General features: G+C 37.5%; 1 protein-coding gene and 1 pseudogene across 1 annotated transcript; one reads left to right on the forward strand and one right to left on the reverse strand.

Annotated features, from left to right (window-relative positions):
* Window positions 1–10,307: 10,307 nt before the first annotated feature.
* LOC149799829 (uncharacterized) lies at window positions 10,308–97,729 on the reverse strand. The gene is made up of 6 exons (XM_089957134.1): window positions 97,577–97,729; window positions 79,927–80,051; window positions 69,439–70,051; window positions 64,481–64,647; window positions 29,409–29,635; window positions 10,308–11,337 (listed from the first exon to the last, which is right to left on the reverse strand). The coding sequence occupies exons 1-6, from the start codon at window positions 97,593–97,595 to the stop codon at window positions 11,124–11,126; spliced, it is 1,365 nt and encodes a 454-aa protein (XP_089813260.1). The 5' UTR covers window positions 97,596–97,729; the 3' UTR covers window positions 10,308–11,123.
* Window positions 97,730–128,967: 31,238 nt separating this feature from the next.
* Window positions 128,968–129,519, forward strand: LOC149799830 (uncharacterized; annotated as a pseudogene).
* Window positions 129,520–144,179: the final 14,660 nt, after the last annotated feature.

Consider the following 144,179-nt stretch of genomic DNA (forward strand, 5'->3'; position numbering starts at 1 on the left):
GTTTCAATATCCGACATAACAGTCTTAATATCGCTAAGCTTTGTGTTAATATCAACGAGTTTTACGTCAGCAGTCAACGGATTTCCAAAGATTTCATCTGAGGTTTCATTACTTTTTCTAAAGGTTCTACGAAGATTTGTAAACATACTTACCTGAGCGTCGTACTCAGTTCGCAGAGTGGATAATTTAGTGTCCACCTTGTCCAATTATTTTTTTTGTTGTTGTTACAGCAGCCTCATCAGATGTTGAATCTCTTAAAACAACTATTGTATTTCCATTCATGCTGAGTTTACCCGTCTTTATATCACCGGTAGATCGTAAATTGTGTGATTTCATCGCTAATAGATGCGATGGATATACTTGAGTCTCTGATTTTACCGTAATTGGTAACTACTGGAATATTATTCGTAGTAGCACCAAGAACTTTTTGACCTATGTCATTCCATTTGATATTACTCGTCTTTAAGACACCGTATTTATCCTGAAAAACAACAACTTCATCTCAGTCAACTCCAGAGAGGTTCATATATCAGCGAGTTGATATTTTGTCGGGTAATTTGACAAATCAATGTCGTTAATGTTTTATATACTCTTAGTAGTATTGCCGCGGGATCTTTTGTAAAATCTATCATTATTCGCTATAACATCCACTTGTATAATTGTGAGGTGGTAATTCTGTTTTTGAAATAACATCGAATACAGCGATTGCTTCACGACCACATATCGGTGGGTCGGTTATTGTTTGTGCTGGTAATGTTGAATACCAAACATGTATTTTGTGTGGTGTGACATGGCTGATAAATTGTTGCAGTGGGACCAACAATTCCAAGTGGATCAATCGCATATGCAAAAGAATGAGTTCCTGCACCGGCACTATTATCAAGATTAATGCTGATAGCGCACAAAACACCTCTAAAAAAATTTATATTTAAAATTTTAGCACCATTAAGTAAATCAAAATTTGACATAGGTGTTAACGAAGTGTACCTCGAAGCCTCAGACCTTTTCCAGTTGCTTTTCTGTAATGCCATTAAAGCAGCGGTTCCGACAGCAACTAACGCGGCCGCTTTTGCGACGGCTGGAGGTGCAGCAGCTATCGATGCTGGTTTCGCCGCGAGAAGTGGAAATATACGCCGGTCTTAGCATTGTCTTTGATGGCTCCAGCGGAAAGTTCAAGTCGTATTCCAGTTTTGAATTATTCGGCTTTATTAAGATGTTTAAGCTGACGTTCTGTCAAAGACAATATTTTTGACCACCTGTAATCTGACTGATTTTTAGCGTTATTGTGGTTCCGGATTTTTTTTTTACTGATGGTGATTGTAATTTTTTAATCTGACCGGGAGTTAGACTGACGCTTACATGATGAAATGATGCCATTTGTGAACATACTCGTATTTTTAAATCACCGCGCGATTACAAATCTTCTACTGGTGCATAAATAACTCTCATTCGGCCGCCAACACCTTCCAGCAACATTGCTTTGTCGCCGAGTACAAAAATTCAGCGCCGGGTCTATCTATCGCTGTATCTGGTTGTGGGTTAGGTGCAGTATTTCGCGGTACTTGTACTTGAAGAAATTGCCTGTGATCAGGATGATTAGTGTTATCTTTGGTAAACATCATCGACGGGCCAATTGATCTTGTATAATCGTCGGAGTATCTTGATAAACCTATTATTTTTGTAGCAACGTCAACGTCCTTTTGAATTGTCTCGATACTATTTTCTATCAATATGTGGCGCTGTCAAATAACGCCATAATACCATTATTAATAAAACGAACTATAGCCTCAGCCCCGTACGCCGTATTGAGAGGAACATCTGTTTCAAGCTAACCTTCTACTTCAATAAATGCCTCGGCGGGTAGAAAATATCTACTTGTATCATGAACTTGCAACTCAGTTCTCCCTCGTTCATTGGGCACAAGTGCGTCGTAAGAATAATACTGATAATCGCGTAGAGATTCATCTTTGTGAATTTGTTCATCCATGTCGAATGCTGTCTCGGATATACATTTGAACATCTTATTATATTGCCCATTTTTTCAAATTGTTATCTCCTTGACCTACACCTCCCAAGGACACGAAGACCACTTCCTGAAATCAAGCTTGTGGTTTTTTTTCTTCTCCTCTTTAGGCTTGATTTATTAATTTACTGACATCAGCGGGCATAACTTCGGTGCTTGGTAATTTTACCGGTTGCTGTGGTCGGACCGCCTGAGGTCTGCGTATTAATTGCGATAGTCTTTCTTTGATTGCCTAGAATGCTTTACCAACAACGTTGCCGATTACACCGGGAGCTTTTTCACGAATAATGTCAATAGCTTTCATTGATAGTTGTTTTGCAATCGGTGCTGCTTTTGGGGCCATCCTTTTGAATAACCCCTGAATAATATTACCAAGTCGATCTCCCTAAAATGCTTTATAAACGGGTAATCGTGAATTTACTACACTGACCATTACAGGTCTACGCTGAGAACTGTGTATGATCATCTTATTTATTATTCATTTATCTAATAATGGTGACAACTAGTCACTATGATAGTCACCAACGAGTTCATCAATGAGATATCGGTCAATAGAAATATCTATGATACCGCCTGTAAACCATTGTTGACAAATATCAGCTGCTTCATTAATAATTTTCGGAGAATTATTTCCAGCATTTGTGCTTCTATGAGAACTTCTAGTCGTTGTACTCATCGAGAATATTGTTAGGAAAAGTAAGAAGACCACTTACTTGAGTAGCAAACCCACTTCCAGTAGCACCAGTATCAGGTACATCGTAAAATTCTTCTTCTTGCTGATAAGGTTGTCGCTGCAGTTGTTTTTGTTTCTGTTCTCGTTTTTGTTGTAGTTCTTCTTGTTTATGTCCTTTTTATTGTCGTTGTAATTTGTATTGTTCTTGTTGCATTTCACCATAACGGTTTACTCCTTTTAAATACGTTTTATAAAGTAAATTTTATTTGTTTATTCGATTTAGATTTCGATTTATTTTAAACACCCAATCGATCCATGTGTCACAACTTACACCTTTAACATGTTCAGGTTTTAAAAAATTATCTCTCGAAGCAAACGCACCAAACGCGATTGTATCGTCATGATATTTTAGTGGATAATTTCTTATTGTTCGTATACCGCCAACAGTAAATTTATCCATAAAACCAATTACCCTTCCCTCTTTCGGTCCTTCAATAACACCTTCAAGTGTTTCTTCAAATGGAGCTTATGCGGCAGCGATTTCAGTTGGAAGTTTTCGTAAAATCTTTTTTGTTTTTTTTTAGCTCTTTCTGCTATTTTTTTTACGTTTGTTCAGCGGTTTTGAAAACCACAACGCGAAAAAAACCGGAGCTACACTCTGGAGAAACTCTCCGAAAGTTAGAAGCTTTGATTTCACGTTATTGACCTTATGTTTTCATTTTTGTAGGAAGCCTTAGTTTTTAAAATGGGACGTCCTACAAAATAGTCGGCTGCTAATTAAAATGGAATTCTTATGAGAACATGGAGACCTCCCGAGGTACCTTCTGGTGATGAGTATGCAGTGAACTATCAAATTGTAGCTCCAAAACCTTACAGACAGGAAATACTTAGGATAGGCCATGAAACTCTTTTGGCTGGTCATTTAGGGATTAATAAGACGTATCGAAAATCTTGACTGACTTGTACTGGCCAAAGCCAAAAGTGATGTTTGTAAATACTGTAAATCTTATCATTCCTGTCAAATGGTTGTAAAACCCAATACGAAGATACATAAGGCTCATGTACAAACTATTCCTACCTTTGACGAACCATTTAGTAGCATTATGATAGAATGTGCTGGTCCTTTACCTAAGACTAAGTCAGGTAACCAATACCTATTGACCATTATGTGAGCGTCATAATGGTTTCCAGAGGCACTTCCTTTGAGGAATATAAAATATAAAACAATAGTAAAAGCTTTGATACAGCATTTTTACTCAATTTAGCTTTCCAAATCTGTCCAATCGGGTCAAGAGTCAATTGTTAGGTCTGAAACTTCCCAGCTAATTATGCTTGAATTTGGCACTCAGCAATTCAATTCAAAAGTGAAATTATGGCTTGACAGAACTACAGTGGAGATACGTTTTGAGTCTGGAAACAGAGTTCTGTCTCTCTTGCTCATTCTTCAAAATTTCCTTCAGATTAGAGATTATGGCTCTTACAAAGTTAAGAAGAAATTTAGTGAGTCAAATCATAGTATTAGTGCTCCTGTGATCTAAATAAGGTATAGGACTTAAAGCATATTGAATGAGATAGCCAGATTAAACATGCAATTAATTTAGTTGTAGCTATCTCACTCAGTGAAGATTTAAGTGAAGGAATATCATCAGATTATACTGATGTTGGAGTGGAAAACTTCGGGATTCAGACAATATTAAAGATCTGGACCAGCAGCATTCACATTTGCAAGAGCAAGAAATAAATGAAATTAAACAGTTATTATTTGAATATAAGCACGTAATTCCAGATGTTCCTACAAGAACTAACTTGCAAACCTGTGTTACAACACCCGTACAGGATGAACCATCTCAAACATGAATATTTTAAAATAGAAATTCAGTATTTGCTGGAGAATCATTTCATAGAGACCAGCAAAAGTGATCGGAGCTGACCATGCATACTTGTTTCTAGACCAGATAAAACTTTCCGTATGTGGACTGATTATAGGAAGGTAAATAGTGTGACAAAAACAGATTCATTTCTATTACCGAGAATCGATGACTGTATTGATAAGATCGGAAATGCCAAATATGTCACAAAATTTGACCTTCTCATGAATATGATTACTTCTGGTCTAGACAATATGATGCTTACATAGATGATGTCATCATCTACGACAAATTTAAATAACATCTAGCAATAATTCGGAAATTCTTTGACAGACTAACAGATGCAAGTTTGACGATTAATTTATCCAAAAGATAGTTCTGCCGTGCTAGTGTAACTTTAGGATATATTGTGAACAAGTTAAACCAATAGATGCTAAGGTCATGGCTATCTCTGAGCTCCATGTGCCTGTTTATAAAGAGCAACTGATGCGATTTTTAGGTATGGATGGATACCATCGGAAATTGTGTTCCAATTTTTCTACAATTGCTGAACCCCTGACAAATTTAATGAGTAAGAAAAAGTAATTCATTTGGACTGAAAAATGTCAGGAATCTTTTGACAAGTTAAAAGCTATACTTAATAGCGCGCCAGTTCTTACAGCTTTAAAATTTCATCCAATCATTTAAACGGTTTGTTGATGTAAGTGATCTTGTGGTTGGAGCAGTTTTGATTTAATGTTGATCATCAAGTGTGCTATTGTTATAAGAAATTAAATAAACACCAACAAAAGTATTAAACAATCAAAAAGGAATGATTGGCTTTGATGTTGGATTTACAATATTTTGAAATTTACATTCGTTCAGCTCCTTCTTCAGTTATTGTGTTTAGTCACCACAGCCCCTTACTTTCATCGGCAAGATGAAAACAAAAATCAAAGAATACTAAGGTGGAGTTTGTTGTTACATGAATATGATATAGACATCAGTCACATCGAGGTTAAAGATAATTTAATAGCAGATGCACTTTCCCGTGTATAGAAATGTATTATTTCTTGTACACTTTATATAATTTATAAGAGTTCTTTTTAACCTCATGTATAAATTCATCTATGATATAAAAGCGTTATCATATCATTCTTTCTTTTTCTTTATAGGGGAAGTGTTATGTATATTTGATTTAATTTATATTTGATTTTATTTAATTGTTTGCAAGTTTTATAATAATTTTGGCATTTGTCACAAAATTCACTTTCACCTGACTCTTTTCATAAACACCTAATAATAGAAACACTGTTGTTGTTTTTTTTTTGACTTAGTTTGCGACCTTAATTCAGAAATCACTGAGACAAGTAAACAACGTTGAATTTTCATTTTATTCTCGAAGTAAACCGATTGGATTTTATCAGGGTCATAATGGGAGTACGTGACTTTAGATTGTAAGTAGCCTCTTTCTCGCAATTCTGGGTTTTCCGAAATCAATAGTGATATGTATACAGAAAATAGTTAGTTAGGTCTTTACACTGAATGTGTTTGTCTGTGACCAGTTTATAGTTGCATTTTTATTTTTTTTTCGAATTATTTTGTCAAAGATATTTCTGTTTTAAAAAATCGGAATTCAAACACGGGGATATTATTTTTTGTGGTTCATTAAGAAATGTAAACACATCAGCTCTATACTGGCTACAGTATACGTCATCGCTTTCCATCTTGTATTTTGCGTCGGGACTCGAACTTAAATTCATTAGAACATTTAATTACTAAGACTTACTAGGACATCTAACATTCAATTCGTGGATTATTCTTGGATTATTTTTGTATTTGATTCGTATAACAGTAAGTTCTTATTTTTTTATTTTTAAAAGTTTCAAATCTTGTTGTTTTCACTCTTTCTTTTGTTACCGTTATTAGAGTTTAAACACGTAATAATTTTAATATCAAGCTTGCATCGAGTACATGTGCAAAACAAAATAATTCGTTCCTTTCTACTTCCTCAAGACTAACAACAAGAATTCAGATTAGGCAAAGTTTTTATGTTGTTTTTTTTATGAACGTTGAATCTTAAGCGATGTTGATCTGTATTTGGGTTGAAAGTCGTATTCATTCTCGAGGTGCTAATCTGTATTAACTTGGACCAATCACGACTGCATAATAAAGTTTTGATTCGCCGAGCCAGATTTTACCCGGTCCGGATGACAGTACAAATATTTTTTTCATAGCTCTGGTCATTGACATTCCTTCATGGAATTTGATTAATACCGATGACATAAGTCGTAGCAAGGCAAGTATTCTAATGGCTCCGCATTTAATCGACGTCGGACCATTCAAACATTGTATAATTAATCAGTCTTCTAATAACATTCATATACCAATGAGCATAAAGTCTATGCCGTTTTGTATTTAATCACTTTTGTGTGTGTGATTGTGTGTGTGTGTGTGTGTGTGTGTGTGTTACTAGACTGTAGAAAGTAGTTGCGGATGCGATAGTGGAGTTAGAAACTGAATCTGCTCTTCTAAACTGTCCACTTACAAGAACGTTTTCCGGCCATTTAATCAGCTTTTTATAGCATTAATGTACTATTGGCTAAAATATTTAAGTAGGAGATGTTGGAATTATTATTGTTATAACCAGCAAATTTGCAAATCTAACTGTTGTTTTGGTATGAACATGTTACACACAAGTTAGATCCTGCCATTGAACGGTTTTCTAAATAAATAAGTAATTTGTAAAAAATAAAAATGTTGCGTATTATTTGCAATAAAATATAAATTACTGGTTAAATTCTAATAATTTTAATCAGTAAACTAGATATATTTTCATTTTGCATGTGACCAAATTTTAGAGGGGTTTTAGGACGAAAAACTTTATAAATATAACGGTTATGACGAAAGTTTAGTCCACGTAAAGTATAATGCAAAAATCATAGTCCCAGTAAATAGGTAAGATTAGAAAATTACTGTCAGGTACGTAATTTATAATAGGGAAATATGATATTGAAAATATAATGTTAAAGACTGGATCTCTCTCACCGGAAATATAATGGGGTAAATTATAGATCCATATGCTCTCTAACGGGAAATGTATTGTTACAACTACACGTACTAAAATGTTTTATGGAGTTACGCGACGTTTTGAGTGACCAACAAGCATGTACTATCCAGCGCCGGTTACATACTATACAATCACTGAAGACGATATGCACTGTAAAGAAAATGAATGCTTGAATCTGTGTGCCATCATATATAGTGTTGACCATTTTGTCTTAAGACCAATTGTAAAGTTCGTACTAACTCTGTACGTTTCTTAGAAGTCAGTTTTCTTCACTTCCATTTTTGGATGCAACCACGCTCCAACCACTGGTAACTTACTTAATACGTCATCATCAGGAGATGATACAGATATGGTTTCCGACTGACGAAAGCCATGGGAGGTGAAGAATGCTGGACTGAGGTCAGGCCGATAGTCTTCAAGTTCAATATCAAGATTCAGTTTGGAAACGACCACAGATCAAACAGTATTCAAAAGTTCAATGTCTCAAAATTGAAACATGAGAATGTGAGACAAGCATTGTCGAATATCTGTGAAGGCGATGGGAAACAACTGATTTCTACTTTGACAATGCCAGTGAACACTAGGCATCCTTCAGAGATTACCTGTACTCAACTGCATCCAAACATCTCGTTCCCCCCACACGCTAAAATCAAAATTATTTCTACGAGAACGATGCTATAATATGGAGACTACTGAGTGGAAAGCATCGGCTACAAAAGGCATGTTTCAAAGACAGCATTTTGTCATCTACGAATGTAGCCTTCAACAAAATTAAAATGAGTGTCCAATGCAAAGTCAGAGTTGCAAGACTCAAAAACAGCAGCAAGGCACATACAAGTAGGTCCACCACTGACAAAAATGATATGAAAAGCATATATAGACTTTGGCAGGAAACTGACTGAACTCTGCCAGTGAGAATGAACTAAAGGATCTGTAACAATCGAGTACAATAATGCATCTTTCTTGCAAGAGTAAAGACAACATAAGATACAATGACAACCATTGGGCATCTTCTTGCTGTCGCTATAACGCTAACTACTCGTCCGAATTCTGCTAAATCGCCTTGTACATCACAGCAATGAAGGACTCCTGTGAGAGAATCAGGAAAGGACGAGAGACCACAGACATGTCGTTCGAAGCTCGTCAGCTTCAGGAGAAACGACAGAAACAGATCTCCAACTTTTAGACACATTCGTTGACATGTAAAAAGTCTTTGCAACAATCTGCCATGGGGAGGGGCGACTGGTTCCGTACGTATATTGACATGCACGGTAGTGTCGGTGACGACAGTGGGTCATCGGAATCAAGGTTATACATTAATGGGATCAAATAAGGATGTGTGCTGGCCCAAACGATCTTCAGTTTGATGTTATTCTTAACGATGTTTTCGGTGACTATGACACTTAGATCGACATCAAATACCGAACTGATGGCAGGATTTACAATAGGGGGACACTAAGGGTGAAGACGAAGTTACAGAAAGAGATTGTTCATGATTTCGTATAGGCTGAGAACTGTTCTATTAAAGCCAAACCTGAGCCTGATATGAAACAATTTCTGGACCATTTACCTTCAGCTTCTGAAAATTTTGGTTTCATATTCCATAACAAGACCCAGAGGTACTTGTGCAATACTCACCAGCAAAGCCTTACGTGGAGACTGAGTATCCTGGCTATGTTCACCTTCCTAAGCGGTACACTATCACGTGCACTCCACATCGATGACGAAATCAATGACAAGATTGCTAAGGCAAATGCGTTGGATTCCAGCTGTTTCTCTCGGCCAAAAACAAAACTTAAGGTCTACTAAACCATTGTGTTGGTGGTGCCGACATCACCGTATGAAATCTGAACGTTGTATGTGTGCCTAGTCAAGAAGCTCAATGATATGCACATAGGCTGCCTGAGGAAAATGATAATAGGCTGATAGAACAGGGTCCCACACACCTCGCATCTCGCACGAACAGCCAAAACAATAATCTACACTCTGCTAATGAAATCACATATGATATGGACATAACACTTCACCAGGATGACAGTAGACAACCAAGTTCTTCTACGTCGAGGAAAAGGATGGAAAGCGCTCTCAGGGTTGTCTGAAGAAACACTTCAATGATTTAATCGGGTCATCCTTGAAGCATGTCAGTATTCACTAGGAGTCTTGAGGAGATCTCGCTCAGGATCGCTTCACCTGACGCAGGCTCATTCATTCAGTACTTACAGATTATTGATGAAGAGTCCCCATGGAAAATAATCTCCTGCTACAGACAATTGAGAGCACACCTTGCATTAAAGTAAACACAGAAACAAACCCAGTAAACTATGGCATAGTCTTCTAGCTAGATAGAAGAACAAAAGTGACGTTTTTGAAACATTCTTACACCTTCTCGTTTCATCGTAAATGTGCGACGCTGAATAGTATATAACTGGCTGATGGTCACTTTAGCAACGTATTATATAGTAAGTGTATGTATTGGTTGTTCCAACAGTGTGTTCGTGATGCAGTGCAAGTGCTGGATAGTATATAAACTTGGATTAGATAGTAAATAACTGAGTGATGTTCACTTCAAATGCGTGTAGCTATTATAGTTTAGGTGACCATAAGTTTGATTCCAGAATATGTATGATCAAATTCCTAACATCATATTTACAAATTACAAATATCTTAAAGTTCAATCTAGAACAATGGACAAAAAATATATAACTATTTAATCATATTGTAAACAAATGATCATTAGCTTAAACTACATCATGCAATCATGAAGTTTACTGTTCAGGTTTAAGAATTCGACTTTCCTAAATAAATCGTGGAATGCTCAACAGGTGAGCACTGATGAGAGCTTATAGTTGTCATTTGGACTTTTTTAAAGGGGGCATCTGCTCCGTTCAAACCGACCGATTGAAGTTTCCCATCTCTTTTTCTTTTTCGTGAGCGATGCCAATTGTTTCGTTTTTACATAAAAAACGCTGAAGAGTGCCGAATTCAAAAGAACTTTATAATACGTGTATACATTATTTTGACGTTCTAATTACGTTTTCTGTTTGTAGGCCAGGCTTAACAAACAAAAATGATTGAACTAATTTCGCTCATTCATATAAGATGAACAAATGTATTGTGTGGTTACTGGAACAGACATAATTTGCATAATAATTCCCAGTCTCATCCTCCTTGTTGTAATAATCATTATTCTTGTTCTTATACTACATATAATATGTAAAGTAACCATGAAATGAGAATCTCCTTCTTATAAAAGTCGAAGCAACAGTAAAGACAATATTAATACACAAAAACTATGAAAGAAAAATGTCCTCTGCTATCTTTTGTAAAATTCAGTATGTATATTCTTTTTCCAGCAGCATCCCAACGCCATATGAATGCCAAAGTAAGTACTAATTGACAATTTAAATGAAAAGAAAACCAACGCATACCATGGACTGTTTTCTCTTTCAATAGTATAATAAGCAAAATTATCAGAACTTATAACGCAGTGGGTAAATACTATCACTAAATTCAGTTGATATCTAAATATTTAATTGTATGTAAAACGGCGTCATGCAGAGTAGTATTGTCCTTAACAATCATTTGTTCTAGGTTCTTTTTCAGGCTGTCATCGGTAAATCTTTGGAACATGCCAGTCCCGTTTATACAGTTAGATTTAGGCTTCCAATCATCCCTGCATCTCCTATAATGCTTTAACACGGCAACATCAGTGGGAACAACGATGCTGTAAGAAAACAAATTACGCTAAATATTTTTACAAAATGGTAAATAGTTCTGTTCCTGAAAAGAAATTATTTGATTAGATATATAAATATTATTTCACATCTTTTTCCATTGGTGACGATCTGGTGTTCTGTTGTTTATATGTCCTTTGTTTTGCTTGTTTGCCAAGATAAATGAAGCCTCCATGAACCACAAGATACTACTTTTGATGGTTTTATCCTTATCATTTGAACTAAACTGTTCATTTTCTAGCTGATATACCACAAAACAATTAACATGTATTTTGCTCATATTTGGTGGCTTCTTGCTGGTAAAAATAATTTATATAACGCATTTGTTCGCTAATGGAAATATAAATTATATAACGCATTTGGGGGCTAATGGAAATATAAATTATATACCGCATTTGGGGCAAATGGAAATATAAATTGTATACAGCATTTGGGGGCTAAGGGAAATATAAATTATATACCGCATCTGGGGTATAAATGGAAATATGAATCATACACCACATTCTTGGGCTGGGGGGAAGAAAAGTTATGTACATCAATTCAAAAATATGCTACAGCATTTTTCAGCAATTCCTGATTTCGCCATACGTACGCCAACAATAGTTTTAACGCAGATAAATAGCTGTTCTTCAGCATATGATGTATATCCAAAGAATGGTTGATAATCATATCTTTCGTAAGACATACACGAATATTTTATGTAATGGCAGTAACAGTCAGGTGCATTTATTCTGAGCTTTTCATGTATCGACCAAACAAGATGTCCCTTTGGGGCCCCAGGTGGCACTATGGTCTAAAGGGTACACGTTTGAAGATCACTGGCATCTCACCTCTGTCTGCGTGGGTTCACGTCTCTGAATGACCAATGTGGGCATCTGAGAAATATTGTGGGTCAGGGGTTCTTCCAGTGGATTTCCCCGGTTCATCCTCCATCAGGTATCATGGACGCCATATATTGAAATAATCCTGAATACCTGTCAACTTGTAGTCTTATAAAGTACATTTGCACATATCATTAATGTCGGAGATAATTTATAATCTCCATTTATTGTTTACATTCCCTTTTTGTTGGAAAGTCGTACCTCTGTTTTCAATGCAAATAATAGTAACTGTAGTAACCGTTTCTGATATTTGACCATGGCACAAAGGAAAAGTAATTTGATACTATATGTAAATCATATAAAATGATTTGTTTAAATATGTATCATCTGGGTAAAGATTTTTGAAGCCCAGTGTGTACATGCCAGGATTGTAAATTGTTATCACTTGCCTTCTATTTTGAGAGAGAAATAGGAAATTGTATCAACACAAACATTTCTGTATTAAGGTAACAGTCATGTAAATTTATAATTTGTCGTCACCAGTGTAACAAAACTGTTCATCATCAATGTTGAATCTTTCTATAATTTATTATGAAATAACTGCTATTTTTGTCGTTTGAAATCGGGTCCATTTTTACTACTGTGTGTATTGGGTGCTTGGCATTCCACTAGGAGGCGCTCAAGTTAATCCTTCCGAATTCTTCCATATTTAGTCATAGTCGTGAAAATATTTGTCTTGAATTTCCCGAGTGTGTTCCCAAAACCTATAAATAGGGGTGAGATCCGACCTTTTGGCAGTTGTGGTTCTACTAGATTCCAGTAAAGGTCTCAAGACCAAGCAAACAGATCAAAAGCCTCTAGTCATCTCAGCAGTTAATTTCAAGCAAGAGAGACTAGTTACTACCGACACATTAAATTTAGTACTCATGATGACTATTATAATGTTTCTCTGAAATTGTTTCAACGCTTATTTCCTCGTTATCGCAGATACAATATTCCATAGACGGATTTAGCTGACGACACTTTCACTGTGTCGTCATCACCATAGCCGTCTGCTATCCATTGGAAATATGGTATTGGCATTATCGAATTTCCTACTCAGTTTTATGTATCATTTTGAAATCACAAATTTCCATCCATTTTGTAGTGGTTGTGTCATTTAGATGTCGAATTAATATACCCAACACAACGACACACTTTGATTTTACAAAACGACACGCTGTGTCGCATTCAACTCAAGCGACACCATTGACATCCGGTTCAAGACCGTGTCTCTCGAAACTAAACGTCAAACTGTGTCGCAGCCAAAGCACACGACACACCATTGACATACGGTTCCAGACTGTGTCGCACAAAACGACAAACTGTGTCTCAGCCAACAAATGCGACACACTATTAATATCCGGTTCCAGACTGTGCCAATAACATATTCATAGTTGGACTATAAAACACAAACCTAGGTCTGGTTCCGAACCTTGATTGGATGCACAAAATCATTACCACTTCGGTACGTCTTATGAACACATTTTAAGAACTTCTTTTTCTTTGTAATATTAGTTTGGGAATTTGGATTTTCTGAGTTAGAGATTATGTGAATTAGGACAAATGGAGCCTTTATACTGATTTTCATATGCAATTTACCACTGCAAATATTGTTGTTATTTCAAAATACTGTATCAAGCATCTGATCTGCATATTTGCAAATATTATATTTCACCACTTTGAGCACTAGATTTTGTGAGAAAACACATCCAAGCCTTGAAGTCGTATACTAATCTGTGTTGAATATTTATATTTCTTTTTTGTGCTTTTATGATCTATATAAGAACTATTGTGGTGAGCCCACATTTCTTGACACTTCAATACACTGGAGCAGCAGAGATGGTGAACAGACTCTCGCTGATTCTCTCTTTCTCTCGTAAAAATAACCCTTCCTGAAAATCGTTAAAGCAAAAACATAAAAAAGCGATAACGGTGACCGAGAGCCAAGTAGGAGACTTCACCCTCTCTGCTACTATAGTTAAATAATGCCAGAGAGACAGAGCAAACAAACTCTAATTGACTCACCTTCGAATTGTAAAAATAAGCCTTTCTGAAAATCGCAAAAGAAAGGGATTGCGGTGACTGGCTGCAGAGTATGAGACTTCGCTCTATCTGCTGCTATTAATTAAAAATTGTATGAAGACCAAATCGGTATCTCGACATTGGGTCATGTAAGTTTATTGTTAAGAAATCATGTGGGATAACTGAGCCTGACTAAATAAATTTCTAAACTTAATTATAACCATATCACCGCTACACTAAGTCTGATGTATATTTCTTAGTGTATGTGTATCAACACCTTTCAATACGGATAAAATATTGCAGTTATCTCTGATCACTTTTGGCATTTGTGTATACCGCTGAATACTATAAATCACATATGTGTTTTTATCTCTACCGCGCGAAAATATCCGAGCAGGATTGAACTGTTTGTCCAGCATTACATCATCGTATACAACTAAATTATTAATAAACCCATCAATATCATCTATGGATGGCGCTTCATCGATATCAGTAATAAATTCAATGACGTTATCACCGTTTTCATTTAACAACTTTGCACGTTCGTTAAAGTATTTTAGCACTTCGTAGCATCGCTGATTATCTACAGACGGAATAACTAAGTACAACTTATCCCACTTGAGCCATCTCATTATCAAATTAAGTAATAGTTTGCATTTTACCAGACCCGGATGGCCTAGTTATGATCATTCCGACAGAATTTGGTAGCGCAGCATGATGCTTGACCATGCAATTACATCCATGTATAAATATAATAAATAATATGGATTTATAGTGTGTGAAATGCAGGGCGCGTACTTCCACAAGTGAACTAACAACTATTACAATAAAGAATTACAGTACGGCAGTTACGGGTAAGTGTGAAGAATGTGGAACAAAGAAATTTAAATTTATCCCCGGATCTAACATTAAAACAAACGGAGATGATATTGTTGCTTAGTTACCAAGAACACCACGTGCTAAGTACACAGGAGAAAACGCCTCCCAGGATATAATTATTGTGGTCCTGATACTCGACTTGATATCAGGCTTGATATCCAAGATCAACCAAAGCCAGTAAATGAAATTGACAAAGCTCATTCACGCGCTAAATTCCATAAAAAAATAAATCTTTCAAAGAATCATTAGCTAGTTGTTTGGTGAGATCTGCGATGAAAGGTAAACCTGGCTGGTGATTAATCAATAATGGGGTCGATTTATTATAGCCCAAGATAATAGTGGAGGGGTAGAGCAGCGATTAGCAAACTCGCCGAAGCAGCAGGAATCGGATGTGTTGCTGCTGAAAATTGGTTAGCAAGACAGGCAGTATGGCCAATTCAACTACCACCAACTAAAACAAAAGAGTACACACATTTTGATGTTAGTGTGCCAAATGAAGTTCATCAGGCTGATATTTTGTTTTTACCACATGATACTATCAAAACTGGAAGAAGCCGATTAACGTATAAATACGCGCTAACTGTCGTTGATGTTGCAAGTAGATACAATTAAGCAGAGCCGTTATCAACGAAGTAGATTCTGCGTTTGAACGAATGTATCGACGTGGTGGTCTAAGATGGCCACAACTGCTACAAGTTGATCCTGGCAAAGAATTTCACGGCGTAGTATCATCGTTGATGAAAAACATAATGTCAAAATACGACGAGGACATACTGCACTTCGGCGCGATCAGGCAATTGTTGAACGATTTATACGAACACTTGCTGAGCGGTTATTTGGATATTAATACGCAAAGGAAATCATTCAAGATACTAGATCTCGCGAGTGGGTTGCAAGATTACCAAGTGTGATAGATGCATTAGATAGTGAAATCACTCGAACAACCATCATGAAGCCTATTAACGCGATCACAAAAAAACATATACCCGTACAACGGCGTGATTTTTCAGCGCAGCCACTATTTTGTAATGTGACTGTAAGATATTGATATGAACCCGGTGAAGTTGAAGGTGGTAAAATGAGCGACTGATCCTGTCTGGAGTATAACAGTACATAAAATATTCAGCGTGGTAAGAGTCGCGGATAAACCTGCAGTGTACAGATTAGATTCAACTGTTCCTCAACGTGGGTTTACACGCGAACAATTACAAGTAATTTCTGAAGACACATTATTACCACCTCGATCACTTAACTAGCAGCCTAACATCGATTACACTCAAGACAGGTTAGAATCACATTTTCGCATGTATGACCAAGACTACTATCTTTTCTATCTACGGTAAATTGTCTTGGATCATTATTTGAATATCGCCACAACATTATACAATTACAACTTGCACAATAATTATTCTGCTGATGTTTTAGCGCTTTGACAAATTCAACATCGAGATCAAAGTCGCGGTCATTTTGTTGTGACTTTGTTTATAACCAACTATTTTTTTTCTTACTATATCAGTATCATCGAGAACATCATTGATAGTTTCTCTAACGTCTATGACAATTCTCTGCAGATGAGATATTCTTCTGACTCGAGAAACTGCGAGATAAACTAAGTTTGACAACTCGACACGATCATCGACAATCCAAACTCGAATATCAGAGATGGTTTACCCTCGAGATGAGTGAATTGTCATTGCGTATCCTAACGTCCACGGGATTTATCAGCGCGTAGCGCAACCTCAACAACACTGACATCAACTGCGACAGCATCATTTAATACGAGATTCTGTTTCTCAGTCTCTCCTGGTATATCAACGTCGATATTCTGTCGTCGTGTATCAGCTGGTCTATAACACAATGGTACACGTAAATCCGAAAACTTTTCTTTATGCTTTTCAAATAACGGCTGTTGAAGTGTATCACGAACTACCTTTCATTTTGTCTCCACACTTGCAGAAAGTCGTTCATGGAAGTTTCTGAAATTATTTTACCCATTACTTCATATTTAATTTTATTTGGCTGTAGTCTGAATAATTTTTTAACCTCTCTTAATTCTACATGAAGAGATCTATCATCATCAGTCACTTCTTCATAATAATCTACAAAATTCTTTAGCCATCCGTGTGGAGATAACCCAACAAACGGCGGTGGTTAAACGTGATCGCCGCACATTATCACAGCTGTATTTTTAAATAGCAACCAATTCAGAAACATTTGTAATGTATGTAGCGACACTGTACATATATAATCCCATATAATAAATTTTTGGAATATATTTCTCTCCCATTCGATCAGGAGTCCGCGCGTCACCCTTGTATCGAAAAAAGCTGTGATAAGTACATGATTGCACTCCTCGTTGTTTCATTTCTCTTGCGAGCCTGAGTGTAGTTGTTAAAAAAACCATATCCTCCGAACTGTGTCAAAATACTTCAATCGCTCGAGTCGTCTTACCAGAACCTCCCGGTCCGTTTACTGGATCATACACAGGTGTCGCAGACGATAATTCTTATATCTGATTATTTTTGTTATTAATATCTTTAATCGTAACATCTGCGGTTTCAGAATAATCATATAACATTTCTTGTTTTATTCTCGATTCGCCCCATGATTTACCAGCTCTTGTAAAACGAGTTAGTAATTCCGAATATTTTTTTCGATATAGAATTAATCCGTGGAAACTCTGACTGCAGTGGTAGGGAATCTATTTATCATCGATAATAAATTTATAGAAACATACTCAAACGTTGAAGATCTTAAATGAGTAAACTTAGGTGACTCGCCATCCATATCACCAACAATTGTTCCGTCAGATAAATAAGTGTTTTCTCGACTGACAAATCTATCTCTCTTTGTTGCATCAGCAACTATAAAATCATATTCGACATCATTTAGAATTAGTCGTGCATAATGTCGTTTGTGATCATATGCCCCACCTTGAGTAAATTTGCCGATTATTCTGCTACCGAGATTCTTTTCTGTTTTATCATCATCAGATAGTGGTGACCAAACTTCGGTCTGCTTCCGATATGATATAATTGCCTCACTTACAATCAACGATATTAATATTTTAAATCAAGCATATATCGTAATTATACTTTTGGTGCCTACCAAGTATCTACCAAACCAAACATAACAGACGGATGAAGACGATTAGCAAACTCGAATGATACAACACGAGCGAATCCGGTTAGATTAAAATCAGGTAGTGGTCTATTTATCGATACTCTAGTCATTTCGTTTGTGGGGTGTCCAAATCTTTTAAAATATCCAAAACATTTTCGAGAAGTTCAAATCGTGTTGGCTTCCACGAATTTTTCTCTCTTGCAAAGTGAGTTGCAACTGATGAAACCCTAAAACAATTATTTAGTAATTGTTCAGCATTCTCTGTTTAAAATTTCTGCGCGAGATTTTTCATTTCTTCATGAAGAGATTCTTTACGACATATTTCGCAGTTAGGTCGTACAGATTGATCATATTTCTCATCATCGGAACTTCTAAATAGCTATATTGACACAGGATCGTTTTTGTTTATTTCGTGAATAAAATCAAACATGTTTCTTCCAGACTCTTTCTCCGGGTAAAATCTTACAGTCCGATCTCGTGGAAATATTGTGACTGAGCTAGTCCAGGCGTGAGCATTATGATCAATAATTTCAATGGGAGCCCCTCTCGATTTATTCTTTGATTCTTATAAAAGCTCTCCGATTAACGTTTTTACTTCTATTAGAACTTTTATTTATTTCCTAACTCGGCGACATCATTTATTTTTTTCCACGTTGTAGATCCGTTAACCCATTTCCACGCATCGCATTTGTGAAATGTTTGGTTACTTGTTCGGCTACACAATTCAGCTTTGACTTTGACAATCTCATTGGAGCAAGATCATTAATATTGCAGTTATCATTTAGCTGGTAAATTCCATAAACAACATCGGTCATAGGATACGCTCGAGCGTAATATGGTCTGTCAATCCCAGTCAGCATTCATGGCTTGGATTTTTTACTTAACACAGTGGATTTTCCATTAGCAATGACAGGGTCACATTTGTCACGGACAATTTACACATCATAATCTGTTTCTTCTCATAATGCAATAAACTTTATTCTAAAAAATATCTTTGATTGTTGAGATAATCAATAATCGTTTTTGCCCGCGTATCGTTCATTGTAGTATCAATGACTTCGTCGATGACTTTGCCATTGAGTAAAATTTTGAATGTCGACCACGTGTGAGATGCCTCATCATCACGAAATTCTATTTCAGCATTCCGAATAATATCAATCAGATTATTCGACGGATCAGCCAGAGTTCGCCTCCGTAAGTCAGTAGTTATTCTGTCAAGATCGAATCTGGATATGGAAACGAAGTTTTCCAGGGTCTGATTGTAGATAATTTCTCAATCTCTTCCATATTATATTTCAGACAAGTATTTAAATAAAAAATATTATATGCATGATGGCTCATATAAGAAATCCGTGCTAGTGTTTGATGGTAGGGTCTTTAACTTCTTGTAACAAATCCTGCGTAAATGAATTCTGCGGACAGCATTTGCAAAGGGTAAGGAGGGAGAGTCTTGGTCCAATGCCGTGTTTACGGCGTGGTGTTGGAGTTTGAGGGAAAACGCAGTTGTGTGCGCGTGTGGTGGTAAAATGTACAGAGAACTAAAACGTTATTATAATAAGTAAAATAACGACTCTGTCCTTGATAAAGTTATAAGAACTCCTGAAGACTGTATAGCTAGATTTGAAGATAAATTATAATTTAGACAAATAATATTATACATAAATGGAGCAAAAATAATTTGTCAGACATCCTATCATCTAGAATTATGAAGCATCTCGTGATGGTGTAATAAAACACTCAGCGGAAAAAACCAGTCTGTGTTGTTGATAATGCTTGTTATTTTAGATTTAGTGTTGGGAAGAAACATTATTACAATGATTGGTTTGTTTTCGGGGTTTCTTACGGGGTGATCAAACATGGTTTTGTGATCGATCATATTGACGGCCAAAAACTTAATAATTGTTTACAGAACCCTTCAAGCTATCACACAAAGTGAGAATTCTGCAAGCGTTGGTAACGGGAAACACATAAAAATTGCAACGGTGGTTAAACCTTTCAATACTTAAACCTGTAACGAAATAATATTTCAGTCAATGACCGCAGCTAGTAAGTATTTCGGTATTAACCCACGCTGGGTACAACATGTTGCAGATAAATAACCAATTTGGTTTTTTCACACAATTATGAAAACTGGATCTCATTTTCTTATGCCCCAATCGTGTTAGATACAGACAATGAAGAGATATAAATCTGCCGTGGTTATGTAACCCGGTTGACAGAGTCCTCCCCTTGAATGTCATATAGAAATAAACGGGTTAGATTGCACAATAATATTGACTTGTAAAAAAAAATTTTTGCGGCTAATTCTCTCTTGTCATATATTCATAAAGTCACAAAATCTAATAGTTGAAAAAAACAATATGTAATATTGTAATGTTAATTTGACAAATCGAAACTGAACACGGTAGTAAATAACTACGGTCTATCTCAACAATCAGCCTGTCTTGCAGGGAAGTATCTATTTCAAGTGCTGACAGTTATCTCCGTTGCAACATTCCTTCTCGTTGTTTTATATCAAGGGCTGTCAGTATATTTAGGTGTAATCGTTTATTAACGATAAATAATATATTTTTTAAGAAACGATATTGTTGTATTATATTTAAGAAAACCCAATAAGCGAGCAGTCAAGCCATTTCTTGAATTATTTTCAGGTATATATATATATATATATATATATATATATATATATATATATATATATATATATATATATATATATATATATATATATATATATACATACATATATACATACATATATATATACATATATATATCTATCTATATATATATATATATATATATATATATATATATATATATATATATATATATATATATATATATATATATATATATATATATATATATATATATATATATATATATATATATATATATTCGAGAAAAAAGTATAACTTTCCAAATCAGACTTGTTGAGTAGAAAAACGTATTTTCTCTTACTTTTCTGTGAGAATAACTAAATTCAAATTATAATAACTATTATTTTCTTGCGGTCCAACATGTATAACTTTATAATAATTTCTGAAACATAAAATGTTAGATGTCTCTGTAGCTCATTGCTAAAGCATACAACTCTGATACTCGAGGTCTGGCGATCGAGTTCCCATGACGGATATTGCCGACGGTTGCGAATATTTCGCGATTTTATGCATATATATAATTGGGGGCCCAGTATCCGCCTCAAAAATCAACAGGAAACAAACACACCCTCCCAGCATGTCACTACGTGGTGGAAACGTTTTGCACTCTCCCGGGGTTGATGTCGGTGTGTGTTTGTGTATGTGTGTATGTGTGTGTGCGTGTGTATGTGTGTGTGTGTGTGTGTGCAAAAATCTGTTAAATGTAGAGAATGGCTCCCATGTATGTTGTGCTGTCCTTAATTAAAATTGTATATTCTACATGTGCTGTGCCGTCCTTGCTATAAATAATATATGTACTGTGCCGTCCTGCTTAGGGAATCTAAGTAATTAAGGCTTACTGTAGCCTTGTGGACTTGCTAGAATGTTATATGGCACCCTATGGTTCACATAAGTAATTGTGCCGTCCTTAGAATTAAGTTAATTAAGATTTATGTAATCTGTTGTCCTCCACTACACACTCCCTCTGTAAAACAAACCACTCTTCTGGACTTGCTAGAATTCATATGGCACCCTAGGTTTTCACATAAAAGTTAAAATGTTTTTCTTTTAAACGTATATTTAGTATATAATGAATTAGGAAAATATCAATGATATTAGTTCTGCCATTAAATATTAGAAAAAGACAAATATATCTGAAGAACTAAATCCTGAAAAAAATATTTATGATTTTGAAACCTTACAAGAACGTAAATATGAAGGTGGATACACGCTACCATCGGAATACATGTTCGTAAAACGAATTCAAACGGCGATGTTACAAAAGTTAGCTACAATAAAAGTAAATGAGGTGAGGGAATTCGTCCATCGCTCTCTCGCAGTAAAAAAAATTAGATCAGAATTATCTCGTGGATACGAAGCAAAACAAAATTAATACTCGTGTAAGACAACTAAGAAAAATTATGTCAGAAACTGTTAGTGGTAATGAAAATGAAAGTGAGACTTATTCGTGAAATGAAAATGAAAGTATGTCAGATATTAGTCCATTTGCCAGTAAAAAAATATCCACCCTTGGTTTTTTCAAGGACAAGGCGGATAATTAATTTTTTGTGCTGTTTTTCATCAAAGAAATATAGCACCCTGCGAGGAATGTTACGATTTTACATATAAATTCAGATTTCTATTTGTTTAATGATTTCCTTGCGTGAACTTGTTATATCAAAAATATATTCAGTGAAATTTTGCCGTAGTCTTTCTCGTTGTGTTTTATGTTCTCGATTAATGATTTCAAAATATTCAATGATTCGTTTTAGGTGAATAACTATAGTGCACTTCCTTCGCAAGAGTATTTTTCATAACTAAAATGCCACCAAATATAGTCCTTGCTGCTGAGGCCAAAATCACTACCCTACATTGCGCTTTTTACATCAAGTAAAACAAAATTGTATGACGGGGTAATTTCCCAATATGATTATTTGTCCTCAATGTGGATTTACACACGTACAATTACAAGTAAAATCCTCTCGTTTGGGTTCTGGTATTAGTGCCATCCTAGCACTGATCTGACCGGTGACTGATAGATATCAACGGCCTAATCTGGAGAATTTATCTCTATCACGGCAGACAGTGTTGGTTTATGAACTATTATTGCTATCTAGGAATCTTTCCCAATAATATATTTTTTCTACCGGCAAATTCATCATTGATTTGTTTGATTTGATAACTGCCGGATGGAATTCCAACAACTACCTAATCAGGTGATCCATCTGGGTTTTTTTATTTGCAAACACCAACGAATTATTTGACTGCAGTCCGCCGAATGATTTTGATCTGATATTTGGCCAAATGTAGTATACTCGCAACTGCACAAGCTCGATTTCTTTTCCTGGAATCGCGATTGGAAAATTAAGACTGAATTCATGGTTTGTTGAGATTGCTGTTATCATCGTGTTTCTCAACGGGCTTGTATTTGCGACTATCTGCTGAAGTATTTCTGTCATTATTTAAATCTCCATTTTCTAATTCATTAACTTCATTGTATGTCTTAACGATTATATCAAATGCAGAATCTGATATAGTCGTACCGTCAAGGCTTGATGATACCAGCGACGATAATTTCGAGTACGCGTTCGATGCCGTATGTAATTGCAACGTAGTCATTTAATTTTGTACTCGTGCACTTGGATATATTTTTCGCGGTAATATTAAAAACCCCAGCGATGGCAGCCGATGATAAAACACATATCGTTGATATTGCTACCGTTAGCAGGGTTAGCGCTGATAACACTACGCCGGTGGACGCAACCAGTGTAGATACCGAATATACAATGACATCGATGGCAACTACACGTCTTATATATTTTTTTACTTTCGCGGTATACTTATCAATAATAGTTTTCAACGTTATTTGCCATTCACGTACTTGATCATATCTAAACTGTTGGACCCTTGACTCAGTGAGCGCCATTATTGTTTTACACAGAAACCAAATGAGGCGTTTCAGCAACAAATTCCAGACACCACCAGTAAGATGTTGCGGTTAATTACTTATCAGCTGTTTCCAAAATAAAAGTTTCTTCGTTCCCGCTATTTAACACAACAGACACAACTCCGGAAAACTTATCGGTTGAATGCCGCCAGGGATATGTAGTGTATATACTAAATTTTGCAGCGCTGAATACAGACAGCCTGTACACACCAGTGACTTCCGCAGTATGTTTGATAGTATTATTTTGCTGTGACCATGGTTCGAACCCGGATGACACTGTGTATACGTTATTGATGGCCTGTTTGTGTGGAATTTTAATCAGATTAATTTTGTAAACGGTATCAGGAATTCCAGTTACTACATCTTCTAGTGTTTTATTAATCGTTTCAATATTCGTCTTGACGTCAGAGAGTTTCACATCAACGGTCAACAGGGTGCCAAAGAAATCGTCTGCGATTTTATTGAGTTTTTGAAAATTTCGACGGGTGTTCATGAACATATTTACGTGAACATCATCCTCGGTGTTGTAATTAACGTCTACATAATATTTTTGTTGCCGCATCTTCGTCGTATTTGGATCTCTGAGCAGTAATATTTTATTTCCGTTCATGCTGAGTTCACCTGTCATTGTGTCGCCGGTATTCTTCAAACGAGTAGCAGCGCTTCTTGCAATTACATCTTTCATGGTTGTAAATTATATATTTGAGTCTCTGATTCTACCGCCGTCAGTAAATACTGGAATGTTATCCGCGGTAGCACCGATGATTATATGAATTATATCATTCCATTTGATATTGCTCGTTTTCAAAACGCCGTATTTATCCTGAAACACATCAACTTCATCTCGGTCAGCCCTAGAGAGGTTCATGAAAACATTAAGATAGCCTTTAGTCGCATAATTTGACAAATCTATTTCTTTTAACTTTTTTTTACTCTTAGTAGTAACACAGTGGGATCTTCCGTAAATATCTACCATTATTATTTTCTCCCATTTTTCAAATGAGGATCTAAATCAATGATGTCTCAGACTGTTGACTTGTATAATTGTGCACGACTTTGTAAGGTGTCAAGGATGATTTTGATACAGACTTGAGTATAGCAATTGCTTCACGGCCGCATACTGGCGGATCGGTTAATAAATTTGTTGGTAGCGTTGAGTACCAAACTTTAACTTGTAATGGCGTAACATACTTGATAAATTCCTGTGGTGGAGCTAACCCATACTAATCGAAATAAATAATTCCACGACGGTCAATCGCGTATGATACCCATATTCAATATTGTTTGGTCGTTGTGGGAATTGATCTCGCACAAAAATACCTCTAAATTTCTTTAGTTTTAGTTGCTTAGCAGCATCAAGTAAATCAAAATTTGACATAGACGTAAAACCGTTGGTTTTCAATGAATTGTTCCTGGAAGCCTTTTCCTCGATGAGTCCTCGGAAGTCTTAAGCTCTTTCCCGTTGCTTTTTTTAATGCATTCCACCTAACGCGGCTGCTTTTTCAACGGCTGGAGCTGCTGTGGCTATCAGCGCTGGTATTGCTGCGAGAAGTGGGAATATACCGCCTGTGTTAGCTGTATCCCTAATGGCACCGGCTTAAAGTTGAAGTCGTATTCCAGTCTTGGATTGTTTAGCTTTATCAGAATGTTGGGCCTGACGTTCTGTGAACGACAATTTTTTTCACCGCCTGTACTTTGATTATGTTTAGTGTTATTGTGGTCCCACATTTTTTGTTGATGCAGATTGTAGTTTTTTAATATGACCAGGAGTCAGACTGACGTGATGAAATGATGACATTTATAAAATACTAGTGTTTCTAAATAACGTGGATTAAGGTACCAAATTAAGATTTTCCACTGGGGCATCAACGACTCTAATTCGACCACTATCACCTTCAAGTAACATTGCTTTGTCACTGAGTATAACGGCGATCGCTCTGTAATTAACACCACCACCTCTATTCACGCTGGCTGTGAAGTGTATATAGTGTATAGATTGTTTGGATAAATGAAGATGCTCCAGTGAAAAGTAATAGATCGGATATCGTGTTTTAAAATTATGATGTGAGATCTGTAAACCACTATCTACATTTTGATCACATCCCAAAACGTCATTAGCCGATGGTGTACACGTGCTATAGGATTTTGTTCATAAGTCAGTGGTATGTTTTCTGTTGGTTATTGTTGTCCGTTTATCCATAAGGGAACCTCAATAACACACAGTCGTCGGAGATATCAGAATCGTGTTTCATAAACATCATTGTGGGGCCTGCTGATTTTGTATAATCATCAAAGTATTATTATTGTTGTAGCAACGTCAACATCATTCTGAATTGTCTCGATATTTTTTCCGTCGATCATATATATATGGCGCTATCAAACAATGCAGACGTTGTTGACAAAACCATCTCGTACTTCATTTGCATTTACAGTATTATTCTTTTTTTATAATTTCACCTTCTACCTCAATAAAAGCCTCAGTGGGTAAAAAGTATCTACTTGTATCACGGACTTGCAGTTCAATTCTTCCACGCCGATTTGGTAGTCGTGCGTCATAAGAATACAATTGATAATCACGCACAGACTCATCTTTAAGGACAGATGCTTCCATGTCAAATGCTGTGTCGGATATGCTCTTAAACATTTTTATTATAATTATTTTCGTCTAACACGAGGATTACCACCTTAGGAAAACTCCGCTTCTTTAATATTAAACTTGAAATATTATTCCCTGCTTCACTGGATCCTTGATCTGCTAGCGATGCCAGTTTCTGATTTGCAGCTTAATGTATAATTTTACTGACATTTGTAGGCATGACTTCGGTGCTTGGTAATTACACTGGTTGTGGTCGGACCGCTGGATGTCTGCGTATTAATTGTGCTAGTCTTTCTTTGTTTGCCTAGAATGCTTTACCAGCAACGTTGACGATTGCACCAGGAGCTTTTTCACGAACAACGTCAATAGCTTTCATCTATAATTGTATTGCAACGGGTGCTACTTTTGGAGCTAACCTTCTGAATAATACCTGAATAACATCACCAAGTCCATCTCTGTAAATCGCAAAGTAGATTGGTAATCGTGAGTTTATTACTCTGACCATTACAGGTCCACGCTGACTATTATGTACGATCATCTTATTTTACTTGCCATTTATCTAATCATTGTGACAACTAATCACTAAGTCAAGGTCGTCAACGAGGTCATCAATAAACTCCAGTTAAATGCTAATATCCATGATACCACCTGTGAATAATCGTTGACAATGATCAGCTGCTTAAATAATTATTCCAAGAGAATTATTACCAGCACGTTTTCCTCCTATGAGAACTTCTAGTCGTCTTACGTCAGAAAGAATATTGTTAGGGCATGGAGTAACAAGACCATTTCCGCCGGTTGCTCCTTTCTCCACACTTGTTGTTTCCACGCTTTTCTTAAATAGTCCTAAGGGTGTGATCTTTCTACTTTTGCTCTCTTAAGTAGCTCTTCAGACCTTTTAAGTTCCTACATCAACTTTCGCTGCGGTGTAGAAGATTGTTGTTGTTCTATCTGTTGCTGCGGTGGAGGAATTTGATACGGTGGTGGTAGAGAAGAAGGTACAGAAGGTTGTTGTTTATTAAGCTTTTTAGCAAGTATTCTTATTTCTTCAACAAGTACATCGAATTTACCATCATCACCTCTGACTTGTTTTTGTTGTAATATGTACGATATACCCATTTAATAAAATTGTCATCATTTACGGTTTCATAACCAGGTTTTAACATTTTAGATTTATCATACACACCAAGTAGTATTTTTGCATGCAAATCATGTTCTTTAGTATTTTTAATATCTTCAATATCCTGTTAGTTAAATTATTTAATTAATTTAATATTTTCTTTTATTGGTTTACGTTTAGGTGCAATTTTTTTCTCCCGTCGGCGACTTTAGCACGAGTTATACCAATACCTTCAAGTATTTCTTCATCGTCTGTTGGAGGTTGAGCTGCAGCTATGTCAGTTGGAAGAACTCGTAAAATATTTTAGTTTAGTTCTCGCCGCTATTTTTTCAATCTGCGCAGCGGTTTGTTGTAGTGGTGCAAGTAGACCTTCAGTAGCGGCTATGACTTTTTCAGTATCACTTGTTCTACACCCGTTGCAAATTCAACTTGTGCTTCTTGCCGTCCTTGTAGTATTTTTCCGAATGAATCTCTCACAGGGAGAAATGTATTAATTGTTTCTAGTCGCTATCGAGTTAGACGTGTAGTGTAAGATTTCGAATGAACCATTATTTGTTAACAATGATTGTAATTAATAGCAGCAGAGAGGGCGAAGTCTCATACTCTGCACCCAGTCACCGTAATCCTTTTTATTGCGATTTTCAGGAAGGCTTATTTTTGCTATTCGAGGGTGAGTCAATTAGAGTTTGTTTGCCCCCTCTCCCTGGCATTATTAGTTATAATTTTATTTAACTATAACAGCAGAGAGGGTAAAGTCTCCTACTTTGCTCTCAGCCACCGCGATCCATTTTGTTACGATTTTTTAAAGATTTTCAGGAAGGGTTATTTTTACGAGAGAAAGAGAGAATTAATTAGAGTCTGTTCACCCTCTCTGCTGCCTCTCGAGATATCTAGTAACTAAAAAGGGTGTGAGCTGTCCATCTATTCCATTTTATTTTACCTTGACCATTGACACGTTACAATATAGCCAATCATTTGCTTAAAATGGCGATAAACAGACACAGCAAAAACTTTGTTTCATTGCTTACAGTCTCTCATCACACGAACAGCAAATTTGCGATAAAAAAGGGATTTCGTTTAATTAATGACTCTTTATACCATTATTACTTTTCAAATGTCGACTTTGTTCAATTTGATTTTAGATACAGTTATGTTGTTGATGGGTTTTTTCACCTGTAGAGTAACACTAATAAGTACAAATAGATATACAGCCCCGTAACTGTCCAAAGGTTATCTTTAATTTACGCTATAAAATATATTGAAATAGTATATACTCTCACTTACTTTATATTTAAAAGTGAGATCTATTAATCTATTTCAACTTCATAGAATTCTATTATTTTATAATACGTTCAAACGTTTGAAATGAAAACTATAACACTTCTGTATGATATGGATTGTACTTTTGGCATTCCTAAAGGGAAAGGAACAAATTATTACCAAGCCTAGTGGAAAGTATATTTGCTAGTGTAGCATTCTAAGCAAATTTGAAATGACCAAACAGATAAATCAAGTTATGTTTTTCAAGAAAAATATTAGAGATAGTTGAGTTTTTTAGCATTTGATTGTTCACTTATTTGATTAAATTAGTATTTATTCCTAAATCAGTCCAGTAACTCGTGTACTGTTACTTAAAGGACTTCAAGTTAAATACTGCAGATAAAAAATAAAACTAAATAAATAAATGGTTTGGTGTGTTAGTAATTAACCGCTTTATGAAATCTTATGTATCATTAAATTGAGCACAAATAATAAACAAAACAATATATTTTGCACATATGAAAAATATCCTTCTTAAAAAGTCAGCTGCTCAAACAAAACGTATCTGAAATGCAAATGAATATGATCCTGTCCTTGATTTATACATACCTTTTAAATCCGTTTCTTGGATTAACGGTATGCGTCGTAATAGAGCCGGGTTCAAATCGATCCCGTACAGCAATATTTTTGACCCTGTCTTTCATGGCGGCGGCCCTCTGAATATACTCGATTGGTATTAGTTGTTCAGATGCATTCTGTCTTCCCCAGTTACTTATGTAGTATTCAACCAGAAACGTGAAGGAGGCTGAATCTGTGTAATTGTCCAATAGGTTACTCTGAAAAGTTTGCATATGTATTAATCAAGTATAATTATCTGACAGTAATGTTCCATGTAGATGCAATATATACATTCTTTTAATTGCATATTCACATGTTTTGAGTGAGTGGTTGTTAGATGGAAATTCAAAATGGATTATTTAGGTATGATACATTTGTAAAATATTAGAGTATTCAACTTTTCTTCAAATTTACATTTTTACATACCTAATTACCCAAACAATCGAAAATAACTAAATATTTTTAATGTTTCTGTGCATTTTTCTACGCGTCTGATTTCAATATCAACTCCCAGTGAGTAAATGCTATTCCGTATCGCAAAGTTATTGAGATCGCACGAGTTTTCTGAGATCCGAAAACATTAAGTTGTTGGTAAAACAATAGTATTATCAAAGATCTTGTGTACTTTTCTTTGACAGTCTAATTGTTTCACATAACTTTATTGCGATTATTGAAATTTCATTTTCCTTTCTTAATTAGATATAGAAGTCGCAACCGTATCGGTCAGTCCCTCCTAGTATTCATTTCGATACAATACTCACCATTACAAAACTGGCATCATATTTATGACGTCATTATGCAATTATCATTTTATTCTGATATGTGTTATAAGCGTGCAGCAAGAGATTGTAAAAGCGAACTACCTTAAAACTATTTATTAAATATCGCAGTATGTGCCCATTATTTCTCCGTTAACTTTACATTGTAAGAACAGTGCAGTAGCTTTTCTCCATACTGTACGATATGTGTGTCTAACATATTATAATTTATTAGGAATGTTATGCATATTTGGTTTATTTTATATTTGATTTAATTTAATTTATAAGAGTTGAAGTAAACAACATTTTTATTTTTTTTATATTCTTTTCTGAGTAAATTTATAAGTGAAATTGATGCCATACTTAAAGTACGTGACAAAAAACATGTAGCAATTGTTTCAATTTCTGATTTTTCCAGTGGATTAACCCACATCCGGGCATCTGTTTTGCGTCTAACTAAGGCTTAATATCGATCTATTGAGAAATAATAGCCATTCTTGCAATAACAATTGATGACTCAGTGTTTTATGTTGTGACCAGTTTGGGGTGAATTTTTAATTTTTGTACAAATTCTTTAGATTTCATTATTCTATTTCCCTAAATATAACTGTGCTCTAAATTAATTCTTGGATAAGGACAGTTATCGAAATTTACAAATTCAAACACTTGAATACTATTTTATGTGATTCAACAAAGATCTTTTGACACATCAGGACGACGCTGACCACAGCATACATCATCGCCCTCCATTTTGGATTTATATGAATTTGAACTTAGTTTCATTAGGACATTTATTACTAGGACTTCTATTTGTTTAATCCTTGGATTATTCTTGATTACCTTTGGATTTGATTCGTAAAATGATAAGTTCTTTTTCTCATTTTACCTTGTTTTTCTAGAGAAATAACCTATTTGTTATATTTTACAAAGCTTGTTGTTTTCACTCTTTTCGTTCTGCGTTTTGTAGGAGCCTAAACGTAACAGGAACTGCTTTGTAAACAAACAATGTACACTCATTCAGTACAGGCTTCAGCTTTTAATTTATTAGAGTTGTTTGTGGACGAACTAAACAAACTGTTTCGTTCATTTTAATCTAGAGATGATAACGTTATCGTTGTGGACGAGTTCACTGAGTCACAAATGAAACTTCCAAACAAGAGAACTAAAGAACGTGATATTCGCAATATAAACAACAAAAGTGAGAGACGCAGTAATTGAAAAATCCATTTTGAAAACAGAAAAAAATTTCTTTGAGAAATATTTGTAACTTGTCGCTGATAGATTGGTTTTGTCTAGGAACATTGCTCTCTTGGGTCAATACTGATAGCACAGAAAAACATATAGAGATCAATGACTAGCTGTTATCGGAGACGTACCATTTTACAAGTCACTAAAACGCTAAATTCGAGAACAAATGAAACTGAATATTTTCCTCGTTTGAATGTGTTGATACAATGTTAGGCTAGCGATAGAAGCAATACAGGTTATACCTGGGGTCCCTCCAACAGCAAGAATGCAAGTGACAGGTCATAAAGATGTCTTCTGTAGTTGATAATAAAAATGGCAGTAAATATATTTACATTTATGCGTTTTGAATTACCACAAAATGCACTTTGTTGGTTCTGCAAATCCAAAAAAAACATGTTCTATGTCATTCGTTCCAAAACGTGATACACAACGTGAAATAATACTGTAATTTCGAAAACATTTTCAACTGAAATCACAGTCTCCTTACTGTACTCAAAACGTAATGAATGTGATATTCCATGGCATCTCTTTGATAATTTAAATTAAAAGAATTAATATGTTTCGCATATTGTGATTCCAAACAATCAATGACAGAACAGAAACAGAAGTGTGATTGATTACGCAAAAATCATCGTTCATATTTTCGCGTACAAATGCAGTAACCTAAGTATTTTATTTTATTATACTTTGTAGTTAAATTTACCATTTTCAAATTTTACATATAAAAAGATTTCGATTGTTAGTTTGAAATGATTATGTGCGGGATGAAAAGCACATGCCGTCATTGGTCAACATGGATCCCAACATCGATATCCAATAAGATGACTGGTTAATGGATTCCCTAACAAGGATGAAGTCAGTGACGATTCTGTGGAATATTTGTAACTGCGTAAATCATTATTATTACCCATATTTATTAAATAATTTATAATTGAAATGCTAAAAGGGAAATATGGCAAGCGTCTGTCCTTGTCTGTTCCAGCTATCGACTCTTAAAGTAATGCACAAAATCAGGCCAGCTTCTATATAAAAACATCTGTTCTTTGGTGCTGTGAACACAGACTGAAAAAATATAATAGTATTCGTGCTCAAACTGTTTCTTTTTCATGTTTGAAGGTATTCTCCGTTAATAAAAGCTGGTTACTCACAAGTATATGCCATAATGCACTTATATTTGAAATATAGAAACTTACTGGCAAAATAATGTTAATATTTTGTTTAATTCCTATATTTTCACATAGCAAACCTATATCCTTATGTATGGTTACAACAGTTGTACCTGTATGAACAAAACGAGCTCTTTGTGAGCTACATCAAATAAATAGAAACTGTTACATTTTAGACCTGAAAATTAATCTTTGACAAAGAATTTTTGACACAAGCAGATAGCATATCTCTAAAGTTATTTACCCTTTCTTCCTTTACAAAAACGTTAACCCGATGTGGTGCATTGTAGTCTCGGGCTTGTTTTGTTTTCAGAAAGTGTCAAATAGTTTATAAAATGTTAGAAATGTAATTTATTGCAACAGATTAGGTCACCCCAATCTCCATTTTTCAGGTATTATTAGCCTTTGAAGGTCAGGTGAATTTACAAAAAGAAGGTGGGGGTGAGTGTGTTGTGCCAAAGAGTACATTTCATCTTCTGTGTGTGTGTGTGTGTGTGTGTGTGTGATTTGGATTTTTAACGTAGCTTTAATAACTTTTTAGTCATATCGCCTCGATATGATTGCGTGTGCTGTACATGATAAAACTTTTTAGAAACCATTCTGAGATGGTTTTGTTATAAAACAAATTACGATGATCTGCTCATGAATTATTGGATTTTCGTGCACTACAATGCTGTCCAACGCTTAAACGATAGAATTTTTCTTTTTGTTGTCAGACGAATTACCTATGTGTATTTGCTGAACACATCAATGATCGTCATGAGATATTTCAAATGATCGTTGAATGCGATGTAATTTCTCATGTCGAGATCTACCTTCCATATATCGTCGTGGAAAATGCTTGTTTGCTAATTTATGCAGTTCTGCGAGCGTAGAATGAGCTTCGACCTCAGCGTACTTTTTCATATTACCTGGAATCCCTATGTCCAGCTTATGTTTGGTGGCAATGATGCCCCGCACAAGAGCTCGGCCTAAGCGTTCTTCGAATTTCTTGTTTTGAGTGTTTTTAATTCCCTACGCATGACTCGCTTGCATACCGCGTTGTTATCGGGATGATCTCTGTACCATATGTTGTGTTGCATCGCGATGGTATCTACACTATTATTGGGATCATGACGGGACAGCGGTTGATCGTTTTCATATAGTTGCTGTTATAAGAGATTCCACCGTCCGATATATTTATGTCCTGGAAACGTCCATCCGAGGCCTTGGAAGTTTTCAGATAATCGCATGGACGTCCACGGCGCCACCGAGAATGTGGCTCGCAGTGCAGCATTTACAGTCTCCCACGCACAGATTTCTTACCGCACGAAGGTCTTCGCAGCCCGTGTCTATGCGACAGTGCCTACAATGGTACATTTTTTTATAAAGAGCCATGACACTAATTCACCATCGCACACAACTCTGCTGCTTGCATTTTACTTGTCTCCGTTGCTGACTGCTTTACCTTACATGTGACGATGTGTGATTTCTTGGAACCACAAACTGCACATATAGATTAGATTACGAGGCGATTATTCTTGTGACGACCTCGGTGGGGTCGATGCTCTCCGTTCTGGTTTTGCACTTAAAGCACCATTAGTTCAGGTTGGATGTTTTATGTTATAGTTCACACTATTGTGGCAAATACGCTGTTTCGAAAGTTGTAAAATCACTTCCATGGGTGATTTTCCTTCGTACCTGCTTTGTATGTAATCGATGAAGTACCACACACACGTGCTGTCGTTGACGTCATGACACCTGTAACGAGTTGCACACTGCTCCTTTATGCAGTTGTTGGATGTAATGCACAACTTCATCTGGTGGAGGTAAACCAAACGAATCGAAATAATCGACGTCGCTGAATCATGGATCGTCGACCACAGCGATCCAATGAGTGCTATGTCCATCGTAATCATTTTGAAACTTAATTGCGCAGGTCTTGTCGGGTGTAAAATTGTTTAGGAAGCTGATTCTTAGAAAATAAACCTCTGAAATTTCCAAAAAATTGTTTTCGTATGTCTTTGCTGAAACTACCTATAATGCGCGTGGTTCCAGGAAGTTGGAGTCCTTTTCCGATGCCGAGCAAACCTGGAAGTAGCGATCCAGTAAATCATCCTAACAGTGTTCCTATAAATCATTATTGTTTGGACAGCTGTGACGCCAACAAGTTAAGAACGGTGCATTTTCGTGCAGCAGCGTGTTCGGCTACAGAGGTGACCTGACGGTGGGTCTACATGACTCGGTCCGGTCCTGTGAGTGCCGACGGTTTTAGCCTGATCGGTACTGGCCTTTTATATATGGCTGCCACAGCAATACTTTTCTTCTGCTGTAGTAACAGCGTCAAATTACTGACACGTACGACATGGTGTTATTTTAAATGCTAGTATTGTTGGTTTTTTTTTCTGACAATATTATTTCGATAGCCATGATTGCCATAACCAAAGGACGACGTCATGATGGCACGTTTTTGTCAAAGATTTCTGCTACGGGAAACCATTTCTCATCACTGCTTGATATGTAGCTCCGGTAACGGCTCCAGTCGCCGCAGCAAGTGCTAGTGGTGCAAGAACTGATGCAAATTTATTTGGCGTCATGGTCTTCATACTGGTGATCCTCAGTCGCGTTTGGCTCTCCAAAGTTTGGACGACGTTTTCTTCGACATTTCTATATACATTACATGATGATGTCAATTTTCCATTGATCACATCCATTATGATGAATAGGACTTACGTAATCAGCGAGAAACATATGTAATCTTCACCTGGATCGCAAATAGTTCACCGGATTTCGATGTCGGAGGAAGATTCTTTAAGACACTTGCAATGTTTGGAGACATCGAAGTGGTAGATGGGATGCAAGTTAGCGTAATCTTCCAGTTATATCTGCGTGCCCATGTCTACCTCTTCGTACTTCTGCATGGCTTCAATCAACATCAAGTACGCTCGAGAATAATTTCGGGTACCTACAGCGAAGTTGCTCCCCCCCCCCCCTTTGGATATTGCCCTGACTTGATGCAGACACGAATTCTAGACATATTAAGATGTTAAACACGTGACTATTTCTTTGTTGAACTCTGCCATCTGAAACACCACAATCACGTATTTTGGAAGCTCGCTGCCTGGATTTGTGGCGACTGTCCTCGGGGTGGACACCTGAGCAGAGGAAAATTGTTGCATGTGAATGCGGTCTTGCTCACAGTAAAGTTTCTTAGTTAATCTGGCAAAATCAATTGCAGTTCGATCACGTGATCGTCGATTGTGTGATGTTGAACATCCACAGCGACCACCACGTCATAGTAAATTTCCCATCTGCTGAAACGCCTGATCTATACATGTATTGTTCGGCGGAATCTCGTTATAGCACCAGCGAAGATGCTGCGGAGAGGAAGCAACGTGCAGATCGCATGTTCGGAATCGGTTGGAGTGCGTCGAGCTGCGTACCCCACGTTGTAGGTAAAGGTACATACATCCGTCAGCGCAGTGGCATTGGCTGGTTGTGTACCAGTGCAAAATTAGTTGCTTAAAGCAGGGTTAGTGTTCGTATCACTGAACCACCACATGTTTGTGGCGCACGTTCGCGTGTAGTCATCACTGAACATGATCATGTTCAGGATCGCGTTCACTTGGTATCCATTGATTTATTCAACGGTCTGATTGTTCATCTAGTACTGTGCCGACTTACATAACGACCACCCCTTGTTTTGCAGCGTGACTTGTGCGCCTACTGCATAGTTTCCGCCCTCCGCATAGTTTCCGCCTTCCGCATGTTATACTTTCCTCGTCCCTCCAGAAAGGCCTTATGGAGAAACAAGTACACATCTTCATCACGCGCCTCTATTTTTCGATGCATGTTCGTGTTGAGATTGGTGATGTTTGTCTCCTGGTATTCGACGTACTTGTAATCAGTTGTCGAGACGTTGATGGGAGTGTCATCGTTCAGATGAGAATAATCGGTAGTAAACCTCGCATACATGACGTCTCTATGGTATAACACTGTGATAAAAATCGCATGGTTATTAAAAGGCATTATATTTTTCTAAAACGATTTATTTTACTAAATTCTTTTTATTCCATAACCGGACATAATGTTACCAAGAGATGGCGTTAGTGCAGTTACACTAGCCTTTATCTCAAGATCCTTTAAAATCGTTTCTGGTCACGAGCTAGAACCTCTGTGGTTTTCTTGAGAGCATGTTTTATCTGCGTTGAAAGATCGGGTAGCTACCCTGTCTGAAACTGCGTCACCGGAGTTGTCTACTGTGATGGTACCGAGTGAGGTTTTTCCACGATTTTACTGGTCATTTTTTGTCCCACGGCCGTTTCAGCTGCAGAGGCCGCTTAGGTAGCACTTGGACCTGCCTTCGCTGTAATACCAACAAGGGCTGCTTAAATGGAATAAAACAGCGTGGATTAAAATCCGCCAACGATTGTATGACGTTTCGCACTTGATTGCATCATTTTAACAGCTACTATTTTATCTGCAAATATTGTCTGTTAAGCCATCTTGCGACGCCTATGTCGTCTTGCTACGAACGTGCGGATAATAGGTGATTCTTTCTCTGTTATTATCGACAGCATTTCGGGACTGATCTGTAAGACACAAGGTAATTCCCAATATTGCGTACGTGTTCACGATTGGATAATAAATAAATGGATTAGGACGAATATGCGCGGGCGATACCGGAGGCATCTTAATCGCTATACAATAAATCATGTTTTAGCCCGAACTGACCGAAGACAACGATCCCTGTGCGATCTAGCACTTGATGAGGAGGCTGTTCACGAGCAGATACCCCTCGTATACTCCATTTTCTGATGCAAATGTAATAGAACCAAAACTGAGGATGGATCGAATCGACTGAGTGATGTGAAATCGTATTATGTGAATCTCTGCGAGCATGATTCACGTTCGCAGTTAGGAGTAATTTGGTTCAATTTTAATATTGTCAGAGATGTCTCCATTAGTAGTGATCAGTCGAGAGATTTCCATGGCGATGTCGGTGATGTTGTACCAGCGAGATCCTAATCGTTTTGTGCTGAATCGATGGGTAGAATGTCATGTATGAAAACCGAGCAGCAGAGGGGGCGAATCGGACATTTTGTCCAATCGTTATTTTGCTTAATTATTACTTTCTGCACTCAACGATCTAGTGTCGTCAGCGCCTGGTAAAAAAAAAACGACGACGTCGTTGGGGGATCGTCGCGTCGTCATTTGGTTTAATTAACACCTTCTGCGCGCCGATCCCCAGCGTCGTCAGCGTCCGGTAAGCACATCGACGACCGCGTCGATGTCATTGCCCCCTCTGCTGCTAAGAGGTTATTTACAATGATCTTACAAACAGAGTGATCACTAACTCCTCCTCCTGTAGATCAATTAGGTTATTTGACTGATCGGTGAGTTTAAAATTAATTCTCGTTAAAAACCGATCATGGCATCGCATATAGACCGGATTAATCGGACTCTCAACGATTAAAAATCCCGGAGGGGCTGTTGGTGAAAACGAATAAAGGATATATCCCTGTTGAGCCTGATTTGATTGCTTGGTATCTACCTGGTAACTTCCTTCGATAGCATCACACACTAGATTAATCGCTATCACCGATGCAATATTTACGTTGTATGGAGCAATATGCCTACCACCATCTCCGTTATCGTGTCTGAGGATAGTTGATGGGGGGGTGTCCGCGGGTGGATTCTCAGGCCATCCTAGTATGGTTCTTATTGAACTGTTATAAATATCAACCATATACCCCGGTGTGCTTATTTCAATCGTCGATGATAACGTCGGTTCATGAACCGTAATAGCGATTTTTGATTCCTTTCCTGTGATCGATTTTATTCTGCGTTGAAATTCTTTATTGATTTGCTCTATTTGGTATGACCCAGTTGGTATTGTAACCTCCTCCCAGTCTGGGGTCCCATCGGGTTTATTTGTCCGTGCAAAAACCAGCGAGTTATTAGGTTGTTGTCCGTTAAATGCGTCCGCTCGGATATTAGGCCAACTGTGATATACTCGCAATTTTGCCAGCGCTATTTCCTTTACTGGAACCGGTGATGGAAAGTTTACACTGAATTCGGGTTTCGTTGATGTTATCGATATCATATTTGTTTGTACCGGAGTGGTATTCTCCGCGATCCGCTGAAGTAATTGAGACCCTTCGGGGTTCAGCGACATTATTATTATTCGTTGTTTTTAGTGTCTAATTTTAACAACCAGGTGGTTTCGGCTTCCAGTTGAAAATCCTCGATTTTTGACATCGCGGAGCTATATAACTGGACCATCGTGGAGAATTCAACATCGGATACGAACAAATTATCAATCGATAACGAGATTAACCCGGATAATTTCGAGTATGCGTCGGATACTATTTGATGTTTTACTGTATACTCGTTGAGTTTTTTCTGAAAACACGATGATATCTTCCTAGTGATTGCGTTGGCGACTCCAGCAATTGTTGTCATCGCGGAGATAGCGATTGGAACAGCGATCGGGGCTATCGTGGTTACCGTGGATAAAATAACACCGGTGCCAGCTACTATACCCGACACCGAGTACACGACCGCGTCGATGGCGGTTATTTTACGACGGTATTTTTTTATTTTTACACGGTATTGTTCGGAAAGCGTTTTCAAGTTCGCGGAAAATTCTTTTGCGGTATCGAATCGATATTGATGTGACGTCGGTGATACCTCTGATTCAGTTTCCTTGGTGGTCATTTTTATTTTAAAAGAGCTAGTGTTTTTAATTACTTAGATTCGCTGCAAATTCCACATACCATGTAATGTTTGCCCCGGCTAGATTTCTATCAACGGCATAAATTGTAAACTGTTCAGTTGCGTTCCTGTCTATAATTGTTGATATTGTATTGTTAAACCCGGATGAACTCGACGATAATATATTAAACTGCATCATTGAAACCAGTGTCAATCGATAAATACCCTTAACAGTTGCGGTAATATTTACTGTATTCTGTGTAGGAGTCCAATCGAATGATCCATGCCGAATTGTGTATACTGTGTTGATGATGTTCTCATGAGGGATTTTTATTTTTTCAAATTGCTCTGCTACTCTCGGTAGCCCGTCTTTAATCGCTTCAACATCAGTTCTGATTATTCCTACTTCCTGCCAATGCGCGTCTATATTATTCTTGTTCGCTGCAACATTAGTTTTGATTGTTTCTATTTCCCGTGTATTCTCGGTCATACTTTTTTTGTTTGCTGCAACATCAAGTTTGATTGTTCCTATTTCATATGTATGCACGTCTATACCTTTTTTGTTCGCTGCAACATCAGTTTTGATTAATCCTATTCCCCGCCAATACGCGTCTACATTTTTTTTGTTCGCTTCAACATCAGTTTTGATTGTTCCTATTTCCTGTGTATGCGCGTCCACACCCTTTTTGTTCGCTTCAATATCAGTTTTGATTATTCCTATTTCCTGTGTATGCGCGTCTATATTATTTATGATCGTTGTAACATCAGTTTTGATTGTTTCTATTTTCCGTCCATGCGAGTCTACATTATTTATGATCGTTGCAACATTAGCGCCGATTATTTCTATTTCCCGTTCATGCGCGTCTACACCCTTTTTGTTTGTTGCAACATCAGTTTTGATTGTTTCTATTTCCTGTCCATACGCAGTGATATCATTTATAGTTATTGTGATTTCATCCGGCTTGGTATTTTTTTTACCAAGGAATTTATCAAAGTTGTCATCGATCCTGTTAACATTTTTTCGTAACGTGTAAAATTGGCCCGACAGCGTCGTAAACTCCAAAATAGTATTTTTTATTGTTGCAAGATTTGGTTCGAATACTATCGGGTACCCAAAAAATCTATCGATAGTTGTTTTCACATGCCCTTCGAGTTCGATTATTGATCTATTCAACCTTATACCACCGTCTCGGATTAATTCTATCATTCTCTCTATCTCCACTATATGTCGACCCGGTCTGAGTCGTCCGTCGCTGGTATACAGCGCGATAGTGTTCTCGTCGGCATCACGCTGTCGTATTAAAACATCATTCAGTGACACATTACCGGATTTCAATTTACCCTGGCGGTCTTGAAATACAACTATTTCATCTGGGTCAACACTGGTTAAGTTCAACGTATCAGCGATTTCATCCTCAATTAGTTTTTTTATGTCATCGGTGGCGGCTGTTTCCGTGGATTCTTTCAGCGCCGAAACCGATCGTCCCCAAATATCAATCATTATTATTGTAAATGTTATTCTCTAAAATCCGTTGAGCTTCTACGACCCCACTAGTGTATTCGTTTACAACCACATGAGGTGGTTTCCGCGATGATGAAATCTCCGCGAGTACGTTCAATACCTCACGGCCACATATCGGCGGGTCACTCAATTGCTGTGTTGGCAGCGTGGAATAAAAAACCCGGGCTGAACACGCCCGGGATGAACACGCCCGGATATACCGCATGAACTCTTTCGGCGGGGCTAACCCGTATGAATCAAAATAGACGATCGCACGCGGATCAATCGCGTATGCAACCCAATGAGTTCCCGCTCCGGAGGACCCATCGAGGTTAATTATGCCTGTTTCAGTATTCCTTGGGGCCGCCGGTAATTGATCCCTCATAAAAACACCTCTGAAGTTTTTTATCGCTAGCGCGTTTGCGGCGCCTATTAAATCAAAATTAGACATGGGAGTCATTGACTCCCGAGTCAATAAACGGTTCCTGGTAGTCTTAGACCCTTTCCCGAGTACCATGAATACGGGGTTCCCGGTAGTCTTAGACCCTTTCCGGCCACGGGTCGTTTTTTTTTGTAACCTTTCCCGGTTGCCTTCTTCAATGCCATCCCCGCCGCGGTACCAACGGCTCCTAACGCCGCCGCCTTAGCCACTGCTGGTGCGGCCGCGGCAATCAACGCTGGAATCGCAGCTAACAGTGGAAATATCCCACCGGTCCTTTCCATGTTTTTAATTGCTGCGGCTGAAAAATCTATTTGAACACCCTTTTTATTCTTCATCGCATCATTGAAATGTTTTATTTGACGCGCCGTCAACGATATCTTATGATTACCACCTGCCATCTGTGACGGCTTCAGCGTTATTGTGGTTCCGCATTGTTTAGCCGACTTTGATCGTAATTTCTTGACTTGACCATCAGTCAACTCTACACTGACGACACTATACGACATTTTATTGTAAACGCGTTTTGTGCTTTCAATTACATGTTTTCCACTGGCGCATCAACGATTCTCATTCGTCCACCAACGCCTTCTAGCAGCATTGATTTATCGCTGAGAATGACAGCAACCGCTCTATAATTAACACCACCCGGGGCTATACGAGCTCGGAAGTGTATATCAACGACGGATTGTCTCGTTAAATCAAGATGTTCCAGCGAAAAATAATAAATCGGATACAGGTTTTTAAAATCAAGTTGTGATATTTGCAAACCGGTGTCGACGTTTTGATCACGACCCATATATGACAGCAATCGATGATACACACGTGCGACATGGTTGTCACCGTAATTAAGCTGTATATCCTCGGATGGTTCCTGTTGTCCGTTTATTCTCAGCGAAACATCCCTGACTCCTAATTGATCAAATATCATATGGCTGCGTTCTTGACTACCCAATCGTTCCCTATTCTGCAGCGCTATGAATATATGACGCGGGGCTGAAACACCCTGTTTTGACGCCAGGTGCCATGTAAACGTATCGGCGACGTTATCCTCTTTAGCATCAGTTGTTACCGCTAGCCAACTCAGCAACGATTTCCCTCCCTGTTCCATAAATGCTAACAATCGTGCTTCCGTGGTAACTGATGGAGTCAGCACCGGCATCCACAATGCCATTTTAGTTAAAACGACTTTACCGGCAGCGACGCCAGCAGCACGCCATATTGCATTGTTATCATCGCCCCTTCGCGTCAGCGCGATTGTATGCTTAGCCCCATAGACAACTTTTCTGACATTTCTGCAGAATCCAAATATGTGATGGAGTGGAATCGCGCATGAAAACTGTCGGCGTGGTCCTTGCAACATTCCTACTCGTGCTGCGAATCCTAGATTGTAATCATTGTTGGTGCTTTTTATAATATTGAAATTAGCGCCTGGTCTTGCTCTGCGGTCTGGATTGGCTGCTTCAGCCTGTGGGTCAACTGCGGTATCTCTTTCCGCCAGCACGTTAACGTACTGAAGATGGTCAGCGTTATTGGTGGTGTCCTTCGAAAACATCATAGATGGGCCCGCCGATCTTGTATAATCATCCGAGTATCTCGCCAACCCAATTATCGTCGTTGCAACATCAACCTCGCGTTCTATTGATTCAATTTCTCGCCCGTCAATAAGATATCTGGCGCTCTCAAATAACGCCATGATACCGTTGTTGACGAAGCCAACTCGAACACGATGGTCATCTGCGTATGGTGCATTATCGGCGGCATTTGTCACGAGTTCTCCCTCGATTTCGATAAACGCTTCACACGGCAGAAAGTATTTACTGGTATCTTGGACTTGAAGTTCAATTCGCGATCGTAGGTCAGGTTGCGCTGCATAATAAGAATAATATTGATAATCACGGACAGAATCATCCCTGCGCACTGGGGCGTCCATATCAAACGCGGGATCAGCGGTACGCGCAAACATTTTATTATTTATCATGTTGATGTTTTCAATTGCGATTTTTTCGTCGTAAATTCTTTGAATTTAAACCACTTCCCGCTATCGCGTTCATGAGCGCGTTGGTTGCCGCATCGGCGGATGGCGAAGTCGCCAACGACGGAGTCGTCGCCAACGACGGAGTCGTCGCCAACGACTCTAGTTTTTCTTCCACGGCGTTATTTATTACTTTACTGACATTTGCAGGCATCACTGTCGTTGATGGCATTACCGGTGGTTTCTGTTTTTTTCTCCTGGATTTCACCAATGACATTAGTTTGTCCCGCGCGGCTGAAAGCGCCTTTCCGGCAACATCTCCAATAGCACTAATTCCCTTATCACGAATAACATCAATAGCCTTCATTCCTAATTGTTTGGCTAACGGCGCTACTTTTGGAGCCATTCTTGTAAATAACCCCGCAATGGTGCTACCGAGACCATCTCCATAGTACGCGCGGTAAATAGGCAATCGCGAGTTTACCACGTAGACGAGTACTGGTTTATCGTGGTTGTAGTGTATGATCATCCTTATTAAAAACACCAGTTTTCCAATTAGTGATTGAGCCCCTTCCCACCGCCGTGTGGAAAACCGGAATAAATTTTATCAAAATTTCCTTGGGTTTTTTCCCTCGATAAAAATCCGGTTTTTTTCTGGTTTTTTCTTGATTTCTAGTCATTTTTGGTCGTTTTTTGTTGCCTACAGTCGTTTTTTTTCGATTTTTCAGCAAAAACATCGATTTTCTCTAAATGATTTCCTTGGGTTTTTACCCTCAAAAAATGGCAAAAAACAGTCAAAAAATGGCCAAAAACAGTCAAAAAACGGTCAAAAACAGTCAAAAAATTAACAAAAACGATAATTTTATAATTTTATAATTTTTTTAATCATCCACGAGCTCGTCTATGAGCGTTCGATATGCATTAATGTCCATAATACCGCCTGCAAATAACCGCTTGCAAATATCAGCGGCCTCATTGATTATTTCCGGAGAGTTATTTCCGGCTCGTTTTCCTCCGATTAGTACTTCCAGCCGTGATATATCACTGAGAACACTATTAGGACAGGTAACGCCGTAGGATTCTTTACCAACAGAGTATCCTTTTCCTTTTTTTGGTGTTATACTCTTAACTTCCTTGTGGAATGCGTCGTAATCGGATTTACTACGATGTGGTAATGCATCTTTATGTTTACTCGCTAAATACACTATTCTTGCCCAGTCCTTTAACGACTTTATATTTTTCTCGTAACCGCTATTGATATGCTTCTTATCTCGTATGCTCTTAGCAAAATTGTTGGCAGCAAAATTAATTAATTCTTCCCTGTTGCTGAAGCCTCTAATTTGATCTATTGTGCTCTTCTTGAGTACAATACGGGGTATATTCCCCTCTTTTTCTTCCGGTATTTCTTCTTCTGGTGTTTCTTCGGGTATTTCTTCTTCTGGTTCTTTCGCAGTAGCGCCTAGTTCTTCCTCGTCGGCCATTGTAACATAAGGTTCTTGTGGTTCGGTTATAGCGAGTGGTGGTGGCCTCCGTGTTGTAGCAGCCGCTATTTTCGCAGGGAGTGTTTCTAAAGACCTTTTTGTTTGTTCGGTCTCTGCCGCTATCTTTTCAAGCGCACCAAGAACGGGTACAGTTGCCGCCGTAACATCTTTGGTCGCTTTAGTTACCGGGGCAAACAGTTGTTCGCTTCCAACAGTAAAATCAGTTTGCATTTGTTGCCGCGTTTGAAGTTGTTCTCGGACCCTGTCTCGTAACGGTATGAACTTTTTAAGCGCTGCTAGTCGCTCTCTGGCTAGCCGAGTAGTAAGTGATTCGCCTACCATTATTGCAATTGCGAAGCAATTTCTAATTTCTCGCCGGAGTTTTCGTCTATAATCCTTCTAATGTTTTTGATTTTACTAGAAATCTCCCGGCGTCGTTCATAAACACGTCCGAGTTTTTTTCGTATTATTTCAACGGCAGTGAATAGTCCAATGAATGCATTTGCGTCATTGTGGTACAAGTTTTCATTGATCGTATGTTGTAATCGTTTTATAAAAAAGTACTCGCGGGCCAGGGTAAAACGCCCCCGTTTCGACTGTTCGTTAATAATCTCATAATCGGATAATATTTTTTCACTGTCGAGACCATCAGATAATTCAATTCCTTGATTTTTTAATTTTGAAATCTCAGTTAATATATTATTGATGTCTTCGATATTCATTATTCTTATAAAACATCTTGTTTTTAAATAAAAAAAATGAAACCCCGTGTATCAATTCCGAAGGTGTTCATACTTTGTTTTCTTCCGGAATGGACAATTTATTGTCAGCGCCGGTGGCCTTGTCAGCGCCTATGGCGCTGGTGACTTCGTATCTACATATGAAAATCGAATTCTATACCCGGTCTTTTTTGAGATTGCTGTTTGATATACTCGTTCTGCAACAAATCGTATTGAGGTGATACAAATGTCAAAATATTTTCCTGCTTCATTCATCGACTGAAATATTTTTTCCTCGTGAGTTGTTGTATCAAATGACCTTACGGGTTTTGCTTTCTTTGGGTATTTACCGGTTTGGCCTTTTTTACTATTTTCACTCTGAGAGACAGTTTGCAGGTTTGTAAGAGAATTATCAGTCTTATTACTATTAATATGATCAATCACAAGTCCATTCTCGATTAATCCGTGGAAACATTCATAGATGATTCTGTGACAGAGATATTTTTTCCCTCCAGCAGTAAACATCAAATACCCGTGATTATTTACGGTGCCAACTGGTTTCTTCAGTCTACGATTTCTAACAATGCCGTCGCGAGACGCCTCGTAATTGACGAGCACAGGATGCGGCTGAAATTCTTGGTCCATTTGTATAATAATACTACTTGTCTAATTTATTATTTGGTTTAATTATAAATCTTTCAACGTAGTCTTGAGGGGTTTTGATGACGAAGTCTGCGGTGGGGTCAATGACGGCGTTTTTAATTCGCTTGTCATAATAGCGTTTTAGTTCCCTGTATCGCTTTCCGCCACAATTAATACACAACTGCGATTTTCCTCTTACACCAACGTGGCAAACCAAGCACGGGAGGGGGCCAAGAGAACCATTACGAACGCTTTGTAAATGATACCCGCAGAATTCACCTCTACATGATTTATTGCACGGGGTTGTCGACCCAATCATCAACCATTTGCAGTGATTCATTATACTATATTCTTTCATTTAAATACTTGTTTTAATTATATGGATGAGTTTGAGAGATTAGCAGTAATTAAGCCCCGGAAAAATATTAAGTTCAATCTCGATAGAGTCCTCAAGGACACACCAAAAGCGTTAATAAACGATAGAACCCTGTTGAATAAAATACGCGATTGTATCGATGAATTCAAGCGTGATGGTGCATCTCATAGTTGGTCAACATTTCAAATTGATGGTGTTGTTGATGCTACCATGAACGACAACCGCGCAGCAATGATAATATCACAACTTGACGGTAAAAAGTATTTCTTCAGAGTAAAATTCATTGTCCGGGTGAAATCAGGCGATTGGATCATACGTGATAAATTTGAACCAGTTCTCAGCGACAAGAAAACAGTCATTGTCAGCCGCGACTCCAAGCCGGGGTTGTTAACCGGAATTGACAAACCATACTATGAACGAGCGTATCCTGAAACAGCAGTTGTTTATGGAATATACCCGTTAAATAAGAAACCTGATATCGGAAAACTGAAACCGATGAAACAGTCAACGGGGATAAATTGTGTAGCAGAACGAATAATAGAGCATTTTACAAATGCGTGTCGAGGAAACAAATTGACTGATTTACGACGTAGCAAAATCAACCAGTGGGAACTAACCGTAAAAGAGCGTGGAGCAACCATCAGCGACATAGCGAGATTAGAAACATCGCTGAGATTTCCAATAACCGTTACAACGATAACCGGTGAAGTATTATACGAATCGAAGTATAAATCGAAGGGAGCCCCAATCAAAATTATTGATCATAACGAACACGCATGGACGCCCGCGATCACAATATTTCCACGGGATAGAACAGTAAAGTATATACCCGAAGAATTCCTGGGAGAACAATTCTCCCGGGATGGTTTTCTCGCGGAGAGGAAACTATTTGATGCTATTGCCTACTTGTGTAAAAACGACCCTGTATCAGTGTGGTTACTTCGCAGCGCTGAAAACGATGCGGATACCTTTGATCAGTTTGTAAGACCAAACGGTGAATTATACCGCACTGAAGCGTTTCACAACAAGATGAAAAAAACTGCCATAGAATTTGAGGAGCATGATGAACAACTGCTAACAAATTGTTTTACGATTCCATCGGTTGTAGCTCATGTTGCAGCAAGGAAAAATGCGTGGAGACCAACGCGCAAGGAATTTTTACCAGATGTACAATCCAGTTGTTTGGAATACTATCACGGTGGACTATGGAACACTGAATACAACCGCGACGCTATGATCTCGGTTGATATGGTTGCCTGTTATCCAGCGAGTTTTCTCGGGTATGGATCCGCCGCTGAGTATTTCAAACGATTTGGACACCCCAGACATGAAATGACTCGTGTTGCTATTAATGGACCACTGCCTGATTTTGATTTAACCGGATTCGCTCGCATAGTATCATTTGAATTCGCGGCAGGACTCCATCGCTGTTGCTATATTTGGATCGGTAGACACATAGCTGAAAAGAAGTGGTTGCCAATAGCGCTGCTACGGTATATGATTGATTGTAGCATGCTAGTTTCGTTGATTGTCAGTGACGCGATTATATCATACCGGGCGCAGACTGAAGTCTGGTTACCAGAACCAGAGCGTCTAGATAGCATAATTGATGAATCCAGAAAACACATTGATGCCGACGAGGAATATATCATCGAATGGTCCAGGAGGATATTCAACCAACGAAACCGCGAGGCAAAAGATCTCGGTAGAAGAATAATTGGTAAGTTTACACAAGGTGGAAAAAACTGCGATTACAAACGATATTGCTCACGGCTGATTATAGATGACGCAGAATATGATTTCGTAATCAAGGACGCAGTGGCGAAAAATAGATACGTGAACTGCAAAACAGCTTTCTTGTCCAATGGAACAAAGTTGGGTACAGTTGTTTCCTACAGCGATGGAGACAGCCCCGCGTATCCACATTTGAGGGCGTCTATGCTGGGTTACGCCGCTATCAATTTATTCTCGATGATAAATAGATTCCCCGATACCGCGGTTAGAGTAGCCGTTGATTCATTTTATATTGACGTAGCGTATAAGAAAAACGTAACCGAGTTTACTAGTCCGGACGAGAGTTGGGGTACATGGAGAATTAAAGAAGAAATACGACGCGATTATTCCCCGTCAGCAAATGTCATCGTTGAGAACAATTACCTATGCGGTGATAAATTGTCAGAATGGTCTAATGCACCACCGTGTTCTGATCCAATTTGTAGACACAAGACGGTTTATTTAAGCGGCTGTGGCGGGTCAGGAAAGACGACTCGGGCAATTGAATTATTTCGAACGCGTTCAAGTATAATCGTGCTTACACCGACCCATAGACTAGCGCGAGAGATAAAACAACGAAATGTTGACGCCGTTACTTATCACAGCTTTTTTCGATACAGCGGCGGTGAGTGGACTCCTGATCGAATGGGTGAAAAATTTATTCCTGAAGTTATCATCTGGGATGAGATATGTACTGTTTCGTTAGATACTTTACGAATGTTTCTTGATTGGTTGCTGCTCGCGAATACAGCGGTAATCATGTGTGGGGACCATGGCCAACCACCACCATTTGTCGGCGAGGGTCCACATGATTGGTTAAAGGGTTTTGTGGACTATTATGAAGAAACCGATACTGATTACCGAGCACTTGATGAACAACTGCGCGAGGTTAAAAAACTAATCAGATTACAGCCGGATAGAATTCAATGTGAAATAATCCGCGAGGTGATTCCGGAAACGCCGTTAAATGAATTCTGGGAAACATGGAGACCAAACGATTTAATTGTAGCGAGCAGAAAGATAGTCAGAGACACACTTCAGCGGAGGTTGTTTGCGTTGCATAAGGAAAAGTTTCCAACGCGCCCAGTGCCGTTGTGTTATAGACCCGCTGACACACGGCGGCAGAACATTGAAGTTGAAATCCCGGGGCCGACAGCGTCAGGGACAAAAAAACAAATTCTCGTGCTGAATGATATCGTGCTCGTTGATATCGGTGTCGTCGAGGACGCGCTACGTGCTGATAAATCCCCGTGGACGCTAGGATACGCAACAACAATACACTCCTCGCAGGGATTAACCATCACGGACACAATTGTTTGGATAGTTGATAATCGCATCGAATGGTCGAATCTAGTCTATCTTGCAGTGTCCCGAGTACGGAGAATGAATCAGCTTCGAAGAATTGTTGTTGACGGAGCCGGTGACGAAGCCGGCGACAAGGTCACCATCGATGCAAGCGTCATTGATAGAAAACTCTCGGGTTACCGCCAACAGGATAAAAAAAAACAGCGGCGTTTTGATATTGATGCCGAATTAATAATCTCGCTACGACAACAACAGAATAATCACTGCGCGAGTTGCAATTGTATAATGAGTTGGCGTTATTCGGATAAAGACACTCGCCAATTTACCGTGGATAGGATCGATAACAGTCTCGGTCATGTCAAAAACAATGTGAGGTTGACCTGTCTTGAGTGCAATAGACGCAACGGCGCTAGTTAAGACCACGTGGTGGCAATTGAGTATCGTTAGGTATCACTTGTAGTTGCTCGCGTGTAAATCCGCGCTGAGGAGCAGTTGAATCCAGTCTGTAGATCGGTGGTCTACCAGTTGATCGTGTTATCGTTGATATGTTATGTGTGGTAACACTCCAGATAGGATCAGTAGCTCTTTTTTTACCGCCTTCAAGCTCTCCTGGTTCATATAGATATCTAACAGTGACATCGCCAAGAATCGGCTTGGAAACGCTATTTATTTTTGATCTTCCGGGTATATACTCGTATTTAATCGCGTCGCTGGGCTTCATGTTGATTGCTCGGGTAATCTCGTTATTTAACGCTGCAATTACGCCTGGCAACCTTTTAACCCATTCACGAGATCGTTTTTCTTGGATGAATTCCTTCGCGTATTGATATCCAAATAACCGTTCAGCGAGAGTCCGATTGAATCGTTCAACAATTCCCTGATCACGATGTAGCGCAGTATGACCTCGTCGTATCGCGACGCTATGATGTTTCAGCGTTGATAAAACAGCGCCGCGAAATTCACTACCGGGATCAACTTGTAATAGATTTGGCCAGCGCAGAGGGCCTCTTCGATAAATTCTTTCAAACGCAGCGGCTACTTCAGTTGCCGACTTTGTTTTTAACGGCTCCGCTTGTTTGTATCGACTCGCAACATCAACTACGGTTAGCGCGTATTTGTAACCGTTGTCATGCGGCAGAAATAATATATCAGCCTGATGAACTTCATTAGGTACGCTGACATCAAAGCGCGAGAAGTTGATTTGTTTAGGCGGTGGTAGATAGATTTGCCATATAGCCTGTTTGGATAACCAATTAGCCGCAGTGGTCTTTGTTACCTTTGCAGCGCTTGCAAGCTTACCAATTGCGGTCTTCCCCTTCCAGTATCCCCTCGGAGAATAATAGATGGATTCCATGTTGTTATTATAAACGCTATCGTTTTCAATTACCAGCGCCAGAAGCTCCGCTTCCAATCATTAATTTACCTTTCATAGCCGATTTTACCAACCATGAGGCCAATTTTTCTTTGACGGATTTATCAGGAATAGCATTTAACGCGTGAATTAATTTTACATCCGCGATATGACGCTGTTGCAGATCGCTACTTTTGTAAGCAACATCATGAGCATGACACGCCTTATCGATAGCGTTTATTGGATACTCACCGGGTTTGGGCTGATTTTGATCATCGAGTCTAATATCTAATCGTGTTCCGGGGCCACAGTAGTTATATCCTGGGAGGTGTTTTTCTCCTGGATACTTTGCCCACGGTGTTCCGGGGAGTTTTGCCAATTTGGCTGCGATGTCACCTCCTCGCTTTTTTTTAAAACATCTCCGGGTCTAATAGAAATAAATCTAAATTTCTTTGTACCGCATTGTACACACTTGCCAGTAAGCGCCGATCTATTATTTCTTGTTGTAACGGTTGTCATATCATTTGTGCCAGTACGCACTCTACACTTTACACAATATAGATCCATAATTTATGTATAGAGATATGAATATAATTGATTTTTCGGCGACTAAAACAAGAGAACCAGTTAAGCATGTTGCAGCGTTACCAAACTCGATCCGGATGATTATCATCGGACCATCTGGATCCGGCAAGACGCAATTGTTACTCAATTTAATAATGAGATGGATGAAGTGGGATAAGTTGTATTTGGTTGCTCCTAGCGTAGATGATCAACGATGCTACGAGGTGTTGAAAGATTTCAACGAGAATGCATCAGCGATCGCTAAAAAGAATGTTATTGAGTTTATTACGGATATCAATGATGCACCGGGTATTGATGATATTGATGGCGACGTTAACAATCTAGTCGTGTACGATGATGTTATGTTAGACAATCAAAAGAACCCAGCTAGGATATTTTCCAGAGGCAGGCATAAAAACACTGACGTGATATATGTCACTCAACGATACACTCAGATTCCAAAAGTAATCAGAGATAACTGCAATATTCTTGCTGTATTCAACGGCGTTGATACACACACGCTACGAAATATTTGGCAGACATGGTGCGGCGGTGACATGGACTTTAATGTTTTTCGAAACTTTTTTAGTCATGCTCAGTCGACCCCACATGGATTCATAACGATAAATTTACATGATCCTCGGACACGATATCGTATCGGACTTGACCAAATATTCGGTTAGTTGTAAATAATTTTCATTGTAAATAACCTCTTAGCAGCAGAGGGGGCAATGACATCGACGCGGTCGTCGACGTGCTTACCGGACGCTGACGACGCTGGGGATCGGCGCGCAGAAGGTGTTAATTAAACCAAATGACGACGCGACGATCCCCCAACGACGTCGTCGTTTTTTTTTTACCAGGCGCTGACGACACTAGATCGTTGAGTGCAGAAAGTAATAATTAAGCAAAATAACGATTGGACAAAATGTCCGATTCGCCCCCTCTGCTGCTAACCGAGTGTTGTTCTTTGGTGACGTTAAAAAAGTTATTCGATATTTTGGCGGAGATCAACAAGATCTCGTATGATTCTTGTTGGTCTAATTTCAACGGAGAATTATACATCACCGTGGATGTGACCGAACGTGAATAAACCTAAAACGTGGTATCCACTATAGGAAGAAGCAGAGCTTGTCAAGTATTTCTATATTTAAGTGTATATGCCACAGTTGTGATCAACTTCATACCAAGTCCTTGCACAGAATCTTATACTGATCCAACGTCATCGGTTGGTGATCCAGTAGATGATTGATGATATTCATCATCTCGTTTTCAATCTCCACGCCGACATTCCCCGCTTGTTTAGAAGCGATAATCAATTTTAATCGTGAAATGATCTCCGTTGTACTTTGGTAGTAGCATGTGTTGTTACTTTTACTACTCAGCGGATGCCTTTTCCAGTCGTTGACTTTTTATGCCGCTTGGACTCCTCTTCTTGACGACGTCATTGTGCTAGCTCGTAAGGACGGTTGATTATCCTTGTCTCATCGGCAAGCTATTTTGTAATAAAATATCCCACCTCTTTAAGTGAGGCTTCTGTGAACCCTTTCCAGCCTATGCAGGCAGTTTCGCTGAGGTCTCTTGATCCATTAAACCTTGTTTTATTTTAACCTAGCAATCTAAAGGTTGGATCTGTCATACGAAATATGAGTCTGGCTCTCGAGCGGTAGAAATTTTTCTCTGACTTTCAGGTCCTCTTTCAGTTTAGAAAAGTGATCTGTTAACTCTCCAAGCTTTTGGCTCATGTATTTGTTCTCGTTCTCGTTATTGTTGTGCTGAATTGACGGTCCGTACTTTTGGTTGATACCTAGCAAGCGACTTGCAGCTACCGCATTATTGGATCAAAACCTTACTGAGACATAGCAGTCTTTGAATTATTTTGCGGTAACGCCACAGCAATGGTCTTTCGCGATCGCGTCGATGTCCCTGTTGTCGAGTCCTGAAAACAGCAAATATCATCCCGTTTAGGTCGGATGTATTTAGGCACATAGTAGTACGACTGAGTCAGAAAAAATGTTGTTGCATCGCTTGTTACGCGACAACGAAATATACTCGCAGATCAGGTTCATGTTTTCTGGGTGGATTTTAGTTCTGCTGATGGTTGCATCTGATCTGGGTCTGCTATGGTGAAAATAACGTCTCCCATGGAATCGTCAGCAACGCAGTTACCAAGCTCGTGCATCACCCTGTAATTGTCCGGTAAGGATTGAGCGTATAAATAATCACGCGATCGTACATCAACGTGTTGTTCAGGAGCATGTTCATGAGGCAGATTCGTTTTACAGGTCGGACCCATTATCATGTATTGTCAATCAGGCATCACAAAATTATGCTAGCTCGCTTTCATTTTCGTTTTTATGTCGACATTAATGATGTTCATTTTCTGTACAATTCACCATCATGTCGTACACGTCCTTTGGTACTCTCATGGGCTCAGAAAGCTCTTCTACGAGTCAGGATGAGCGGAATAAAAAACGTGCAGCGCGCCGGAGATTTCATGCAAGGTAATCTCTACATATGCGGTCACAGCATTGTTAGTCTCAAAGATGTGCGTTATCCACCTCCGGACGCTAACGTCGCACGATGGTCTCAAATGAGCAGACTAGAACAGACTAAATTGTAGCTGACAGGCGGAACTCGAAGGCAGCTTAAACATCAGTGGAAGGAACTTATATGGACTTGCAGCACCGACTGGACAATATCTGGTGTCGTCGCAGGCCATATCGTTGGCGGATCTCGAGGTGGCACTGGCGAACAAGTATGATAACACATGTGGAACTGTTACCGGCAGCTTAAACATGGGTGGAAATACTTTAGGTGGACTTTCAGCAACGTGGCTGAAGATCGATAATACCTAGGTGATATCATAACCGCAGTTCAACACGTTTATTGGCATACAATTATCTACGACAGGAGGAATACACATAGAAAATCTCACTGTGGCGACTGGTGCTAACATCGCAGTGACGGAATGTACGTGGACACTCGTTACGTTAGAAATAGTGAAGGATACATTCCAACGCTCACAGAAAATACTTGAATTCGATACGGCTTAGTTTTGTCGGCATCAACGGCATTTTTTTGTCTTAATAAGTTTAAAATGCATTTGCTTATTGCATCACAGCCACAACCACTTGAAGCATATAGGCAACTGCCGGAATCACATCCAATGTTTATCTACTAATATAGTCACTGCAGGCAGTTGTCATCTGGAAATTTCAAGTGCGTGGATGAACTTCTGTTGCAAAGAGAATTCTCACATGGAGACTCAATGCCACTAAATATGTCAGCACCGCGGATGTGATTTCGCCGTGTAACAATTTTTTTGTTTGTTCCTGATTAGTAAGTGTTTTTGCCTAATTCCTTATGCCTCAAAAGCATAGAAATGACTATTATTCCCCACAAGCTTTCCTTTTGTGACTAGGACAGTGCTATTTTGAAATTTACCTATTTTCCAGAAAATGCCAGATAGATTCAGTGCTGAGTAAACTTGGAGTAACTTCTAGAACTTTCTATAATTTTCCAGTAATATAAATAGTGGTATAAATACATAAACAAAGAGGTCATAATCCCACCAGTTCAGTTCAGTGTTAGTTGATGAAGTGGATACATATCTGCATTTTTCTGAGATGCCTCAAGAGGCTGAAAGCATCCGACAGACGCATACTCCGTGAAAGAATATGTTAATATGTATGAGGCCTACAAGCTATATTTCTGCATGCCAGTCGTGGATCAAGACAAACTCTAGGCACCTCATTTCACCTACGAGGACTGCAAAAAACTCTGGAAGCTATGATGGACAATTATTGCTCTGAATTTTATGTTATAAAATATGTTATAATTTTTAAAATTGTATATGTTTGTAATTTTAAAAGGTTAAACAATTTTTAATGTCATTGAAAAAATATAACATATATGAAAGATGTTGCAAGAATCTCTTACATGTTAGTCATGGGTGAGATAAATGTAATTTTGTAGGATATTACAGAGGGGAAAAGAGAGCCATGAAGTTTGCTATCCCAAGAATTTGGCGGTAACCCATTGACCAGTCAAGCATCTGCTATTTCTGTACGGTGGACTCTTCTAAACGTCGGACTGGCAAGGATGCGCCTGCTATCACGTATCCGGACCTTCCTTCATCCATCGCCAAGGTGCCACACTTCCCTCAGCTCCCCGTACCCACTCCTTCGGAGAGAGAGCAGCCGTCTTTAGAAGAGAGCAGCAAGTCAGAGAGCGAGGAAGACGTTGTAAATCCAGATGACAATTTCAGAGGCGGAGCTGAGGAGAGAAACCCATACTACCCTAACCAAAAAGACCTCAACGACTTGATCAGATATCTAGGTCTCACCAAGTCCAATGCCGAGCTTTTGACGTATAGGATCAAGGAGTGAAACTTGTTGGATGAAAGTGTGCAATGAGCAGATGAGAGGAAGCGTCGCCAAGCTTTTTACAGCTTCTTCATTTGTCAAGATGGGCTTTGCAATGTGACCCGTCTGTTCGAGGCAATCGGAATAGCTTGTAACCAGAATGAGTGGCGCTGATCCAGAGGCCTCAAAGCCGTGCTGCTCCATAATGGAAAAAAGTACCCGTCTCTTCCCCTGGCTCACTCTGTGCACCTCAAAGAGGATTATAACTGCATCAAGACATTGCTGGACGCCTTGCGTTTGATGAGTACGGCTTGGAGATCATCGGAGACTTCAAAATGGTGGCATTCCTGATGGGTCCCTAAGGTGGTTTTATCAAGTTTCACTGCTGTCTTAGCCTTTGAGACAGCAGGGACACCAAGGCATATTATCATAGGCGTAAATGGCCATAGCGGACCGAGTTCTCTTTGAGGAGGATCAACGTCACGTGGGAACCACTGGTGGACACCCGGAAGGTACGGATGCCACCGCTGCACATCAGATTGAGCCGTATGAAACAATTTGTCAGAGCTCTAGATTTGCAGTCAGCAGCCCTCACGTACCTTCAAGACTTCTGCCTTAAGCTTTCTGAGGCAAAAGTCAAATCCGATGTACTACAGATAAAGAAGATCCTTGAGTGCTATGAAGCTCACTAGTAAGGAGAAAGTGGCATGGAAAAGCTTTGTCACAATGGTTCGGGGCTTCCTGAACAATCACAAGGCAAACAACTATGTGGAGCTGATTGAGACTCAGGTGAAGAACAACGACAAAATGGGCTGCAGGATGTCCCTCAAAGTTCATTATTCTTGATGCTCATTTTGATATATTTAAGAAGAACATGGAAGCGTACTCGGTCGAGCAAGAAGAACCATTCTAACAGGACTTTGAACACCGCTACCAAGGACAGCATAATGAGAACTTGATGGGAGACTACATTTGGTTGCTGATTGATGAAAGTGACTTACAATATCAACGTAAATCTCGAACGACTATTCACATCTAATTCTTTTGTGGTCATTTTTATTACTTTAGTATAAATACATGCTAATTTTAATTATTGTGCTGTTTTTCTGACTTTATGTGAACCAAAAGATACAAATTCGCCCGTTTTATCATTGGAAATAGGTAAATTACAAATTACCACTGACCTGCTCACAAATACAATTCCATTTTCTATACTTTTTGGGCACAAACAATTACGAAATAACATTTACAAAGGAACAAAAATTGTGTTACATAAAATTTACAAATGCACAGCAGCGATCGGAGCATCCACAATTACATTTTACATCTGCGGCACTTATACAAAGTATTCCACGTTTAAATTTGCAGCGTTCACGTCAGAAAAAGATAATCAAGTCCAGAGTTATTTTCAGATTTTTACGATGGATGAATTAATATAATGCGACTTGATATAGTCACCATGGCGGAAATGGTCCAAGTGGTGATCAAACTTTACCAGCTTTTGTTGAATGATATATATAGGCAGGCTGCTTCGTATGCTTGAAATGCCGATCACGTGCTGAAGCATACCGTGATAGTTCAAACCGATAATAAAATGGTAAGGAACATGAGTTAATCATCGGTCGAAACTGCTCACGAACGATGGAAGCACCAGGAGGTGAAACTGTCTCACATTTCATTGGGGAGTATGCGTGAAAAGCAGCTCAGAGACGCCATCGATAGGTATTTTGTCGTGTTCAAAATTTTGTAATTATTGAGAATCGGCGAGGCTGGTCAAAACCACCGAGTGCCTCATCCACGACATCATCCAAGAATTGTATCCGAGCCTCGTGGACGCGATCGTGGAAACCGGATACGTGAAACGACGATGGTTTGGTTAAAAGGAAGACGATGACGCACTCAGACAAGATCACGACTGCATGGACAAAATCGTGGCAGGAAAACGATTTCGAGGCAATCTAGCACTCCGCGATCTTATCGACAAAAAATGTGTTCTCTGCGTGGAGTACGAGGACGTGAACACGACCATAGAAGTGATGACGCTTGACGAACGATCTGGCAGAGGTGCTTCTGACGACGAGGTACCAGGACGTTCTCACTTGCTTATATTTTCTAAGGACATATTTGCCTTATGGTACGTGATAATGTACGGAGGCCATGGAAAGGTGGATCTATATTTGGACGTGGCCGTGTACCAATACCTGGAGAGTTTTAAAATGGACGAACTCGTGAGAAAGCTGTCCAATGTTCTTAAGGACGGTGACTCCATCGTCAATGGACATTTCGCTCATCCTCCAATAGCCTCTCATGATGTGCTTGAAAAAATGAAACTTTCCAGGTATGAATCTCTTCTGGACGTGGTGGTTATTTCTCAATAAATGTTAGCTTACGAAAATGTAAATAGAGAAAATAGCTAATGCTTTTATCACCTTTACAAATATGACTCGTGATGAATACAGTATAACGTTTCGTGTAGCAGTGTTGGAAAATTCTTATGAATACTTAGATAATTTTACCTGCAAATGGCTCCTGACATGTTAGCGGATCTTGTTAAATTAAACCAGATGACCGAGATAAAAAGGAATCTGACGATTAGTATGAAGATTAACTGTGGCCTCACCAATGAGTTCGATGATAAAACCATCAAAGTGGATCAAACGCATATCAAATTCCTCAAAGATTACCTGTCAAAGCTTGAAACGCATATCAAGAGTTTAGTAGACACAGGAGCATAAGATAATGAATCGCATCATCGACTTCAATCGCATCAACGAGAATTTGTCGGCGGAAGAGCGTCACGAACTAGAAGCGTATTACCACTATTACAAACGACATATATACGTGCATAAGCACGCGTAGAGGAAATACAAGCGCGTACTGAGATTCATCTAGGTGACAGTGATTGCCACTCCGATGATGCTGTTTTTTTCCGGGGCTGCGTCGCTTTCATACGATGATGAAATGCATCGAGCCAGAATTAAAGGCCCCCAAAAATAGTTTCATGCAGGCCATGCTGTCGTATCAGAAAATGTTAAATAAGTTCCGATCCTATTTGCGTGGGTCTCCATTTGGCATAACGATGCTGATTAGCGAGATGAGGACCGTCAATGATCTTATCGTGGACATGGTTGCGATATATAACAAATGCCTGGCTCTGTTGTCGACCCCGACAAGGTCCTAGTCAAAAGACGTGAGCTTTCATTATCTATGAAGCCATGACTCATGTCATCGTGGAAATTCGAAAGGATCTCAGGGACGCGTTCCATCTCAACAAAGAAATTAGCATGGATCTCACGTTCACTAAGGTGGTCGGGATAGGAAACGATCTCGTGCTGCTTACGACGGCTCAGCAGAAAGAGCTGTACGACAATGGGACGCTTAACATCGCCTACGATAAAGATCTCATTTTCAAGCACTGCGTGTCTTGCATGCTTCGAGAAGAACGCATAAAACTGATACATAGAAAATAAAGCATCTTTTTTATGTAACAAACCGCAAAACATTTGTCTCTCGACATTTTTGTCGCTTCTCTTTCCTTGCTTGGTATCTATCAGGTCTTATTTCTAAATTGTTTAATCATTATTGGATTTATCACCGCTGAGATGAACAACGGAGTATCCGATGAGAAAAACTCCTTGGTGAGCTTCAAACACAAAATGATGACGGTACAGCATGCCTCTGATCCCACCTACAAAAAAATGAATGATTCAATATAATGTGATGCTGAATCTTATCACATGCCTTATTTTAGTACACACGATAAGTACATTACAATTTGTGTTAGCCTCGTAACGACTAAACACAGGATGAACTCTCCTGGTCGTTTTCGCGTACAGCTGCGTTATGCTTAATTCTTGCCAGAAACTCGTCGAACACCGACGGATGTGTTTTGAGTCGGTGGTTAGCTTTCAATTCCTTGTAGTAATATTGAATATCTCTTTAGTTTCGACCACCACAATGCTATTATACCTGCAAACGACCTTAAACACCTTCTTGACGCAATATTCTCTCAAGCAGTGCCTTGTTGCACTTTTCCGTGCTGTCCTGATGTAATCAGGCACACCTGTTTTAGCCACGCAACGACCTTTTATAGCAAGCAATTAAAGAAACAGTCGACATAGTTTATATATATTTTTTACCAAAATGTTCTCTGACCAGCAAAAATAAAAAGCAAAATATATATATATATATATATATATATATATATATATATATATATATATATATATATATATATATATATATATATATATATATATATATATATATAGATAGATAGATAGATAGATAGATAGATAGATAGATAGATAGATAGAATAAAAACGTCTCTATAAAAACGGAGCATACAATTTCACAATTCTTTGCACAGAGTAGTGGCAAATACTGAGAAAGATTTTATCCTACATCGTTGTGTCACGAGCATTACTCGATGTACTGGGTAAACGTGCCCGTTCCAAGATCGAATACCTCTTTTCATGGATTGATCAAATGAGTCAGAGAAGCCCTAAAGGCAAGGCCGAATATTGTTGCATGTCGTAAGTTCGCGAGCGAGTATACAGTAGCTGGCGGGACGAGCAATGATTACCGAACAGAAGTACATGAAGCAATTGCGAGACAAGTACAGGTCGCTCAGTAGAACAACTGCTACGCGCTCAAACCTGCTTCTATTTCCTGGGCAGATCGCGACCATAAGACATCGATCAAAGACGATCCATAAGCCATTGAACGGCAACGTGATAAATCACTTGGAAGCCAGCAAAGCTGTAGACAACGAAGTTGTCAACTGCACCTTCACCAGCACGTGATTCAGAAAGGAATCGATTAAGATCTCCTGAAACGTATTCTAAAACCTACCGTGGATGCAGAACTATGCACACCCACAGCCATCAAACTCGGACTAGCCCTCAGAGTTCATTTTGTGCGAGCTACGGATCAAAAGAGCATCGACGCATGTATGAAATCCAGACCGTTGATTTAATTCACATCCTCGACGTCGCATGGTCGTTTATCCAACGTGGTATCGATGATTGTCAAGAGTCAGGATCGGCATGGAGCATCACCGGAGACAATTCTGTCTCGTTTCAAACTTCCAAATTTACACCGTTGCGTGGAAGTAAGCACGTGTCACTTTACAAACAAAACATAGCGCATCAATGCAAAAAACACGGACGGCTACAAAACTTTGTCTTCACCGTACCGTATCTTCAGCATCCCGGCGAACATTGCGTCCCTTGGTCCTTTGAGCAGATAGTGGCAGAATCACCGACAGCCGCAAACCACCGCCGACGATGATCCCACTCACTACATACCAACTGCGACGGCACAAATCAGGAAACAGTACCACATCTGCAAAAAGTACTTTAAGTTGCACGGTAAAAATGTCAGAGACCTTTGCCTTGTTACCGGTTAATATCGAGAAGCCGATCACGATAACTGATATCGACGTTTCAAAGATCCAGACTTCCTACCAGTGATCGTATATAATCTACCAGGGTATGGTGGCTATTTAATCGTCGTTGCACTTAATCATCTACGCGTCAAATAACTTCTCGCCGAAGTGGGAACACAAATCAAATGCATCCCCAATAATTTTGAAACGTACATGTTTTTCTCGATTGGACCTTTCCTATTCCTCTATAGCGCTCAGTTCATGCCGGAGTTTCTGGAAGAACTCGCTGCAAACTGTCCTAAGTTCACACACCTGGAAAAGAATATTGAGCCAACGCAGATATAATCACAAAAAAGGCATTTATCCTTACGAATACATTGATGCATGGTCACGATTCGACGAAACTTCGTTGGCACCCCAAGACACCTTTTACTCCCACTTTTACTACCACTTTCATCTCTAAGGAATCACCAACGTTGAATACCGGTACTGGAACAAGATATGGAACGAGTTTGATTGTAAAACCCATTGCGATTATCTCAAAACGGATGTGCTCCTTCTCACGACGTGCTCGACAATTTCAGGCACACGTGCATTGACTATTACCAACTCGATCCACTCTGGTATTTCTCCTCGGCAAGAATCTCTCGGGACGCACTTCTCAAACAATCAGGAGTGACATTAGATCTCTTTACTGATTCAAACATGTTACTATTTATGAAGCAAATGGTACGAGGAGAAATCTCAGTATCAGCAAACACACGCAATTTCCAACCACAAATACCTGAAACACTACAACCCGACAAAGCCTCCCGTGTACATAATTTACCTTTACACGGACAACCTCTAGGGACGGGCGATGTCACAGCCGCTTCCCGTTGGATATTTTCATTGGATTACCTCACAACAGTTCGTCGAGGCAAGACAAGCGGGTCACGACAATGATTGGGGATATTTCGTCAAACTCGATCTTGGGTATCCACAACATCTACACGACGAAAACTTGATGCTGTCTTAACAACAACTATATCAGAAGAGCCAGTTCGGACTCGGGGACGCCAAGGTGAGAAAATATTACCATATGTCGCCAACAAAACCAATTATAGATTACACCATCGACTGCTCAAACAAGCTCACCAGCACGGACTGATTCTTTAAAAAGTTCACCGTGCTCTCAAGTTCGTCAGTGACCGTGGATGAAACCCTACATAGACTTCAACACGAAACAAAGAGCCAAAGCCATGGCGGCTTTCGGCAAAGAGTTTTTCAAATACATGAACAATAGCGTGTTAGGAAAAAACATGCAAAACATTCATCACCGCAAGAAAATCGAAATCGTCAATAACCTACGACGACGAGATAAACCGGTCGCCAATGATGCCTTTGTGCGCATGAACATTTTTGACGAAGAACTCGTCGCGATCGTATTTAGAAAAAGCCAATCTCAAGCTGGACAAACCCATCTACGTTGGTAAAGCCGACCTCGACTTTTCCAAGAAGCTCATGCTCGAGTTTCACTATGAGTTAATCATTAACAAATACGGAGACAAATATACGCTGCTCATGACCGACACTGATTCTATTGTACACAAAATTCACACCGATGACATCTACTAGGACATGTTTCAACACCAAGAATTGTTTGATTTCAGCAATTATCACACACACACACACACACACACACACACACACACACACACACACAGCCCTTTCCACTGTGACGACAATAATAAAGTGCTAGGAAAGTTCAAGAGGAAACTCACGACGTACCCATTATGGGATTCGTCGGACTTTGAGCCTAAACGTACTTAATCATCCTCAACTATGGTACCGTCATGAAAACAGCAAGGGTTTTTTAAAAGTCATCTCACACATCGCCAACAACCAACATTACACACAAGCACTACATGGACACATGCATTACTACTCCATACGAACTTTTCCGAACACAACAACATAACATATCTACAACGCTCATTAACAAAATAGGACTATGCCCCTTTGATAGTAAACGTTAATCCACCGATGGCATTCACACATTCGCACACGGACACAAAGACACAGTCTAACGATCCTTATCATCACAGCTATGTATTACGCACACATTAAAAACATGACATCATGAGACAAGCCGAAGGCGTCCAGAACACACAGCACCTACAACAAAAAAGCTTAAATAAACGTAGTCCAAAACCCCCATTTCTCTAAAATGGCCAAGAACCCCCACAAGACAGTAGTATAGTTCCTTGGGGGCTCTCTCATGCACTTTTTATCACATCGTGATAAAATGGTCCAGACCCCCATTTCCGATATTACTACTGTGTCATTTATATGGAAGACTGGCTTAGCCTCTTTACAAGTGTAATTTCAAAATAAAACTAAAATATATAAACTGTTCTGCTCTCCTTAGTTTATAATTTTATAATGGAAAGTATCAATAAATCATCTACTCAAATATAACGTGTACGTGCTAGGCCAAAATCAGTAATGATGTTTATAAATATGTTTTCCCTTTACTACGCACATATATTGTATGCACACCAGCAACTTAAAACGTTGCCCTAGGACTAAAATAAACAGTGCCGATTATTCAATCACAGTTTAACAAGACTTTATCGTCGCTACAAGATATCCTTTTTGGCTAAATTATTTTGTTTTCTCATATTTAAAAGCTTGTTTTAGGATAAAACGATTTCAAACTGATTTGGAGTATTTTTTTAAATTTGACCGATGTTTGGTAATTTATAGCAGGATCATTTCTTACTTAGCGTATATGCATATATGATTGACAGGGAAAAATTTGCTTTTCTTTCTTTTAAATTTCTAAAACCGATTTCGTTACCTTCCTCAACAGAGCTTTTTCTGTTACTCAACTGTTCTCAGAATAACTACTGTTCAGATTGGAGTTAACCCTTGGTCTGTCACGAGTTGGGAGTTATGTCCCTTGACTGTAGCTACTACTGATATATCTTAGTGATATCAGCGCTTGAAATCGTGGGTGTCAGTAAATTTGTATGTTCTATTATGACAAAACCAAACCCGTTACGAACTGAATGAAAGTGCGTTGCCATATATTATTATATTGAATACTCTTGAAACAGTTTATTGGATAGTTTAATGTGTGACTATAATTTAAATGGTCACAGACACAGAGAGAGAGAGAGAGAGAGAGAGAGACAGAGAGAGACAGACAGACAGAGAGAGACAGACAGAGAGAGAGAGAGAAAGACTGTGTGTCACGTGTTGTGGCTAATCTGCACAAATGAAATTTAGTACCTTGCATTTATTTCTTTATATCAATACATAAACCTACCAAGAGTTCCTTGAAATTTCTGTCTTTCTTTGGAAAAATGAACTCATCGACATCAATAACACCTATAAAGGAGTATCCCGCCAGTCTGTCCTGACAATAGTAGACTAGAATCTGCTCATCTGAGGACACAAGCTTGCTCATATGAAGAGGCTCCCTAGGGATCATATCTGAGTAAAATGGAAAGACAGAAAGAAGAAAAGATGTATCAGAATATGGAGTGAAACGTGCTACATCTCTCTCTCTCTCTCTCTCTCTCTCTCTTGTATAATCGACCTGTGACTTGATGTGTCTTTTGGTTAATGGGTTTCTTAAAGCTGTCAAAAGACCAAGTTTTTAAACATTTAATTAGAAAGCCTTAATTTTAAAATAAAAGCTAAAATAGATACACCAAACATACGACATCTTATATACATCCGAAGGAAAAAAGGACAAGTATATTATCACCTGTACTCTGGCAATATTAATGTTAAATGTTGGATTTTTATTAACTAAATAAATGTTATTCTTAATTCTGCAAGGATTTTCAAACCTGAAACACACACACACACACACACACACACACACACACACACATATATATATATATATATATATATATATATATATATATATATATATATATATATATATATATATATATATATATATATATATATATATATATATATATATATATATTATTTAATTTGTTTGTCAGTTTTTATTACAATATTACATTTTGTTTTTCTTACATGCTATTGTAACTGGAGATTATATGTTTTCACGAAAATTGGTTGACCTGAATCATTCGTTTCATAAACAACAAGTGTTGGCCTAGATGCTCACCTTGAATCAAAATTAGTAAACAAAGTTCTATCATTGTTTTAAAATGAATGGTTGTTTTCAAGGCCATGATGGGGCTTTGGCTTTAAGATGTAAATACCTTTTTTATTTTTTTATTTCTTAGAGAAAATGATTTGTTTTCGTCAGGGTCAATTTTGGTGTACGTGACAAAAACACGATCACGTGGCACTAGTTGATTTTGCAATTCTGTTGTTTGTTTTTTTCCATTAATACACATTGTTAGTTTTAATAGAGATGTATTGAGAGAGATTTCTCAGTTTTAGGGCTTTTTACACTGATGTCAAGTTAGTTTGTTGTAGCCAGATCTTGAGTTCTAATTTTCTTTACATCAGTTGGATTTCAAAAGGATTAATTATTTTTATTTTCTGAAAATATTTTGAGGAGTGTTCACACAGAAATTTTGGAAAGACACTGCTTACAAATTTAATTTGGATTCCCAACATCGGAGTGCCATTATTTGTATTTCTAAAAGGAACTGTAGATAAGCACAGTACTGATTACAGCATACGTCATCGTCATCCATCTTGGATTTTCCACCAGGATTCGAACTTAAAATTATTAGAACATTTGTTACTAGGACTTTTGCAAAATAATTCTTGGATTATTCTTAGATTGTGTTTCGATTTGATTCTTGAAACCATAAGTTCTTCTCCTTTTTTCATTTTAACAGAATGTTTCCAGGAAAAGATATTATTTGTTAAATTTTAAACAGCATTTTGTTTTCACTCTTTCTGTGTTACTTTTTTTCGAGCCTAGATAAGTAACAATATATATATATATATATATATATATATATATATATATATATATATATATATATTAAAAGTCAGTATTTATTTAATTCTATTGTTTCTCATTTGCAAATAGTATTTGGGTTAGGTAGTGAAAAGAAAACGTTCAAAGAAGTTGAAAACATGTGCATCTTATCCAAGCTACCCCAAAATAATAGACAGCACACGCACACATAACATCAAGTGATAAACCTTTTAGATGCAATAAATACGAATCTTGTTGAAATTTAAGTTTTCAAAAACAATATTATTAAAAGATAAACATTTAACAGGAAATTCTCAAAAACATTTTTTTTTTTTTCATTTTCCCTTTGACAATTAGAGAGCCTTTTTACGATTTGGCTTATTCCTTCTAAAAGAATGTACGAACAATTAAATTAATATATATACAGAAGAATAGACAGATAGAAGAACATGCGAAGATATTAACAATACAGTTTCGTCACTAATTATTGACGCATGACACATACTTTGTCAATTCCTGGTCAAATCATTCCTCGTTATCAATGTAGAACTTACAAGAACTGTACCTTGCTGTTCGCAAAAATGCCACTATCAAATGTTGTTGAGATTATAAAATATGAACAATCAGTGACAGAAATACAGCATATAATTAGATGACGGCATCTACAGCTATGTCACGTTTACCCCGACCCAGAGTAGCCCCAGTTTGAAACATGTATAATCAAGGTAATTCTGACAAGCCATTGTTTGATGTTAAACATTGCCGCAGGCTACCACTAATCCATTACGTAAGATTGTCGTGGCTAGAAGTGGAGAGCCAGACCTAGGAGCTGCGAGGCCGCCAGATAGCCAATTATCACCTAGATGTTGAAACGTTTGTCCAGGTCAAAACAAGTTGCCCGAACAAGTGGGAGTGTCTTAACTTCTTTTCCCTGCAGACAGACAGCCAGGTTGAACTAACCGCTAAGACGATTGGACAGGGTCACAGCCACCCAATCAGAATCGAGATAAGGGAGAGACCCTGATTTAGGTAGAATGATATCTCCGCGTCTTCCGGCAAGAATTAGTTCGCTAGAAAGTTTGCCCAGAGGAGAGTAGCGTAACTCCGAACAGCCATTCGTTATTGGCGGGAATATCTTAGAACGGGAAATTCTAAGTACAGACAGCTTCAGATAAGGTCAGTGAGCTAATTGTTCGGTCTTTGCGGAATGCGACTGCATTTTTAATTGTAGATCGTATGTATACTTTATTATTACTAGAATCGTAGTACGAAGAATTACTTTGTGATGTTAATATGTTTGCATATTTTGAAGAAATGAGTTGATATTTGTAAAGAATTATATAGCTTGCTAGCCGTCGTAAGAGTTAATATTGTAATTCGCTATGTGGGTATTTTATAGTAGACTAGCACATGTGTTCATGTGATTATAAATTTTGCCATTGTTGAATATTTGTGTAATGTACAGACATGCATCTGATTGTTGTCAGATTGTAGTACAATGAGATTAAATATATATGTGTATATAAAGATGTGACGCAATGTATTGATGTCTGTATGACAATTCGCTGATACCGCGTTATTACGCCATTGTTTGCCCTGCAAGAAGTGTGTGGGAATTTCGATGTGTACGCATGCGTGACAGAAACCGTGATAGCCTTATCTGATGACTAATTGTTGATCTAATGTGAGGTGAGATTCGATAAAGCATATGTTAACGCCTTGTGTTTTTTCACAGGAAGCTTTGAGGGACAGACCAGTTACAGTTTGGTCCCGTAGTCTCAGATAGAGAGACGGAGGAAAGGAGAATAAAGGAGAGAAGTCAGGAGAAGTTGAAATCTAGGAGGAAAAGGGGAGATAAAGGAGGAAGAGGAAGTTGGGAGCGAAATTGGAGGAGGAGATAGTCGAGAGGGAAACGGAGTCGAAGGAGGCGTTGGAAGAAGGAAGGAAGAAACGAATTATCGGGAAAGAAAGAGATGAGTAGACGCAAGGACAGGGGGAAAATCGAACTCACACTGTAAATCACTGGATGAATTAGGCTGTCACTTGGTCGAGGGAAAGACGGGTGATTGAGAGTTTATCGTCTTAAATTATCGAATTTATTAAATTGTTATTAATTGAATTTCATCTTCGTGTTCTCTATAATTTAGCCGTCGGCATTGCTGACTGGGGGCTCAAATCTACCTCGTCACTAATTTAACTTTCTAACCCCACGAGCCCGGGTGGAACTTTCATCATAATTTAATTAATATATATATATTGGAAGAACCCCACCCCAATGCGTGCAAACGTCACAAGCTATAAACATAAACCTTAAGAAGGTTCTGCTATGTGTACGGGTGACATGAGTGAATGGTAGACAATCACATGTAATTTACAATATGCAGTTCTCAGAATAGGGATCTATCGCAAATACATATTTGTATGGACGAAATAATGTCTCACATACGTGTAATAGGTAAGGTACGAATATTGTCATTTCTAAGTTCATTAAACCTGAACTCGCTTCAAGAAGCCCAATTTTCGACTGATATGATGACAGTATCGTCTGTAGCTTATACCTTTCAAATACAATTGTCTAGCCTCTAAAACCGATCAAAACTGTCCAGTTAAACCTGTTAAGTTACGAAAACGGACTAAATTAGCACTGATCGCACCCAACGTATTCGAAATTTTAAATGAGACCCATTTGTTCTGGAATATAAATAATGACTAATCTCACGTGATAATTTTTATTTTCGATCTGGACTATTATAGTTTCATTTTAGGTACACATTGCTTGATAGCTACGCCACCATACTTAGCTTCCTCAGCATGTAGATTATCTACGAGCGACGTGTGCAGAGTTGTATTCGTCATGGTTTGCCGGTTGCTCACTTAATGATCCACGCGCATGACAATTATTTGACAATAACATTAAAGAAATCATCCAAAATTATTTGTTCAGTAGTAAACCTACAATCACGCCCATTCCGACTAATAAATTCCGTATAAATTTTGCAAACTATTTGTCCTTGGTTTTTATTGAGTGTGCCACAAATTCATATCATTTCACTGAGTTGAATTTACATATGTTTGAAAAGAACATTCTTGTAAGGAAGCCTAGATAAATATGGCGGCAAAACGTGACCAATAAGTGACAAAACAAGAAAAGCCGTTTTTGCTGATAAATTTGCCAAATTTATGAGCACATGGAATTTCTACGTAGGGAACAGCCTGCATCATACAGAGTAATGAAAGTAGCTTAGATTGGCAATTGAGGTGACAAGGAATACTTGATGATTTTATATACCACACTGCCACCAAGTCACTTAAAACAGACTTGGACGAGGCTGAATCTTTCAAATACATGTCTGACCTACCTTGCATAGGAAATTCAATTGGTAGTATTTCCAGAAACTTCTGTTTTTTATAAAACTTTAATACTTTATAAGTATTCCGGGACAAGTAGCTTTCGTTTACAAAAGTCACAATTTTATCCACACCCATGGCCCTGTTGTATTCAAGCCACGTGACGACAAGGCTTGCGCTGAGATTTCCAAATATCTGCTTGGCGCACAAAGCAATGGTTTCGTTACCCATTCGTCGTAATGGATACATTGGTCTGACGTACGTTGAAAAGTTACTGGAACATATCTTACTGGTCACTGTTAGCGTGATTCCTCTCAGACTTAACACTGACTCGGGTCTAGGACATGTGTACTGGATCGTAAACATTACGTCCAGGGCATAATACCAGTATTTTGCATGATTTGATTTGATTATAATACCATTATCAAACAAGAAACAGCACGCTATATATTCAGGCTTAAGCTCAGAATGAATCCAGGCGCTAACTCCAAATTCATTCCACGGGTTTCTGGTTGTAGACGTGTTCCTTCCAATCACAGAATATATGAAAACTTTTGCGTCAGAAACATGAGTGAATATGTCCATTCCTTTAAAATCTGAAAAATCGTCATGAACAGGAACGACCTGAAAAAATAAAACAAAATACCGACAAGAAAGCGTTTAATCTACTTTAATAAAATTAACATTACAGGAAAGGAATACATATTATTCAATCCAGTAGGCAATCTTATGCTTTTTATATCGTGCTGTACCTATTTATTTATTTTGAAGTCATCAAACAACATGCCACTGTCAAGCCATATTTTTTTAATTAAAAGACTCTTTTTAATATTACTTAATCAAGATACGAAAGGTTGGATTTTGATGTAGAGGATGGATTACATTCACCACCTAATCATATTAAAGAAATACAATGTGTGTTTTTTATTTCTCAAACTTTCACTAGTAAGAATTGCATCGGATGAAAATATCGATGCATCGTCTTGTGCTTACGTATTTAAGACAAGAGTTCCTATACCTGTATAAGTAGTAGACCGTGTCTGACTATACAAGTCAGGCACATATTTGACCTGTAACCTGTATCCTCTTTATATATATATATATATATATATATATATATATATATATATATATATATATATATATATATATATATATAGATTTACTTTTGTGGAAACGTACGAATCTCTAGACATAATTGATATAAAATTAAAATTCTTTTTTTTAGATCTGTTAATCTTCTTACCACTGCGAAATTCAACCTTTTTTAATCAAACAATTTTGAGTCAGTACATGAAAATATAATTTTGAATGGGGTTCCTCTTGTTTTTATTGACGGAATCTACTCGTTTAAACTTCCGTTGCCATGTTTCCATTCCTTCCCTATGCCAAGATTGTATTTCAAAACAGGCGTATACTCCCCTCCTCAGCCATTTCACCGTATGGCTGGTTTCCTCATCCATTGGGGATGTTTGATCGATACATTTAGTCTTTTCCATGTGTGTAGTGTGCGATATTTGTTGTAAAAGGGGCATTGATCCTTTTGATATGGTTATATGTTAGGATCAGCTTTCTGTAACATCAAACCGTTATCAGTCTGCATTTATCAATATATAATTATTACTAACCTACGGTCTTAAAATAAGAAACAAAACGAGTGAAAACCAACAGGTTTAGTGAAATTCAAATAAAAGGTATTTCTCCAGAATACAAAGTGAAAATTTAAATAGGACTTTTCAGTATTTTGAGGTAAATCCCCAAAAGTTCAGTATTTTTTATCACAAGTCCAAAAGTATAAACTTTCGTATGACTTCCAGTGGTGATCCAAATGAATGCCGATATTTTAGCCTGGAATATGGCTTTGAGCTTGTCTGATTCGGGAGCGGGAGGTCGCGGGTTTGAACCCGGTTGAGTCATACCAAAGACTTATAAAATTGTACTATCAGCTGCCTCGCTTGGCGCTCAGCATTATGCGGTTTGCGTTAGGACTTGTCGGCCTGGTGTCAGGATAATGTGACTGCGGCATGATGGCCCAGCGCTTGATATCACTATAAACTGCCACACTGCAGACATCTGACTGCAAAATTGTTAAAGCAACGTTAAAAACCCAAATCACACGCACACACACACATACACACACACACACACACACACACACACACACACACACATTTATATAATCCAATATGTCCTAGAATAAATTCACAGTAATCCCAAAATACTGATATAGTCCAAGAAGTATTAATGAACACTTTGTAATTCCAGTACATAATTAAAATAAATCAATTCTCACAAAAAACTGAACACAACAATGCGACTCATTTTACTCCAGATGTTAAGATAGGAATGAATAATTCTGAAGTAAAAACAAATTATATAGAAAACTAAGATATAACTACAGAAACTGGATGACGATCATTTCGCCATTAAATTCGTAAACTTGCTTCCAGATCATTCTTAATTTATATGTAAAAGCAAGACCTTGAAGTGAGCATCTGTAATCATGCTTACCTCCAAGTAATGATGATCTGAAAATAAACTCATAGACAAGTATTTGCTCTGTAATATTTACCAAATGAAACCCCATTTAGAATATATATATATATATATATATATATATATATATATATATATATATATATATATATATATATATATATATATATATATATATATATATATCTATATATATATATATATATATATATATATATATATATATATATATATATATATATATATATATATATATATATATATATATATATATGAAGACATCACAATGTAACCTCATATAGCTGTCTGGATTATTTATTTTCCGTTTGTTATTCGCAATGAGCGCCACATGACTGTGGAAGGTTCCAGCCAACACGTTCATTACATAACAAAGCACACATATTTGTGTCCTTACCATGGAACGTTTTTTACTGGCAATGTTAATTATTTTTTGTATTGTACGGAGAAAAAAGGCTGCTTCTTGTAGCGTTTATTTGTACAATGTGTGTTGCTGACTTGTACTTGCTAGAACTTTCCTATTTGTCTCACCACCCCACCCCCGATTTCTAGCTGTGTCATTCATAATTATTCGTTTTGTCCTTGTTTTCTGAGGCTCTTATGTGTCGCGTAGCATCGTGATACGTTGGCGGCTCATCATCCCCACCTCTTTCTTAAGGTACATAACCTTCTTGTTTTTTATCTGTTTATAACAGTGTTACCAATCTGTGTTAAACCTACGTTAGAATGCAAGTTTTGTCTTCTGGTTTGTAAGAATGCTATTTTTGCATATTTCTTGGGTTCTTTTTCTTTGTGGTTGAAACTTTCCAGCATGTGAGGGTTGCCGTTGGGCTCTACCATGCTCACCATCCCCCGAATAGGAATGATATGCCCTACCATGCTCACCATCCCCCGAATAGGAATGATATGCCCTAGACCCATATTCTCAGCAGTTAAGTCGAGCTTAGCACCTCAATTTAAGTTGTAAATATATACATATAAACATATATAAATAGATGAATACACATATAAATTTCATATTGTTTTATACAAATACATTAACCTTTTCATTATATACTCATTTATATTTTTTCTACCTAAGACTGAATAATAAAAAGACCACACACCAAGAAACGTATTGCCATTCTGTTGGATTCTTAAGTGAATAAACAAGCGTAGTCAAACATATATGAAATGGCAGCATTCATGCGCAATAAACACGCCCAGCGACCTTTGAACTTGGTAGCGTACCGCACGCTCAGTCATTAATTTACAAAAAAAATAATCTAAGTTTGGTCATCATTATTATCATTTAGTATTTTAAACCAATTACGATACTCTCTTCCTAAACCAACATTTTAAAAACATTTTTCATGTCATTTTGTTCAATTATATTAAAAAACTTTTATTAATCAGTCAAGCTACTAATGTACACTTTATTGATAGAGTATTGAACAGCATTTTTCATCTTTTTTCCCGACAGGGCTGACATTTTGTTTATAATTTGTACCAATTATTTTTTAATTCCATTTGGCAATGTTTTGCCTAAATTTTAAAGTCAGTATTTAATAATAATAATAATAATAATAATAATGAGGACTTTGTATAGCGCCTAATCTTTAGAAGCTTTAAGCGCTTTAGAACATTAGACAACTCCTATAACACAAAAAACATATATAATGATACGGTTACAATAAACAAACAAATGAAATTAGAAAACATAAAAAAATGCTGAAATTATTTAAGGTAGGAAACCTTATTAGGTCTTTAAGTTTGTTCTTGCAGTCGAAATAAGTGAATTTTAAGAGCACCCTTCAATGGGATCACTGTGTCTTTGTGTTTAAATTCAATGGGCAATTCATTCCACGTTGCTGCGCCCTGGGATGCAAAAGAACATTGTCCATATGGCTTCGTTTTCATAGTGGGAATAATTAGTATACGATTGTCAGAAGAGGAGCGTAAGTCTCTTACTGGTTTGCATATATGGGTGAGGTCGGATAGGTTTGTTGGACTGGAGTCCGTCAGTGAAACGTAGCACAGAGAACAAATTTTGTGTTTGATTCTGGATCTAATGGAGAGCCATCGTAGGGTACAGAGCAGCGGGGAGGTGTGCTCTGATCGTGGTACTCTAAGTATGATAAGAGCAGCTGTATTTTGAACTTCTTGAAGTTTCTGGAGTAGATATTGAGATGAACCAGACAGAATTGAGTTACAATAGTCCAGTCTTGAAAGTACTAATGAACATACAAGTGTTTTAGTGGCATCAACTGAAATATATTTGCGAATGGAGCTGATGCGTCTCAGCTCAAGATATGCAGCCTTGCATACGTTCATGACATGTTGGTGCAATGTGAGATTACTGTCCAAAGTAGCACCTAGGTTTCGAACTGACTGTGAGTTTAATGTTGGTGTTGCTGATATTTATTGCTTGAGGTAAAGGATGTGAATGAGAAAGTCTTTGTGTTATGATCAGAATGGCCTCCTTTTTATCATCATTCATCTGCAGCTTGTTACATGTCATCCATGATTTCACATTAGAAATGCACCTCTCTACACCTTGGATGGTAGCATTAACTTCATTTGGGTGGCTTAATTTGTATATTTGGGTGTCATCAGCGTACAATTGTTGAGACAGCGGATGATGATCTATGACACTTGAGAGCGACTGAGTGTACAGAATGAAGATAACAGGTCCAAGAACAGACCCCTGTGGAACACCACAACATTGATTAACTGGGCTGGAGTGTATTCCAACTGCAGATACATTTTGTGTCCTGTTGACCAAGTAGGACTTTAACCACAAAAAGGCTGTATTATGAATACATTATGGAGACGGTGAAGTAGTATATCATGGTCTATTGTGTCAAATGCTGCGTACAAATCAAGGAGGGTGACGACTGTTATGTTTCAGTTATCCAAAGCAGAGATAATGTTATTTACTACTTCTAGAAGAGTAGTTTCAGTACTGTGGCAAGGGCGGTATGCAGATTGTACATTGCCAAAAAGACTGTTTGAAGTTAGATGAGATACAAGCTGGGATAGAACAACCTTTTCTAAGATCTTTTATATGAATGGGAGATTAGGATCTGGGCGGTAGTTCTTTAAATCGTTATGGTCTTGTGTTGGTTTCTTCAGCAGAGGCTTTACAATGGCAGTTTTGTAGAATGATATGAATTCCCCGGATGAGAGAGAGGTATTAATAACATCAGTTAGTGAAGGCAATACTGGATCTAAGCACTCAAGCAGCTGTGATATTGGAATTGGATCAAGTTCACATGACTTTGGTGCACTCTTCATCAGGATTGTACGTACTAAATCCATAGAGACAGGTTCAGATGTTGCTAATGATTGTCGCTCAAATTCTGTATCCCAACTGTATGGTGACGACGAGGCAATTGAAATTGTGGTGTCAAGCTTATCTCTAATGGTTTGTACTTTGTCACGGAAGAAATTTGCAAACATGTCCGGAAGGTCGACTAACGAGAAGGTGTAGATTTGTTCCTTGACATTAGCTTGTTAGTAATCTCAAAGAGCTCCCTGCAGCTGGAACTTTCTATTATCTTAGTAATGTGGTGGGCATATTTCGCAGCATGGACTATATTTGTAACATTCGTCTTAGCGGCTTTATAGATTTGCTTATGAATAGTGAGTCTATTGGAAAGACAAAGCCTCTCAGCTTTACGGCGGTCTCTTTTTTAGCAGTGCGAAACAAGTACCTAACACTGCTATACCATGGAAAACACTTTTAAATTGACACTTGGTAGCTGGGGCATGTTTGTCGAGCAATGAACGCAGGCAGTTATCGAGTTGTTCTGCGGGGCCCCGAGTGGCCGAGTGGTCTAAAGCGTTCTCCGTTACGGATCACTGCCATCTCACCTCTGTCTGCGTGGGTTCGAGTCCAGGATTCGGCAAATGTGGATATGTGAGAAAGCATGCCAGTAGCTTCTCGTGGGTCGGTGGTTCTTCCCGGGGTTTTCCCGGGTTCTTCCTCCACCATTAATACTGGCCGCCATGCATAGCCTATCGTGTGCTGAAAAATGGCGTTAAACCCCACAACAACAACAAGTTGTTCTGCTGTAGGAGGTAAGCAAGTTGTTGGGTTTGCTTGGATGTCATGCATTAGTTTGGTTCTATTTATCATACAGAGGTTTCTCTTAGTAGCAGATAAAGGTAGAGAGTTAGGGACTGTTACGTCAAGATGACATATAATGCAGAGGTGATCTGATGCAAGTTTGTGGGATAATAGGGAGGACCGTAGAATGTTATCATTAGGTCTATGAAGAATCCAGTCTAAAATGTATCCATGTTTATGGGTGGATTGGCTAACTGACTGTTTGTGATTGAAAACGTTAATGGAATCTAGGAGTTTTGATGTGTTTGGATTTCTGGAACAGTCAAAGTGAGAGTTGAAATCTCTAAGAATAATACAGGTTGCCACCTATCGAATTTCCATACTCCAGGAGATTCAGAAACTGCTCCAAAAAGAGAGATTCAGTCAACTTGTTTTTTCTACTAGGAGGAGGGCGGTATAGGCAGAAACAATGGACTGACCTTTGCTCCAGTGTTAATATGGTTTGGACTAGTTTAAAGGATGTGTGGTCGAAATTAAATGTTGTAGTGTGGTTAAGACGTTTGATCATGGATTTCTTTGTGATGACAGCAATACCACCACCGCGAGAGTGGTGGTTGAACGAATTGATGGAGTAACCAGTGGGTGTTAGATCCGCGCACTTGGGCTCATCGCCTGCTGTTTTTAGGCATGTTTCTGTCGGGAAAGAGACGTCGATATTCTGGTCGTTGATATAATTAACTATTTCTGTGCGTTTTTCCGGTGGTCCTACTGATTGGGCATTGAATAATGCAATACGCAGAGGTATCTCTTGGATAGTTGACACAAAGGTTGACGATTTAATAGAGATTTTAATTAAGTTATCTTAACTAACGGTCGAATTTTTAAATTGTTGAGCCGGAAAGGGGATAAGGGAGATAACTGGAATTCTTCTTCCTGTTCTAAACCGGCCATCTTTGAAACAACGTTTCTGTTTTCGCTTCTGTTTACATTTAAGTAATGGTGAATGTAGTCCCAGTTCGTTTAGTCTAGAGCACAATGTAGTGTGGAGAGCCAAGGAGTGGTCATTTAAAGCAATTAATGAGGGTCCATGATAGCATAGACGAGTTGACTGGCGAGTATCACGTGATGGCGGTTTGTTCAACAACAAAGGAAGCTGTAGCAGTGGAGCAAGACAGCTGAGAAAAAGTATAATTTTTCTCGTTTCCAAAACAAATAGATGAAGAAACACATACGAACTGAATAGACAATACATGATGAAAACAACAGCGTAGACGAAGACAGGCAACAAGCACATATATGATGAAAACGGCACAAAATACGGAACAGTTGTTTCAAGCTGGTTAAGCGATAGCGCCATCTTCAACCGTTCAAAGCTGTAGTCAACAATTGTGTAGTCTAAATTAATTTGTTCCTTTCCCCTTTATCTTGATATGCAATAGTATTCATTCTCTGATAGATAAATGAGTTCTGACTGGAATAAACATTTTTTGATATAACATCAAATCTTGGTGACAGCCTTTGTTTAGCCGTATTATTGTTTGTTTTATTCATTTTGTATAATGAAAGTTTTACATTTTTTCCTCTATTTGTTCAGTTTTTCACTTTGTGAAATTCATACTATCACCGTCATCTTGTAGTATTTCAGGATCTATGCTTTGTGTTGCATATATGTTTTGATCATATTCATATCTTCCTTCTATAATTCTATCTTTGTTCTTACGTTTACTCCATGGATATGCTTGTGTCCTTATTGTGTCCATTTGTGAATTTATTGTGGGTTTGTTATTTTAAATTCTATTTGCCTCTTTGCTGCGTGGTTTCTTTCTCATATATTGATGAGTCCTTTTATGTATATTTTCTTGTCATCCAAAAACTAATATTTTGTCTATGTTTCCTATCTGGCAATGGGGTAGTGAATTTTGTTTGGTTTCATGTTTTTGATACGATTCATCCCTATCGCTTTAAGGGTAGTTAGAATTTCTTACCTTCTGTTTGAATAGCTTTCTTCTCTGTTTAGTGTTTTTTTATCTTTCTCTTGTTGTTTATTTCCCTACTAGTTGCTGTTACCAGTGTTTACTTTATCCGGACGTCCTACACGTCCCATCCTCTCTCTCTCTCTCTCTCTCTCTCTCTCTCTGCTCCACCTTGTTATCTTATTATCTCTCCCCTATTTCTTCATCTAGTTTGCTTAGAAATAATCAGATATAAATGTTGTCAAATTTGTTGAGCTTCATAGAAATTCAGATCTGAATCTTTGTTGTTGACGCCCTATTTATTTGGCGTTTTAAATTGGGTTCAGTCTTCAGTCAGTAGTAGAGATAGATATTGTGTTGTTTCGAAAAATACACCTCAATTTTTATTTTGAGTTGTAAGGCCTTTTAAGGAGGAATCGTTTTCTTGTTCTCAGTTTTACAGATCTTTTGTAATTACATCTAGCAATAATACATCTATTGTTTCTTCATATGTAATATTTCTTTCCTCTCTTCCATATTGGACAACTTGAACCTAGTTTTAACGCATTTATTGCAGTGGATGTTGATATTGTTGTGATTTGCATTCACTTGAGATTGTGACCAGTTTGGTCGCATTGAAAACATCTTCGTGCTGTATTAACCCCGTGTACAGCGTTCTCACTCTAAATTCCACACGGTAGAATACAAATTGTGTCCCTTATGGATCCGAAATCGTCGTAGCCCTTGTATGATATCGGAATATATTTTGTAGGACTATGGTTGTGTTCAAATACCGTAATGCTGAATTCTAATTTCAGTTGTCATATCAGGACACTGTCTGGAATATAAATATCCAGGTATTTTACCTGCATTATTGTGAACATTCTATATATCTCTCTCGTAATGGGTGAGGCATCTTCCATTTACATTACATTTCCCATTAAGAGTATAAGGTACCGTTGAAGACACTATTCTGTTTCCTATTGAAATCAATAAGAACCGACTATTATCAAGGTTTTGCAGCCTTCATCATCCCTGTTTATTTAAAGGCAGTTAGAATTTCTGCTACATTTAGCAGCTCCCACCCCCAACGCTTTGGAGTGAATTATCGTTCATAAGATGGAAACTTTATCCTCTTTTTGCAATCAGAAACCTGAACGCATTGTTTCCTCTTACACAAATTCGAACTGCATTAGCCATGTTTATAAACTCTCGGATAGGCATTTGTCATTGGGACTGCCATAGGCCAAACAAAGAAAATAAGAACAAAATAAACGAATCCTTGCACTTTAATCGATACTCGTTCCGCTTGACATTAAAGTTTTCATGCTCGACTTCACAGCACAGACTGAATACCTGGAGCCTAGTTAGAGTTAAGTTCACTGTCCCAATCAGAGAGGGCATATCGCAGTTCAGTTAAATCCTTCTGTTACGTTCGATCACTGTCTTTGTCCAATAAATACTACGTTACGACTTCATTATATGTTCATTTGTTTCTCCCTTAACTTTACATTGTCAGAATCGTACAGTATACGTGGCTTCAAAAATAATCAAATTTTTAAAACAAACGCTCCTTGTTTCGCCTCTTTTTAATTATACACTATTAGTTATATAAACATAGATAAAATTAAACAGTCACAGTCACTAATTGGGTATATGGTAATAAAAATTACATTTATCTTGCAAATATGTATTTATTTTACCATGATGTACAATTGAAGTAGCTTATTATGTTTAACTTATTATGTATCAATTATAATGTAGTAATAATAATTTCATTTCCATACCTTATCAAGTGGTCCGCACAAACATCATTTCAACAATCGAGAGTAACACAGTGCAATCGTCGGGATGCTATTACATATTTCATACTTAAATTTTGGACATTTTATTCTCCTCTTATTTTCCATGATACCTAGGACACTAAAGGAATCATGGCATACACATAAACTATTACAAAATAGTGCATTTTGGGAACTCACTGTATCATGCTGAGGAAAGAGTCGATATAGGCTAAGAAGGACAGTTGCACCTAATAAAATTACAAATGCTATCACTATCCGTCTTCTCATTCTCATTTTGTCTTCACCCTTTCCGGTCTGGGTATCTGCAAAGATACATAATATGTCACTCCCACATGAATTCAAATAAAGATAATTTAGTAATTAATTATACACAAACGTAACGATATAAAATTAATAGATTGGCTAATGCTCATTACCTGCTGCTAATGTTAATGCTTATTTGATATGATAAATTGGCACGTTTCTCCATTGCCTAGACTTCTTAATAATATGAAACAAGGAAAGCATCATATTGCCTCTTCCTCTAAGCAGTGTATATACTATTATATATTAGTTGTGCATTATATATTTCACCACTTCCGAGGGGTAAAGAAATGCTGCACCTAAAGGGAATTTGTTTATTGAATCATTTCTATATATTTATAACAAATATATGCGCTTGAAACTTTCAGTTGTCCAGCTTTTGTGCCAATGTGTTATAAATACTTTTGTTCATTGACAGGTGTCACAGTAACCGAAACCCAAGCTATTTTTGAAGATTCAAAAGATCCCGAAATAACAGAAATACTTGACATTTGGTATTTTAAAGTCAAATATATGAAGTCGGAAAAATATTTATTACGTCAGGTACAAAAATAATGCAAAGGACACAGACCGGGCTCACCAGGAGAAGGTTTCGTCTCAGCTCATCCAGTCTTTTGAAGAAAATAAAATTCGCCAAAAATAATGTACTAAAAGAAAGAGATCTTTCAAAGTAATTGTTCATGTCTCCATAAACGTTAGGAGGTTTTAGTGTTAAATGTTTCAGCTCCATTTTGTTAAAGCAGGAATCAACAGTGTCTCTACTGTTCTTGGTTACATTTTCCCATAGTCCATCAAAATGAACCGTTTTTAGCTCTTCGGATCCCACGTCTGACACTACTAATGTCAAGGAGGGCTTAAATCTCTTTTATGCTATTATCCTTAGTATCAGAAACTCAACATGTATATTCCTCTCTTCTTATTCCTTGATTTACTCTTTCACATCTATAAATCTACAAATGAATTTACATCGGACGTAGTCTCGTAAATCGTGACAGTGGGAATAGTTGTTTCTTTATCCATTGAGGGTGTTCATTTATTGCTAGGCAACGTTCTAGCCGGAGATGATGTTTTGGTTAATCCACTTTTGACTTTTGTTTGTGTCAAACAGTTGATCATGTTGAGACTGAAATCCTTGAGTTATTCTCTGCCTTAGGAGTTACCATTGCAATGGCAAAACGAGTTCATGATAATGATGCTTGATCAGGTCATTGTTCCTTTAGATGATACATTCGTAAGACATTGCATGAGGTATTGATTACATTGATCCTCTTTTTATTAATACTCATTCTCTCAGCCACAAAAGACAATCACTCATATCGAACAGGAACAAAACCCTGAGATCTCATGTTCATTTCAGATGGCTATAAGCGAAACTGTAGACACACATATCCTAGTCTGTTTCTTCAGTTCTGCTCATTCCCCTTTGCTTTGCAAGAAACACGAGATCTCAGGATCTTTTCCTTTTTGACGATAAGTAATTCTTGTTTGCCACTCCGATTAGAATTGAGAGAATGAGTAGCAAAAAGTGGATCAATATGATCAATACTTTTTGATTGATCAATACCTAGACCAAAGGTGATCTATCTAAAGACTGGTAAAGAAATGTCAGTCAAATAATTAATTTCCTGATCATCTTCATTTTCACCATTATTTTTGTGTGGCCTGAGTTCCAATAACTGTACAAGCAGGGTATAAATCAGGAATTTCAGTGTCAAGAGAATCAACTATTTTATACGAACAAGGCTTGTCAGCTGCAAGTAGATCAACCACAACCTTATCTCCAGCTGAGTCAATACTTAGAAATAAATGAACATTTGCATTTCCATTTGCATCTCTCGTTTTCCTTTCTTATTTGCATTTGCATCATTTCACTTTCCCTTTCCTAATTTGAATTTCTCTTTCTTTTTCTTCGGTATTAATTTGAATTCGCATTTTCTCTCTCCTTTATTAATTTGCATTTATTTCTCTCTTTTGTCCTTCTATTTTTGAATTACATCCTTTATTTTAAAGCTGATTTTTTTTAAAAATTTAATCCATTCGTTGTAAGCCGTCACATTCTTACAATTTTTGGTTTGTGTCAGAAACAAAACTAGTTACCTAGATGAGATTGTAAGAGCTTGTTGGCTTCTCGATGTCAAATCCAAATACCAGAGACAAAATAATTACAAAAGAAAATTAATTTAAATTTTTAAACGCAAATGTTAATTTCTCCGAAACACTTCTCAAAATTCTTATCTCGGACGAACTTTCAATTTATGTCACGACTCTGATATCACAAACTGAATAACAGAAAAAGCTACTACCAAAATATTTTGTAAAACTTAACTGATAATATTATTACCAAAGATATAAAATGAAAATTTAAGATGAACTTGCAGTATTCTGAATTAAATCTAAAATAATTCCAAAAGATCTGTCATAAATCCTGAAGAATAGAATGATCCGAATAAAGATTAGATAAATCGAATGTAATTGTTTATGCATAGGATTTAAAAGAAAGATTTCCATTTTTGATGACATTGTAAAAAAAAGGTTGCTGCTTTCACTAAAGATTTCTAATATGTAAAATAATATTTGAGATTCAACAAAATTTCAAAAATTAAGGAAATTTAAATTCCGAAAAAAAGATTTCTGAAATATTTTATGAAAAATTAATATATCCCAAATACCAGCACCCAATTTCCTTTGCTATGTTTAGTTTCTTACAAAACGCAACAAAAAAAGAGTGAAGCTAACAAGGTTTGTAAAATTTAACAAAAATAATTTATCTCCCTATACTAACAAGGTAACACTGTGAAAAAGAACTTATGGTCTTACGAAGCAAATCCAGAAAGAATCCAAGGATAATCAAAAACTTGAAAATAGAAGTCCTAGTGATAAAAAGTCCTGATGAAACTGAGTTCTAATCCCAATGAAATCCAAAATAGAGAGCGATGACGTATGCCGTAGTCAGCGTCACAGCATAAAACACTTTGACCTCTCTAGTGTTATGGCAGGAATAGTTATTCGTTCTCAATACATCAATAATAAATCTAGCTACGACGCAAAACAGATGCCCGAGTGTGGTCAATCCACAATAATGGAATAAAAAATGTTAAAACTAACAAACAAACAATTAAATAATTCAAATATACATAACAATCACCATTGACTACTTTATGCTTAGGACTTCTATCGCCATCGTCTAATTTACACATATTTTAATTAACACATAATAGTTTTATTGTATTGTCAGATATTAATAACAAGTCAGTAATATTCCTTCTGGGCCTTTTCTTCAATATTCATGGTCAATATATTGGATCATGCCAGCCAAAACCAGTGGTGAAAATTTAATTATTTACTATATCACATTTATCAATACCAGTTGGAGAAATTGGAAATCTGATATTTGCAAAAGTTAGTGTATCAAAATAAAATCTTAATATTTTATTCCGCTTTCATTTCGCTGGTTACAACAAGGCTAATAAAGCCTACTTAAAATTCTTAATATTATTAATTTTCTTTTCCTGGTAGTTTTGATAGATTTAAGACTAAGTTGTGCATTAAATTGAAATTAGTCGTTGAAATGTTAACCGATCACGTGTTTTGTTAATTATCAATAATTTAAATCTAAATTCGAATATGGTTAATGAAGACTATCTTTTGTATCAGCATTCTGCATTAAAGGTGCGGGGCCTAATTGGCGAAATATCCAGTAGAACTTTCATATGTTCTAGTGAAATGAATATGTAAGTTAAGTAAAACTTTCGCTATAATAACACAAGTTAGCCCATTATCTTTGCACAAGTTGTTATGAATTTCTCTCTGTTCAGCTTCATATGCTGATATAAACACGTGCCAGTCAATATTATATATGTTATCACTGGACACTTCATTCGTGCAATCAGCCAGGAAATATCTATATATTGTATAATGTTTTAAAATTATGCTTCACAAGTTGGTGTTGTGTGAGTTGCATTCATTTTATTGTTTCCATTTCTGAGCTTTGTCTGGTGGGTCTTCCTATTATTGTTTTCAGGATGTTGGTATTAGCTTTTATTTGCAGTTAGATATGGTATTACAGGTTTCCTATTTGCTCAGGTATTTCTGGAAATATTGGTTTTGTTTTTCTATGGGGGTTCTAGGATTTTATATTGGTTAATGATGTTCGTATCAAGAAACAAACGTGTTCTTGTTTTCTGTTTTAGAGCGTTTTATAATCATGTTTGAAAAACATAAATAGGTTGCATGATTTTGCTTTGGTTACAGTCCATTTAGTTACTGTTTACAGGGTCCTGGTAATGGCTTTCTTACTTGATTGATTACAATCTGATATAGGGGTTCCAAAATTATCCACTGTCAGGTACAAACAAATTAATCCTTACTTTATATGTTGTCCTCCTTTATTGCTTCAACTGGTGTCACATATATAGATGAATGATTCATATTGTCATAATTATTAATAAAGTTTTGTAAAATATTAATTATTCTCTAGAAAGGTAGAAAAGTATTCCTTTCCCTTTAAGATAATACTTAACATCTTTATTATAGAATTATATTCCTTCTTCAAATTGCAATTTATCTGGTTTCCGTAATCATAATATTTTTTTTCTCAAAACGTCTTGTTCTTCATCTAAACACTTTTCTTAGTGCAAATATATGTTTTGCCCGTGTATGTTGTCGGCAACAAGTATTGTCTGCAAGTAGTTGCCATAATGATTCCAGCACAATTCCTTTTTAAACATAACTAATCTTGCACATTTTTATTGTATAATTTAGTTTTACTTTCAAAATATTATATTTTTGTAATTTTTAAACATGCTAACAAGATTTACGTTATTTGCAATGTTCTTTGTTATTTCAAAATATGGTGTTATATAATTTTTCAACACTAACACTTTCAAATGTTTTTGTATGTGTTATTCCAAATATATGTGAAAATGACTTTGGGGATAACATCGTGATAATTTTCTGGTAGATAAACAAGTAACTCAGTTTAATAGCCATAAACATAAAAGATGTTCAGTTTTACAATCTCACATTATCCTTGGTCAGATCATTTGTTTACTTTCATTATATTTATTTCTTAATGGTATCATACCCATCAGCTAATGTTTCATACAATCGTCCGGTAGGTATCTTTTAGTATCATATAGGCAAAAACTAATTCTTTTAAAAATTTATAAGCAACTAATTAATGATTTTCCTCAGTAAAATTATACATTCATGGGGATTTGTGTTACATAAACAATAAATTCTAATATAAGTTATGAGCAAGATATTATTTTGCAGCATGCCTGGAAAAAACCGTACAGCGGATCTCCTGCCTTTTTCAGATAATATAATTTTCATTTTTTATTTTTAGCTGTATTATTTCAATAGAATAGATTTTTTTTACCTTAATACAATGGAGATGAAATGTAATTTTCCATTTAGTTAATGCTTAAATTTTCCAAGCACTCTTGTGAATTTATTTCACTGTATAATGAATGATTTCTAGGACAATAAGATGTATCACGCCGATGATTTATTATTATTATTATTTTGATGCAACCTTAAGTCCAGTTTTACCTTAGCATTCCGTATCTATTGATAGTTCATTTATTGCTTTTATTATTCCTGGTGTTAATTTGGGCATTGATGCTTTTAAATTATTTTTTCAACAGCTGTTTCGCCAAGTTCTTTAGATTTGGATTCAGCAATTTCCTTAACACTAATTGTTCAAGTGTTTTAGAACCATTGACGTTAATAGATCTTTACTAATTCATGGCAATCTGCACGTTAACAGTTTGGTTCTCGTTAAGACAACACTGTTCAATGTATCAAATATATTGTCAGATATTAAATTATCATTTACTCTCCCTTTCTAATACTTGCTAGCTCAACTCAATGGTGAATTAATATTAGCTAATATTATATTTCTGTCGCTAAATTTTAATGCATTATTAAAATGTTTTCATACAAACTAAAACTGTTAATCAAATGTTTTGGGATGTAAAATCAACATTATATCGCAAATTATATTTTACAGCATATTGTGTTATGCTCCATTGCAAAGGTTGTTCTACGTTAGTTATTCACAATTAGAATATTACGGTCAGGTCCGTATCCAATATAGTATATGCACCAAGACGTATATGTATCTGGTACCATGTACCATTAACAGAATATCTGACAATAATATTTACTCATGCAATATCAAACCAAATATATCAAACGTCTGAATCAATCAACGCAGATTTATATTTTTTTAACATATAAAACACTTGCCACTGCAACCACAACTGTAAAATTTGGTGATTTTTCACACGCTGCATTTGCACTATCATAAAATAGGGTTCTTTTAAATAATATCTCTATCATTTTCTATTATTTGAAATTATACTTCTATATTTATATGTGTTATTTATTTTTTTCAGCATGAAATTCCTTTAAGTTTTTCTACAATCTCCATGTTAATGTTTCTTTTTGGCTTTTTTATTTCTATTCCTATTACAAACACAGATTTATTGTAATCGTTTTATTAAATCATTTGATTCGTATAATATGTGATATTATTGCAAACAATTTCGAATTTTATTCAAATTTTATTACATAGATGTACAACCAACTTTATTATTTAAACTTAGACTTCCTGTACATTTTTCTTATATCTTTCTGCTTGCCTTTGTAATTTTTTTTCACAAAGGCAATGCTAGTAGTATTGTCTTCCTGAAGCAGTTCGCTATGTTAAATAGTTCTGCATTTCTAGTAAATTGAATGTTTTTTAATTTGATAAATTACCTTCCGAAAGATGGGTAACGTGATGAAGAAAGAGTATGTGATTGTTGCTTTACTACTTGCGGTGTCATGCTGTACACCCTGGCATAATCTATATGCGGTTATGATGCTTCTACCTGGTCCTGGTTTCCTTCAGTTTATTGTATCAGTTGATCTTGTTTTTTATTGGTTAATGTCGTCCTGCAAAACGTTTAGCTACCTCTACTTAGGATGTTTATTTACCTTGTATTTTCTCCAACAGCCACATTTTTAAACCTATTGTTTTCCAAGCATTTATCAATAATTTACTTTTGGTATTGTTTCCTATTTTCATCCCTTCACAAAGCCCATATATATATGCTACAATGATGCATAATATTACTAGATGTTACTTTATTGTAAACACTAAACAATCTATACATAATATTGCATTATCCTGAAGATAATTCCAAAGAAAACAACATGGTTTCCAGTATAACGAGGGTCAGTGTATCTTATACAAAGAAACCAAACGGTACTTTTCCTGTCAAAATTTGATATCAGAAAAATTCTTTATCTACATCTCCAGCAATATGGCTATCGGCAAGTTGCCTTTTGTTTGTATTATCAAATCCATTGAAAAGAATCTTGAACTACGGTTAATGTGTTCCTGAATAATGTGTTCCTGAATATCATAATACCTCTGACTTAAACATGCGTAACTAAAAGTTTGATATTACTTAACGACAACAGAGCATTAATTTTATTAATGTTTTTCTTATATTATCAATATAGTGAAAGACGATGACGTTTTGTGTATCTTCACCCACATGCATGTATTTAAAAGATTTCTTCATATGTTGTCCTTTAAAACTTTAAACATTTATTTCCAGCATCTCATATTTGGGTTGCGTATTATTTAATTGTAAATATTAAATAATTTTGTCATAACTAAAATATTTAAGTCATTCGTTGATCAATACATTTTGTCTTATTCCACTGGGCCTACTAACATATAATGACAAACAGGCATCCAAAACGAATAATTCTGGGTTTTTTCAATATCAAAATCTATTGTTTTTACAATATATATAACATTATTTATTATTGTCTTCATGACATCCATTTATCAAACATTGCATAACTACATACTTGCAAATCAGATATATGATCTAACTTAACATGTATAATTAATTTTCATCCAAATTTAAGCCATTAATTTTAGATACTATAACGGTGTGACCGCCTTTATCTTTAAAAATGTGTGAACAGCAGGTATTACACTCAGACTAGTACTATCTCTGACAACCGACGATATTAATTTAGCTACAGTTTTCATTACCATATAACGTTTTATGCAAACTGAGCACTATTTTTGTATATAATCATGGAATTCGTATGTGGTATGTATTATGTCAACGATTTGTACTATCATGGTATATTAATACTGCAATAGTTCTACACCTAACATTCTTATCTGAAATGAATACTTTCTCGGCACATGTATTAATTAAATTAGCCGCATTAGTCATGTGGTACTATTGGAAGGTGTGTTGCATATTATAGAATTACTTGCTGGTATGATAATTTAAGGCCCACCCACCACATTTTGTGATGAGTTTGCCGTGGCATCGGAAAAACTCAAAAGTAATATCGTATCGCTGATTTCGTTATAAATGAATTACATGAGAAAACCCCTGACCATTAATAAATATACTATAATACTTGGGTTTTGGTATCTATCATAGATATTATATCTGTCTAAAACTCATTGCAAACATTGCATTTAACCATAGAGTTCTTTCTCATTGGCAAATTCCCACACATAGAGCAAATGATTGATTTTGGTCAGAAATATTTATTTAATTTTTAGTAATATTTATCATAGACCAAGCTCAGAACGTTCTATACTTATCCCTTAAAGTGGATTGCCAAACATAACGTTTCGGACGGGTGTTTGACTTTTCATAATGCATATCAATATACTCTGAAACTTTGTTGCTTTTACTATAAACCAAATTAATAAAAACCGATGCTTTAATTAAAGATCATCAGTCCATTCCAAATACACAACTTTTTTGCTTGTAGTAAATAAAATAAACAGATTTCAATTAAAGCTAATCTACCAAACGTCTGCAGCGGAACAGATAATAATAATAATAATAATAATAATAATAATAATAATAATAATAATAATGAGGACTTTGTATAGAGCCTAATCTTTAGAAGCTCTAACCGCTTTACAACATTAGACAACACCTATAAGATAAAAAACATATAATGATATGATTACAAAAACAAAGACCATGAAATTAGAAAACATTTAAAAAACATGCTGAGAATATTTAATGTAGGAAACATTATTACGTCGTTAAGTTTGTTCTTGCAGTCAAAATAAGTGAGTTTTGAGAGCTCTCTTGAATGTGTCTTTGTGCCTAAGTTCAGTGGGCAATTCATTCCACGTTGCTGGGCCCTGGTATGCAAAAGAACGCTGTCCATATGACTTTGTTTTCATAGTGAGAATAATGAGTATACGATTGTGAGAAGAGGAGCGTAAGTATCTTGCTGGTGTGTACACATGGGTGAGATCGGATAGGTATGTTGGGCTAGAGTCCGACAGCAAAACGTAGCATAGAAAACAAATTTTGTGTTTGATTCTGGATCGAATGGATAGACAGTGTAGGGTACAAAGCAGCGGGGAGGTGTACTCTGATCGTGGTACTCTAAGTATGATCCGAGCAGCTGTGTTTTGAACTTATTGCAGTTTCTGGAGCAGATATTGAGATGAACCAGGCATAATTGAGTTACAATAGTCCAGTCTTGAAAGTACTAATGAACACACAAGTGTTTTAGTGGCATCAACTGAAAGATATTTACGAACTTAGCTAATGCATCTCAGCTCAAGATATGCAGCCTTGCATATGTTCATAACATGCATGTTGGTGCAATGTGAGAATACTCTCTAGAGTAACACCTAGGTTTCGTACTCATTGTGTGAATTTAATGTTGGTGTTGCCGATATTTATTGTTTGAGGTAAAGGATGTGAATAAGAAAGTCTTTGTTTTGTGATCAGAATGGCCTCAGTTTAATTATCATTCATCTGTAGCTTGTTACATGTCATCCATGATTTCACATCAGAAATGCACCTCTCTACACCTTGGATGGTAGCATTAACTTCAGTTGGGTAGCTAGAATTTGGGTGTCATCAGCGTACAATTGGTGAGACACTTGAGAGCGACTGAGTGTACAGAATGAAGAGAACAGGTCCAAGAACAGACCCCTGTGGAACACCACAACATAGATTAACTGGGCTGGAGTGTATTCCAATTGCAGATACAATTTGTGTCCTGTTGACCAAGTAGGACTTGAACAACAGTAAGGCTGTATCATGAATGCCAAATACATGCTGGAGACGGTGAAGTAATATATCGTGGTCTATTGTGTCAAATGCTGCAGACAAATCAAGGATGGTGAGGACTGTAATCTTTCCGTTATACAACGTAGAAAGAATGGCATTAACTACTTTTAGAAGAGTAGTTTCAGTACTGTGGCAAGGGCGATATGCAGATTGTGCATTCTGCAAAGACTGTTTGAATTCAGATGAGATACAAGCTGGGATAGAACAACCTTTTCTAAGATTTTTTAATATGAATGGAAGATTAGAAACTGGGCGGTAGTTCTTTAAATCGTTATGGTCAAGTGTTGGTTTCTTTAGCACAGTCTTTACAATGGCAGTTTTGAAAAATGATGGGAATTCACGGGAAGAGAGAGAGAGGTATTAATAATATCAGTTAATGAATGCAATACTGGACCTAAGCACTCAAACAGCAGTGATATTGGAATTGGATCAAGTTCACTAGACTTTGGTGCACTCTTCATCACGATTGAACGTACGAAATCCATAGAGACAGGTTCAAATGCTGCTAATGGTTGCCGCTCAAATTCTGTATCCCATCTCTACGGTGAGTCAATTGAAACTGTGGTGTCAAGCTTATCTCTAATGGTTTGTACTTTGTCACGGAAGAAATTTGCAAACATGTCCGGAAGGTCGACTGGAGAGAAGGTAGTTGGAAGTGGCGTGGATTTGTTCCTTAACATTAGCTTGTTAGTAATCTCGAAGAGATCTTTGCAGCTGGAACTTTCCATGATCTTATTAGTGTAGTGGGCTGATTTCGCTGCATTGACTATATTTGTGATATTCTTCTTAGAGGCTTCATAGATTTGCTTATGAATAGTGAGTCTGGTGGAAAGCCAAAGCCTCCCAGCTTTACGGCGGTCTCTTTTAGCAGCGCGAAGCTTGTCCCTGACACTGCTATACCATGGATAACACTTTTGATTTGATACTCTGCACTTGGTAGCTGGTGCATATTTGTCATGCAATGAACGCAGGCAGTTATCGAGTTGTTCTGTGGTAGAAAGTAAGTAAGTTGTTAAGTTAGCTTGGATGTCGTGCATTAGTTTTGTTCTATTTATCATACGGAGGTTTCTCTTAGTAGCAGATAAAGGTGGAGTGTTAGGGACTGATACTTCAAGATGGCATATAATGCAGAGGCGATCTGATGCAAGGTCATGGGATACCAGGGAGGACCGTAGAATGGTATTATCAGGTCTATGAAGAATCTAGTCTAAAATGTGACCGTCTTTATGGGTGGGTTGGTTAACTAACTGTTTGAGGTTGAAAACATTAATGGAGCCGAAATAAGGGATATAACTGGAATTCTTCTTCCTGTTCTACGCCTGCCAGCTTTGAAACAACGTTTCTTTTTTTCGCTTCTGTTTACATTTAGGTAATGATGAATGTAATCCCAGATCGTTTAGTCTAGAGCACAATGTAGTGTGGAGAGCCAAAAAGTGATCATTTAAAGCAATTAATGAGGGTCCATCGTAGCACAAACGGGTTGACTGGCGAGTATCACGTGATGGCGATTTGTTCAAAAACAGTGGAGCAAGACAGCTGAGGAAAAGTCTAATTGCCGTCATTTCCAAACAAGGAGATGAAGAAACACATACGAATTTAATAGCCAATACATAATGAACACAATAACGTAGATGAAAACAGGCAACAAGCAAAATGTCATGAAAACGACAATAAAAAATGGAACAGCTGCTTCAAGCCAGTTAAGCGATAGCGGCCATCTTGGATTCAAGAAGAAATTGAGAACAAGATGTTGAGAAGAAATATATATCTTTGATAATTTATTTCTCATGGGATCATAATAGGAGCTAAAGTAATTGCTTTTTTTCCATTCGAAATAAAAATGAATATTCATGATGATTATTTGTTATTAGATTTGAAGGCTTCCCTTCCATTTGAATTCTTTCTTACCGCCCATATTCAAACTCCATAATATTATTGTCCATTCATCAATTTATCCACAGCGAACAATTTGTATTTTATATTTCTTTTTATCATTTTCATCATTAGATCATTAGATGCAGATATTGACATATGAACTTCTTTTTATGGCATCATAATATGTGTATGTTAGTGTTTTCAAAGTTATTTATGTAAGCTGTTGTTAAATAGCAATAACCTAAATTTCTAGAGTGTCTCTCACGTATCTTTTAAACTAAGATTAAAGGTAATAGGATCTCTTGCCTTTACAGCGATTCTATTTTTTAACCAGTTGCTCAAACCTATATATTCGTTGTCATCAGGCGTTGCTGTTATATCGTTAACAGCCTTATCAAGCTTCACATCAAGTTTAGCTGCATTCGAGAGGAAATTGGACACAATATAACACTTCAATGTACGAATCATCTAGCTCATTTTCAATATCTACAATTTCCCTTTTGGCGCAAATTGAGTATAAGCTAACTGTATATATGTTGATCCAGAAGGTGTTAATGTTCCAAAAAGAGTTACTCTTTTATGCCACATAATTTTTTAATACAAATGTATTATAACAAATATTGTATGAAAATCCTAACAATCAAAAGAATTATTAAAAGTAAAGGATTAGATAATACTGCGATAACCAATAACCAAACAAAACTTATGACGGTTAGAAATAATTGGTGACATTGAAAATACTTATGACATTAATGCAACAATTTGGATGCCACAGAATACAAATAAAACAATTGTCAAATTTGTGTCTTGAATAAAAGTCAATGATAATTGTTACTTTACGTTCGTCCTCTTAGTTTTCTTTTTTTTCTTCTTGTTTGTATATTTCATTTTTTTCGGAGGAATATTATTGTTGTTATTGCAATGAAATTAGGCACATTTCGGAAACATATAATCAAAGTGTTTTTTATCGTTAGATTGTAATTTGCAGCATATGTAGCTGATATATTAAGTCTAGTTCTTTGATCTGGATTTAAATTCGCTTTCTTTATAATGTATTATCAAACAGACTGGCGTTTATATGATACATAATACATGTTATGTGTTTTTTGTGTTTTTGTTTTCTTTGAACATAATAATATTTTGATTTGTATGAACATCTTCATATGATATTCTTTTATCTCGTGAGAAGAAGTCTACCAACGACGTTCATGTCAAGCAATGTAAACCAATGATATGCCAAGGCAGGATGTTATTAGGAAATCGGTGTATGATATTATGCACAAATTAATACTGATGCATATGCTTAGATTAAATACAATTAGCGTTACTTATCATAAGATTAATAGACACCTAGGTCAGGACACTCTTTCAATGGAATATAGAATTTGTATCCATTTATGACGTTCAGAGAGTTTTATGTTAACAATAAAGTTGGTTTTTATCCAAGCCTAGTTTGTATAGGAGTGTCTCAAAAATTTACTTCATTATCTTTTGTGTTACATGTAAAGATTGTCCTAAAATAAGGACTAACACTGCATTTTAATGCATACATACATTTTACAAATGAGACAAATGTATTTTTTGTCACATTTGTATGTTTATATATTTATCTTTGTCCATATATATGCGTATGTTGATCGTCCTTGTCAAATTTAGTGGTCAAGTTTCTACTGATAGGACGATTTTCCTTGTCAAAAGATAGTAATATTAGACTCGATAAATATGTTTATTTCTTTATATATTCATCCCTATTGTATTTTATTCTTGATCATTCTTATATTTGTACCAATTTACTTATCTTTCTCTTCTCATTTTTTGAAACAAAATATTATGAAATTATTTAGATTCGCTCTGCTGAAATATGTCAGTTTTTCATACCTATTACAGGATGAAAACTGATGTACACATTTTTGAAAAGTGTTTATTAATAAAAACAGCAACACAATCTTAGTGCCTTTTAGTGATATAATGTATTATAAATGATTAATGATTCTGTGATAATTTTGTAAACATTGTTCCACATTTTGCGGGTATGTGCTGATGTTTGTTCGATGGTTTAGGAAGAACTTTACCATCGATGGAACAACTTTTTTTACCATTAACAGTTTGAAGTGTATTAAACTGATCAAATTATACGCAGGTCGATGCAAAATATGAGATAGAATGAAAATATCTTAGTAACTTTCTGAATGATAGCTAAAAATCCACACTCCAATATTATAGGTAGAAACCATAATATATGTTATATGATCGATCACATTTTTGTACTGGAATTTTAAAATCGCCACCATCTACAGGACCTCGATTGAATTGTGTCACGGGAGAAAAATGTGTGACCCCAAGCATTTTGGTGTGCATTAAAATAAATAGGTTAGTCTAATGTCGAGAAAAAAGAAGATCAAATATAAAGATAGTAACAAGGGCTAAAAAATATCCATCCAAGTAGTGTTATAAGATTAACACAGATTAAATAATATTTTGTCCCATTCTTTTTCTGAAGCGAGATCATCGACAAACGCGACATTAAGTATTATAAATAGTGTTAATTTTAAAGCCTGGATACATATGAATACAAATGTAGCTTAAAGGACTATATAAAATGTATTTTTATCTCTGTTGCTCTCTTTGTCTTTGTTATCACGTATACGCATAACTCAAATATAGACGATTCGCATTACATGCTATTTTCCAATAGAGTTAATTACCACCGGCCGGAACTGGTGATTGCAGAATTAAAGCAATGCAAAATTTTACGACTCATACCAATATAAATGATATTAATTAATGTAAGTTACCAAGGCATTTGCAATGTAGTAACAATGCAGTAGCATTGTGTTTTATCTTTAAAGCTAATATTTTAAAATATTTATGAATTATTTTAAGTTAACAGTCATCAATTTTTATATTTTAAATTTTATTTTTTATTGTTGCCCCAACGATGGGTGTCTTGTATTTGCCGTTAACTAAATCGAAGTTGTCAGCATCTATACATAACAAAGGTGTGTGTGATTTATACATTGTGAGTGATTTAGAATTAGCAAGGAAGTTTTTATATTGGAGATATATTTTCAACTCCGCTTAGGTTTGAGAGAGAGAAGGAGAGAGAAAGAACGTAACGGTATAGCACGTGGATTTCGATACTGTTAATACTGTAAGCTAATAGAATATATACAATATAACAATTAGTTACAGTTACCACTATGAGTTCACTATATGTGTGTATATGAAGCTTTTTATGTATCTATATATTTAAAAAACTAAGTAACTAATAATCTTGAGACATTGGCTGTATAATATATGTTACTCACGTGCTTGCAATAAAGATATAATATTACTGACATCTTACATTATAATTCATGTTTGCATGTGTAACAATTCCTTTTTGTTGTAAACGTATTATACAATTTATTATATACTGAAAATATATCTTCCCAAAATTTATATTAGACTGTTTGATTTTCGTTAAAAAATCTCTTATAGGCCTAACAGATTTGTCCGCGATTGAAGTAGATGCAACTAAATGAATTTATTCATTTTATTCTGAATTAATAACTTTTATAATCCATTATACCCTAAACATATTGAAATCCACCTCCCACATAGTGATCTCTAAAAGTGAATTTTCTTTTAATGTTACCTCTTACCCCACCCAAGACAAACTTAAAACGAGAAAACTAACTTCGTTAATCAATTGTTAGGAGGTTTGGACAAAGTTACTAATAAACGTACAAATTTTGATAATGATAAGCTTTTAATCAAATGGGGTTCGTTATCTTTTTGACCATTTCGAAAAAAGATTTCTACCAACTTTAAATTTACTATCATAATTTAATTTCACCATGTTGTTTAAGCCTGATGACAAATGCAAGCTCAGGTAACTTATTCAAATGAATTCCAATTTAGATTATATTCTCAACAAAACCTTATATTACTTTCCGTTGCATAACATGTCCAGACTGCTTTGGTTCTTTATATGTTTGTACTCAGGCTTGAAAAATTAAAGTATGGACATATACTGTTTGGTTTGGTTTGGTGCTTACGGCTCAGCAATATAAATATGTTATTTATTGCAGAGACAATAGGATTAAAGTACCTTGCCCAAGGACACACCATGGTTACTGACAAGTCTGGTCCGATAATAGGATGTGAGTCGGCTTTTATACCGTGACCTTCTGCGTCTCTTATCTATGACGCAAAGTAGAGTCTTTTCAGAACCAGTAAGAGTGAGCGTTGAGTCTTCCGTATATTTCGAAATAAGGTAGTCTTTGTTATTATATTAATTCGGATAACATATTTCCTGGTCATAGGAAATAATATCTTTGTACACAGGATAAAAATGTACAAAGATAGGGCATCTGTAGACCTAACGTAGATTTTAATAGAACACAATGACAAGCTTTTCCTATCAACAATTACACACGACTTTATATTGCTGTAAAAAAGTATTACCCATTTGTATATTCTTCGTCCAAATTAACAAGTTCCAGAAATTCTCAATGAAGGGCTATGCATGTGAGTCACGTTCGAGACTACAGGTGCATAAAAATATACAGTAATGGAATGTAATACGAATACCAATGGAATTCAGTTAGTACTTTATATATTTTGACTTGTGATAGACATTTTAGGATTATTTCTCAATACTGTAGGTTCTTTAAAAAATTTCACTTTTTATTTAGGGAAATAAATTATTTGTTGAATTTTACAAAGCTTGTTGATTTTCTACTGTTAAATAGTTTAAGGCCACATAGTCCTAATATTTTTCAAATTCAAGTAAGTGAACTCCATTTCTATTATTTGTCTCTCGAAACAGCAAGAGTTTGAATTATGTACGAATACTTTTTCCTATGTATTTTCTTCAATAAAACCAGGTTGTTCCATATTAAATATTATAGAACAACTTGTATTAGTCTTTTTGCAATTCATGCTGATGTGAGTTTTAATGGACACATTTAATAAAGAAATTGATTTCCAGTCGAGTTTATCATTTGTTTTGGAAGACAAGTTATAACATCTTTCTGAGTTGACTACATTTCTCTAAAGCTATATGAATAAATAAATGCTGTTATAAAAGGAACACTATTTTCTATCACCTGGATCTACTTTATGAAATGAGTACTATTTCTTTTCCTGACTATTAGTGTAGGTTTCATTTAATTGGAAACAATTAGACATCATTTGCTGACTACTTCCTATTTCCAAATCATATAAATATTTTGCTGCTGTTTACTATCCTCATTCCATTTTGCCTTTATTTTATTCCATTGCACAGGGACACATCACATCATTATGTTATCCATGCATTTATAGATAACCAATGTCCTGTAATTTAGACCACTACACGCCAAGGTACAGTGCAACTAGGAAATCGATATATCATATTATGCACAAGTAAAAATCGTTGCCTATGCATCTAGTGAAAACATTCCAAAAAGAGCACTACTACTGCTACTGATACTACTACTACTACTATAAAAATAATAATAATAATAATAATAATAATAACTTACCAATGACAATGCACTTCATCGACAGGATACAGCACTCCTATCGTGGCGGCCTACGCCGTAAGAGGTATTTGCAGCAGAATGGGTTTAATGTATTAAAATAAAGGTCTCCTTCTGATATTTACTTTTCCTCGTTATGTTGTGTCGTTGGGGAAGCTTTCTCCAAACTATGTGATTTCTTCTATACCATCAAATAAAATAGTTGTAAGTGGCAAAATAGGGACAGAAATAACACTTAGGGTACATGCGAATGACACTTTGATGACGAGGCAATTTACAGTGAGAATGACACTTGAAGGACAATGGATTTTAACATGAGAATCATATTTGTAGGCATAACAGGAAATTAGTATGGAAGCGGTACTTGGAGACAAACAATGCACCTCGCAAACCTTCAGGACAAAAATACCACTTAGAGGCAAAATAAAATTCGCTTGTGAGGCACCTGAGGGTAAAGAATGAACTTGGCGAACCTTCAGGACAAAAAGTGGAACTTAGAGACAAAATGTATTTGGAGGGGAGCGGTACTCGAGTACTAAAATTGGACCCGGTAATCCTTCAGAACAACAGGCGCCACTTGACGCAATTGTACCCTTGTTATGGAGCAGCGCTTGAGTGCAAATATGCACTTGATGACTCTTCGGGGCAACATGAAATTAGTGACCCATACGTACGCATGGAAAGGAATGTGTGACATGACATGCAGTATATAGTTGCTCCATATTGAGGTCAACATGAACAATATTACTAAGTTTTACACTTGATGACACTCTAGAAAAAAGGGTTGATGGTACCAAACAAACAAACAAACAAACACAGAAACGCACACATTGTTCATGTATTGAGTGACAGTAGAAGGGACGATGGCCTAGTTTGAAGGCGAGCGTTATAAAAAAGAGTATTTTATTCAAGACGTTTACGTTTGGCATGGTATATTTTCCTTACGTAAGTTTCAAATAAACACACATTCCACTTAGGAAATCGCATCAATAGGAAAAATCCACTTTTCGGCAACATATCACAACAGTAAACTGAAGACATATTTGACTAAAATCATTCTGTTTTCAAAATTGTTGCTGTAAATTCTCACAAATAGTCCATCCAAACATTAAGTGAGTTTTTTTTAAATAAGAGTTACACAGTTTACATGGGTCCTGAATGGTACAATTGTTTGTCCTTAGCTGTATTTCATCATTTTTTTGTTTGTTGGTAAAACGCCTAGTGGTGATACACAGAAATACACGTCTAATCACGTCATTGCATGAAGAAGATATGAAATCTCACACACTATCCAACATACCACCTCTACCATAAAATACCCCCAAAACACTAGCCCGAATGTATTGTGTATTGTTCATACAGTAACTATAAAACTAAACGGTGAAGGTTTCGAAATAAAGTACATGTGACGCAAGCAAACATAATATCGATTACATCATCTATACCAACCAACAACCCATACATACTACCCCAAATACATTGTGTTAGCGTAAAGTTTAAAGAAAATATTAATTCTCACAAGCATACCATTCACCACACCAAACATACCATCGACAAGACCATATACACAATCCAAGCGCCCTTGTGTAGTGTCTAAAATCCCACACCAACTATCAGATGATAGGGCATTGTGTTGAGGAAGGAGATGACATCGCGCAAACATGGATTCCACAAATACCAATACTATCCAAAACACCAAAGAAAATCCCAAAATCTCTCTCAACACTCGTCTCCAGACTAGAATACCATCACTCCATACAGTATCGATTTCTTACTTTGTGCATGTCAAAACACCTTGCTAATCTGATCTTCGTCCGATGCAATAGCATTTTAACACTTTGTGTCTGTCAGAATGTTTAAGAGCTAAAAGATTGTTAGTTATAAAAGTCAAATTGATTTTCAATATTTAGTGTGGAGTGAAAAATAGTACAGTACAATAGATCTTTAATTGACAATAATTAGGCAATGGCTTGCTCCGTATGTTTTGAAACTTTGGAATAAGAATATGAAAGGCAATTCTTCCTAAGTCAAAAATACCTATTTATAACAAACCTAATCTTTTGTAAGCTGGTTGATAATTAAGATAGATCAAGACGTGTTTTCTTTTACTGTTCTCAGGCTGACGATTTGTGGATTATTTTTACCTTTGTTTGTAATAGTATCCAGGTGTGTGCAGCTAAATGTGACATCTTAACAATTGGTACATACAGCAAATGTTACGGTATAGTGAACAAAATTGCCCATGAACATTTCTACATAGAATGTGTCATTGTCTCCATAAATTCATACAAAGGTGACGTCATGTTAATTTCTGATTATCCTATAATGCCGCAAACAAATAACATTAAAAATAGTACCCTATGTTTCTTTTACTATTCTCTCTCCAAAAAAATCGTCTCCAGACTAGAGTACATTCCCTTCTCTCGTCACTCAGTACAGTAACATTGTGTGTGTGCCTTTGTGTGTGTGTATGTGTGTGCGTTTGTGGTTTATTTACCCCATCAATCCTTTTGTTGTATGCGTGCTTGTTTCAGATCGAATTTTAAAGGGATCATTTTCCCGAGTGTCATCAAGTGTAATACATATAGTTAACTGCATTTGTATGGTCAAAATGTGAACGAGTTTTTCGGATGTATACTCTACGACCTGTGGGAGTGTTGTATTCATCTGACAAAACCAGTTGATATTTTCCCATACAAATGTTGTAACCTTTTTATAATATACTCGTGTTATTATTCTACTTAAGGCCTGATTATATAAAAATACACTACAAGAAAGTAATTCAATTTAAGTTGTATTCCAAATTTAAATAGACAATCGCAGATTCATCCACACACAAAAACAATATCAATGCGCACGTAACTCCGAGCACCGAAATTTGAATTTATTCGAGCGCACATCACTTTCAAAAGAATTCTCGTTTGATCTACTTAAAATTTAAATTTAGAAATTTATTATGAATGAATGCACATTGCAACAGCTTTTCCAGTTGGTCCGGAATTAATGGAATTTATATTTTTGTCGCTTCTACTCAATAACGCTGATTTTGGACACGGTTTTAACAGGTGTGTCAATTCCACACTAAATACACGTGTCTGTGATTTGTCAAGAGAGGAACGAGTCTTGACTCAGCTGCATGTGTGTTTCTGTTCTGTCATTGATGTTCGAAATCATAATGTGAGACAAATATGAATTCTTTCAATTTCAATCATCTAAAAGACGCTATGGACTTTATCACCTTCATTTCATTTTGAGTGCAGTAAGGAGAATGCTATTGCACCTGGAATGAAGTTATAATCCATGAAATAGCTCATGCATAAATGTAAGTATATTTTGAGATTCTTAGTTCCAGCTAAAGAAGACATGTTTACTGGTCAATTGCATGTTCCCCCAGCTATGTTATGACCTGTGTGATGTCTATTGCTAGCCTAAATCCAAAACATTGTATCAACAAACTTAGCTAGGAAAATTGCAGAGCAACTGGTTTGTGACAATCCATTCAGCTGGCAGAAATAAGAACTCTTGGTCCTCTCTACATATTGACTCTCAATCCCTTACTTTTCTACAAAAAAAAAAAACTTCAGTTTCATTTGACCTCAATCTGCGCATCTATATACTGCATGTGACATCAAGCATTACTCTCTAGGCGTACATAAAGGTCAGTAAGCGTTTTTGCACCATGTGCCACTTTTTGTCCAGAAGAGACATCAAGTGCATTTTTGTCCTCAAGAACCGCTCCCTGCTTTTTGCATTTTGCATCTAAGTACTCCTAAGTTTTGTTTTCTGAAGGTTTCATAGGTGAAATTTTTGTCCTTAAGTGCTTCTCCCCGCCAAGTGCATTTTGCCTCTAAGTGCCACTTTTCTCCTGACCTGTCGCCAATTACATATCTGGTCCCTAAGTGCCTCTCCCATGTTAATTTCCTGTTATGCCCCCTTATGTCATTAGATCCTAAATTCCCCTTGTCCACTAAGTTGTATTCCCATGTTAACGTCCCCACATACAACTCTAAGAAGCAAAGAAACACTTCCTTAAATACCAAGCAAGAAGAATATATTTTTTTACATATGATAATGCACATCCATCCATCCATCCATCCATCCATCCATACATACATACATGCATAAATACATACATACATACATACATACATACATACATACATACATACATACATACATACATGCATGCATGCATGCATGCATGCATGCATGCATGCATGCATACATAACATAACATAACATAACATAACATAACATAACATAACATAACATAAGCAGCAGAGAGACTGAGCCCACCAACTATTTCATTTCAACAGAACCCCTATCGAAAACATTTCTGATAGAAGATCTTATTTCACAAAATAAACCCTCTATTCAGAAAACTATGATAAATAACTCTTCTCTGATGACTAGATGAGTTATTTCATGAAAAATAACTCACTATAAAAATGTTTCTTGACTGGGGTTTGGTCGACGAAACACTTGGTGGCTCAGTCTCTCTGCTGCTAATCATGTAACTATTTTTTAATCTTAAAGGATTTCTATTTGAAAATTGTATCCAACCCAACTCGGTATCGTGTCCGAGGATCAGGTAAATTTATCGTCACAAACCCGTGTGGTTTTCGTTGAGCATGACTAAAGAAATTTCTGAAATTATTAAAGTCCATATCACCACCGCACCAAGTCTGATCAATATTTCGTAACGTGTGTACGTCAACTCCGTTAAACACTGCAAGAACGTTACAGTTATCTCTGATCACTTTCGGAATTTGTGTATAACGTTGAGTTCCATAAATCACATCGGTGTTTTTATGCCTGCCACGTGAAAATATCCTGGCAGGATTTAATTGTTTATCCAACATGATGTCGTCATACACGACTAAATTATTAATACTCCCATCAATATCATCGATACTCGGTGCTTCATTGATATCAGTTATAAAATCAATAACATCTTTGTCGTTTATCGATTTTGCACTTTCGTTAAAATCTTTTAGCACTTGATAACACCGCTGATCGTCCACAGACGGGGCTATCAAATATAATTTATCCCAATTCATCCACTTCATTATTAAATTAAGTAACAACTGCGTCTTACCCGACCCAGATGGACCTATAATAATCATTCGAATAGAATTTGGTAGCAGTGAGTTATGTTTGATTGGCTCTCGTCGCTTTGTCGCAGAAAAGTCAGTGATCTCCATTAGATATATCATAAAATAAATATGAATTTATATTGTGTGAAATGCCGAGCACATACCCCAACTGGGGATACAACAACAATTACAACAAAAAATAATCGACAAGCGCTCACGGGCAAGTGTGAACGATGCGGTATAAAAAAATTTAGATTTATTAAACAAAAAAACGGAGGTGACATCGCAGCCAAGTTAGGAAAATTACCAGGAACACCGTGGGCTAAATACCCAGGAGAAAAACATCTTCCAGGATATAATTACTGTGGTCCAGGAACCCGACTTGATATCAGACTTGATGACCAAGATCAACCAAACCAGGTGAGTATCCGATAAACGCTATTGATAAGGCGTGTCATGCTCATGATGTAGCTTACCGAAGCAAGGATTTGCAACAGCGCCATCTCGCGGATGTGAAATTAATTCACGCGTTAAATGCCATCCCTGATAAATCTTTCAAAGAAAAGTTAGCGTCCTGGTTAATAAAATCCGCAATGAAAGGTAAATTAGCGTTAGGTACTGGTATATAATGGAGTCGATTTATTATTCCCCAAGCGGATACTGGAGAGGTAACGCGACAATTAGTAAACTCGCTGAAGCAGCAAAAGTTACGGCGGTTACTGCCAAAAATTGGTTATCCCGACAGGCAATATGGCAAATTTATCTACCACGCCCTAAACAAATTCACTTCGCGCATTTCGATGTTAGTGTACCAAATGAGGTTCATCAAGCTGATATATTATTTCTGCCACATGATACTATCCGAAGACGCACATACAAGTACGCGTTAACCATAGTTGACGTTGCCAGTAGATACAAAGATGCGGAACCGTTAACAACTAAAACAGCATCTGAGGTTGCTTCTGCGTTTGAAAGAATTTATCGGTGAGGACCTCTGCGATGGCCAAATTTATTACAAGTTGATCCTGGCAAAGAATTTCAAGGTGCAGTATCATCGTTGATGAAGCAACATAATGTCACCATACGACGAGGACACACTGAAATTCACCGTGATCAGGCAATTGTTGAGCGATTCAATAGAACACTTGCTGAGCGGTTATTTGGATATCAATACGCGAGGAAATTCATTCAGGATACGAGATCGCGCGAATGGGTTGCAAGATTACCAAGCGTGATAACTGCGCTAAATAATGAAATAACTCGAACAACCAACATGAAACCTGCCATCGCGATCACGAAAAAAAATATACCACTACAACGAAAGAAAGAAAAACAGCAAATACTGGGTAATGTTACTGTAAGATATTTATATGAACCAGGTGAACTTGAAGGTGGTAAACGAAGAGCGACTGATCCCATTTGGAGTGTTACCACACATAAGATATCCACCGTGACAAGATCCACTGGCAGACCAGCAATCTATAGATTAGATTCAACTGCTCCTCAACGTGGATTCACCCGTGAGCAACTTCAGGTAATTCCCGAGGACACACAATTGCCGCCAAAATCACTGAAGTGACTTAACTAGCGCTGGCACCCCGACGTCGATTACGCTCAAGACAGGTCAACATGACATTATCACGTGTATGACCGCGACTGTTATCTTTTCTGTCTACGGTAAATTGTCTTGAATTTTTATTCGAATACTGCCATAGCATTATACAATTACAACTCGCACAGTGATTATTCTGCTGTTGTTTCAGCGCAATGACGAAGTCATCGTCAAGATCAAAACCGCGATTATTTTTTTTGTCACTCTGTTTGTAACCGGCGAGTTTTTTTCTTATTACATCACCATCGCTGTTGTTTTCATTATTAATTTTATCAGCGTTTGATTCATTCAAGACAATTCTTCGCAGCTGAGATATTCTTCTGACTCTGGACACAGTCAAGTAGACTAAGTTCGACCATTCGATTCGATCATCAACGATCCAGACAGTTGTATCAGAGATAGTCAGTCCTTGAGAACAATGAATGGTATTGCGTATCCTAGCGTCCACGGGGATTTATTCATCGCTAGTGCATCCTCGACAGCATCGATGTCAACTAACACAATATCATTCAATACTAAATTCTGTTTCTCTGTCCCTGACGCACTCAGGCGTCCTGGAATATCAACATCTATATTTTGTAACCGCGTATCAGCTGGTCTATAACATAACGGCGTTGGCAGCATTGGAAACTTTTTTTTTTGCAACCGAAATAGCTGTTGTTGAAGTGTGTCTCTGACTATCTTTCTACTTGCCACTATCAAATCGTCTGGTTTCCACACGCGTAAAAAGTCACTCATCGAAGTTTCAGGAATCATCTCGCGCATGATTTCACATTGAATTTTATTCGGTTGTAGCCTGATTAGAGTTTTAAATTCTTTCAACGTTGCATCAAGTGCTCGGTAATCATCAGACACTTCTTTGTAATAATCAACAAAATTCCTCAGCCAATCATGAGGAGATGCGCCGACAAACGGAGGTGGTTGACCGTGATCGCCGCACATAATCACTGCAGTATTTTTCGTTAGCAGCCAATCAAGAAATGCTTTTAACGTTTCCAGCGGTACCGTACATATCTCATCCCAAATTATTATATCATTGATATATTTTGTTCCCATTCGCTCTGGCGTCCACGTACCGCCGCTGTATTTGAAAAAGCTGTGATAAGTACAAGAATTGACTCCTCGCTGTTTCATCTCCCTGGCAAGTCTGTGTGTAGGTGTTAGCACAATCATTTCTGAATTTCGAAATAATTCAATCGCTCGAGTTGTTTTACCAGACCCTCCCGGCCCGTTCAAATAAACAGTTTTATGTCTGGTGATTGGATCATACACAGATGGTGCGGAAGATATTTCTGGCATCTCGGATTTATAATAATTATCCTCGATTGCAACATCAGCGGATTTACAATACTCGTGCAACATCTCGGCTTTTATTCTCCACGAACTCCATTCATCTCCGCCGCAGAATTTCATTATATCGGTCAGTGATTCTGAATATTTTTTATCAATATAAAATGAATCCGTGGCAACTCTAACTGCCATACCAGTATGGTATGGGTCAGGAAATCGATTTACCATCGATAACAAATTTATAGAAACATAAGCCAGCATTGAAGATCTCAAATGTGTGTATTGAGGCGATTCTCCGTCGATATAACTTACAATTGTGCCCAACTTTTTCCCGTCGGACAAGAACACATCCTCCCTGTTACAAAATATGTCTCTGGCAACCGCGTCGGCGATTATAAAATCCAATTCAGCTTCATCGATAATCAACCGCGAGTGATGCATTTTATGATCAAATGCTGCACCCTGAGTAAATTTACCGAAGATCTTTCGCTGTGCTTTCACTGTTTTTGAGTCTAATCTTGAGAATTTCAGGAGCTCCTTCGCGGATAGCATCAAGAGGAGTTTCTGGACGTGCTTGTGTCCATTCTTCGATAACTTCATCGAGAGTTACACGTTCTGGTGTTGGTAACCAAACTGATGTCTGCGGTTGATAACATATAATTGCTTCGCTGACGGTCAACGACAACAGCATGCCGCAGTCAAGCATATATCGCAATAACACTATTGGTACCCAGCGCTTTTCAACCAAGTGTCTGCCAAACCAAACATAACAAATCGGATGAAGTCCCGCGGCGAATTCAAACGAAGTCACACGAGCAAATCCTGTCAAATCAAAATCGGGTAAACTGCCGTTTACGGCGACTCGTGTCATCGAGTTCGTGGGATGTCCGAATCGCTTAAAGTATTCGCGGCACTCGCCGTTCCCGAGAAAGCTTCCTGGGTAGCAGGCAATCATATCCACGGAAATCATATCCCGGAAGTCATATCGGGTATTCCACAACCCGCCATGACTATACTCGACACAACTTAATTGTATATCTGAAAGAAACTGACTTCGGGTTGGTCTCCACGAATTTCTTTCTCTGGCGGCGTGAGCGGCAACACTTGGAACTGAAAAACAATTAACCAATAACTGATCAATGTTGTCGCTGGAAATGCTAGCATTTCTCACATATTGTTCTGCGAGTTTTTTCATTTCTTGTTGCAACGATTCCGTCCGGTATAATTCCCCGTTGGGTTTCACAAATTGATCATAGTCCCCATCTTCAGAGCTCCTAAATAACCACACCGACACAGGATCGGTTTTACTCAGCGCGTAAATAACCTCGTATATGTTTCCGCGATAAAACTTGACAACACGATCTCGTGGAAATATTGTAACCGCATCAGTCCACGCGTGCGAATTATGATCAATAATTTAAATCGGTGATCCTGACTTTTTATAATGCTTCGAATTATATAATATTTCCCCGGTTAGTGTTTTTACTGTTATTGAACATTTTAATTTACTTGATAGCACAGCAACATCATTTATTGTTGCCCCAGTATCCTTAACCGATTCACCCCATGATGTTATTTTTTCACGTCGCAGGTCGGTTAAACCGTTTCCTCGTTTTGCGTTTTTAAAATGTTCCATTACTCGCTCGGCTACACAATTCAACACCGTCGAAGTTTTCATCGGGGTGAGTTTATCAATTTTTGGTTTTTTAACCGGATATATTCCATAAATGACTGCGGTTACAGGATACGATCGAGCGTAATATGGTATATCAATCTCGGTCAGCATTCCTGGTTTGGAATCTTTACTTAACAGATCGGTCTTTCCGTTAGCAAGAACAGGGTCAAGTTTGTCACGGATCATCCACTCATCGGAATCTACTTTCACGATAAATTTTATTCTGAAAAAATATTTCTTTTTACCCTGATGAAAATCAATATAATCAATAATTGTTTTTGCTCGGGCATCAGTCATTGTAGCATCGATGATGACCTCATCACCGAAGAAGAGTTCGTCAATGATATTGACTGAGTCAGTATCGCGGATAATTTTAAATGTCGACCATACATGAGATGCGCCGTCGTCGCGGAATTCTATTTTACCCTCGTTAATAATATTAAACAGATCAGTTAGATGCCGTCGTCGTGGATCCGGGTTTAGCCTGTCAAGATCGAATCTCCCGGCACCAACTGCGGATAATTTCGAAAACTCCTCCATTATTATATTTAAGACAAATATTTAAATAAGAAAATATTATATATATATACAAATGAATAAGTGCAAGTGGTTAAAGGTTGGATCTGTAACAGTCTGTGGTAAGTCCTGCAGAAAGGAATTCTGCGGTGAACACATACAGAGCGTCAAACGAGGAAGCACAGGACCTATTCCCTGCCTGCGATGTGGCATTGGTGTCAGAGGTAAAACACAATTATGTGCGGGGTGCGGGGGAAACGATACCGTGAACTCAAGCGATATTACAATAAAAAAAATAATGGAGACGGGTTAAAATCCGAAAGTGATTATATAACTAAGTTTTCAGACAAATTATAAATTAGACAAATACATTATTATATAAATGAATCAAGAATTTGTTCGACATCCAACCATTAAGAATTATGAAGCATCTCGCGAGGGAATAGTTAGAAATAGCAGGTTGAAAAAAACAGTTGGTAATGTTAATAATACTGGTTATCTCCGATTTAATGCTGGAGGTAAAAAATATTATAATCATAGGTTTGTGTTTGAGTGTTTCCGCGGAGAGATCAAAGACGGCTTTGTAATTGATCACATTGATGGAGATAAACTTAATAATAATTTATCTAATTTAAGAGCTGTGACGCAGAGTGAAAATTGTAGGGTTGGTAATACTGGTTGTTATAGTAAATGCGCCAAGAAAGTTGTATCTATAAATTTAAATACAAATGAAGAAATAATATTTCAATCGACATATGCAGCTGGCAAGCATTTTGGTATTTGTAGGGCTTCAGTACGAAGAGTCGCAGAAAAAATAAATAAATTCGCGTTGTCAAAAAAGTATAATAATCAGAAAATTATATTTCGTTATTGTTAGGTAATTTACTGTAATTCGAGAATTTTCCAACGGAGATAACTCTGCAGTGACTGTGTGAAAGTCAATGATACAATTATTTCCCCGTTGTCACCTTGACAGCGTCAAGGATGACAGCGCGCTATAACACTTCCGCATTCACAGGTAACACAACGAGCAGACGATTTTCTGCACAATATCTTAAGGTGTATTTTTTTACCTGTAAGCGAGGCCTACCTGTATAAATTTCACGACAGGTAGATCAGTATATAATAATTTTTAAACCCTGTATTATCAGATTGGAAAGTGGCACAATGGTAACGCGTTTGATTTTCGTCCCGGCGCTATCAAATGTCATGTTCGAATCCTCGTTACGGACATACTGTCGACGGGCCCGATTTATAGGGTTTTTATAATAGTTGGGGGGTCGAACCCCAACGAAGTTGCACAACTTCCTCCGTTATCACCCGTCAGGGGTGATCTTTTGCCCCAAACGGGATTGATTTTGGGGGAGTAGGGGTGCAACTTCGTTGGATGTAGAATATAACCCCGCATCGATGTTTGTACCATCCTAGGATAAGTTATATGTTTGTACCGTCCTAGGATAAGTTAGAATTAAGTTATATGTTTGTGCCGTCTTAAGATAAGTTAGAATTAAGTTATATGTTTGTACCGTCCTAGGATAAGTTAGAATTAAGTTATATGTTTGTACCGTCCTAGGATAAGTTATATATACAATTGTAAAATACAACTGCTGTAAATATGCTTCTACTGTAAATACTACATGTTTGTGCCGTCTTAAGATAGGTTAGAATTAAGTTATACTACTGTGTAAGCTTGCTAAAATGCGGTGGCAATTTAGAAGCTTTACAGATGTAAATACTACATGTTATGTGCCGTCTTAAGATAAGTTAGAATTAAGTTATACTACTGTGTAAGCTTGCTAAAATGCGGTGGCAATTTAGAAGCTTTACAGATGTAAATACTACATGTTATGTGTTGTCCCTATATGAACCTTGCTAGCATATCAAATGGTAAGCTAGGAGGTTCACAAATGGGGAATGTCTCGTCGTTTCGCAAACACACCCTCTGGGCTTTCTAGACTGTTATTTGATAGTTTATGAGCTCATATGGGGGTAGTGTTTCCGCCCACTCCTGAGTTTGGTAGCCTATCATATGATAAGCTAGAAGCTCAAGGAGATGTGATGTTTTTCTAATTTTAAATATATAAAAATATATATAAATATGAATCGAGAAAATATCAATAATGTGATTGATGCTATTAAAAAATTAGAAAAACAAGGATTTAAAATATTACTAAATGTTGAAACTATTCTGTCTGATTTTGAATCATATACGAAGCTAAATGCGCAGGGCGTTATATTCTTCCTGCTCAATATCGATTCATAAAGATGATTCAAAATAATTTGTATAAATCGCTGGCCAGCGTAGCGGAGACACAAATAAATGAATTTGTTCCACTGTCTCGTGCAATCGAAAAGATCAGACTGGCACTGGCAGCTGAGTATGAAACAAAAACGATAATAAATAATCGGGTCAGAAAATTGAAACATTGTATGTCCCTTGACAGCGTCAAGGATGAAAATCCAGAGAATTTTGAAGTCACTGATAGCTTCGTCACGGATGACGAAGTCATTCACGAGGAAGCAAATACCTCACCTTGATTGCATTACTTGGAAGTGAAATCGGGTACCTAGAAGTGAAATCGAAAGTAAAAAAAAAGTAATATTTTTTTTACTGTGTAAATTATGCAACTGTCCGATTTCGTTGGTTTGTACTAGCTGATACCCTATCAGGATTAGCAACGTGGACAATTTCTCTGATTTTTACTAGCAATTACCCTATCAAATCCGTGACTTTGGTCTGTTGCAGAAAAATACTATAAGAAAAAAAAAAATCCCGCAGGAAAAATAATTATTATAGTATTTTTTTGCAACTGTCTGATGTCACTGATTTTTACTAGCAAATACCCTATCAAATCAAGGAAAATGGACGATTTCGTTGATTTTTACTAGCAAATACCCCTATGAATCTGTGACTTTGGACTGTTTCTCTGGTTTTACTAGCAAATACCTTATGAAAATCAGCAAAATTGTCAGTGGTAAAAAAAATGTGTATAAAGTAAAATATTTTCAAAGACATTTTTAAAAATCCTAAAGGATGGAAATATCGAAGATATTTTTAAAAATCCTAAAGGATGGAAATATCTTCGATATTTCTACTGCAGTATTTTATCGAGATGATCCCGTGAAATGCACGAGTGAACATAATTGAGGATTTGGTCTGCGTCACAATTAATCATCGTGATATTGTTTTCGCGGAATTGCTTCAGCTGAAAATCTGTCAGTAAAAACTCATCATTGCCGTACTTATCGATGATTATTTTAACATAACCCGGTAAATGATTTCCGGTAAATATTTTTCGGATGAATTCTTCAAGCGCGCGCTTGTCAACGATGGAACATTTCACGTGCTGATACATACTATATTTTTTTTATCATTTAATATAATTTATTACGACAGTGCTGTCGCTGATGGTGATGTCTCTGGAAACGCTAGCGTTTCCCACAGTGCTATCATCGTCGTCGTTGTCACTGTCAATAAAATCACTGTCAGAGAGATCTTCATCTTCATCACTGACAACAAAATCACTGTCGTCGGAAACACCTTGTGTTTCTACGCTAGCGTCAGAACTGTCAGAGAGATTTTCATCATCATCATCATCATACTTCTGGTAATTCGAAGATTTTTTGGACATTATTATGATATGATATTATTAATTGAAAGTCTTAAGATGGAATCGTTTCTGAAATTCCTTGAATTTCCATTGAAAATCCTTTAGGACTTTACCAGCAAATTAATACTAACCGTCTCGCCACGTAGGTCCAAAAGTCTACCCTGTTGGTCAGTGACTTTAAAATTCATCCTTGTCAGCGTCGGGTTATGACACCGCAGAAATACTGGATTGATTGGTTCTTGCACAATCAAAAACCCAGGTGGTTCTTTAGGAGTAAATGAATACAGTATAAACCCTTGCTGGGCTTGATTCGATGTTGTCGTGTCTATGTTGTAACTGCCATCGATGACATCACATACAAGATTGACCGCGACGACATCAGTGATATTTACGATGCCCGGAGAAATATGTCTGCCATCGCTCGCTGTGGAATTATTGTGTGCTAAGATAACGGGTTCTGGTAGTGTTTTTTTCCATTGTGCAAGTATGTCATCGAAGTAATCATCGACGATATCAGTGACGTATTTTCGTAAGATGACCGGGGAAACATATCCTGGTAATTTAAAATTCGGTAGTTCAGCTTCGGTCAGCGAGTACTTATTTAGAAATATTCGTTTATCGCTGGGTTTACTGTCAATTACTACCTGAATCATTCGCTGGTTATAATATTCCATATCTGCGGCAATCTGATTTAATGTCTCAATTCGTTTAATAATTTCTTCACGCGAACCTGTTACATCGGAAAGATGTTCTTGGATGCGTTGCCGTAGATGCGCCAGTTGTGCTCGGTGCGACACATTAATAATTTTAAAAAATTCAGTAATTTCGCTTGGACGGACAATAGTTGTCAAACCTTCCCCCGCCCCCCGTCTTGGGTTTAAAATATTCCATTCAATATCGCTGCCATCTTTAGAGGAGGAAATCCAGATAACAACCGCCCCTACACTTTTTAGAACATCCAGTTGTTCTTTGTATAACGGTGTAATTCTGTGATATGACTGCGCGTCAGTGATATAATCAGACTTCGCTGGTTCTGGCGGTGTCGGTGGTGCCGGCGGTGGATTTTCAGGCCATCCTAATACTGTTCTGACTGAGCTGTTATAAATGTCTACGGCGTAACCCGGTGTTGAGATTTCGATGACCGTGGACAGCGTTGGCTCGTGTGCTGATATATTGCTCTTTGATTCTTTTCCGGTGACACGCTTCATTTGACGCTGTATTTCTTTGTTGATTTCTTCGATCTGATAACTCCCAGTGGGTAACGCAATGACGTTCCAATCTGGAGTACCGTCAGCGCTATTCTGATACGAAAATACAAATGAATTATTCGGCGATTGTCCGTGAAATGATCTCGACCTGATGTTGGGCCAACTGTGATATACTCGTAATTGTGCCAGCGCGATTTCTTTTACTGGAATTGCAGTTGGAAAATCAATATTGAATTCTGGCTTCGTCGAAGACATTGTTATCATTGATGTTTTTACCGGAGCTGTATTCGCGGCTATTTCTTGAAGTATCTCCGTCATTATTTATCTTCATCGTTTTCAAATTAAGATTCTTTGCGCGCTCGTAATCGTTGTATGCTGCTGCGATCAGCGTGAATTCGGAATCGGATATAACTGTATCGTCAAGGCTGGATGATATCAACGAGGACAATTTCGAGTAGGTGCTCGTGGCCGCGTTGTTTAACTTTTCATATTCGTGTAATTTTGTTATCGCGCACGAGGATATTTTTTTTTGCAATTATATTAGCAACTCCTGCAATCGTCGTTGATGCCGAAATTGTGATTGTAATCGCGATTGCAGTTGTCACTGGTGTCAGCGCTGATAATAGCACCCCAGTAGATGCAACTACCGCGGATACCGAATACACTATTGTGTCCAGCACGGTTACACGCCGTTTGTATTTTTTTATTTTTGTTGCGCATTTGTCAATAGTGGTTTTTAGCTTTGATTGCCATTCGCGTACCTGATCATACCGGTATTGCTGAGCGTCTAATGACTCTGTCATTAGTGTTGTCGTTGATGCTGATTTCATTTTATTAATTTACGCGGTAACCAATTGAGGCGTTTCTGCGACGAATTCCAAACACCACCAGTAAGATGTTGCGGTTAATTTCCTGTCTGCGGCTTCCAGTATAAATATTTCTTCGGTTCCGCGGTTTAATATGATAGTCACGACCCCGGAATATTTGTCAGTGGAATGTCTCCAGGGATATGTTGTAAATATTTCAAATTTAGCGGCGGAAAACACAGACAACCTGCACACGCCAGTGGCTGTTGCTGTATATTTGAGTGAATTATTTTGTCGGGACCATGTTGCGAATCCCGATGATACCTTATATACGATGTTGGTGATATGCCCGGGGGTAACTCCAGTGGGGACTTTAATCAGACTGGTTTTGTTAACGATCTCAGGAATTCCCGATACGATATCCTGCTGTGTTTGTTTGATCGTGTCAATGTCGGTCTTGATTTCAGAAAGTTTTATGTCGATGACTGGAGGAACCCCAAAGAACTTATCAATGGACTCATCAGCCTTTGCGAAGTTTCTTCGAAGTCTTGCAAACGCGCCCACGTGAACATCATACTCTGCCCGCAACGTGGCTAGTTTACCGTCAATGGTGTCTACATATTGTTTGTTTGCGGCATCTTCCGGGGATGTTGGATCTCTTAAAACGGTTATTTTGTTACCGTTCATGCTGAGTTCACCTGTCATTGTATCACCGGTCTTCGCTACACGTTCCCCTGCGACTTTTCGTGCATCATCTCGCAGCATCGCAATTGATATCGACGAATCTCTGATTCTGCCGCTGTCAGTGAATACAACGATGTTGTCCGTGACAGCTCCAATAACCCTGCGAATTATGTCATTCCACTTAATGTTACTGGTTCTTAGCTTGCCATGTCGATCTTGAAAAATTACAACCTCATCTGGGTCTATCCCAGTCAGATTTAAAAGATCATCAATTTCATCTTTGGTCACATACTTTGATAAATCGATATCTTTTTTTTCTTCCTTGGTTCTGCTTGATCTTCCGTAAATATCAACCATTATTAGTTATAGGGTTGTTTAAATTTGGAAATCACATCTGTGGTGTATTCATGCACGACTTTTTGTGGAGAACTCGCTGATTTTGAGATTGCATCAAGAACATTTAATACTTCACGACCGCATATCGGAGGACCAATCAGTGTTTGTGTTGGTAACGTTGACTGCCAAACTGGAATGTTGGAAAATCTTTGGACGTACCTGAAAAACTCAACTGGCGGTGCTAGCCCGTACGAGTCAAAATAGATAATTCCACGTGGATCGATCGCGTAAGCAACCCAGTGAGTTCCTGGCCCATCGCTGTTATCAAGATTAATAATTCCTGTTTCTAGATTATTCGGTCGTGCTGGTAATTGATCTCGCATAAAGACGCCTCTGAAGTTCTTTATACGTAATTGTTTAACAGCATCAAGTAAATCAAAATTGGACATCGGTGTGAAAACACTTAAAACTTTTTTGGGTACCATGACGCCGGAGTTCCCGGTAGTCTTAGACCGGATCCCTTCTTTTTTTTTTGTATCCTCGCCCTGTGGCTTTCTTTAGTGCCATTTCAGCAGCGGTTCCAACAGCCCCTAACGCGGCGGCTTTTGCTGCTGCGGCTGCTGCTGGTGCTGCGGCAATTATTGGAAGAAATGGAAGTATTCCAGCGGATTTAGTCATATCTTTGACCGCGGCTGGAGAGAGATCAAGTCGAGCTCCAGTCGTTGCTTTTTTCGCTTTATTGAAATGGTTTAGTTGGGTTTTGGTCAATGACAGTTTGTTTGGACCGCCAGCTAGCTGATCGTGTTTTAGTGTTATTGTTGCCCCACATGTGCTCGCGTTTTTCGATTGTAATTTCTTCAACTGACCAGGAGTCAGAGTGACATTAACATGACTGTATCACATTTTATTTATCAGAGATTGATCTAATTGACATGTTTTTAAAAACTACATATTTTCCGCTGGAGCATCATTCGGCCGCCAGCACCCTCAAGCAACATTGCTTTATCGGAAAGTATAACCGCGACGGCTCTGTAATTAGCTATAGCTCCTACGTCTCTATTCACAGTATCCCTGAAGTGAATATCAACGACAGACTGTCTGTTTAAATCAAGATGCTCCAGCGAGAAGTAATAGATTGGATAATGAGAGATAAAATCCAATTGTGATATTTGCAAACCAGTATCGATATTTAGATCACGCGCTAGATATTTTGTCAATCGTTGATATGCACGTGCAACATGGTTGTTAGCAAAATTTAACATTATGTCCTCAGATGGTTCCTGATGTCCGTTTATTCTCAGAGAAACGTTGGTGATACCAAGTTGATCAAATATCATATGCGAACGTGTTTGATCGTTTAATCGTGCAGTATTCTGAAGAGCAATGAAAATGTGTCTCGGCGCGGAAACCCCTTGCTGTGATGCTATATGCCAGGTAAATAAACCATTGATGGTACTTTGAATACTATCTGTGGTTGTTGTAAGCCACGATAACAGCGTTTTACCACCTTGATCCATAAAAGAAAGCAGTCGTGGTTCTTCGGCAATTGTAGGAGTCATTACCGGCATCCACAGTTATAGTTTTGTTATGTTTACCTTACCAGCGTCACCTAGAGGTCGCCATAGCGCATCATTGTCGTCGGCTTTTCTAACAAGCACGACTGTATGTTTTGCTCCGAAAATTACCTTTCTGACTTCTCTGCAAAATCCAAAGATGTGCGACAGCGGAATGGCACATGAAAAATTTCTACGATTATCTTTTAGCATTTGTTTACGTGTAGCGAAACCTAAATTAAATTCTGTATTAGCGCTAATAATCATGTCTTCGACATCAGCATCAACAGGAGGAGCAGCACGGTTTTGTGGTCGTCTAACAATAAACTGATCACTGTTAGGAAAATTAGAAGCGTCCTTGGCAAACATCATTGATGGACCAGCTGATCTTGTATAATCATCAGAATATCTTGCCAGACCAATTATTGTTGTAGCAACATCGACATCCTTCTGAACTGATTCAATATTTTTTCCATCAATCATGTAGGTGGCACTATCAAACAGCGCCATAATTCCGTTATTGACAAAACCGATTTTAACCGCATTCCCGTATTCTGTGTTATTATCTCTTACAATTTCTCCTTCTACTTCAATAAATGCTTCAGCGGGCAGGAAATATCTGCTGGTATCCTGAACCTGAAGTTCAATTCGTCCTCGTCTATTTGGTTCTCGTGCGTCATAAGAGTAATACTGATAATCACGCACTGATTCATTTTTAAGAACCGGTTCGTTTATGTCGAATGCTGGGTCGGATTCCCGTTTGAACATTTTATTGTAAAAGTTGTCGTCTAAAACGAAGACCACTTCCCGCGACCAAACTTGTGTTTATTTGTTCAGGAATTTCGTTGACTAACGCGGCTAGCTTTTGATTTGCGGCTTCATTTATTACTTTACTGACATTTGCTGGCATGTCTGCGGTGGCTGCTAATTTTACCGGCGGAGGTTTTCTACGTATCAGTCGTGCTAGTCTATCCTTGACTGCCGTGAATGCTTTACCGGCAGCGCTACCAGCAGCGCCAATAGCTTTATCTTTAATAACATCAATGGCTTTCATCGATAATTGTTTTGCGATCGGTATTGCTTTAGGTGCCATCCTCGCAAATAAACCCTGAACAACATCGCCGAATCCGTCTCCATAAGTCATTCTGTATACTGGCACTCGTGAATTTACAACCCTGACCATGACTGGTCTACGATGAGAATTGTGTACCATCATTTTATTTAATTGTTATTTCTCTAATCGCGGCGACCTCAGTCGCTATCGACGAGTTCATCAATAAGTTCCCGATAGATGTGAGTATCCATGATACCGCCGCGAAATAATCGCTGACAGATATCAGCCGCTTCATTAATTATTTCTGGTGAGTTATTTCCGGCACGTCTTCCTCCTAAGAGAATTTCTAGCCGTGATACGTCATTGATGATATTATCAGGACAAATAATGTGACCACCAAGACCACTATCAGTAGTACCGGGAGGTCCCTCTTCTTCAAATTCCTTAGCTAACTCCCCCTGTCGTTTTTCTAATGGTGGCTGAGGTGTAGTAAGTTGATATGAAGACGGTAGAGATGTATGAAGCTGATATAAAGGCTGCAGGGATGGAATACGTTGAAGTGAAGGCGGTAGCTGTCTTTCTACTGATGGCGAAGGCGACTGAGTGGATAGTTGTTGTTTTACTTGTTTCACTTTCTATTTATAAAGTCTATCTACTTTCTCAAAAAAAACTCTGAATTCTAAATCATCATCTCTGGCTTGCTTTTTATTTTTGTGTATACGATATATCCATTTGATAAGACTATCAGCGTTTATTTTTTCAAAGCCAGGTTTTAAGATACTGGATTTATTAAATATACTAATTAATGTTTTTTCAGGTAGTTCTTCACTTCTAGTATTTCTAATATCTTCGACAAACCCTTCTCTAAATGTATTAATCATTGTAATATTTTCTTTTATTGGTTTAGGTGTAAGTTTTTCTTTTACTCCAGCTACTTCACTACGAATTTCACTGACCTCTTTAAGTATTTCTTCGCCGACGGGCGGAGGTTGAGCTGCAGCTATATCAGTTGGAAGATCTAGTAAAATCTTTTTTGTTTGTTTGGTTCTTTTTGCAATCTTTTCAGCCTGCGTAGCGGTTTGTTTTAACACTGGAAGAATACCCTTTTCATCTCCCAATAAAGCTTCTTTGGTGACCTCCGCAGCCTTCTCAGTAGCTGCTGTAACGGGTTTAAATAATTCTTCTGCACCTGTTGCAAATTCAACTTGTGCTTGCTGCCGTGCTTGTAATTTTTGTCTTACACTATCTCGTACAGGAAGAAATTTTTTTATTGCTTCTAGTCGCTCTCGAGCTAGTCTAGCAGAATGTGCTTCTCCGATGTTGGCCATTATTGTTAACTTAAATTTTTAATTCACAACAGAAATCCTAAAATAGTTACATGATTAGCAGCAGAGAGACTGAGCCACCAAGTGTTTCGTCGACCAAACCTCAGTCAAGAAACATTTTTATAGTGAGCTATTTTTCATGAAATAACTTTTCTAGTCATCAGAGAAGAGTTATTTATCATAGTTTTCTGAATAGAGGGTTTATTTTGTGAAATAAGATCTTCTATCAGAAATGTTTTCGATAGGGGTTCTGTTGAAACGAAATAGTTGGTGGGCTCAGTCTCTCTGCTGCTACATACATACAAACATACATACATGCATACATAGCATACATACATAACATACATACATATATACATACATACATAACATCCATCCATCCATCCATCCATCCATCCATCCATACATACATCCATCCATCCATCCACACATCCATACATCCGTACATACATGCATACATAACATACATACATACATAACATACATAAATACATACATAACATCCATCCATCCATCCATACATACATACATCATACATACATACATCCATCCATCCATCCATCCATCCATCCATACATACATCATACATACATACATACATCCATCCATCCATCCATCCATCCATCCATACATACATACATCATACATACATACATACATACATACATACATACATACATACATACATACATACATACATACATCCATTCATCCATCCATCCATCCATACATACATACATACATACATACGTACGTACATACATACATACATACATACATACATATATGAATACATACATATTAACATATTAAACGGGGTGTGAGGTTGGGAACTGGCATTTATGCATACGTGCATACGTAATCCACATAAATGTATACATACAATCACACTCGCTCTTAGTTGGAAATGAATGTTAGATGAACGAGAACCAAATCCCAAAGCAAAACATTTAACCAAAGCAAGGCTTAAATAGCTGTAGACAAAACACAACAAACTTTGATTTAAATATTTCCCGTGCATTTAACATTTTTTCTTGTTCTTATCAATAATTGGAGCTCTGATAATTGGTTTCCTCTGCTAATACCATAATATTTAATAGGTGATAATATATTATCCACTTGTTCCCTCCAAGTTTAAATATCGAAATTGGTTGTCATCCAGAGTCTTACGTATTTGATTATCAACACGTCTTTAGTACCTTAATCAAATATTTGTACAAGGTTTGCTCGAAAAGTAAGTAGTATTGCTGTGTTGAGGTTTAAGTCGGTGTTAATTTAAGTGTCCTTTCGTACTGAACCCATCATTTATCTGCAGATACCAATTACAATTCAGGTGCAGATAATTTATTTGCCAATGAATGTAGCACCTCTATTACTAGTCAGTCTGCATTCCAGATGCTACCCAATGTATCCACCCTAACAACATACGTTACAGGTGTAGCTCAAAAATCTAAAACATTTTGAACTGAATCTCTGATGAGTTTATTTACATATTAATTGTACCTCCTTTGTAAATGATTGTAATAACCATTAAATTCTATCACCATCAAACGCATTTCATTTTTAATTAAGGGGAAGTGGTTCTAAAACATGTTAAATAGTTAACATTGTAACAGTTATTCGTTTAATGGATTTGCATGGAGATACATGCGTACTATTTTAGGCTTACAAAACACGGCAAACATCATCAGGATATGAAAATACGATTAGAGGTTCATGACTATTAAATCCTAAATATTTTGTGTTGCTGTTGCATGCATATACCACGTACATGTTACTTGAAGTTATGTTAAGTTTGAGTTGTATTTCAAAGGTTCAGTGTGTATATTTGCTTCCTTGCCATCACTTGTAGTGATTCCCTCTGAGCTTATTCATGTTCATATAGAGGTTGTAAAATTCATCAAAGTTTCAAAACAGTCCTTGTTTCGTTCTGGATGTTTACGTAATAGAGAATATCTTTTTCGATTGAATCTAAATTATTATAGAGACCAACAATAAAACCTGCTTGCCTTGGGTATATATATTTAAAGAATTTTGTAATCGACAATCATCTGAAATAATGTATACAGTTTCTTATGAACTGGGACGAAAAGACAAATATTTCACATTTTGGTGGACATTAGTTTTATAAAGTAAATTTATAAAGATAGTTCTGTCAGATATTTTCTTGACATTCACATATAACAAGCCAGTCTACATCTAGAAGCAAATGTATGGTCTCTCCGTTTTACATTATACTGTAAACAACAAGGTGTGATTTTGACAAGAATTTAGCAGGAATAAGTATATAAAAATTAATAGGACAGGTAAATCATAGTCCTAATTCATGTAGTAAGAAGACTTCAAAATTACATTAAGTCACATTATGAATTGTTGACATACGTCAGTTTCACAACAATAGTAAAACTAATTGTGGCATTTTGTCCTGTGATATTTTATTCTACACTCTTTCATAACTGAAAATCAGATTGTGACTTTTTGTCTTGTTACTTTTGTTCGAACATTCTTTCATAACTGTAAAAATCAGAACTGTGACTTTTTGTCCTGTGCCTTCTGTCCTACAGTCGGGTATTTCAGTCTTTATCTCCTCTCCAAATTTTACTACAGTAAGATGTTAGTAGGGATGAAATTTAATCAAGGGGATCTTTTTAAAGTTCTTTATAGTATTCTTACTATCATTCACAGGTTTAAGTGGCTACGTGCGCTTGATCCGAAAGACCGTAACTGACTGAGGTTTGTAATGTCGGAAGAATGTGTCAAAACTATTCGGCACTTGGCATTTACAGATACAACATTTCATCATTTTGTTTTTATTTATATTCAAACTCAGGCTTTGGTGTTCTTTCAGTGACTCGATGATATTTTTAAATCAACTGATCACGTCTAAAATGCATGGACGCGACTCGATCTGGTCCACTATAGTGGGAACAAATGGGAAGAAAACTTAATCGACATTGCCCAGGGATTATATTTTATTAACATTCTGATTATGATAATCGTTTGTGTTTTACTGTAAAACATCACTTATCTACTCGCAATTTTTATTTTTGGGCACTTCTTCGACATTTAGCTATTTTTATTAGTGGGCACGCACCAACTTAACTATAATAAGCTAAGCAGCATGCTTGTAACCCTCCGCCAAGCTTCTCCGAAACACTCAATGGCATTTGTATGTTTTTGTACCACTCCCAATATTCCCTGTTTAATTATTCTGTAAAACTCAAAAAGAATTTTGTAAGAAAATTAATATTTTAAAATCATTTTTATTTGCGGGGGGAGGGTGATCTTCTAAGAGTCGTACTCCAAGGGTCTTGATTTCACAGTCCCCCTGTTTCTTTCTCTGTACCTAACACATATTAGAACTGTTTTGTTTGAACTAAATATTTTGTTACATGTTACGTTCTCCAACCCATTGACATATTCGTCTCTGGATAGTTTCCATAACATAGTCCCTATTTTCAATGATCATAGGCAGTGATCTCCCTACTGTACAGGTGTGTTATGTATATAGCTATAATATATTGTCTGCTATAGATGTTTGTGTTAGGACCAGCCTTTGTATTGTCGAATCATTTTGTAGTTGTAATTTATCTCCCAAAAAATCGACTTATTACTATCTATATAAAAATCTAGATTCTAATAAATACATCTGACACATCGTTGCCATTGGTTTTATTCTTCGATGCATGCATATGTATATCTGGCCACCATGACCGTATATAGATATTTTAATTTTGAATTTATAAAAAGAATCGCATTTGTTTATCTCTAATCAAAAATTAAACAATAACTAGTTAAAAAGGCATATAATTATGTTAAAGTTGTGATTGTTGCGTTTTATTACAAATGCGCTCAACTGCTTATTAATTATGTCGTCAAAAGAAAAACATCCAACATTATGAAGAGGTAAACAAAAATGAAAGCAGAATGTAGTTAGATTCTTAAGAGACGATAGGTTGTTTTTGTGTTCCTCACATGTTTGTGTTATATGTGTTCATAATTCCATGCATGCCGTTTTCATTGACTCCATCGTAAGCCTGATTACCTCGCTTGGAGCCACGTAGCATAGACTGAGGAGATACATGCCTCGTATTCTTCACAATACATGGAGCCCTGTCCCAATATTGTTTATTTATGTATATATGGTGATGCTAGAAGATACAGAAGTAGTATTACAGGAGATGAAAATTTCATCTGTATATTAGTAAAATTTCCTCTGTATATTAGTAAAAACATGTATAAAGATATAAAGTGATGTTAGAAAAAAGTTTCCAAGTTAAATTAAATTTCCATAATAACAACATCAGTATTGTGGCACATTTTCAAATGCAGACAGTGAGCACTGTACTATAACATTGCACATTAATGTTTTCTTTCCATTCATATCATGGTCCTACATATGTATATATATATATATATATATATATATATATATATATATATATATATATATATATATATATATATATATATATATATATATTCTTTTCTATTGACAAATTTATAATAGACTAAATAGATAATAACCTACGGCCATCAGCCTTGGTTCCCTCTTTTTCCATTGTTATCAAAAGCATCGTTTGTTTCATTAGTTATTCTTTCTTTGTCAGTTTTATCAGTATGTTCCTTCTCATCCATAGAGTCTTAATCGTCTTCGTAATCGGATCGGTTTGTCTTCACTTCTATTTCCATTGCCTTCGTCTATATCAATATATGTTCCTTCAAAATTTGTCACAGGCTCATGTTTCTCTCTCTCTTTCTCTCTCTCTCCCTCTCTATCTTTCCGTCTCAGTCTCTTTTTCGTTTAGTCGTCTCCTCGTTCTATATTCTGGGATGGTAATCCTTACTTTGTTATTTCCGTCAATTGAGATTTTTCTTTCAGACGGGTTATAATCCCTTTCTCCTACACTCCTTTTTCTGGAGGAGTGATAGTCCTCTTTCTGTTTGCCGACATCTGCGTGGAGGTCAATGAGGTCTCTCGATGCTTAAGAGTACATTCATTACCTTCCATCTCTCCCTCACTTTCATTCTTCGCGTCTGATGAGCTTTCCTCTGACATTCTGCAAAGGAGAAAATACTTATTTTTTCATACAAATTTGGTACTCTTTTCTCTATAACTCCCTTGCGTTTCTTGTTTGTCCTTCTTGCCACAATAGGTTGGAAAATGTATTCTTATCCCATTGTGAAGTTTTCCCATTCCATTTCCTGATTCGTGCATACTCATGATTCCAATGGCGTTTTCTTCGTACTATCTGAAACATTTATTTCGTATGTATTCTGCACGGACGTTTCGACCCTGTCATCTCAAACCTACTCTCTGCCTTCGGTCCCAGTTTCTAGTACTTATTGTACTGTACCATTTTCCGCCGCTTTATCTGCATAAGATGTCCCTCCCCTTGGTACCGCTGGGTTGGGACAATCCTTCGGCATATGGCCGACCTGTGGCACCTATTACATCTTCTGTCAAATTCACATCCCCTGTACCAATTAAGGACATTGAAATGCATGACGCCAAATAAAAAAGTTATTTTTCTCACGGACTCTCGTGTCATAGTCAATATCCTAATACCTGAATTAACAGTCAAGGAGCCCAAAAATGAGCACGTTTATGGCCCACAACTTTGACTTGGTACGTGGTTTCAATTTAATTGTTATCACAAATGTTTCTATTTATATATAAAAAATCCTGCGACATGTACATGCAATTTCTTTGGTTCAACAGTAGTACAGTGGGACGATGTAGGGACAATGGGACATACCGTTAAAATACCCCCGGGACGATATAGGGACAATGGGAATTTAACATGGGACATTTTAACATGGGTGGGACTATAGAGGGACAAAAAAGTAGTGGGACTGTATAGGGACAGTAGGAAGGGAACAGGTAAGCTAACGTCACGGTACTGACGATGAGCAACAATGTAGCAAGAGGCTGACCTCGATCGGACCAAACAGCTGTGGGGGGAACCTAGAACGCTTGGCGGGAACGGGACTAGCAGGACAGAGACAGAGATAACTCATACAATAGACAAGATACAGTCACAAACACTTATACAACACACTAAAAAAATATAAGGCAAGAAAGCAACTTATTTCGAGACATATGAGTGGCCTTGAAAAAGGCTTTTGGTTCTCTTTAAGATTATTCGGTTAACAAAGATAGCAACGCATAGGTATTCTCTTCCTCAAACTTCTTTTGACTTCTGGTCCGTAGATTAAGGACCTTTACAAACATCCTTGTCTCTCTACATAAATTCTTCTTTTCCAAACACTTGTATCCGTGATCCGGATAATTGTCCATGATGATTTCACATACATCTGTAAGTCCGTTCGGAAGAGCATCGACGATAGGAGAGTCGATGATTCTACGTTGATCCACATCTTCTGATGAGAACAGGTGAAGGGAATGCAGTGAACTGCGTTCATTTATAGCGGAAGGGCAGATCGAAACGGATTGAGCTTTTTCACCAATCCAAACACGCGTTACAAAATTCAGTCACAACAAGGAGTCAGTCTTCCAATCCGAAGTGAGCAGTCTTTGACGTCACATTCCCAATTTAGATGCGCTAGCGTCTGTGCGAAGTCAATCCATGCGACACAGTTTTCAATCATGACGCAACATAAGAAGACGATGTATTGGGGTGCATCGGCTGTGGAGACAACAAGTGATGGTATAGCAGCGGCTACCCAAGTTAACACAAGCCTACTTCCAGAAGTGGTTGATTTTAAATGGGATTTAGCGGATTTTCTTTCTTCTTCGCAAGAATGTGTTCCGGTACCAGTACCTTCACCACCTTCTCCTCCTTTACCACACGTGGATAATTTTAAGCAGACAGAAAGAAGAATTGGAGAAATTGTTACAGCAGCAGAAGGAAGCAGAACAATATTTTCTTCTTCAACAACAGCGAGAAGAATAGGCAAGAAGGAAACGATATGAAGAAGAAGCAGAGAAGAAACAAAATCTAAGAGAAAAGGAGTATAGTGAAAGCCAAACGGTAACCATAAGTTTAGACATTTTAGCAGAGTTAAGGAGTCTGAAACAAATGTATCAGACTTCTTTATTACGATCCAAGAAAAAAGGACCTTCCCAAGCCAAACAGCCCATCCATGTTACTACGCCTTTGATACCACCCCTAGTGATTTCGACCAAATCATCATCGACAGGAGCCAGTCCATATGTAGGTCTTGGCCTTGGCAAAGGCTTAAGGCAGTTAAAGATGATTGTGTTTCTTTCCTTAGTTTGTTTTCTAAACAAACAGATACCCAATGGTCCTTTTCAGTGCCACCCACTTCGATCGAAAAGAGATACCATTTCAATTGCCAAAATCAATTAAAACTCAAAAAGCCATATTTTACCCATGATGTACGTATGTGAATTTTTGAGTGAGTGTGTGAGTGTATGTTCTTATTCTAAAAATCAAAACCAAGAGACACTTAAGTTTTATGCCTGGTCTATTCTGGTATAAAGTTTACAATCCAATTCACAACACAACACTTTGAAAAGTTCATACACTTCTTCTGTGTCTGTGTTAACTCTCTCTCTCTCTCTCTGTTTTTTTCTTCTTCAATTTCTTCACTTTCACAGGTTTTTCCTCCTGTTCTTCCTCACTTTCTCCTCGCCTTCTTTTCTTCTCATGTTTCTATTTCTGAACATGTTTTTGTTCTTCCTTTGGGAAGGGTACCTCTTCTTCTTCCTGTTTGTAACCCCGCTCTTCTTAATCTTGTTGTTTCTTAGGGCAATCTGAAGACCAATGTCCTTTTTCTTGACAATGATAACAGGTATCTTAACTTTTGTCTCTTCTACCACCTGTTTTGCTTTTTCTGACGGTCTGGACACTCTGAAGACCAATGTCCCTTCTTGTTACATATATAGCAAGTATCTTGACTTTTATCTCGAAAGGAGGGTGAGTAGTCCGCCGGCTTGTCTAAAGAAAATTTCCTTGTCACACCTCGCAAAGCTCTGCTCAAACGTTTGTTCTGTGTATGCTCTTCCATTGTTCTGCTCGGTTTGAGAGTGAAGTGAATATTAGAAGGGAAGTCACTCACAATTTAAATATTTATATATATTTGCTGGTCTACCATGGATATAAATTGACCCAATGGAGTTGAAAATGCAATCATTTGACTTTTCGCTGTCAAGTTGAAACGATCACTAAATTAGTGAAGAAAGGGGAAGAAAGTAAGAGGCAGAAACGTGATTTATCGCCTTGTACAGTAGCTGAAGTCTTGGCACAAATTCATGCCAGCGAATTTCAAGATGACATGAGTGAGCCAGAATCCGACCCAGAGAGTCTACACCCAGCCAAAGTTCAGGCCCATTAGTAAAACCTGAAAATTATTACCACATTCGACAGACAGAAAAGCGCTCCTCTAGAAAATTTTGAACCACATCTTACATTACAAGGTGAAGTTTAAAGAGTTCAAGTCCGACATATACCGTTGGAGAAAGCAGAGGGTTTCATCACTGAGGTGTGGGATTCTTTGTTAACCACACTGAAGCGACAATGTGAAGCCAACGAAGAAGATCGCTTGAGACTTTCCATTCATCACGATAGTGTGAAATCCCCAGTTTGGATCGAGTTTAGTAACCCAGCAGAATTAACACCTTCCAAAGTCATCGACAAGATTCAACACGTGCAACAATCCAAAGACAAATTTCACAACACCGATGGAAAGCCACACTGTTCATGACCCACGTCTCTCCCCAAAGGAACCGGACAACGCAGAAAAGTAATATTGGTGGACGACCGTCGTAGCATCAAGCGTAGCCTCGTCCAAATTAACAAACCTCAAGAACAGATGTGCTTAGCCAGGGCTATCGTGGTCGGACGAATATATGCCGACAAGAATGACACAGAACAATCGAAAATAGCCTGGCAGAACATTCGAAAAAAGAACCGAGCCAAACAACAAAGAGAAACAGATCTCATATTACAACAAGCCGGCCTGCCCAAAGACACACCCAGTGGCATTCCTTAAATGTAAACATTACAAGATGTCCTAGCTCCACGCTACACCTTGAAAGTGCATCCTCAAGAAGTGCGTGGGCCTCTATTGTTTCGAGGCAAAGATTTCAAAGACGGAAAATATATTTACGTCTAGGATCATTATGAACATTTCAATGCAATTACCAGTATCACTGCTTTCTTGGGATACAATTATTATTGTGAAAATGTGACTATGACTATAACAACCGAGAGCAACACAAGTATTGTGGATTTAAATGTGAGGGACGTTTGTCCTCTAAGTTATGGAACACGGATGGACCGATCCTTTGAAAGCAGTCTGCACCATTGCCAAAGCAAGTTCCTTAATGTACCGTCAACGATTCATGCCTGAAAACACCCTGGCTGTAATCAGCCCACAAACGACCAACTTTGTCAATACTCGGTCAAAGTCCTACGCTGGTTACATTACTTGGTAGACAAGGAAGACAAATGTGTTCAGCACGCCCACAACGGAGGAGACGAAAAGACCATCGGAACGAATTACTGGAAGTCTGGGACAGAGAAAACCCCTAGATCGCGTACGAGTTTAACGGTTGCTTAATTCATGAATGTCCCTTCTACTACACTGAACGTAACACTAAAAATCAATTTTTACAAGGGACCACGGAATACCTGTACGAGACCACTTGTCAGCGGCGATTAAAGTTAGAACAGCAAGGATACCAAGTGGTGGAAATGTGGGTACGATCACCGTTTGAAAACCGATCCTGAATTTAAACGCATCGTAGAAAGCTACAAGTTGATGGACCCACTGAACCCGAGAGACAGTTTGTACGGAGGAGGGACAAATGCCACCTGTCTGCTGTACCAAGCCAACGAGGAGAAAGGAGAAGAAATAAAATACTTGGACATGTGTTCGCTGTATCCTTACGTGTGCAAATATTGCCGCTTTCCTGCAGGGCACCCGCAATTGTTGACGGAACACATCGACTTGGACAACATTCGACAATACGAGTAGTTGATGAAGTGCAAAGTTTTGCCTTCCACGGACTTGTACCATTCCGTACCTCACTATGGCCAAAGAAAACTGACGTTTCCCTTGTACCGTACTTTTTCCGAAACGTGTAACCAAGAACAGTCTTATCAGCACACCCAGGAAGAACGCGTCTTGACGGAAACGTGGGTCAGCGTGGAAATGTTCAAAGCACTGGACATGGGATACCAACTGTTAGAAGTGTACGAAATTTACCACTTTCCCAAGACACAAAAATACCACAAGGGCGACGACACTCAGAAAGGCATTTTCTCAGACTACGTGGATGCCTTTTTGAAACTGAAACAAGAAATCAGCGGCTGCCAATCTTTCTTAGTGTCACACTCCCGAAGATCAAAAGAATTCAAAGAGAAATGCTGCATGAAGGCATCACTTTATATGACATCGAGAAAAACGAAGACAGACGATCGTTTGCCAAAGTGATGTTAAATTGCTTATGGGGCAAAATGGCAGAACGACAGGGTTTATCTAAGACAGAATATTTGACAGCACCTTCCCGCTACTTCCATATGATTCACGACGAAACCAAATGCACGAAACACGTGGACGTCGTTGGTGAGGTCTTGATCTTAGTGAATTACGATGAAGATCTGGAGTTTGTACAAGCCGACAAATTTTGAAATGTCATCATTGCGGCTTACGTGACAGCCCATGCTCGCTTAAAATTGTAGGAAGCTTTAGAACTGTTAGGTTATCGCGTCCTGTACCTTGACACGAACAGTTGCATATACATCGATCATCCGGGTCAACGTTACCCTGACATCGAAGGAGACCGTTTAGGAGCCTGGACAGATGAACACCCCGACGAGAAGATTTTAAGTTTCGCTAGTGGTGGTCCTAAAAGTTATGGCTACGATTACCGTGACCCACAAGGAGAAGTGCACACCGAGTGTAAAGTGAAAGGATTGGCTCTCAATTATCGCACCAGTCGAGTGGTACACTTAGGGGTATAGAAAGAAGCCTTGCAGTCTGGAGAGGATGGAAACTTTAAAGTGACCACCCACGAACCGAACAAGAATGTATGTTTACCCACTCATCAAATCGTCAGTCGACCCTTGGAAAAGCTGTATTAAATCGTGTACCAGAAGGGAGTGTGGCTTCCTAATCACTTCACTTTGCCGTACGGTCACGTCGTTATTGGTCAGCATTTAAAAAGGAACAAGGTCAAAAAGCAATAGGTTATTGTCACTACCAAGACCAAGCGAGAAAGCTCAAACAAACATCACTCAAGTTCGGTGATTCTCAAGTGGAGTATGATGCTGTACTTTGCAATGAGACCGATGCAGTAAAGCATCATGGGAACTTTGTTATCACTACTACTACACCACACCTACCATAGAAAGTGATTATGTGCGTGTCAAACCTGACGGATGCGAAAGCAACGCCACTCGTTACCGTGGACTCTTTACTGGTTTTCATTTTCAGTGTCGACCTTCACGTGAGGCCATGCGTCTACCACACTACGGATGCCATCCGAAACTCAGCAAACTCCTGGAAATGCTACCCTGCCTTTATCGAAACGATCTTGTGAAAGACGAATATTCGTTTCGTGTGCGTTTGCATGAATACTGTGACTTTGAAAATCGTTTTCAATCGTTCCAAGGAAAATGGACTAAATATTTGGGAGGACTACCCCTGAAGAATCAGCCGGAGCCGAATTTTTCTACTTGGGCGAAGGGGATAACGTCAAGTGCTTCAGTTGTGGTGTATCACTACACCAGTGGAAACAACAAGATTCAGCATACCTGGAACATGTTCGATGGTCCCCGAATTGTCACTATTAACTTTAGAGGGACGATACCAGTAATCCCTGAATAGATACTTTACAAGAGAACATTCGTGGTTTACATGTGGAGTTGAGAGAACGCATTTACCGAGAGTTGGTCAAAATACAAATGAAACGCAAACACAAAATCATTTCTCGATTTTTAAATGATGCTCTTTTCCAAAGTATAAGAAGACTGATCATGAGACTACTTCAGTCACAAATATAAACGAGGCTACTGGTCACGACCCATTGATTCCAAAGGAGAACATCATCATGGATACTTTACAAGAGAACATTCGAGGCTTGCCTGTGGAGTTGAGAGAATGCATTTACCACGAACTGGTCAAAATTGAAGTGAAACGCAAAGAACATTTGCATCCGTTGCGTCACCGAGTTTAAACCACTGGTACCTGAATGCTGAAAGAGGACTGATTCATTTATATCCAGTTGTTTGTAAATGGACTCTAACAACCAATATTGTGTGAGCAACCTGTGCAATTGAGTCAAATTCAAATGAGTCTGATAATGTTCCTGACTCCTAACAATTGAAATAGTACTAGCACATAGTGTATATAGTGAGATGCCCTAACAATTTTGCTTTTCTAATTGTCTAAGCGACAAATAAAAGTTTAGTCACTGTTTGGTAATTGGGTTTAAATTTTGATGCAGGCAACCGAAGTGATCAAGTCAGTTTTGTGTGGTTTTATCGAACTGGGAAACCCAGCCAAACTGGTCCCCTTAGATAAATGGCAATTCGTAGCCCTAAGAAGGACTGTTATTTCTCCCCAAGCGGAAAGGCTAACTTCTTCCTCGACAATTGCTTCCGCTGTCCGTGTTTCCCTTCGCTTTATGGCTGGAAAACCTTTGAATCTATGGAACCCGCTTAAAACTTCGGCTGCTTCTATCAGTGTATTCACGGGATGTTGAGTGCAGGCAACGTTGAACCTTTTCTTGAGAATGTGACGTCTTGTGTGCCATTGCTGCGACGTGAGTGTTCTGTCCTTAATTGACCTCCAGCCTATAAATATAGTTGCTTTCATAAAATCGTGCGATAACCTGATTCATCTGGAGCCATTTGAAGTCCCAGTGCATTTAATCGCTTTATGTTTGGGTCGCTTTCATCCTGTGTTGTTGCTACCTCTGCTTCCTGTACGGTTACTTTGACGGTTTTGTCCGGTGGTGAGTCTAATGTGACCTGTGGTGGTAGCAGGACTTCTCTGATATCAGCTAGAATTTGTTCTTGTAGCACCTGCTGCATTCTAGAAACTGCAGTTGGAGTGCTTGTTTTATGAGTGGTCCTGTTCTTCACTGGCGGAGTTGATTGTGGTTGTGGTGGTGGAGGTTTAGAGACAATGTTGGCAAATGTCTCTTTTTATTTTATTTTATTTTTATTTATTTTTTGCGGGGCTGGAACGTGGTCCGTCTTCTCCTGTGCAGCCTTAGATTCAGTCCTATCCCTTGTTGCTGGTAGTTGCTGGTCTATCTGGTGTAGTTTGTTCACTTTAGTGAGTTTAGTGGTTTGGGTGCTAGCTGGCTGTGTCTGCATATATGTATTACGCTCTCTCTGCTGCTGCGTTCTTCCACGGCGACCTAATAATTTTTCCTGGGAGAAGGAATGAGAGCCTCGTCCCGGTGCACTGATAATTTTAGCCTTCAGCCGCGCGACCTTTTTTTTGACCCATTGCGGTTTGACTGATTCATGAGAGGGAATGGACCCACGCACTCATGATACTACTAAAATAGGTATGCTTACCTGTTTGGTTGAGTGGGAATTTACCTGCACTCACTCAGTTTTATGTTAATATATCTGAAATTAATTTTTGGTGTCCGGACGTGGCAAGGGAGGAAAAGAGCAGGGAGGCTATCATCTGCTTTCCTTGGCGGTGTCTACTGGATCCAGGTTGATGATTGCGTCGAATTTTTATTTTAAATAATTATTGTTGCCAGAGATGGAAAGGATAATATCCTGTGCTTTTTTATTAATAATTAGGAGACATATATAATCGGGTAAGGAAAGTGTGAATTAGAGAATTTTGTATTTATTTATTTTTTTAAATTTATATATATTATTATTTGATTTTCATTTATTTATTTATTTATTTATTTATTTATTTTCTTCTTCCTAAATTTGAATATTTTTTTTACTAGATTGTTTTGAGTGAGCGATTTCAATGAACGGTTCCTCGGAGAGAAAATTGGAATGCGGAATTGGAGAGGCAAAGACAGCCTCAGCGACAATAACATCCACGGGTGTAAAATAGAGGAAAGAAGAAGTCGTCACTATCCCTCAAACGGAGGAGTGGAATAGTGAAGCCAGTCAACCTCTCTCAGCGCTCTCAACCACAAGGGTGAATTGGGAGAATGATTGGAGTAGGAGATGGATGTGTCAATGGTGCCAGGCCGGGAAGATGCTACTATTAGCCAGGTGCATCTGGAGTTCCAAAAAGCATTCCTTTTCAGGGCTAATCAAAGCTCTAGAAAAGAGTCACAATTCAAGTTGACAATTTGTGCGAATTTGGAGTCGTGTGAATATAAACACTCACTCATTTACGGATGTTAGTGTGTGTGTGTGTGTGTGTGTATGTGTGTGTGTGTGCATTTTTAACGTAGTTTTAAAAAAAAATTCAGCCATAACGCTACGTTGTCTGCAGTGTGGCAGTTTATAGTAATGTCTAGCACTGGTGTGTGTGTATGTGTTTGTATGAGCTCACGTACGTTTGTGTAGATAGTAGATTATTGGAGTTTGTGAGCGCTCGCGTACGTTTGCGTGAATACCAGAGTGTGGTATTTTACCTTCCCTTCTGTGTGGATGGTATAATTATGGTTTTTTTTTCATTGTGTGTGGATAGTATATTTTGGTTTATGTATTTCTTCTTCGCGTTTTTGGATAGTATATTTAGATTTTTGCTTTTGTTACTTAGCGTGTGTGTCGATAGTATAATTTGAGTCTGATTTTCTACTTCCCGGGTGTGGATATTATATTTGGTTTGTTTTTTGGCTCCTCACCTCTGTGTGGATAGTATAATGTGATTATTGATAATATATTTTGGGTTTGATTTTCTCCTTCCCGTGTCTGGATTGTATATTTTGATTTGTTTTTTGACTCCTCACCTCTGTGTGGATAGTAGATAATATGTGCAGTCAATATAATGGATGTTTTCCTTCACGTCCGTGCTTGACAATTATAATGTAAAAGCGTTCGATGTTAGCAACATTGTACGGAATAACCAAAGAACAAGATTGTAGCAGCCTCAGTTTTATTTAACAACCTGAAACACAGTTGGTATTGGATAGTGGAAAAGCTTGAGAAGGAATGGAGATATCCAGTTACAAATGACTTTGTCACAAGACAAGTGACAAGCCTAAAAGTAGCCATGGATCTTGTCAAAGACACGATAGAGGAAGAAGTGAAGAGATTAAGAGGTTTCGTTCACCCTCAGTATGTGCGAGTGGGAACATTGAAGGAGGCTCTAGATATTGTAATGAAGGTAGCGTGTTTTTTAGAAGATATATTGAATTTTACAGAGTGATCTTTCGTAAGATGGGGACTGGACCAGCTCAAGAAAGCAGAAGAACTGATGAGAAATGTGTTGACAGAAGAAGTGAAGAAGATAAAAGAAAGCTGGTCAAAGGAAAGAAAGGAAAGAAAAACATCAAGAGAAAGGTAAAGTTTGAGAGACTAAACTGCAACTGGATGAAAGTCCAGGAGAAATTAAGATGGATGGGCCATCGTGACTGGATGCCAGAAGATGAAAAGAAGAAAGGAATGTTGGAAAAAGTGAGGAGATTTTGGCAGAAGTGGAGAAAATAGAAGACGAAGCAGAAGAACCCAAAGGCTCTTTTCAGGGCCACTAATATGCCTCGGAAAGAGTTGATTTCTTGCCTCAAAATGTTTCTTAGTGTGTTGTATAGTTGTTTGCCTGTTGTCTGTTGTCTGAGTTATGCCTGTCTCTGTCCTGCCAGTCCCGTTCCCACCAAGCGTTCTAGGGTTTTTTCCCTGCTGTTCGGTCCGATTGAGGTCAGCCCCCTGCTACATTGTTGTTCATCGTCAGTACCGTGACGTTACCTTACCTGTTCCCTTCCTATTGTCACTATACAGTCCCAATACATTTTGTCCCTCTATAGTCCATTCCATGTTAAACTTTCCCATGTTAAATTCCCATTGTCCCTATATCGTCGGGGGGGGGGGGAATTTTAATGGTAATTCAAATTGTCCCTATATCGTCCTACTATACTACTTTCAACATCTCGATGAATGAGCAGAAGACGTTTGACTAAAATGTTTTTTCAAATTTAATTCGAACCACCCCTCTTCTAAAAGGTGTTCATCTCCCTTTGGGTATAAAACGTATTTCCCGCGGCCGTGGCTTTTTTAACCCTTCTATACTACTAATTAGGATCCCACTGATTTCTAAGGCTTTAGTATTTCAGCTGGTCGGGGGCGAGGTTCACATTTGCAAAGTTAAAAATTTAACAACCTGGGGGGCGGTGTGCCACCAATACCCTTTCCTCCCCCATTTTGGCCACCTCTGTTCTAAAATAATTCTCTACTTACCCAGTCAAACAAAGCTGTTGCAAAATATCCAGTAGTGAACACAGCTCACCACTTAGAAAATAATAAACATCTAAACAAAAACACAGACAAAAATTGCTTTGGTAATAAAGACAAAATGAAAAATGTAGCTATTGCAGAAAACTTGTAGTGAGCAAAATAAGAACTTAACATAAAAGGAGCATAATGCTCAAAAAAGATAAAAGCAAAATTTAAATATTTAAAAAAGTGTCAATTTTGCAAATAAGTTTGCGTGTCAAAAATGAAAATCTAGAGAAGTAATCTTACATAATGTGGTGAAGTTTGTGGTGAAGTCTTCGCCACAGCCCTCTTCGCACCTTTGCTTCATGTCGCTTGCTTCGATAGAATAACTCTTTAGCTATGTTAAGCTATCGGCTTTTGACGTGTACACGAAAATTATGTTTTCCGGTATAAAATCAAAAAGAATTTTGACGGAAAAATTTAATTAGTTTTTTTTATTGTCTCTATATCATTTTTTCCCTCATTTAGTTTTATCGAACAGGTCACTTTATTTTTCTCTAGATATTGACAAAACAGTATACTTTTTGATCACGTGTACTTCCTTCCGCCAACACTGAAATCTTTTGAAAGTTTCCATGTCAGTGTTTCTATCGTTCTGTGATACTGGCCAGGGATTTATCATATTGACCTGTGTCCTATATGTGTATGCTATACTGTGTAATATTTCTACATATTGACCAGCCTTTGTTGTCATGTTCCATTTTTGTTAAAATATTATCTTATATGGGTACAAAACATTTATTCAATTACACACACGAGCCCGATTCAAGACCTGCCACGAAAGAGAAATCGTGTTAAAGAAACAGAAACAGAAACAATTTTGAAAAAAAATAACTTTAAATTGAGGTTTCTTTATGTTTAGACATTTAGTTCTTCAAGGTGACAGACATTTTTGCACAAGTCATTGCCTTCTTAAATTCGGTTTTATTGCTTAGTCATCGTTAGTCTTTAATTTTATTTTTTTGGTGCATTTCTTTTTGCTAGAAGATTTAAGGCTTTTTATCGTTTTAACGGTATGTATGTTGTTTAGTCTGTTGCTGAAATTATCTATAGCAAAGTGCTTAAGATGTTCAGTTTTTTATTTCAAGCCCTACAAAAGGATGCAAGTTTGTCTTGAAAGAGGATTGAAACTCTAAGTTACACGGACGTGAAGGAAAACACCCTCTCTGTTACTATATTTAGCTGTCGTTGTGTTCATTCTAATCATGCTTGCCGTACATCTTTGTGTTTTAGAGGTCATATTTCTTCTGAAGTAAATACAAGCATCAATAGACAGACAGTTTGGGCCATTGTCTTTATTTTGGCACTCCAATGTGCCAGTGGTTAACTCTGAATTTTAAAACCAAAACACACGTTCAGAAAAAATGTAACACTGTTCGACCTATTTTCTCTCAGTTTAGACTGTCGAGAGAACAATATGCGTTTTGGTGCTGCTTTTTTATTATTTTTCCCCAGGCCTTAGATTTGTCAAAACTTTGCAACATTGTTTGTAGCGTGTTTCACAGGACATATCTTAAATTTGATATATGTTAAGCAAATGTTAAGCATCCAGCAGACACTAAATATCATATTATCTTTTTATGAAATTGATGAATGAATAAAAACAAGGTACATATTTCACATAGAATGTATCGTTGTCTCAATTATATTTGTCCTATAATACCGCAAAAATAACAGAACCAAAAATGATGTGATACGTTTTTTTCTTTATTATTCTTTCTTTCTCTCTCCAATGTAATGTTAAGTCTATCTGTCCATCTCTCAAAACACTCCAGACTAAAGTACTGCCCGTTCTACTCTTACCCAATATAGTAAGACTTGTGTGCGTGCTTGTTTGTGTGTTATCTTTCGCTTACACACATATCGTTAGCATGAAAATTTAATAACAAATAAATAGCAACCATTGACATAAACCATTTAAGTTAACCATGTAGGTGTATGTCATCGTTCTAAATTTGTTCTACAGTCACTTTTGGGGCTACTTGATTGTAAAAAATAATCTTCATGAGGTACCAAACAAATTTATTTCTTCAGTGGTCTTGTTGGTTATGTCATCCTACCGGATTTACCACCATTGTTCTCTCTTCTGTAGAGGATGTAAATGGTTTTGAATATGAGATAATTATATCATCTTCAAGATCGCTAACACAAACCTCTACCAACACATTTTGAAAATTGGTGTGTAACACGGATCGCCATTGTGGCTTGGTGTCTGCTTTCTCCTTGGAAAATAGATCGTTTCGTCTTTATTATAAAAATTTAATTTGAATAATTTTTACACAGAACCAGAAGAGGAAATTGAGGCGGTTGAGGAGGAGGGGGACGCTGACCCTCGTTGAGAAGTACACCGAAATGGGGCTAGATCAAGCATTGTATGACGTCAACATAGCAGGGCAGTTTATTACAGCCATACAATACGTTGCCTACAAATCTCTAGACACCTTTAAACCAAGACCTTCTCAATGGGGATTAGGGGTCAGACTTCTTCCCCAATTCTGCAGACAAGCCTACACTGGATACCCCCTCAGTCAACTGGTAGAAACCGCTGCTTACATTACCGCCCATCATGGCTACGCATTTCCTGATATCAAGAATCATGAGACTAGGAGTGCGGGAAAGAACGTGAAAGCAAAAGAGAGACGTGTTACCTTCTAACAGAAAAAACAGACTGTTTTTTAGGGCTCCAAAAGATTGCTTTTTATTAAATAGGGAACCATATTTGGCTTGGTATCCCTCCTTGACTAAACTATTCTCGAAACAAACTTGACCCATTGGAACACCACAACAAACTTAATTTTTTAAACCTAACAGTGACCAAACTGGTATATGTCGCTTAGACATAATAATTTAAAATAAGATCAGTATGGCTATTTTTATGTACACTAAGTACTAATATTAGACAGATATGTTAGGAAGTAGGAAATTTAACAGACTCGTTAGATTTGAACTAATTGCACAGGTGGTTAACACATTATTGGTACCTTTTATTGTCCATTAGCAAAAACGGGACTTGATTTGAAATAAGTACGGGCTAGCGTTTTGGTGAGTACTTAACATCCATGGTTGTTGCTGAGCACCTTTTTCCTCCTTTACCACGCTCGGACAGAAAAATGAGTGTGTGGTGAGACAATTCCCACTCATGTTTAAAGTCTTTCAGTCAGGTTGTTAAGGACTAGTTAGTCCTACACCTGAGTGGCTAAATTTAAAAATAGTCTGTGAGTACATAAAAGCCTGGGGAATGAGGCTCTCTTTCCTTCCCCAGGAGTAATTAAAAATCACGCGGTGCGTTATTAAACCAGTGATACATGCTCCATTAGAGCGAAAATCACTTTAATTCAAGTAAGCAGACAAGCAAGTTTGGGTACCGTCTCTAGCACTCTTGATGACACCAACTGTCTGGGTTATTTTCTTTCTTGCAAGCCCCTATGTTCCACTTCTGTTTGTGATAATAACTTGTGATACTTCACATTTTCTAAAGTAGAAATCTTTACAAGCCGTACAAAATACAAAACTTATATGACTTTGGCTTTTGACACTCGCACAGACTCTTCACTTTATAAGTGTCACGAGAAAATTGTATATCCAATTTTTACCATTTTCAAAAACACGCACACACTTGCAGCTTGACCAGAAATATGTATATCTTGTTTTGTGGATAAGTCACAGACAAGTCCAAGCATATATAGGTGGTTATGAACGTTAGGAATATCCCCTCCTTTTTTCAGAAATATCAAAGCTTGTATGTGCATTTTCCCTTTTCCACTCTATATTAGTGCTTAGATTTGTTCCAAAAAAAAAAAGAAAAAAGAAACGAAATAATTTTGAAGAAAAAGAAACAACTGAATTTTGAATTCAGGTTTCTCTCTGTTTATAATTTTTTTCAAGTTGACGGTGCATGACAGAGTACATTCGCCTACCTTTCCAAAGTGAGAGGCATTTCTTCACATGTCATTGCCTTTGTTAAATTCGGTTTCATTGGTTAGTTATCGTTAATCTTTAATTTTTTTCATGCATTTCTTTTTGATAGAAGATTTAAGGCTTTCTATTGTTGTAACGGTATTTATGTTGTTTGGTCTGTTGATGAAATTATCTATAGCAAAGTGCTTAAGATTTTTCAGTTTTTTTTATTATTTCAAGCCCTACAAAAGGAGACCAAGTTTGTCTTCAAAGACAATTGAAACTCTAAATTACACGGGCGTGAAGGAAAACATCGCTGTGTTTAATCTAATCATGCTTGCCGTATCTCTTTGTGTTTTAGAGGTCATATTTCTTCTTAAGTAAATACACGCATCAATAGACAGACAGATTGGGTCATCATCCTTGAGTTTCACTGTACTTTCGGTTCTTTACTTCATACAAACCCCAAATTTATTAGTTTGAAAAAGAAAAGATAACATGCCCCTCAATACTGTAACACGTCTGTTCTGACTCTACCGATGTGAGTGTTTATGTCGAAATGTTTAAGTGAGATATAAAAAAATGGTCAGCTTGAAAACGCGAACCAATACTGTGACGCTCAGTATTTTGATGTGATAAGAGGAAATGGTACAACACACACAAAGAGGGCTTGTAAGTTCACATTTCAGTCTGTCTGCACTGTAATGGTAACAACGCAAGAACATAGGGATTATTATGCCACACAGCCCTAGAACAAAACAATGCATCACCCGTTGTAAGCCATTTCATTGGCTATACTTATTTTCTTACCGCGTTCGCTTCGAATTGACTTGAGTAGCTATTCAGACAGTGACGAGAATGGCCATGCTTTACTGGGTCTATCCTATAGGCGATTTATATAAAAAAATATTTTTAAAAATTAAACTAATGCACGAACAATCGTACCATGGGCGATCCCATGGAAATTGTGTCCGTTCTATTGCAAAATACATCAACATTTAATTTAACCGTGCAGATCGCTAGAACAAATCTCTGATAATATACATTTTGAAAAGTGTTGTGTGACACGGATCGCCATTGTCGCTTGGTGTCTGCTTTCTTCTTCGAAAAGAGATCGTTTCGTCTTGACTATAAAAATCTAATTTGACTAAGTTTTACGCATTACTTGAACTCACACATTTACGTTGTAGGTGTAAGCCGTCGTTCTCAGTTTTCTGGAAGTTCGTTTTTGCGTTTCTCAGATGTGATACTATTTTTTATGGACCGAACGAAATTTCTTTTGGCGTGAATCAGGACTCGTGGTTTTGTGGCATAATTGTAGAGCATTGATTAAAGCTCAGTTATGTCGTCTTCGAAATCGCTGACACGGATTTGAACTAAAACTTCAGGTTTTGTGTGAGGCGATACGGTACATCATTGCTTTTTACTTCCTCAATGAAATCGTTTCATCTTATTGCAAAATTACATTTGACTAGGTTTCATACGCAGCAGGTCCATGTATATAAGGAGAGTGTCTTAGCGTCAGAGTATTCATCCCACTCTCAAACGATCAAGAAGATGGAAGAGTCAGCACAGATCGACCTGCTGGTCAAATATTTGCTAAAAGTCATACGAATACATAATTCACAGGCGAAAGTGGCAACAAAACTTACTCTTTTGGTCGTTGATTTGATGAGAGTCATACGAAAGTGTGTAAGTGCTAATGAAGTTTGCTATATCTGCAAAGGTAAATGGGTATTTGTCTCCAGAATACCTGCTTCGTCTAAGAAAGAGAGACAAAAGTCAAGATACCTAATATCGTTGTCAGGAGAAAGGACACTGGAATTCAGAGTGCCCTACGAGAAAAGAGAAGAAACAAAAACAAGACGAAACAGAGAAGAGGGATTCAGAAGAAGAAATTGAAGATGATGAAGAACTTGTGCCAGTAAAAACATGGAAATGGAAAAATTGACAATGTGAGCCGATGCGTTGGCCCTGATGTGAAATTTCATACTACCTTTTAAAAGAGAATAGACCAGAAAGAAAACGTAAGTGTCTCTTGGTCTTGACATTGTATAATAAGGATGGCGTGTTTTGTTTTTACTCACACTTTATGAAATTGTGCTCTTTCACCTCTCTCTATCCCTCTGGATCATGTTTTAGTTAGAATTGAAATGGAAGGATGTTTTCCTTCACGCACGCTCTTTAGGCATGCAAGTCGGTAAACAATAGTCAGTCTATTCGTCCATCATTTTGTGTCTTGATGTTTCCTAAATCACACACTGATGCCATAAAATAACGGGTTAAATGGGTTTTGTAGTGTTGGGAGTGGGGGGTGGGTGGGGTGTAGGTGTTTGGCAGAGTTGGTCATTGCAGGTGAGGGCTTAGGTGCTTTCAAAAAACTTTTTCTTCTTCACTCTGTGTTGATGGAATATAATGGGTTATTTTCTTCACTCTCTGTTGATAGTATATATATAAAGGGTTATTTCTTCACTGCGTGTGGATAGTGTATAATGGTTTTCTTCTTCTTCCCTCTGTGGTGTGCGTGTGTGTGTGTGTGTGTGTGTGTGTGTGTGTGTGTGTGTGTGTGTGTGTGTTCGCGTACGTTGTGTAGATCGCATATTTGGTTGTTTTTCTTCTTCTTCCTCCCGAGTGTGGATAGTATATTTGCGGTTTGTATGCGTTAGCGACGTTGTGTGAATAGTATATTTGGGGTTTGTATGCGTTCGCGTACGTTTGTGTGGATAGTTTATTTGGGGTTTGTATTATCTCCCTTCTGTGTTGATAGTGTATTTGGGGTTTGTATGCGTTCGCGTACGTTTGTGTGGATAGTTTATTTGGGGTTTGTATTATCTCCCTTCTGTGTTGATAGTGTATTTGGGGTTTGTATGCGTTCGCGTACGTTTGTGTGGATAGTTTATTTGGGGTTTGTATTATCTCCCTTCTGTGTTGATAGCATATTTGGGGTTTGTTTTTTCCTCTTCCCTCTGTGTGTGTGTGTGTGTGTGTGTTCGCGTACGTTGTGTAGATCGTATATTTGGTTGTTTTTTCTTCTTCCTCCCGAGTGTGGATAGCATATTTGGAGTTTGTATGCGTTAGCGACGTTGTGTGGATAGTATATTTTGGGTTTGTATGCGTTCGCGTACGTTTGTGTGGATAGTTTATTTGGGGTTTGTATTATCTCCTTCTGTGTTGATAGTATATTTGGGGTTTGTATGCGTTCGCGTACGTTTGTGTGGATAGTTTATTTGGGGTTTGTATTATCTCCCTTCTGTGTTGATAGTATATTTCGGGTTTGTATGCGTTCGCGTACGTTTGTGTGGATAGTTTATTTGGGTTTGTATTATCTCCCTTCTGTGTTGATAGTATATTTGGGGTTTGTTTTTTCCTCTTCCCTCTGTGTGTGTGTGTGTGTGTGTGTGTGTGTGTGTTCGCGTACGTTGTGTAGATCGTATATTTGGTTGTTTTTTTTTTCTTCCTCCCGAGTGTGGATAGTATATTTGGGGTTTGTTTTTTCCTCTTCCCTCTGTGTGTGTGTGTGTGTGTGTGTGTGTGTGTGTGTGTGAGTCTGCGCGCGTATGTTGTGTGTGTGTGTGTGTGTGTGTGTTCGCGTACGTTGTGTAGATCGTATATTTGGTTGTTTTTTTTTCTTCCTCCCGAGTGTTGATAGTATATTTGGGGTTTGTTTTTTCCTCTTCCCTCTGTGTGTGTGTGTGTGTGTGAGTCTGCGCGCGTATGTTGTGTGTGTGTGTGTGTGTGTGTGTGTGTGTGTGTTTGTTTGTTCGCGTACGTTGTGTAGATCGTATATTTGGTTGTTTTTTTTCTTCCTCCCGAGTGTGGATAGTATATTTGGGGTTTGTTTTTCCTCTTCCCTCTGTGTGTGTGTGTGTGTGTGTGTGTGTGTGTGTGTGTGTGTGTGAGTCTGCGCGCGTATGTTGTGTGTGTGTGTATGTGTGTGTGTGTGTGTGTGTTCGCGTACGTTGTGTAGATCGTATATTTGGTTGTTTTTTTTTTCTTCCTCCCGAGTGTGGATAGTATATTTTGGGGTTTGTTTTTTCCTCTTCCCTGTGTGTGTGTGTGTGTGTGAGTCTGCGCGCGTATGTTGTGTGTGTGTGTGTGTGTGTGTGTGTGTGTGTGTGTGTATTGGTCTCTGTTTGTCCCTATAAAACTCACTTTATCCCTATCAGATACACTCTACCTACCTACCTACAGTAGCGCGTATTCAGGTCAGCCACTTGCAACACTGTTGCCATTTATCCCCTAGTGTTCAGTACAGTGACGTCACTGACGCTGGAAATTTTGAGACTATAAATATCGACTTGGGGATTTCCACATTTTGTAGCTATACATATATACTAGAATTCATAAACAGGAACGTCACTCAAGCTGAGGCTATAAAAAGATAGTGGGATTTTCCAAAGGAAAAACCCACAAGTTGGAGCTATAAATAGATAGTGGGATTTCATAGGAATTTCAGCTGATTATAGATACATAGGTATTTATCCACGATCGTCACAGAAGTTGATATTGTAAGTAGTTACTAATTTTATCCATTTTAGTCTAAACCATTGTAACTTAATTTTCGGGGATATGTTTATTTTCCTTTAAATTCTGGGACAATTTCGTCATTTTAACGTTACTTTTAGTCACATCCATTTTGTCGTTGAGCATTTCCTTGATTATAGCTATTTATAGCATCATTACAATTATGCAAATTTTTGAACACCCCAGCAAGATTTCAGGTCTTGGTAATGCTTTATATATAAATCTCACGCTTGTACTAGTGTATGTATGTTTCTGTCTCTGTTGTGTTTGACCCTCTACCATCATTGTCCCTAGACAATCCCACCATGTTCAATTCCCCTTGACGCTATACAGACCCACCATGTTCAATTTCCATATGTTAAATTCCCTTGAGGCTATATCCCCCAGGGGTTTCCGTAATGTTAAATTTCCCATTGTCCCTAGACAGTCCCACGATCTATTCCCCATGTTAAATTCCCTTTGTACGTATATCGGCCCACAGTTTTTTCCCATGTTAATTCCCCTTGTACGTATATTAACCCACGATTTTTCGCCATGTTAAATTTCCATTGTACGTATATTCACCCAGGGGTCTCCGTAATGCTAATTTCCATTGTACGTATAGTGCCCCACTTAACTACTCCTGGCTGACCTCAAGGTAATGTAAGGAAACAAAGTTTCCCAGAAATGGACAACTAAGTTGCCAGAGTTTACTAGGCATGTTTCTGGGGAGGGGGATAACTAAAATGTTGCCAGAACTCGTGTTCGTTTCCACCGTCATCAGAGACCAAAGACACTCTTCTCTGATTAAAATGAACCTTTTTTTATGGTCTGTGTCCATAACATTTTCGGAACCGCTTATTTACAAACTACTAACGATTTCATCTCTCGTTAAAAACATTATCTTTGCAGTCTTCTTAATTACATGAAGAAATATGTTAAAAACGAATTCCCTAAAAGTTAGTCTTTTCCTAACTTTTAGAGTTATTAAGATGTTTCGCCATTTGCACTAAAACGTTTACAAGTAAAAAATTTCAGACTCTATTATATCTGAAAATACCTTTTAAAAATAGTCT

This window comes from Sinohyriopsis cumingii, chromosome 5 (genome assembly GCF_028554795.1).
Source record: "Sinohyriopsis cumingii isolate HCF-2022 chromosome 5, ASM2855479v2, whole genome shotgun sequence".
Lineage (NCBI taxonomy): Eukaryota > Metazoa > Mollusca > Bivalvia > Unionida > Unionidae > Sinohyriopsis > Sinohyriopsis cumingii.

Coding starts and splice junctions, on each gene's coding strand:
- LOC149799829 (XM_089957134.1), bottom strand. Junction 70,052..79,926: donor TCTTTCCTCAGCATGATACA/GTGAGTTCCCAA, acceptor TTATTTTTTCAG/GTCGTTCCTGTTCATGACGA. Junction 64,648..69,438: donor AATTGAATTTCCTATGCAAG/GTAGGTCAGACA, acceptor CATTTTACTCAG/ATATGATCCCTAGGGAGCCT.